Genomic DNA, 141,636 nt, shown 5'->3' on the forward strand with positions numbered 1-141,636 from the left:
GATAGACAGAAAGGAAAAGGGGGTGGGGTAGCATTGCTGGTTAGAGAGATTAACGCAATAGAAAGGAAGGACATTAGGTTTGAGAATGTGGAATCGATATGGGTAGAGCTGCGAAACACTAAGGGGCAGAAAACGCGAGTGGGAGATGTATACAGGCCACCTAACAGTAGTTGTAGAGTTGTGGATGGCATCAAACAGGAAATTAGAAATGCGTGCAACAAAGTTAAAACAGTTATAATGGGTGACTTCAATCTACATATAGATTGGGTGAATCAAATTGGCAGAGGTTCTGAGGAAGAGGAGTTCTTGGAATGTATACGGGATAGTTTTCTAAACCAACATGTAGAGGAACCAATGAGAGAGCAGGCTATTCTAGACTGGGTATTGAGTAATGAGGAAGGGTTAGTTAGCAGTCTTGATGTGCGTGGCCCCTTGGGCAAGAGTGACCATAATATGGTTGAGTTCTTCATTAGGATGGAGAGTGACCTAGTTAATTCAGAAACAACGGTTCTGTAATTAAAGAAAGGTAACTTTGAGGGCATGAGACATGAATTGGCCAAGATAGACTGGCAATTGATTCTTAAAGGGTTGACGGTGGATATGCAATGGAAGGCATTTAAAGGCCGTATGGATGAACTACAACAATTGTTCATCCCAGTTTGGCAAAAGAATAAATCAGGGAAGGTAATGCATCCGTGGCTAACAAGGGAGATTAGGGATAGTATCAAAACAAAAGATAAAGCGTACCAATTAGCAAGAAAAAGCAGCCTACCAGAGGACTGGGAGAAATTCAGAGTCCAGCAGAGGAGGACAAAGGGCGTAATTAGGAAAGGGAAAATAGATTATGAAAGAAAACTGGCAGGGAACATAAAAACTGACTGCAAAAGCTTTTATAGATATGTGAAGAGAAAAAGATGAGTTAAAACAAATGTAGGTCCCTTGCAGTCAGAAACAGGTGAATTGATCATGGGGAACAAGGACATGGCAGACCAATTGAATAACTACTTTGATTCTGTCTTCGCTAAGGAAGACATAAATAATCTGCCGGAAATAGCAGGGGACCGGGGGTCAAATGAGATGGAGGAACTGAGTGAATTCCAGGTTAGTCAGGAAGTGGTGTTACGTAAATTGAATGGATTAAAGGCCGATAAATCCCCAGGGCCAGACCTGGAGTATTGTGTACAGTTTTGGTCTCCTAATCTGAGGAAAGACATTCTTGCCATAGAGGGAGTACAGGGAAGGTTCACCAGATTGATTCCTGCGATGGCAGGACTTTCATATCAAGTCAAGTCAAGTCAAGTCAATTTTATTTGTATAGCACATTTAAAAACAACCCACGTTGACCAAAGTGCTGTACATCTGATTAGGTACTAAGGGAAAAAAATGAAACATACAGTAGCACGCAAACAGTTCACAGCGCCTCCTCAATGAGCCTCAAACGCTAGGGAGTAGAAATAGGTTTTGAGCCTGGACTTAAAGGAGTCGATGGAGGGGGCAGTTCTGATGGGGAGAGGGATGCTGTTCCACAGTCTAGGAGCTGCAACCGCAAAAGCGCGGTCACCCCTGAGCTTAAGCCTAGACCGCGGGATAGTGAGTAGAAAGACTGGATAGACTCGGCTTAGACTCGCTGGAATTTAGAAGATTGAGGGGGGATCTTATAGATACGTACAAAATTCTTAAGGGGTTGGACAGGCTAGATGCAGGAAGATTGTTCCCGATGTTGGGGAAGTCCAGAACAAGGGGTCACAGTTTAAGGATAAGGGGGAAGTCTTTTAGGACCGAGATGAGAACGTTTTTTTTCACACAGAGAGTGGTGAATCTGCGGAATTCTCTGCCACAGAAGGTACTTGAGGCCAGTTCATTGGCTATATTTAAGAGGGAGTTCTCCTTCAGCAGAGTCCTAGATTCCTAAACACTTCCTGCCCCTCCACCTTCCTTAGCATCATCTGCAAACTTGGACTCAAGGCCTTCAATCTCCTATCCTAATTATTATTATACAACGTGAAAACAAGCGGCCTCAGCACCGACCCTTGCGGAACTCCACTATTCACGGGCAGCCAACCTGAAGAAGCGCCTCTGTAAATTGTCCCGAGTGTGCAGGGAATGGATGGGAAAGTGGGAGAACAGAAAAGTACCTTGAACGAGTGATGGTTTGTCAGTGTGGATTTGGAGGCCGACGGGCCTGTTTCGATGCTCTGTGTCTGAACTAAACTAAGGTAGACACAAAATGCAGCAGTAACTCAGCGGGTCGGGCAGCATCTCTGGAGAGAAGGAATGGGTCGTTTCGGGTCGAGAACATATATTGAACTGAACTAAACGAGTTGTGCTCCTGCAAGGTTAGATTTAACCGAATGACGGTAAAACCAAAGATACTAGTCTCTTAGTAGTATCTTTGGGTAAAACAAATGTTTTCACAATATTTCAGTGCAACAATAACCCAATACCTGACCTCCCCCTTTCAGACACCGAACGGTCGGTCCTCAGCAGAGGCCTTACCTTTGTTCCCCTCCGCCCCCACATCAACGAGTTCTGCGTCCGCCATGACGTGGAGCTCTTCTTCCGCCGCCTCCGCCTCCGAGCCTTTTACCACGGGAAGGAGTCCAGACCCCCCACTGATGACCCCTTCTCCCGTCTCCAATGGACCCCCTCCACTTTTACCCCCCAGTATGGCCTACTACCCTCACTAGAACTTTTTATCTCAAACTGCCGGCGTGACATCAGCCGCCTCAAATTTTCCACTCCCCTGACTAACTCTAACCTCTCCCCTCCTGAACGTGCAGCCCTCTACTCACTCCGCAACAACCCGGACTTGATAATTAAACCCGCTGAAGGGAGGGGCTGTGGTAGTCTGGCGTGCTGAACTCTACCGCACCGAGGCCAGACGACAACTATCAGACACCTCTTCCTACCTATCCCTGGACCATGACCCCACCGATAAACACCAGACCTTTATCAGCAGCACCATCACCGACCTCATCACCTCCGGCGATCTACCCCTCAGTGCCTCCAATCTCATAGTTCCCCAGCCCCGCACGGCCCGATTCTACCTCCTACCCAAAATCCACAAACACAACTGTCCCGGCAGACCCATTGTCTCTGCCTGTTCATGCCCTACCGAACTTATCTCTACCTACCTCGACTCCATCCTATCCCCCCTGGTTAAATCCCTCCCCACCTACGTCCAAGACACCTCACACGCTCTCCATCTCCTGGATAACTTCCGGTTCCCAGGCCCCCACTCCCTCATTTTCACCATGGATGTCCAGTCACTCTACACCTCCATCCCCCACAAGGATGGCGGCACGGTAGCGCAGCGGTAGAGTTGCTGCTTTACAGCGAATGCAGCGCCGGAGACTCAGGTTCGATCCTGACTACGGGTGCTGTACGTTCTCCCCGTGACCTGCGTGGGTTTACTCCGAGATCTTCGGTTTCCTCCCACACTCCAAAGACATACAGGTATGTAGGTTAATTGGCTGGGTAAATGTAAAAATTGTCACTAGTGGGTGTAGGATAGTGTTAATGTATGGGGATCACTGGGCGGCACGGATTTGGAGGGCCGAAAAGGCCTGTTTCTGGCTGTATGTATATGATATGATAAGGATGGTCTCGAAGCCCTCCGTTTCTTCCTCGACCGTAGAACCAGCCAATCCCCATCGACCAACACTCTCCTCCGCCTAGCAGAGCTGGTTCTTACCCTCAACAACTTCTCCTTTGACTCCTCACACTTCCTCCAAACCAGAGGCGCAGCTATGGGCACTCGCATGGGCCCTAGCTACACCTGCCTCTTTGTCGGGTACGTCGAACAATCCCTGTTCCAGACGTACACTGGCCCCATCCCCGAACTCTACCTCCGCTACATCGACGACTGCATTGGTGCTACCTCTTGCACCCATGCAGAACTCACTGATTTCATACACTTCACCTCCAATTTCCATCCTGCCCTTAAATATACCTGGACTATCTCTGACATCTCCCTCCCATTTCTGGACCTCACCATCTCCATCACAGGAGACAGACTAGTGACGGACATTTACTACAAGCCCACCGACTCGCACAGCTATCTGGACTACACTTCTTCCCACCCGGTCCCCTGCAAAAAGTCTATCCCCTACTCCCAATTCCTCCGTCTATGCCGCATCTGCGCCCGGGATGAGGTGTTGCAGACTAGGGCTTCCGAGATGTCCTCGTTCTTCAGAAAACGGGGCTTCCCCTCCTCCATTATAGATGAGGCTCTCACTAGGGTCTCTTATACATCCCGCAGCTCCGCTCTTGCTCCCCCTCCCCCCACTCGCAACAAGGACAGGATCCCCCTCGTTCTCACCTTCCACCCCACCAGCCAGCGGATCCAACATATCATCCACCAACATTTCTGTCACCTACAACGGGACCCACCACTGGCCATATCTTCCCATCCCCTCCCCTCTCTGCGTTCCGCAGAGACCGATCCCTCCGTAACTCCCTGGTCCACTCGTCCCTTCCTACCCAAACCACCCCAACCCCGGGCACTTTCCCTTGCAACCGCACGAGATGCAACACCTGTCCCTTTACCTCCCCCCTCAACTCCATCAAAGGACCCAAACAGTCTTTCCAGGTGAGACAGAGGTTCACCTGCACCTCCTCCAACCTCATCTATTGCATCCGCTGCTCTAGATGTCAACTTATTTATATCGGCGAAACCAAGTGCAGGCTCGGCGATCGCTTCGCTGAACTCCTGCGCTCGGTCCGCATTAACTTTTTTTTTTTTTTTTATCAAAAAATACTTTATTCAAGTAATAAATATCATTTACAAAACATCTTTTTTAAACAAACCCATCCGACATTTCCGGAGGTTACACATTCAATACAGGCATTTACTTAGACATTTACATACATTTACATACATATCCCTTATTTGGAGGGGCGTCTCTCTCCACCACACCCTGCCCCCCATGTCCAGCAGCGGAAGGACCCTAGACTGTGGTCCTCCCGCACAGGGCCTTGGCATTGGCTGCACCGAGCTTCAGAGCGTCCCTCAGCACGTACTCCTGCAGTCTGCAGTGGGCCAGTCGGCAACATTCCTTGACGGACAGCTCGCTCCGCTGGGAGGTCAACAAGGATCGGGCAGACCAAAGAGCGTCTTTCACCGAGTTGATGACCTTCCAGCAGCACTCGATGTCAGTCTCGGAATGCGTCCCTGGGAACAGTCCGTAGAGCACAGAGTGCTCTGTGACGGAGCTGCTCGGAATGAATCGTGACAGGGACCCCTGCAGACCTCTCCAGACTCTCCTGGCAAATCCACACTCTTTGAAGAGGTGGGCCACCGTTTCCTCTCCGTAGCAGCCGTCCCGAGGGCAGCGTGCGCTGGTAGTGAGGTTCCGGCGGTGCAGGAAGGATCTGACTGGGAGGGCTCCCCTCACCGCCAGCCAAGCCAGGTCTTGGTGCTTGTTGGTGAGTACTGGCGATGAGGCATTTTGCCAGACAAGCTGGGCTGTCTGTTCTGGGAACCACGCCACAGGATCCATGGAGTCATTCCCCTGCAGTGCCTGCAGGACGTTCCGTGCTGACCACTGCCTGATGGACTTGTGGTCAAAGGTGTTGGTCCGGAAGAACCTGTCAGCATTAACGCAACTGATCTCCCGGTGGCCCAGCACTTTAACTCCCCCTCCCATTCCCAGTCTGACCTCTCTGTCATGGGCCTCCTCCAGTGCCATAGTGAGGCCCGCCGGAAATTGGAGGAGCAGCACCTCATATTTCGCCTGGGCAGTTTGCAGCCCGGTGGTATGATCGTCGACTTCTCCAACTTCAGATAGCTCCTCTGTCCCTCCCTTCCCCTCCTCCTTCCCAGATCTCCCTCTATCTTCCTGTCTCCACCTATATCCTTCCTTTGTCCCACCCCCGACATCAGTCTGAAGAAGGGTCTCGACCCGAAACGTCACCCATTCCTTCTCTCCCGAGATGCTGCCTGACCTGCTGAGTTACTCCAGCATTTTGTGAATAAACCAGTTGGTCCCGTTTCCCTTCAGCCTCTCAGCGGGACCCGAGCGGTTCACACACACGCCCACTCTCGGATGTGACGAGCCCGTCTCTTTCCCCGGGACACTTTCGCTTTGGCTGAAGTCGCGGCGCGGCCGCTTCCCCCGGGCAGACGGAACCGGAGACTTCCCGCGGCGGCGAGAAGAGAGGAAAGGGATCGGGACCGACTTCACACTCGGTCTGATGTAAAGAACAGAGAGGCCAGAAGCACTTTCCCTCGGAGAGCAGAGTGTGGGTCAGGTGTATCGGCGCTGAGAGAGTCGCCACCAACCAAGCGGCCGTGAGCCGGCTCTCCGCACTGTCCCCGTGAGATGTGGCTTCACCGCAGTTGGGTGAGTGGAGGGGCGGCTTTAACACAATCTCTGTCCGTGGCTCCGAGGGTGAGCGCTGAAAGGCGCAGTGTTAGTATAACCCGGATAATATGCAACCCCCAGACATGCACAGACACAGTCACGTCCCCCTCCCCACCCCGTCCCCTGCCCAGACTGAGCCTCCCCCACAACACCTGCGACCCCCTGATGTGAACCTGCGAAGCTCTGAGCCGCAGCGCCGCTTGTTCTCTCCCATCGCGGATTTCCCCGTCGCTGCTGCGGGACTCTCCCACTTTCACATTCTTTACTTCAGAACGGAGACCGCTCTCTCCCGACACCTTCCAAATTTCCAGCGCAATCATTTCACTTTTCAAACATCACCTATTTTCGGATTGTATCATATTAAAGCGGGCAGCATGGCAGAGACAGCTCGCAGAATCCACCGTCAGCGATCAGGGAACGTTTTCGCTGCTGATTCTGGTCTCAGATCGGTGCTTTACTCAGTGTGGGTTGAAGATGGCTTTGGGCAGTGTCTGCAGAGTTTGCATTGTGTGGGTGTTGTTGTCCGGGACCCTGAGCATGGGCTGTGAGAGGCTGCAGTTACTGCAAGTTCTCAACACGGATACTCTGGGCAAACTGAATGAAATGGTGAGTTGAACCGGCTTCCAGAGACGGAGATTTGTTGTTATAAAGTCAGTGATTACCTGGAGCCTGTTCTCCCGTATTTCTCTGCTTGTGGTTGTTTATATTCTGCTCTCTGTATCTCCCCCTTCGCTCTCCCCGTTGTACTTGAGTTTTGCTTGATTGCCTTTGCAACAGGATTATCCGATTCGAATGGATAGCAAGGGAAGATTTGGGGCTGTGAGTAACGTTGACATCTTGTGTTTCAGGGTGGCCACCTACCCCGACAGTGTTGGACTGAGCGGCGGTCGCTGAAAACCAAGCCCTTGGACCTAGTGAAACTGTCCATGGGGGATGAGGTGAGTAAACTCGGCATTTTACTTAAACGTAGTTCACACAAGATCTTAAGTTTCTGCTGTGCACTCTTATTCCCTCTCTTCCTGGAATACCTTTTCCAGTTATCTCACTCACCAATTTAGTTTACCACTTGATTTGATCTCCTGGGAATACTCTCCTCCTCTCAAATCATCTCTCAACCTGTGTCCACCATAGGCGATATCACCAATGACACCTCTCTAACATGCTGATGACAGAGAGCAGTGAGGGATGCTGAGGTTCACCACTGGTCTGGTTAAATACTTCCAAATCTCAGCATGTCTACTGTGTTCAAGGAGGAGAAAGCACAGGTGGACCAAGGAGAGGTGTACAACATTATGTGTCTTGGATAGGGTAGACAGCATTTTACATTTCCCCTATAGCAGAAATATCTGTAACACGAGGCCATAAGTTTGAAGAAAAATGTCAGAGTTTAGATTGCTTGGAAAGGAAACAATTGTCCAGTCTATAGCTGGAGTGCACTGCCGTGTGCAGTACTTGGATTGCCTGCACATTGAAGGCTATGATGTTGGTCTGCCTTGATAGACAATGGAAGGAGTGAAAGAACACCCCAGGGACTGCAGATTCTGGTTTAAAAAAAGACAAAAAAGTGCTGGAGTAATTAAGCAGATCAGGCTGACTTACCTCAGAACTTTGTGTCTTTTGCTTTATACAATGTGACATAGAGAGCTGAAAGACTATATTTGTAACTCCAACATCCTCTGGGTTTTTTTTACTTGCCAAATTTTGGCTCAAGTTTTGAAGTGTGGAATGTGTTGAATTCTTGCTTTTATTATTATGGGGTGTTTGTTACACATCTGCTAGCTGAAAGTCCTGATATGATGAAAATTTTGTCAAATTACAAGATTCTTGCTCCCTCCTTTAATCATTCTAAGTCCCCCATCACCAAACCTATACACCTTAGTGTGCATTCCTGGACCTGCAGATTCAATTCAACTGGATCTGACCTTCTCTCAGTTCTGTGTGGTTAGCAAACCTTCAGTTGAGAATTAATTGTTTGAAAATTATGCCTTATTGCGACATCCTATTCTAACCTGATTTGATCCAGGATCTGTCTAATGTCACCATTTATGTTTTGCACAGGCCCAGGACAGGATCCAGATTGTCCATCAAACACTGCATCACCTCCGTAGGATCTACAGCATGAACCTGAGCTCAGTAACGTGGGTCCAGGCCAGAGTGGAGCACTTCAGGCTTCTCTTGGATCGGCAGCTGAGAGAGCTGGAAGTCTGTGTCAGGAAACCAAGGACACGGTCCAGGGCAAGGAAGAATGCCACAGTTCTTAAATACTTCAGGAAACTGAGAAAGTTTCTGAAACAGAAGGTGAGCTAATTGACATGAAGCGATGTGAATACTAACAGATTTTGCAGACATATTATTTCTGTTCATTATCTAATAAATTTTGTTGATATTTTCCCTTTTTCAGGGATTCAGTGACTGTGCCTGGGAAATAACCCGCGCTGAGACCAGGGCACATTTACAACAGCTCCTTCTCATCATGGCAACAATCAGCAGGGATAACTGAGAATATTTCAGAGACTGAATCAAAAGAGACTAAAATTGATGACGTTAATATACCTTTTTGTTACAGAGAAAAAATGTCTTATCATATTAATATTACATTCCAGAAGCAAAATCTATCAATTGCTGGAAGGACAAAAAGTGCCGGAGTAACTCAGCAGATCTGTAGAATATGGTTAGGTGATGTTTCGAATTGTCTCCCTTCTTTAGACTTCTTGTGCTGGAAACGTGATAAATGAAATGGAAAACCTTCAAACAATTCAGTATGTGTGGAGTGGAAAACTGAGTTATCCCAAATCAGATAAACTAGCATCATGAATGCTCAAGAACCAGAAATGTTAACATTTTAAAAAACTAATTAATTGTTTGTATTCCTTCACAAACATTAGCTACATTCTCTCCCCTCAGCTTTTGTCTGAACTGTGGTGCATGTCCAGCATTTTACAATGTGTTATTCTGTTATTTTGACTTGATTGAGAGTCATGGAGAACAAAGAACATTTGGATATTTCTGTGTGTTTAAGTGTTGATTTAATTTATTGATATTTATTTTTGTGCCATTATCCTGTGGTGAACTGTGAATCCGGTGAATGATCCTCTCTTTCAAAGACTGACAAATTCAGTGAATTCATTCAATATATTTAGTGAATAAATTAATTTCAGTTTATTTATATTTGCACTGATATTTTTAAGCATATATATATGCAGGTCAAAATCTTTGTTAATTTATTGTATTTTAGAGATAAGCAGTGAATATCTTTTCAAAAATAAAATATTTTTTTATTAAAGTGGATGTGTTTTGTGTTTTCATTATTGCATATTTTTAGCATTGTATTTATTTTTGCCAATCTAGCTAATGAATGCGAATTTGCGCATTTCCAGACAAGATCCTCAAATATATTTTTCCCTCTGTAATTTCACACTGCATAGACAAAGTATGTCAATACAATTTGAAATGTGTGAATGAATGAATGAATGAATGATACTTTATTCTCACATGTGACAAGTCACAGTAATATTCTTTGTTTGCATACCCAAGGTATGCAAAGAGTCTCCACATAAGGGGCAAATTTGCATAAAGGTTGCTGACAAAGTGGTAAAGAAGAGGTTTAGTCCCTTTGCTCTCGTTGGATATGATGCCAAGATTGGCAGGAGGGTGGGATCTCCTGCAGGACAGAGGAAGATGAGTGGTTACAAGTTGGTATGGAGGGTGATGAGAGAACGTTTAGTGGACAGAGTAGGCAGGAGAAAGGCAGGGAGTGAGTAAGGATTTGAGGTTAAAATTTGACTTATTTCTCATGCAGGAGGCCTGACAGTTAAGGTAGATGAGCTTTGGGCATGGATAGGTACATACAACTGGGACATTGTAGCTATTATGGAAACCTGGTTAAGCGTGGGGCAGGACTGTCTACTCAATTTTCCATGCTACAGGTGCTTCAGATGAGGTTAAAAGTGGAGGGGGTGTTGCATTATTGGTGAAGAGGATGTCACGGCAGTGATCAGAGGTGGCATTATAGGCAGTTTGTCAGTGAGGCGATGTGGGTGAAGCAGAGGAAGAAGAAAGGGATGATCCCCTTGTTCGGAGTGTACTGTAGGCTCACACATAGTTACTGTGAATTAGACGATCAAATATGTCAGGAGGTGGCAGGCAGCTGCAGGTCTAATAAGGTTGTCGTAGTAAGGGCTTTTATCTTTCCCAATATTGACTGGGAATGTGAGAGTGTAACAGGTTTGAATTTTTCAAAATTTGTCAAATGTCTTCAGGAACATTTCCTGCAGCAATATGTTTAATAAATTTCCTCCGGATTTGATCCTAACTATGGGTAATGTCTACAAAGAGTTGGCTTGTTCTCCCCATGATCTGCGTGGGTTTTCTTTGGGTGCTCCGGTTTCCTCCCACAGAGGTGTGCAGGTTTACAGGTTAATTTGGCTTTGATAAAAATTGTAATTTATCACTGGTGTGTAGGATAGTGCTCATGTACGAGGATTGTTGGTTGGTGTGGACTCGGTGCACAGAAAGGCATGTTTCAGCGCTGTACCTCCAAACTAAACTAAACATGCACATTAGTGAAGGGGAAGACAGGTGAGTGTAAGGAAGCTTGGATGATGCGGAAAATTGATGCACTGGTCAAGAGTAAGGAGGAATGGGGCAGGTATAAGCAGCTGGGATCGAGTGTATCCTTGGAGAAGTTTCAGGAATAAGAAAAAAAAAGGAAATCAGGGAATTAAGATTAATCCTAAGAGATTTTGTAAGTACACAAAGAGAAAAAGACTAACCAGGGGGAGAATGGAACTCCTCAGGAATCAAAGCAGTCAACTCTGTGGGGAGCCACATGAGATGGGCAGGGTCTTCAATTAATATTGCTCCTCTGTTTTTACCATGAAGAAAGACATCAGGAGGACAGGGGAACTTGGGGCAATCAATGAAGCAGTCTGTATTATGGTTGTAGTGGTGCTGAAGGATCTGATGTGTCTGAAGGTAGACAAATCCGAGCCTGATCAGATATATCCGAGAACACTGTGAGAAAGTAGATAGGAAATTGCAGGTGCCCTTGCTGAGCTTAACGTCTACATTAAATACAGATGAGGTGCCTGAAGACATGAGGGCGCAAATGGCATGCCTCTATTCAAGCAGGGCTGCAGAGAAAAGCCTGGCATCTACAGGCCTAACATCTGTGGTCGGAAAGTTACTGGAGAGTATTGTAAGGGATAAGAAAAGCATGCATTTTTGACGCAAGTGCTGATTAGGGATATAGAGCATGGATCTGTACGAGGGAGCTCATGTCTCACGAATCTGATTGAGTTTTTTTGAAGATGTGACCAAAAATGTTCATGAGGGCAGAGCTGTAGACGGATTTATGGATTCCAGTAAATAATTCAACAAGGTTCCATGTGGTAAGTTCCTCTGGAATGTTAGATTGCATGGGAACCAAAGAGAGATAGCTGAATGGATGGAAATTGGCTTCATGGAAGGAAGCAGGGGCTAATGGTGAAAGGTTGCTTCTCAGACTGGAGGCCCATGACTAGTGGTGTGCCTCAGAGCTCAGTGCTGGGCCCATAACATTTTGGCATCTGTATCTATGATTTGGACGAGAACTACATGGCGTGGTTAGCAAGTCTGCAGATGATACAAAAGTAGATGGTATTGTAGATAGTGAAGATGGTTGTGCAAAATTGCAGCGGGATCTTGATCGGTTAGGCATGTGGGCCGAGGAATAATTGATGGGATTTAATACAGTGAAATGTGAGGTGTTGCCTTTCGTGAATTCTAACACGGGCAGGACCTACTCAGTGAAAAGAACGCTCCGTGGTCTGTTGTCGAGCAGAGGGATCCAAGAATGCAGCGACATAGTTCCTTGAATGTGGCGTTACCGGTAGACAGGGTGATTAACAAGGCATGTGGCACATTAGCCAAACGTCAGAGAATTTAGGATTTATTTGGGAGGTCATGCTGCAGTTATATAATTCACTGATGGAGTAGAATTCAAAGTGTTTCTCTGCATGGAGCCGCACGTCCGCACTAATGGCGGCAGCACAGTTTCAATCGCTGTCACCAGAACCCTGATTATAAACGTGGGCCACAATCCGTGGACACAGAGCTGCCCCTCGCTCTGCTCCGCCTTTGTCCCAGGTGGACTGACCCACACAGTCCTGAGCCGGAGCGAGCGTGGCATTGAACTCTGATCGGGAATTTTCATTTTCGCTGGTCGGGAACATCCGGCTTTTGGATTCACCGCCTCAGAGCGGAAACAATCACATTGCCACACTATTTACAAAACACCTCCCGCCCATTTTCAGTTTCCGAATGTAATGCCGCACTTTAAAGCGGGCAGCATGGCAGGTGCAGCTGACAGAATCCACAGGCACTGGTCTCGACAGCACAGGCGGCCGCTCCTGAATCTCAAACCGCTGCATTTCTTTACACGGTGCATTGGAAGATGGCTTTGGGCAGTGTTTGGAGAGTTTGGATTGTGTGGGTGTTGTTGTCCGGGACCCTGAGCCTGGGCTGTGAGAGGCTGCAGTTACTACAGGATCTCAACACGGACACTCTGGGCAAACTGAATGAAATGGTGAGTAGTACCCGCTGCGTGAGACCGATCCGACACTCGGCGAACTTTGATTATTTATTTCCCTGGTCAGAAGCGGTGCAATAGTTTGAAGCTTTGACGGGTTCCTTGTCTGATATCCGCGCCTCGCTTCTCTGACATTTACTGGATTCTCTAGAACATAATTTACCCTCTTCCTCCAGGGCTGCCCCTTTCCATGGCATTGTGTCAGAGAGAAGGTCCCTTTGAAAACACAGCCCTTGAAACTGGTGAACCTTGCAAATGGGTTGACGGTGAGTGATTGGATTTTTTACTTCATTCTAGTCCACCATTCGCCTTATTTAGAACATTTATTGACTCATAACGTGAATTACTTTTGGATATGCATACAATTGTGGAATTCCTTTCTCAAATCCCATTATGGTTGGCGCAGACATGATGGGACGAAAGGCCTCCTGCATTGCTGTACTGATGATGTTCAATGTTCTGTGTAATAAACGATTCAATGAGGTTGGGTTACTAAAGCGAGGTCGCCCGGTTGTAATTGTGGAAAGATTTTGATACAGCATAACATTGAATATTAGGTGTCCATTTTATTTTTCGTAGCCAACGAAAGAGGGAAATTGCTGCATTTTGCTCTTAGGTCCTTCAGTCTCTGTCGGCCCCTCCTGCTGAAGTAAGATACCCGTTGATCTGATAAGCTCAGTTTTGACTAATTCTGATAGATTTTGATTCCCATAGAATTTTAGAGTGGATAAGGGAGCATGGTTCCACTTTTGGGATCATCTAGATGTCAGGGGTCAGCGTTTACAAAGATGTGATCGTCCTTGAATACTGAAAGTAGGCATCTTATTTCCTCGGATGGTTGCATATATTTGAATATATTCACCAGGCACAGTCTTTGAATGTACTTAAGGCAGAATATTTTAAACAAAAAAGACACGGAAAGGGTGCCATGTGTAAACTGAAATGAGGAATTCACGTTTCAGACCGATCAGTCATTATATTCTTAAATGTCAGAGCAATTTGTACGACCGTTTAGCCAACTCCTGATTTTAACCTGTGATACCTGATTTTAATCCGTTACTTTGTTCAACTATCATCACGTCACACCCACCCCAAAGGAAATGTGTGCATAATTTCAACGTGAAATGTCTTCGTTCCGGGCCGGAGAAGCCCCCGCAATGCCGTTGATTGTGAATCACTGACTATGCTCATGGCTTATGCAGATGCTGAGGAGTAGTTCTATTGTGGATAGCGAGCGGGGGTGACTGAGCTCACAAGCTGAGTAAATGGGCTTTGGAATATACTTTGCTTGCGATGTCTTTTGCGCCTTTCTATCTTACTCACACTAGCACGATGGGAGAGAGAAAACAGGGACTTATAGACAGGTTAGCCTGACATCGGTGTTGAGGAAGAAACTGGAGACAATTATAAAAGATGAAGTAGCGGAGCATTTGGATAGCAGTAACAGGATCGGTCCTAGTCAGCATGGATTTACGAAGGGGAAATCATGCTTGACTAATCTTCCGCAACGATTTACAACATAAATTAATGACTTAGATGAAGGGGATTAAAAGTAACATTAGCAAATTTGGCAGTGGAGGCCAATTCTCTGGATGCTTTCAAGAGAGACTTAGATACAGCTCTTAAAGATAGCGGAGTCAAGGAATCAAGGAATATGGGGAGAAGGCAGGAACGGGGTACTGATTGTGGATGATCAGCCATGATCACAGTGAATGGCGGTGCTGGCTCGAAAGGCCGCATGGCCTTCTCCTGCACTTATTGTTTATTGTCTATTGTCTATTATCTCACACATTTAGTCTTTCTAACCCGATGGACTGAATCTCACTGTCCATTTCAACCCGATGGACTGATTCTCACTGGGAATGTCATATCTTTCTCCCGTTAACTGTTTGGCGCGGTCTCACCTCCTCAATTCAATGTCATGAACATGACACAGTTAAGTGATATAATCCTGGAATTGTTAGAGCAGGATCCTTAACATTGAAGAGCAGATAAGTTGCACGTTCCTTTCTGAATCATCCTTCCTCCTTTATGGAACGTGGGAGTTATATTTCCACTCATTCCATCTCCTGGAATTACTCCAATACCCAAAGCAGGCGGGTGCATTAAGAACCATATTTTTCTTTTCATTACCTTACTAGTTTTCGTAATTGAATTCTAATGAAGCTCGGTAAATGTGTACTTTGAATAGTGTTTTTAAAGAAATTCATAATTTTCATCGTTGTGAACATCTCGAATACTTTCTAGTAATGTGACATTGTTTCTTCCTTTATTTCTTGTACATTACATCCAGAAGATGATTTTTCTTTTCAACTGAAATCCTGTGAATGTTATTTTCCTATTAATGTGCATACACAATTCATTTAAATTCCTTTTTGTCAGAAAGTTTATGTGTTCATTGATTCTTTGAGATTCTTTGATGTTTTTGCTCGTCTTTTATTATGAGGCTGAAGTACGTTTGTCTCCAGTAATCCTGTGAAATATTCCTTTTTTTAAACTGCTTTGCCAAAATTTGTTGACTCTGCACCCAAAATACCTCGTTATCTTCGAAACCCTAACATTGCTCGTTTGCTTTCTCTCGTAAATATGCGTTCTCCATCCTCTGGGCAAGTTCCCATGTCAATTAAAACTCAACCTCTCCCTGTTCATTTGTTTCAGGTTTCGTTGCCCCGTGTTCCTTTCCATAACTGTTACAGACCCCCTATCGCCAACAAGACCGCTCTAATGCCACCTTTTCTCCTCTCCGCAGGCTCTGGAGAAGATCCAGATTGTCCTTCAAACACTGAGGCAAACCAGCGAGATCTACAGCGAGGATTCGGGCTCGGTCCCGTGGCCCCGAGAAGAGGTGCAAAGGTTCCGGCTTCTCCTGTATCGGCAGATCAGAGAGCTGGAGGAATGCGCGAGGAAACCAGCGCCGGAATCTCAGCAAAGGAGGAACATTGCTGTTCACAAATACTTTCGGAAACTGCGAAGCTTTCGGAAACATCATGTGAGTTGGATGTGCTTATAATCCGTGCTTATTTGCAGATATTGCATTTCACCCAAATTCAATCTGTCCATTGCTCAATGTATTTTCCTGATTCCTTCCTTTTTCTAGAAATTTGGCGACTGTGCCTGGGAAATTATCCGGGCCGAGACAAGAGCCCATTTACAGCAGATCCTTCTCGTAACGGCGAACATGAGGAGCTGAAACTGAACATTTCCCCGGGCGCCGGCAGCACAAGAAGGCTCTCGACCTGAAACCGCACCGTTCCTTTTCTCCAGACATGCTGCCTGACCCGCTGAGAGACTCCAGCACTTTGTATCTATCTACGGGGAAAGAAGAATTAAATGAACAATATTTTATTTGTAAATGTTTTCAACCGGGAGTTGAGAAAGTGGGAATTACGTGTGGATGTTATTCCCTATTTGCTGTTTATTCTGATGAGATTTCGTTCTGTTTGTTTCCGATGAAATGTTTCACTTGGTGTTGATTTTACAGTATTGTTAACATCCCAGCGTCTGTGCGCCGGAGCAGCAACGAGGAACATATTTCCATTCCGTGTCACCGTGTTGGGCCTATTATCCCACCCACTGGCGTTCAAGCTCCAACTGTCCAAACTGAGCTCAGGGCTCGGTTGTGATGAATGTTGCCGTGTTTGGGGGCGAGCTGTCGACGCCACACGACAGGAAACTGATGAAAAACATTCAGCGGCTGGGCGTAATTTGTAAAAGCATATTCCTGTTTCAAAACTGTGGATCATATCGGTTTATTGATGTATTTATTTTGGTTTATTTAACTTTTATCTATTTATTCATTCATTTCTGTGGTTTATCTGAAATGTGCTGATTATTCAGCCCACGAAATTGTTATTTTGTACAAATGCAAGTATATAAATTATTCTTGTAACATAGTTATTTATAGATATTCATTGAGATATTTTACACTGAAGGATTCAAATTTACGATCATTAATAGTTCACAAACTCACATCTGTTCTGAACTGATGTTATTATTAATGTTTGTGGATGTCAGTTGTTTAAAAGTATGTTTACGAACGTAAATGTGTTATACATTTACGAACGTAAATGTGTTATACTCCTCTCCCTGCAGTCAGGGCCGGATTAACATTTGCTACGGGTCTAGAGCTTTCAACGACCCCGCGCTTTCAACGCGCTTTCAACGCTCTTTCAAAGTCCTCAGCCAACTCTCCCACTCCTCCAGCCCTCCTTCTTCCTACTCCTCCGGTGCTCTCAACCCACTCACCTGGCACTTGCTCCCCTGAATCCTCTGCTATTCACTCTTCCACGTACCTCTCGCCTGCTCTTTCCCTACCCCTCCACCCTCCCTCTCCTTGCTAGGGCCTTCTCTCTCTCCCCACTGCTCTGGCTCTCTCCTTCTCCCCACTCCACTGGGCGTCTCTCTCCCCAATCCTCTTCCCTCTGGCCTCCCAGACTTTCGTTCCTCCAAATAGCTACTGTTCCAGTCCTCTCTTCCGCCAATCTACCTCCCCCCTTTATTCCCAGTCTTCTGTCCCACTCTCTCTCCTCTTCTCCACTCCACTCCCCACCCTACATATCTCCATTACACTCTCCCTGTTTCCTCCGAACCTCTTTCCCCCACAACTCCCTCCGTGACCCCCCCCCCCCCCTCCGGCCTTTTCTTTCCATTTCTATAGGGACTTTCAATAAGATCGCCTCTCATTCTTCTGAACTCCAATGAGAAAAGTCCCAACCTACTTAACCTTTCCTCGTATGTCAGCCCCCTCATCCCTGGAATTAACCGTGTAAACCTTCTCTGCACTGCCTCCAGAGCAAGTACATCCTTTCTTAAATATGGACACGAAAACTGCACACAGTATTCCAAATGCGGTCTTACCAATACTGTATACAGCTGCAGCAACACCTCCCTACTTTTATACTCTATCCCCCTGGCAATAAAGGCTAAGACTCCATTGGCCTTTCTAATCACTTGCTGCACCTGCATACTAACTTTTTGTGATTCCTGTACTAGTACCCCCAGGTCCCTTTGTGTTGTATTACCACGCAGCTCCTCCCCATTTAGAAAATAACTCTTTATGATTTTTTTCCTCCAAAATGCATAACTTCACATTTATCAGTATTAAATTTCATCTGCCAAGTCGCTGCCCACTCTCCTAGCTTATCTATATCCTTTTGCAGGCTTTTTCTATCCTCCCCACTCCCTGCTTTACCTCCCATTTTTGTGTCATCTGCGAACTTGGATATATTACACTTGGTCCCCTCCTCTAAGTCATTTATATAAATTGTAAACAGCTGGGGTCCCAGCACCGACCCCTGCGGAACCCCACTAGTCACCGATTGCCATCCCGAGTATGATCCATTTATCCCAACTCTGCTTCCTGTTTGAAAGCCAATCTTCTACCCATGCTAATATATTACCCCCAATCCCATGATTTTTTATCTTAAGTAATAGTCTTTTATGTGGCACCTTATCAAAAGCCACATCCACCGGTTCCCCTTTATCCACCCGAAATGTTACTTCCTCAAAGAATTCAAGCAAGTTAGTCAAACATGACTTCCCCTTCGTAAAACCATGCTGACTCTGTCCAATTAAGTTATGTTTATCCAAATACCCCGTCAGTATTTCTTTAATAATGGTCTCCAACATTTTACCCACCACAGATGTTAGACTAACCAGTCTATAATTATCAGCCTTCTGTCTACTTCCCTTTTTAAATATAGGTGTTACATTAGCCATGTTCCAATCCACCGGGACCCTTCCTGACTCCAGGGAGCTTTGGAAAATTATTACCAATGCATCCACGATCCCCACCGCTATTTCTCTCAAGACCCTAGGATGTAATCCATCAGGCCCAGGGGATTTATCCGCCTTAAGCCCCATTAATTTACCTAATACCATCTCCTTAGTGATCTTAATAGTGCTTAACTCCTCCATTCCTATAGCCCCCTGTTTATCCAGCGTTGGAATATTTTTAATGTCTTCTATAGTAAAGACTGATACAAAATATTCGTTTAATGCTTTTGCCATCTCCATGTTTCCCACCAACAAATTCCCCGTCTTATCCTCCAATGGACCAACATTTACCTTAGCCACCCTTTTTCTTTTTATATAACTATAAAAACTCTTGCTATCAGTTTTTATATTTTTCGCTAATTTACTTTCATAATCTATTTTTCCCTTCTTAATTAATGTCTTTGTTATTTTTTGCTGACTTTTAAATGCTTCCCAATCTTCTGTCATGCCACTATATCTGGCTACCTTATATGCCCTTGCCTTCAGCCCAATACTATCCTTTATTACTTTACTTAGCCATGGTTGGCTGTCCTTTCCTTTACCTCTTTTTTTCTTCAGTGGAATGTATTTTTCTTGAAAGTTGTACACTAACTCCTTAAAAATACACCACTGCTCATGTACCATCTTATTCTTTAGTCTGTTATCCCAATCTACTTTAATCAATTCTGTTCTCATACCTTCATAATCTCCCTTATTTAGACTAAGTACCCAGGTTTGAGTTTCAATTTGCTCCCCCTCTAATTGAATATGGAATTCAACCATATTATGGTCACCCATCCCAAGAGGGTCCTTAACTATGACATTTTTAATTAGTCCTGTTTCATTACACAGGACCAGATCCAAAATTGCCTCCCCCCTAGTCGGTTCAGTTACATGCTGTTCTAAGAACCCATCCCTAATACACTCTTCCTCTAGTCTACCCTGCCCAGTTTGATTTGCCCAGTTTATACGAAAGTTAAAGTCCCCCATAATTACCGCTGTTCCCTTATTACATGCTTCAACTATTTGCTGATTTATATTTTGTCCAACAGTCACAGCTATTTGGAGGTCTATAGATTACTCCCACTAGTGTTTTTTCCCCTTATTGTTCTCTATCTGTACCCATGCTGTTTCACTATCCTGATCCTTTAACCCAATATCCTTCCTTTCTATTACAGTTATTCCATCCTTTATTAACAAGGCCACCCCACCTCCTTTCCTTTCCTGTCTGTCTTTTCTGATTGTCAAGTAACCCTCTATATTTAACTCCCAGTCCTGATCACCTTGCAGCCAGGTTTCTGTAATGGCCACAATATCATACCTATACGTGCTTAATTGTACCGTCAATTCATCTATCTTATTACGAATACTACGTGCATTCAAATAAAGCACTTTCATGTGTGCTTTACTACACTTAGTTCCTGTTTTTGCCCCTTTTACTACTATACCTTTATCTTCATACATTCTGTGTGATAGTGAACACATTCTGTGTCCTCCTAGCACATTTTGATTTTCAGATTCCCCACTGAAACCCTGCTCTATTTCCTTCTCCCCTGACGTTAACATCTCTCTTGAAATCTCCCCCCCCCCCCCCCCCCCCGCTACTTAGTTTAAAGACCTCTCTATTGCCCTAGTTATCTGATTCGCCAGGACTCTAGATCCAGCCCTGTTCAGGTGGAGTCCGTCCCCACGGAACAGCTCCACCTGTCCCAGTACTGATGCCAGTGTCCCATGAAACCAAACCTATTTCTCCCACGCCAGTCTTTGAGCCACGCATTCAGCTCTCTAATTTTATTTACCCTCGCCAATTTGGCCCGTGGCTCAGTTAGTAATCCTGAGATTATTACCCTAGAGGTTCTGTATTTTAATTTGTTCCCTAACAGCTCAAACTCCCTTAACAGAACCTTTTTCTTCATCCTTTCTATGTCGTTGGTACCGACATGGACCACGGCCACTGGATCCTCCCCTTCCCACTGCAAATTTCTCTCCAGCCCCACGGAGATCCACGAATTCCCACATCTCGCAGTATTGGCACATCATTTGCTCACCCATCCTAGTTGGATATTTAAGTATTGAAATGACTTTGCGTTGAAAAATCACACAAGGACAGGACCCTGGAAGTCATGGCGGCGGCAGTAGCAGCAGCAGCATCAGCATCGGTAGCAATCAGCAGCAGCAAAAGCAGCAATCAGCAGCAGCCAGCAGCAGCAGAGCGGTAGCAATCAGCAGCAACACCAGCAATCAGCAGCAGCAGCAGCACAGGCAGCAATCAGCAGCAGCAGCAGCAGTAGCAATCAGCTGCAACATCAGCAGTAGCAGTAACAGCAGCAATCAGCAGTAGTAGTTGTGTGTCTTGGAGAACATCCAGATCCTTCTGTAAGGTCAAGCTGTCTTTTTGTGTTTTAATCTCCCTATAAATTATGGCATCATCTGCGAAGAGTCGAACTGGACGAAAATGCATTTGGAATGTCATTGATATACAGTAGGAAGAGCAATGGACCCACGACAGTCCCCTGTGGCACACCTGATGTCACAAGAGTTTCAATAGACATCTCTCCTCCAAGAGAACTCGCTGGTGTCTCGGTGTCAAAAGATCTCGATCCATTTTAAGAGGTTACCGTCCATTTCTACATGGTTGATCTTGTACACGATCCGCTTGTGGGGAACCTCATCAAAAGCTTTAATGGTCTAATATGATCTGGTCAGTCTGACCCTTGTTATCGAGTGACCTGGCTAGATCATCAATGAGTCCCGCCAGTTGGGTTTCACATGATCGACCCTGTCTGAAGCCATGTTGCTGGTTAGTTAGTACCTTGTGGAAGATTCCATTCCTGGCCTGGGCTGCCGTCATTGGTGGAGCGGGAGCACGTGGCCGCTGGCTGGGTGAGGTCACGTGGGGCGCTGACGGTGACGTCACCTTGTCCTGTATTTAAGGCCCCTTTATGACATGTGGTACTCGCTTAATCCGGCCCTGCCTGCAGTCCATGGCTGGATCTCACTTCCATCTCCCAGACGGAACAAGAATAGACTTCCTCTGGTTCTTGGCGTTCACCCCACCAGCCTCTGCATCCAACACATCATTCTCCTACAATTCCGCCGCATTCAACGTGATCCCACCACCAATCGCACTCTCCGCCCTTTTCCTCTTTACACAGAGACCCCCATCTCCGCAACCCCCTGTTTCACCACCCCCCTCCCAAACCGCCTTCTCCCCACGTACTTCCCCCTGCAACTGCAGGCGATGCAACACCTGACTCTCCACTTCCTCTCTCACTTGTACCAGAGACGTCCACTGTCCTACCAGGTGAGAAAGAGGTTCAATCTCACAGCTTCTAAATAATTGGATTTCTATTTCATTGTTTTCTAGACGTCGTCTTGTCAAAGGCACATTCATAATATTCAAAGTATATTCATGTGAATTCTTTTTGGCTCAGTGTGGGTGTGGTAATAATTGTGGAACTTGTTCAAATATCTAATACGGAGCAAACTGCGCCTGGCGAACACAGGCAAACGCAACAGAACACGTAGGCAGCTGACAATTATCGGCCTAAATCACAAGCTGCAGGTATCATTTTGAATTTCAAAATTCCCTGTGTGCAGTGAATGGATGAGAAAGCACGATAACAAAGAAATACCGTGAACAAGTGATGGTTGATCAGTGTGGATTCGGTGGCCGACCGGCATGTTTCCAAGCTGTATCTCTGAATTAAACTAAACGTGTTGTTCTCCTGCAAAGTTAGATTTGACTGAGTGACGGTAAAACAAATGTTTTCACAATATTTTAGTGCACGTGGCAACAATAACCCAATACCAGTTGGTCCCGTTTCCCTTCAGCCTCTCAGCGGGACCCGAGCGGTTCACACACACGCCCACTCTCGGATGTGACGAGACCGTCTCTTCCCCCGGGACACTTTCGCTTTGGCTGAAGTCGCGGCGCGGCCGCTTCCCCCCCGGCAGAACGATCCGGAGACTTCCCGCGGCGGCGAGAAGAGAGGAAAGGGATCGGGACCGACTTCACACTCGGCTGGAAGCCGTTTAATTTCGGAGAAAAGCAGATATGTCTGGTGTAAAGAACAGAGAGGCCAGAAGCACTCTCTCTCGGAGAGCAGAGTGTGGGTCAGGTGTATCGGCGCTGAGAGAGTCGCCACCAACCAAGCGGCCGTGAGCCGGCTCTCCGCACTGTCCCCGTCAGATGTGGCTTCAACGCAGTTGGGTGAGTGGAGGGGCGGCTTTAACACAATCTCTGTCCGTTGCTCCGAGGGTGAGCGCTGAAAGGCGCAGTGTTACTATAACCCGGATAAAATGCAACCCCCAATAATGCACAGACACAGTCACGTCCCCCTCCCCACCCCGTCCCCTGCCCAGACTGAACCTCCCCCACAACATCTGCGACCCCCTGATGTGAACCTGCGAAGCTCTAAGCCGCAGCGCCGCTTGTTCTCTCCCATCGCGGATTTCCCCGTCGCTGCTGCGGGACTCTCCCACTTTCACATTCCTTACTTCAGAACGGAGACCGCTCTCTCCCGACACCTTCCAAATTTCCAGTGGAATCATTTCACTTTTCAAACATCACCTATTTTCGGATTGTATCATATTAAAGCGGGCAGCATGGCAGAGACAGCTCACAGAATCAGGGACCGTTATCGCAGCTGATTCTGGTCTCAGATCGGTGCTTTACTCAATGTGGGTTGAAGATGGCTTTGGGCAGTGTCTGCAGAGTTTGCATAGTGTGGGTGTTGTTGTCCGGGACCCTGAGCCTGGGCTGTGAGAGGCTGCAGTTACTGCAAGTTCTCAACACGGATACTCTGGGCAAACTGAATGAAATGGTGAGTTGTACTGGCTTCCAGAGACGGAGATTTGTTGTTATATAGTTAGTGTTTACCTGGAGCCTGTTCTCCCGTATTTCTCTGCTTGAGGTTGTTTATATCCTGCTCTCGGTATCTCCCCCTTCGCTCTCCCCGTTGTACTTGAGTTTGGCTTGATTGCCTTTGCAACAGGATTATCCGATTCGAATGGATAGCAAGGGAAGATTTGGGGCTGTGAGTAACGTTGACATCTTGTGTTTCAGGGTGGCCACCTCCCCCGACAGTGTTGGACTGAGCGGCGGTCGCTGAAAACCAAGCCCTTGGACCTGGTGAAACTGTCCATGGGGGCTGAGGTGAGTAAACTCGGCATTTTACTTAAACGTAGTTCACACAAGATCTTAAATTTCTGCTGTGCACTCTTAATCCCTCTCTTCCTGGTTTACCTTTTCCAGTTATCTCACACACCAATTTAGTTTACCACTTGATTTGATCTCCTGGAAATACTCTCCGCCTCTCAAACCATCTCTCAACCTGTGTCCACCATAGGCGATATCACCATTGACACCTCTCTAACATGCTGATGACAGAGAGTAGTGAGGGATTCTGAGGTTCACCACTGGTCTGGTTAAATACTTCCACATCTCAGCATGTCCACTGGGTTCAAGGAGGAGAAAGCACAGGTGGACCGAGGAGAGGTGTACAACATTATGTGTCTTGGATAGGGTAGACAGCATTTTACATTTCCCCTATAGCAGAGATATCTGTAACACGAGGCCATGAGTTTGAAGAAAAATGTCAGAGTTTCGATTGCTTGGAAAGGAAACAATTGTCCAGTCTATAGCTGGAGTGCACTGCCTTGTGCAGTACTTGGATTGCCTGCACATTGAGGGCTATGATGTTGGTCTGCCTTGATAGACAATGGAAGGAATGAAAGTACACCCCAGGGACTGCAGATTCTGGTTTAAAAGAAGACAAAAAAGTGCTGGAGTAATTAAGCAGATCAGGCTGACTTACCTCAGAACTTTGTGTCTTTTGCTTTATACAACGTGACATAGAGACCGAGAGGGATGAAAGACCTATATTTGTAACTCCAACATCCTATGGTTTTTTTTTACTTGCCAAGTTTTGGCTCAAGTTTTGAAGTGTGGAATGTGTTGAATTCTTGCTTTTATTATTATGGGGTGTTTGTTACACATCTGCTAGCTGAAGGTCCTGATATGATGAAACTTTTGTCAAATTACAAGACTCTTGCCCCCTCCTTTAATCATTCTAAGTCCCCCATCGCCAAACCTATACACCTTAGTGTGCATTCCTGGGCCTGCAGATATACCATACAATTTTACATGTTCATTTGTTATAGGACCAGAGTTAGGCCATTCGGCCCATCATATCTACTCTGCCATTCAGTCATGGCTTATCTATCTATACCATTCACCCTCATTCTCTTGGCCTCTCCCCATAAACCCTGGCATCTGAACAAATTTAGATTCTGTTAAACAATGCGTTAAAGTTGTGCATTGTCTTGGCCTCCACAGTCTCCTGTGGCAATTAATTCCACAGATTCACCACCTGTCTTCAGAAATTCCTCCTCATCTCCTTTCTAATTGTACACTTCTTAATTCTTAGGCTGGTGCCTCTGGTCCTAGACTCTTCCACTAGTGGAAACATCCTCTCCACATCCACTCTATCCAGCCTTTCACTATTTAGTAAATTACAATGAGGTCCCCCCTCATCATTCTAAAGTACAGCGAGTACAGGCCCAGTGCTGTCAAACACCCATCACATGTTAACCCTATCATACCTGGGATCATTCTTGTAGACCTCCTCTGGACCCTCTCCAATGCCAGTACATCCTTCCGCAGACATGGGGCCCAAAACTGCTCACATCACTCCAAATGCGGTCTGACCAGTGCCTTATAAATCCTCAGCATTGCATCCCTTCATTTACATTCTAGTCCTCTCAAAATAAAGGCTTGCATGTATTGCCTTATTTACTACTGATTCATCTTGCAAATTAACATTTTGTGAATCCTGTAGCAACATTCCCAAATCGTTTGCAATTTCATTTGCTCTTGCCATTAGAAGTTTCCGTTCAATTGTTTCACACAATCAATTCAGGCAACAGTTTCCTCATACACATCTTTACAGACATTGCACAACTTTATAAAATCTCCACGTCACATTTACTGGTTTGATGAGATTAGTCGGATCTTCTATTTCTCACTGTAACTGAGGACCTACAGCATAGATTGTATTCGTGCAAACTGTTCGAATTCCAGCAAAGACGGTGACACTGTGTCCTGCACCTGAGGCCTTACTGCTTGTTAATTGATCATACATTTTTTAAACTTCTAACTGCAGATTACAATTCAACTGGATCTGACTTTCTCTCAGTTCTGTGTGGTTAGCAAATCTTCAGTTGAGAATTAATTGTTTGAAAATTATGCCTGATTGTGACATCCTATTCTAACCTGATTTGCTCCAGGATCTGTCTAATGTCACCATTTATGTTTTGCACAGGCCCAGGACAGGATCCAGATTGTCCATCAAACACTGCATCACCTCCGCAGGATCTACAGCATGAACCTGAGCTCAGTAACGTGGGTCCAGGCCACAGTGGAACACTTCAGGCTTCTCTTGGATCGGCAGCTGAGAGAGCTGGAAGTCTGTGTCAGGAAACCAAGGACATGGTCCAGGGCAAGGAAGAATGCCACAGTTCTTAAATACTTCAGGAAACTGAGAAAGTTTCTGAAACAGAAGGTGAGCTAATTGACATGAAGCGATGTGAATACTAACAGATTTTGCAGACATATTATTTCTGTTCATTATCTAATAAATTTTGTTGATATTTTCCCTTTTTCAGGGATTCAGTGACTGTGCCTGGGAAATAACCCGCGCTGAGACCAGGGCACATTTACAACAGCTCCTCCTCATCAAGGCAACAATCAGCAGGGATAACTGAGAATATTTCAGAGACTGAATCAAAAGAGACTAAAATTGATGACTTTAATATACCTTTTTGTTACAGAGAAAAAATGTCTTACCATATTAATATTACATTCGAAGCAAAATCTATCAATTGTTGGAAGGACAAAAAGTGCTGGAGTAACTCAGCAGATCTGTAGAATATGGTTAGGTGATGTTTCGAATTGTCTCCCTTCTTTAGACTTCTTGTGCTGGAAACATGATAAATGAAATAGAAAACGTTCAAACAATTCAGTACGTGTGGAGTGGAAAACTGAGTTATCCCAAATCAGATAAACTACCATCATGAATGCTCAAGAACCAGAAATGTTAACATTTAAAAAAACGAATTAATTGTTAGTATTCCTTCACAAACATTAGCTACATTCTCGCCCCTCAGCTTTTGTCTGAACTGTGGTGCATGTCCAGCATTTTACAATGTATTATTCTGTTATTTTGACTTGATTGAGAGTCATGGAGAACAAAGAACATTTGGATATTTCTGTGTGTTTAAGTGTTGATTTAATTTATTGATATTTATTTTTGTGCCATTATCCTGTGGTGAACTGTGAATCAGGTGAATGATCCCCTCTTTCAAAGACTGACAAATTCAGTGAATTCATTCAATTCATTTAGTGAATAAATTAATTTCAGTTTATTTATATTTGCACTGATATTTTTAAGCATATATATATGGAGGTCAAAATATTTGTTAATTTATTGTATTTTAGAGATAAGCAGTGAATATTTTTTCAAAAATAAAATATTTTTCCATTAAAGTGGATGTGTTTTGTGTTTTCATTATTGCATATTTTTAGCTTTGTGTTTATTTTTGCCAATCTAGCTAATGAATGAATGAATGAATGAATGATACTTTATTCTCACATGTGACAAGTCACAGTAATATTCTTTGTTTGCATGCCCACGGTATGCAAAGGGTCTCCACATAAGGGGCAAATTTGCATAAAGGGTGCCGACAAAGTGGTAAAGAAGAGGTTTAGTCTCTTTGCTCTCGTTGGATATGATTCATTTTTTTAGGACACTCCGGGGGTCATGATGCCATTTTTTTAGGACTTATGTGATACCACATTTGGAGTATTGCATACAGTTCTGATCACCACGTTACAACAGGGCCGATTGTGTGCGGGGAGCGGAGCCGTGTATGTTCGCTGAACAAAGGTTGCAACCCGCCTCCTGGTTCTGGTTTATTACTGCGCAAACACATCATAAGCGGTTATCTGGGGCAGGTCGGAGTGAGTAGAGTAGCGATTAAATTTTGAAGTGGGCCTTTCTGACCAAGTTGAGGAGATCTGGTTGCGCAATCCCCCTTTTAAAGACACTTGACTAATATGTGTTGCCCAACTTAAATCAATAGACAATAGACATAGGTGCAGTTGGAGGCCATTCGGCCCTTCAAGCCAGCCATTCTCTCCATTCAATGTGATCATGGCTGATCATTATGTCAGTACCCCATGCCTGCCTTCTCCCCATACCCCCTGACTCCGCTATCCTGAAGAGCTCTATCTAGCTCTCTCTTGAATGCTTTCAGAGAATTGACCTCCACTGCCTTCTGAAGCAGAGAATTCCACAGATTCACAACTCTGACTGAAAAAGTTTTTCCTCAACTCAGTTCTAAATCTTTGCTTAATTTGACTCCTAGATATGGGTGATGGTCGACAGCAAGCAATGAATGGCTACCCATGGTGTATTCCAATAAACGTCTTGTGTGAGACATGCATGGTATGACATTTGGTTGTATTAAATGACATCTGCCTGGCTTTCCCCCACTCATGGAGAGCATCCAGATCCTTCTGTAAGGCCAACCTGTCTTTTTGTGTTTTAATCTCCCTATAAATTATGGCAACATCTGCAAAGAGTCGAACTCTGGACGAAAATGCATTTGGAATGTCATTGATATACAGTAGGAAGAGCAATGGACCCATGACAGTCCCCTGTGGCACACCTGATGTCACAAGAGTTTCAATAGACGTCTCTCCTCCAAGAGAACTCGCTGGTGTCTCCGTGTCAAAAGATCTCAATCCATTTTAAGAGGTTACCGTCCATTTCTACATGGTTGATCTTGTACAGGATCCGCTTGTGGGGAACCTCATCAAAAGCTTTACTGAAGTCGAATATAATCTGGTCAGTCTGACCCTTGTTATTGAGTGACCTGGCTAGATCATCGATGATTCCCGCCAGTTGGGTTGCACATGATCGACCCTGTCTGAAGCCATGTTGCTGGTTAGTTAGTACCTTGTGGAAGATTGAATTCCTGGCCTGGGCTGCCGTCATTGGTGGAGCGGGAGCACGTGGCCGCTGGCTGGGTGAGGTCCCGTGGGGCGCGGACGGCGACGTCACCTTGTTCCGCATTTAAGGCCCCTTTATGACATGTGCTACTCGCTTAATCCGGCCCTGCCTGCAGTCCATGGCTGGATCTCACTTCCATCTCCCAGACGGAACAAGAATAGACTTCCCCTGGTCCTTGGCGTTCACCCCACCAGCCTCTGCATCCAACACATCATTTTCCTACAATTCCGCCACATTCAACGTGATCCCACCACCAATCGCACCTCCCGTCCCCGCCCTTTTCCTCTTTACACAGAGACCCCCATCTCCGCACCCCCTTGTTTCACCACTCCCCTCCCAAACCGCCTTCTCCCCACGTACTTCCCCCTGCAACAGCAGGCGATGCAACACCTGACTCTCCACTTCCTCTCTCACTTTTACCAGAGACGTCCACTGTCCTACCAGGTGAGAAAGAGGTTCATTCTCACAGCTTCTAAATAATTGGATTTCTACTTCATTGTTTTCTAGACGTCGTCTTGTCAAAGGCACATTCATAATATTCAAAGTCTATTAATGTGAATTCTTTTTGGCCCAGTGTGGATGTGGTAATAATTGTGGAACTTGTTCAAATCTCTAATACGGAGCAAACTGCGCCTGGCGAACACAGACAAACGCAACAGAACACGGAGACAGCTTACAACTATCGACCTAAATCACAAGCTGCAGGTATCATTTTGAATTTCAAAATTCCCTGGTGTGCAGGGAATGGATGAGAAAGCACGATAACAAAGAACTACCGTGAACGAGTGATGCATGGTCAGTGTGGATTCGGTGGCCGACCGGCATGTTTCCAAGCTGTATCTCTGAACTACACTAAACGTGTTGTTATCCTGCAAAGTTAGATTTGACTGAGTGACGGTAAAACAAATGTTTTCACAATATTTTAGTGCACGTGGCAACAATAACCCAATACCAGTTGATCCCGTTTCCCTTCAGCCTCTCAGCGGGACCCGAGCGGTTCACACACACGCCCACACTCGGAAGTGACGAGGCCGTCTCTTCCCCGCGACACTTTCGCTTTGGCTGAAGTCGCAGCGCGGCCGCTTCTCCCCGGCAGCACGATCCGGAGACTTCCCGCGGCGGCGAGAAGAGAGGAAAGGGATCAGGACCGACTTCACACTCGGCTGGAAGCCGTTTAATTTCGGAGAAAAGCAGAAATGTCTGGTGTAAAGAACAGAGAGGCCAGAAGCACTTTCCCTCGGAGAGCAGAGTGTGGGCTAGTCGCCACCAACCAAGCGGCCGTGAGCCGGCTCTCCGCACTGTCCCCGTGAGATGTGGCTTCACCGCAGTTGGGTGAGTGGAGGGGCGGCTTTAACACAATCTCTGTCCGTGGCTCCGAGGGTGAGCGCTGAAAGGCGCAGTGTTACTATAACCCGGATAAAATGCAGCGCCCAGCAATGCACAGACACAGTCACGTCCCCCTCCCCACCCCGTCCCCTGCCCAGACTGAGCCTCCCCCACAACACCTGCGACCCCCTGATGTGAACCTGCGAAGCTCTGAGCCGCAGCGCCGCTTGTTCTCTCCCATCGCGGATTTCCCCGTCGCTGCTGCGGGACTCTCCCACTTTCACATTCCTTACTTCAGAACGGAGACCGCTCTCTCCCGACACCATCCAAATTTCCAGTGGAATCATTTCACTTTTCAAACATCACCTATTTTCGGATTGTATCATATTAAAGCGGGCAGCATGGCAGATACAGCTCACAGAATCCACCGTCATCGATCAGGGACCGTTATCGCAGCTGATTCTGGTCTCAGATCGGTGCTTTACTCAGTGTGGGTTGAAGATGGCTTTGGGCAGTGTCTGCAGAGTTTGCATTGTGTGGGTGTTGTTGTCCGGGACCCTGAGCCTGGGCTGTGAGAGGCTGCAGTTACTGCAAGTTCTCAACACGGATACTCTGGGCAAACTGAATGAAATGGTGAGTTGTACCGGCTTCCAGAGACTGAGATTTGTTGTTATATAGTTAGTGTTTACCTGGAGCCTGTTCTCCCGTATTTCTCTGCTTGAGGTTGTTTATATCCTGCTCTCGGTATCTCCCCCTTCGCTCTCCCCGTTGTACTTGAGTTTGGCTTGATTGCCTTTGCAACAGAATTATCCGATTCGAATGGATAGCAAGGGAAGATTTGGGGCTGTGAGTAACGTTGACATCTTGTGTTTCAGGGTGGCCACCTACCCCGACAGTGTTGGACTGAGCGGCGGTCGCTGAAAACCAAGCCCTTGGACCTGGTGAAACTGTCCATGGCGGCTGAGGTGAGTAAACTCGGCATTTTAATAGACAATAGACAATAGACAATAGGTGCAGGAGTAGGCCATTCAGCCCTTCGAGCCAGCACCGCCATTCAATGCGATCATGGCTGATCACTATCAATCAGTACCCCGTTCCTGCCTTCTCCCCATACCCCCTCACTCCGCTATCCTTAAGAGCTCTATCCAGCTCTCTCTTGAAAGCATCCAACGAACTGGCCTCCACTGCCTTCTGAGGCAGAGAATTCCACACCTTCACCACCCTCTGACTGAAAAAGTTCTTCCTCATCTCCGTTCTAAATGGCCTACCCCTTATTCTCAAACTGTGGCCCCTTGTTCTGGACTCCCCCAACATTGGGAACATGTTATCTGCCTCTAATGTGTCCAATCCCCTAATTATCTTATATGTTTCAATAAGATCCCCCCTCATCCTTCTAAATTCCAGTGTTCACACAAGATCTTAAATTTCTGCTGTGCACTCATAATCCCTCTCTTCCTGGTTTACCTTTTCCAGTTATCTCACACACCAATTTAGTTTACCACTTGATTTGATCTCCTGGGAATACTCTCCTCCTCTCAAACCATCTCTCAACCTGTGTCCACCATAGGCGATATCACCATTGACACCTCTCTAACATGCTGATGACAGAGAGCAGTGAGGGATGCTGAGGTTCACCACTGGTCTGGTTAAATACTTCCACATCTCAGCATGTCCACTGGGTTCAAGGAGGAGAAAGCACAGGTTGACCGAGGAGAGGTGTACAACATTATGTGTCTTGGATAGGGTAGACAGCATTTTACATTTCCCCTATAGCAGAGATATCTGTAACACGAGGCCATGAGTTTGAAGAAAAATGTCAGAGTTTAGATTGCTTGGAAAGGAAACAATTGTCCAGTCTAAAGCTGGAGTGCACTGCCGTGTGCAGTACTTGGATTGCCTGCACATTGAAGGCTATGATGTTGGTCTGCCTTGATAGACAATGTAAGGAGTGAAAGTACACCCCAGGGACTGCAGATTCTGGTTTAAAAAAAGACAAAAAAGTGCTGGAGTAATTAAGCAGATCAGGCTGACTTACCTCAGAACTTTGTGTCTTTTGCTTTATACAATGTGACATAGAGACCGAGAGGGCTCAAAGACCTTTATTTGTAACTCCAACATCCTCTGGGGTTTTTTTACTTGCCAAGTTTTGGCTCAAGTTTTGAAGTGTGGAATGTGTTGAATTCTTGCTTTTATTATTATGGGGTGTTTGTTACACATCTGCTAGCTGAAGGTCCTGATATGATGAAACTTTTGTCAAATTACAAGACTCTTGCCCCCTCCTTTAATCATTCTAAGTCCCCCATCACCAAACCTATACACCTTAGTGTGCATTCCTGGACCTGCAGATATACCATACAATTTTACATGTTCATTTGTTATAGGACCAGAGTTAGGCCATTCGGCCCATCATATCTAGTCTGCCATTCAGTCATGGCTTATCTATCTATACCACTCACCCTCATTCTCTTGAATTCTCCCCATAACCCCTGGCTTCTGAACAAATTTAGATTCTGTTAAACAATGCGTTAAAGTTGTGCATTGTCTTGGCCTCCACAGTCTCCTGTGGCAATTAATTCTACAGATTCACCACCTGTCTTCAGAAAATCCTCCTCATCTCATTTCTAATTGTACACTCCTTAATTCTTAGGCAGGTGCCTCTGGTGACTCTTCCACTAGTGGAAACATCCTCTCCATATCCACTCTATCCAGGCCTTTCACTATTTAGTAAATTACAATGAGGTCCCCCCTCATCTTTCTAAACTACAGCGAGTACAGGCCCAGTGCTGTCAAACACCCATCACATGTTAACCCAATCATACCTGGAATCATTCTTGTAGACCTCCTCTGGACCCTCTCCAAATGCCAGTACATCCTTCTGCAGACATGGGGCCCAAAACTGCTCACATTACTCCAAATGCTGTCTGATACGTGCCTTATAAATCCTCAGCATTGCATCCCTTCATTTACATTCTAGTCCTCTCAAAATAAAGGCTTGCATGTATTTGCCTTATTTACTACTGATTCATCTTGCAAATTAACTTTTTGGGAATCCTGTAGCAACACTCCCAAATCGTTTGCAATTGCATTTGCTCTTGCCATTAGAAGTTACCGTTCAATTGTTTCACACAATCAATTCAGGCAACAGTTTCCTCATACACATCTTTATAGACATTGCACAACTTTATAAAATCTCCACGCGACATTTACAGGTTTGATGAGATTAGTCGGATCTTCTCCTATTTCTCACTTTAACTGAGGACCTACAGCATAGATTGTATTCTTGCAAACTGTTCGGATTCCAGCAAAGACGGTGACACTGTGTCCTGCACCTGAGGCCATACTGCTTGTTAATTGATCATACACTTTTTAAACTTCTAACTGCAGATTACAATTCAACTGGATCTGACCTTCTCTCAGTTCTGTGTGGTTAGCAAATCTTCAGTTGAGAATTAATTGTTTGAAAATTATGCCTGATTGTGACATCCTATTCTAACCTGATTTGCTCCAGGATCTGTCTAATGTAACCATTTATGTTTTGCACAGGCCCAGGACAGGATCCAGATTGTCCATCAAACACTGCATCACCTCCGCAGGATCTACAGCATGAACCTGAGCTCAGTAACGTGGGTCCAGGCCACAGTGGAACACTTCAGGCTTCTTTTGGATCGGCAGCTGAGAGAGCTGGAAGTCTGTATCAGGAAACCAAGGACACGCTCCAGGGCAAGGAAGAATGCCACAGTTCTTAAATACTTCAGGAAACTGAGAAAGTTTCTGAAACAGAAGGTGAGCTAATTGACATGAAGCGATGTGAATACTAACTGATTTTGCAGACATATTATTTCTGTTCATTATCTAATAAATTTTGTTGATATTTTCCCTTTTTCAGGGATTCAGTGACTGTGCCTGGGAAATAACCCGCGCTGAGACCAGGGCACATTTACAACAGCTCCTTCTCATCATGGCAACAATCAGCAGGGATAACTGAGAATATTTCAGAGACTGAATCAAAAGAGACTAAAATTGATGACTTTAATATACCTTTTTGTTACAGAAAAAAAATGTCTTATCATAATAATATTACATTCCAGAAGCAAAATCTATCAATTCGTTTACTTATTTATCTATTTATTCAATTCTCTATGTTCTAGAAATCCCTGTAAAGCGTCTTTGAGTGTTTGAAAAGCGCTATATAAACGTAATGCATTATTATTATTATTATTATTAATTGCTGGAAGGACAAATGTGCTGGAGTAACTCAGCAGATCTGTAGAATATGGTTAGGTGATGTTTCGAATTGTCTCCCTTTAGACTTCTTGTGCTGGAAACGTGATAAATGAAATGGAAAACGTTCAAACAATTCAGTATGTGTGGAGTGGAAAACGGAGTTATCCCAAATCAGATAAACTAGCATCATGAATGCTCAAGAACCAGAAATGTTAACATTTAAAAAAACGAATTAATTGTTAGTATTCCTTCACAAACATTAGCTACATTCTCTCCCCTCGGCTTTTGTCTGAACTGTGGTGCATGTCCAGCATTTTTCAATGTATTATTCTGTTATTTTGACTTGATTGAGAGTCATGGAGAACAAAGAACATTTGGATATTTCTGTGTGTTTAAGTGTTGATTTAATTTATTGATATTTATTTTTGTGCCATTATCCTGTGGTGAACTGTGAATCTGGTGAATGATCCCCTCTTTCAAAGACTGACAAATTCAGTGAATTCATTCCATTCATTTAGTGAATAAATTAATTTCAGTTTATTTATATCTGCACTGATATTTTTAAGCATATATATATGTAGGTGAAAATCTGTTAATTTATTGTATTTTAGAGATAAGCAGTGAATATTTTTTCAAAAATAAAATATTTTTTTATTAAAGTGAATGTGTTTTGTGTTTCCATTATTGCATATTTTTAGCATTGTATTTATTTTTGCCAATCTAGCTTATGAATGGGAATTTGCGCATTTCCAGACAAGATCCTCAAATATATTTTTCCCTCTGTAATTTCACAAAGCATAGACAAAGTATGTCAATATATTTTGAAGTGAGTGAATGAATGAATGAATGAATGAATGATACTTTATTCTCACATGTGACAAGTCACAGTAATATTCTTTGTTTACATACCCAAGGTATGCAAAGGGTCTTCACATAAGGGGCAAATTTGCATAAAGGATGCCGACAAAGTGGTAAAGAAGAGGTTTAGTCTCTTTGCTCTCGTTGGATATGATGCCATTTTTTTAGGACTCCCCGGGGGTCATGATGCCATTTTTTTAGGACTTATGTGATACCACATTTGGAGTATTGCATACAGTTCTGATCACCACGTTACAATGGGGAAGCTTTGGAGAGTCTGCGGAATGGGGTTATCAGACTGCTGCATGGACTAAAGTTTAGCAGTTATCAGGAAAGGTTGGACAATCTTTGTTTGGAAAGGATAGACAGAACCTTTTTCCCAGGAAAGAAATGTCAAAGACTGAAAGACATAGCTTTAAGGAGAATGGGGCAAAATGGAATGGAGATGTGTGGGGCAAGTTTTTTACTTCTTGGGGCAAGATGGGTGCCTGGAATGGGGTGCTGGTGGCGGTAGGTAAGGCGGTGGCATTTAAAGGTGGCCTTTAAATAGGGACATGGATATTCAGGGAATGGAGCGATGGGCAGAGGTATTTAATTTAACGGCATGGAAATTGTGGGTCAAATAATCTGTTCTCTGTTTTACTGTTCTACATCCCATGTTGTCCTAGGGACTGGTCAAAGACTCCTGATTTGTCTCCGTTAGATGAGAAAATGGATCAGCTTTCGGTTACTGCACCTGGTGATTGGGGCATCTCAGCAAGATTGTCACATCGACGGTCCAGGAAGAGAGAATGTGGGTGACTACAAAGAAGGGAATTAGACCTTGAGTGCATGTGACCCCAGTGGCCATCCCACTTCTTAACAGGCACACCCTCTTTGGAGTAGTTGGGGGTGGTGGTGGGGGGGGTGCTGTGGAGTGTACATCAGAGGCAGTATCAGTCAAGACTGTGAAATCAGCCCTGCATCGAGTGACAGCAGAGAAGGGCGACTTCAGACAGGGTAGTCGACTCTATAGTTAGTGGTGGGTTCTGCAGCAGCAGTTGAGACACCATGAAGGTGTGCTCCCTTCCTGGTGCCAGGGTCAAGTGCATTTTGTAGTAACTGCATGGCATCCTCAAGGGGGTTTTTGGAGCTGGGAGCAACCGGAAGTCATTGTGCATGTTGGCACAAATGATAGAGGTAGGAAAAGGAAAGGGGTTCAGCATTGGGAGTACGGGGAGTTGGGTAAAAGGCTAAAAGGCAGGAGTTCCGGGGTTGTGATCTATAGATTGCTTCCAGTACCTCGTGAGCATAGGAACAGAAAGATAGGGGAGGTAAATGTATGGCTGAGGAGTTGGTGCTAGAGGCAGGAATTCAGATTTCTACACCATTGTGATCTCTTCTAGGGCAGCGGTGATCTGCACTAGTGACCTTTACTGCAGAGGTACCAATATCCTGGCAGGCAGATTTGCTAGTGCTACACGGCTGGGTGTAAACCAGATTGGCAGGAGGGTGGGATCTCCTACAGGACAGAGGAAGATGCGTGGTTACAAGTTGGTATGGAGGGTGATGAGAGAAAGTTTAGTGGACAGATTAGGCAGGAGAAAGGCAGGGAGTGAGGAAGGATTTGAGGTTAAAATTTGACTTATTTCTCATGCAAGAGGCCTGACAGGTAAGGTAGATGAGCTTTGGGCATGGATAGGTACATACAACTGGGACATTGTAGCTATTATGGAAACCTGGTTAAGAGTGGGGCAGGACTGTCTACTCAATTTTCCATGCTACAGATGAGGTTAAAAGTGGAGGGGGTGTTGCATTATTGGTGAAGAGGATGTCACGGCAGTGATCAGAGGTGGCATTATAGGCAGTTTGTCAGTGAGGCGATGTGGGTGAAGCAGAGGAAGAAGAAAGGGATGATCCCCTTGGTCGGAGTGTACTGTAGGCTCACACATAGTTAATGGGAATTAGACGATCAAATATGTCAGGAGGTGGCAGGCAGCTGCAGGTCTAATAAGGTTGTTGTAGTAAGGGATTTTAACTTTCCCAATATTGACTGGGAATGTCATAGTGTAACAGGTTTGAATGGGGCAAAATTTGTCAAATGTCTTCAGGAACATTTCCTGCAGCAATATGTTTAATAAATTTCCTCCGGATTTGATCCTAACTATGGGTAATGTCTACAAAGAGTTGGCTTGTTCTCCCCATGATCTGCATGGGTTTTCTTTGGGTGCTCCGGTTTCCTCCCACACTCCAAAGATGTGCAGGTTTACAGGTTAATTTGGCTTTGATAAAAATTGTAATTCATCACTGGTGTGTAGGAGGATTGTTGGTTGGTGTGAACTCGGTGCACAGAAAGGCATGTTTCAGCGCTGTACCTCCAAACTAAACTAAACATGCACATTAGTGAAGGGGAAGACAGGTGAGTGTAAGGAAGCTTGGATAATGCGGAAAATTGAGGCACTGGTCAAGAGTAAGGAGGAATGGGGCAGGTATAAGCAGCTGGGATCGAGTGTATCCTTGGAGAAGTTTCAGGAATAAGAAAAAATAAGGAAATCAGGGAATTAAGATTAATCCCAAGAGATTTTATAAGTACACAAAGAGAAAAAGACTAACCAGGGGGAGAATGGAACCCCTCAGGAATCAAAGCAGTCAACTCTTTGGGGAGCCACATGAGATGGGCAGGGTCTTCAATTAATATTGCTCCTCTGTTTTTACCATGAAGAAAGACATGAGGAGGACAGGGGAACTTGGGGCAATCAATGGAAGTGGCTTGAGAGCAGTCAGTATTATGGTTGTGGTGGTGCTGAAGGATCTGATGTGTCTGAAGGTAGACAAATCCGAGCCTGATCAGATATATCCGAGAAAACTGTGAGAAAGTAGATAGGAAATTGCAGGTGCCCTTGCTGAGCTTTACGTCTACATTAAATACAGATGAGGTGCCTGAAGACATGAGGGCGCAAATGGCATGCCTCTATTCAAGCAGGGCTGCAGAGAAAAGCCTGGCAACTACAGGCCTGACATCTGTGGTCGGAAAGTTACTGGAGAGTATTGTAAGGGATAAGAAAAGCATGCATTTTTGACGCACGTGCTGATTAGGGATATAGAGCATGGATCTGTACGAGGGAGCTCATGTCTCACGAATCTGATTGAGTTTTTTTGAAGATGTGACCAAAAATGTTCATGAGGGCAGAGCTGTAGACGGATTTATGGATTCCAGTAAATAATTCAACAAGGTTCCATGTGGTAAGTTCCTCTGGAAGGTTAGATTGCATGGGAACCAAAGAGAGATAGCTGAATGGATGGAAAATTGGCTTCATGGAAGGAAGCAGGGGCTAATGGTGAAAAGTTGCTTCTCAGACTGGAGGCCCATGACTAGTGGTGTGCCTCAGAGCTCAGTGCTGGGCCCATAACATTTTGGCATCTGTATCTATGATTTGGACGAGAACATACATGGCGTGGTTGTCAAGTCTGCAGATGATACAAAAGTAGATGGTATTGTAGATAGTGAAGGTGGTTGTGAAAAATTGCAGCAGGATCTTGATCGGTTGGGCATGTGGGCCGAGGAATAATTGATGGGATTTAATACAGAGAAATGTGAGGTGTTGCCTTTCGTGAATTCTAACATGGGCATGACCTACACAGTGAAAAGAGCGCTCTGTGGACTGTTGTCGAGCAGAGGGATCCAAGAATGCAGCGACATAGTTCCTTGAATGTGGCGTTACCGGTAGACAGGGTGATTAACAAGGCATGTGGCACATTAGCCAAACGTCAGAGAATTTAGGATTTATTTGGGAGGTCATGCTGCAGTTATATAATTCACTGATGGAGTAGAATTCAAAGTGTTTCTCTGCATGGAGCCGCACGTCCGTACAAATGGCGGCAGCACAGTTTCAGTCGCTGTCACCAGAACCCTGATTATAAACGTGGGCCACAATCCGTGGACACAGAGCAGCCCCTCGCTCTGATCCGCCTTTGTCCCAGGTGGACTGACCCACACAGTCCTGAGCCGGAGCGAGCGTGGCATTGAACTCTGATCGGTAATTTTCACTTTCGCTGGTCGGGAACATCCCGCTTTTGGATTCACCGCCTCAGAGCGGAAACAATCACATTGCCACATTATTTACAAAACACCTCCCGCCCATTTTCAGTTTCCGAATGTAATGCCGCGCTTTAAATCGGGCAGCATGGCAGGTACTGCTGACAGAATCCACAGGCACCGGTCTCGGCAGCACAGGCGGCCGCTCCCGGATCACAAGCCGCTGCATTTCTTTACACGCTGCATTGGAAGATGGCTTTGGGCAGTGTTTGGAGAGTTTGGATTGTGTGGGTGTTGTTGTCCGGGACCCTGAGCCTGGGCTGTGAGAGGCTGCAGTTACTACAGGATCTCAACACGGACACTTTGGGCAAACTGAATGAAATGGTGAGTAGTACCCGCTGCTTGAGACCGATTCGACACTCTCGGCGAGCTTTGATTATTTATTTCCCTGATAGAAGCGGTGCAATAGTTTGAAGCTTTGACGGGTTCCTTGTCTGATATCCGCGCGTCGCTTATCTGTCATTTACTGGATTCTCTAGAACATAATTTACCCTCTTCCTCCAGGGCGGCCCCTTTCCATGGCATTGTGTCAGAGAGAAGGTCACTTTGAAAACACAGCCCTTGAAACTGGTGAACCTTGCAAATGGGTTGACGGTGAGTGATTGGATTTTTACTTCATTCTAGTCCACCATTCGCCTTATCTAGAACATTTATCGACTCATAAAAGTACCATTAGCAAATTTGCAGATGATACAAAGCTGGGTGGTAGTGTGAACTATGAGAAGGATGCTATGAGGTTGCTGGGTGACTTGGACAGGTTGTGTGAGTGGGCGGATGCATGGCAGATGCAGTTTAATGCGGATAAGTGTGAGGTTATCGACTTTGGTGGTAAGAACAGGAAGGCAAAGTATTATCTGAATGGTGTCGAGTTAGGAAAAGGGGACGTACAACGAGATCTGGGTGTCCTAGTGCACCAGTCACTGAAAGGAAGCATGCAGGTACAGCAGGCAGTGAAGAAAGCCAATGGAATGTTGGCCTTCATAACAAGAGGAGTTGAGTAGAGGAGCAAAGAGGTCCTTCTGCAGTTGTACAGGGCCCTAGTGAGACCGCACCTGGAGTACTGTGTGCAGTTTCGGTCTCCAAATTTGAGGAAGGGTATTCTTGCTATTGAGGGCGTGCAGCGTAGGTTTATTAGGTTCATTCCCGGAATGGCGGGACTGCCATATGTTGAAAGACTGGAGCGGCTAAGCTTGTATACACTGGAATTTAGAAGGATGAGAGGAGATCTTATCGAAACGTATAAGATTATTAAGGGGTTGGACACGTTAGAGGCAGGAAACATGTCCCCAATGTTGAGGGAGTCCAGAACAAGCGGCCACAGTTTCAGAATAAGGGGTAGAACTTAGAACTGAGACGAGGAAAAACCTTTTCAGTCAGAGAGTTGTGATACTGTGGAATTCTCTGCCTCAGAAGGCAGTGGAGGCCAATTCTCTGAATGCATTCAAGAGAGAGCTGGATAGAGCTCTTAAGGATAGCGGAGTCAGGGGGTATGGGGAGAAGGCAGGAACGGGGTACTGATTGAGAATGTTCAGCCATGATCACATTGAATGGTGGTGCTGGCTCGAAGGGCCGAATGGCCTACTCCTGCACCTATTGTCTATTGTCTATTGAATCACTGACTATGCTCATGGCTGATGCAGATGCTGAGAAATAGTTCTATTGTGGATAGCGAGCGGGGATGACTCTGAGCTCATAAGATGAGTAAATGGGCTTTGGGATATACTTTTCTTGCGATATCTTTTGCGCCTTTCTATCTTACTCACACTAGCATGATGGGAGAGAGAAAACAGGGAATTATAGACAGGTTAGCCTGACATCGGTGTTGGGGAAGAAACTGGAGTCAATTATAAAAGATGAAGTAGCGGAACATTTGGACAGCAGTTACAGGATCGGTCCGAGTCAGCATGGATTTACGAAGGAGAAATCATGCTTGAATAATATTATGGAATTTTTTGAGGATGTAACTAGGAAAATGGAAAAGGGAGAGCCAGTGGATATAGTGTAGCTGGACTTTCAGAAAGCCTTTGATAAGGTCCCACATAGGAGATAAGTGGGCAAAATTAGAGTACATGGTATTGGGGGTAGGGTACTGACATCGATAGAATATTGGTTGGCAGACAGGAAACAAAGAGTTGGGATTAACGGGTCCCTTTCAGAATTCATGCAGTGACTGGAAGGGTACCGCAAGGCTCGGCGCTCGGACCGCAGCGATTTACAATATACATTAATAACTTAGATAAAAGGGATTAAAAGTAACATTAGCAAATTTGCAGATGACACAAAGTTGGGTGGCATTATGAACTATGAGAAGGATGCTATGAGGATGCAGGATGACTCGAACAGGTTGTGTGAGTGGGCAGATGCAAGGCAGGTGCAGTTTAATGTGGATAAATATAAGGTTATCCACGTTGGTGGCAAGAACAGGAAGGCAGTGAAGAAAGCATGTTGGCCTTCATACCAAGAGGACTTGATTCTAGGAGCAAAGAGGTCCTTCTGCAGTTGTAAAGGGCCCTAGTGAGACCACATCTGGAGTATCGTGGGCAGTTTTGGTCTTCAAATTTGAGGAAGGACATTCTTGCTATTGAGGGAGTGCAGCGTAGGTTCACGGGGTTAATTCCCTGTGATGGCGGGACTGTGGTACGTTAAAAGAATGGAGCGACTGTGCATGTATACACTGGAATTTAGAAGGGATCTTATTGAAACATATAAAATTATTAAGGTATTGGACACGCTAGAGGCAGGAAACATGTTCCCGGTGTTGGGGGAGTTCAGAACCAGGGGCCACAGTTTAATAATAAGGAGTAGGCCATTTAGAACGGAGCTGGAATGGAACCAATGTCCTGGGGGGGGGGGGGGGGGTGTTTGCTAGTGCTGTCGGGGAGGATTTAAACTAGTGTGTCAGGGGGATGGGAGCAGGAGCAGAGAGACAGAGGGGTGTAAAATGAGGGTAGAAGCAACAGGTAGCAAGGTGAAAAGTAAAAGTGGCAGGCAGACAAATCCAGGGCAAAAATCAAAAAGGGCCACTTTTCAACATAATTTTATAAGGGGTAAGATAGTTGTAAAAACAAGCCTGAAGGCTTTGTGTCTCAATGCAAGGAGTATACATAATAAGGTGGATGAATTAAATGTGGAGATAGTTATTAATGATTATGATATAGTTGGGATTACGGAGACATGGCTCCAGGGTGACCAAGGCTGGGAGCTCAACATCCAGGGATATTCTATATTCAGGCGGGATAGACAGAAAGGAAAAGGAGGTGGGGTAGCGTTACTGGTTGGAGAGGAGATTAAAGCAGTGGAAAGGAAGGACATTAGCTTGGAGGAAGTGGAATCGATATGGGTAGAGCTATGAAACACTAAGGGGCTGAAAACGCTAGTGGGAGTTGTGTACAGGCCACCTAACAGCAATAGTGAGGTTGGGGATGCCATCAAGCAGGAAATTAGAAATGCGTGCACTAAAGGTGCAGCAGTTATAATGGGTGACTTCAATCTACATATAGATTGGGTGAACCAAACTGGCAGGGGTGCTGAGGAAGAGGATTTCTTGGAATGTTTGAGAGATGGTTTTCTAAACCAATATGTCGAGGAACCAAAGAGAGAACAGGCCATTCTAGACTGGGTATTGAGTAATGAGGAAGGGTTAGTTAGCAGTCTTGTTGTGCGAGGCCCCTTGGGCAAGAGTGATCATAATATGGTAGAGTTCTTCATTAGGAAGGAGAGTGACGAAGTCAATACAGAAACAAGTGTTCTGAACTTAAGAAAGGTAACTTTGAGGGTATGAGGCGTGAATTGTCCAAGATAGACTGGCGATTGATGCTGAAAGGGTTGACGGTGGACATGCAATGGAAGGCATTTAAAGGTCGCATGGATGAACTACAACAAGTGTTCATCCCAGTTTGGCAAAAGAACAAACCAGGAAAGGTAGTGCATCCGTGGCTAACAAGGGAAATCAAGGATAGTATTAAAACAAAAGATGAAGCATACAGATTAGCCAGAAAAAGTAGCATACCAGAGGACTGGGAGAAATTCAGAGTCCAGCAGAAGAGGACAAAGGGCTTAATTGGGAAAGGGAAAATAGATTATGAGGGAAAACTGGCAAGGAACGTAAAAACTGACTGCAAAAGCTTTTATAGATATGTCAAGACAAAAAGATTAGTTAAGACAAATGTAGGTCCCTTGCAGTCAGAAACAGGTGAATTGATCATGGGGAACAAGCAGATGGCAGGCCAATTGAACAAATACTTTGGTTCTGTCTTCACTAAGGAAGACATAAACAGTCTGCCGGAAATAGCGGGGGACCGGGGGTCAAATGAGATGGAGGAACTGAGGGAAATCCAGGTTAGTCAGAAGTGGTGTTAGGTAAATTAAATGGATTAAAGGCAGATAAATCCCCAGGGCCAGATAGGCTGCATCCCAGAGTGCTTAAGGAAGTAGCCTCAGAAATAGTGGATGCATTAGTGATAATTTTTCAAAACTCTTTAGATTCTGGAATAGTTCCTGAGGACTGGAGGGTAGCTAATGTAACCCCACTTTTTAAAAAGGGAGGGAGAGAGAAAACGGGGAATTATAGACCAGTTAGCCTAACATCGGTAGTGGGGAAAATGCTAGAGTCAGTTATTAAAGATGTGATAACATCACATTTGGAAAGTGGTGAAATCATCGGACAAAGTCAGCATGGATTTACCAAAGGCAAATCATGTCTGACGAATCTTATGGAATTTTTCGAGGATGTAACTAGTAGAGTGGATAAGGGAGAACCAGTCGATGTGTTACATCTGGACTTTCAGAAGGCCTTCGACAAGGTCCCACATAGGAGATTGGTGTACAAACTTAAAGCACACGGTATTGAGGGTTCAGTGTTGAGGTGGATAGAAAATTGGTTGGCGGACAGGAAGCAAAGAGTAGGAATAAACGGGTCCTTTTCGGAATGGCAGGCAGTGACTAGTGGGGTACCGCAAGGCTCAGTGCTGGGACCCCAGTTATTTACAGTGTATATTAATGATTTGGACGAGGGAATTGAATGCAACATCTCTAAGTTTGCGGATGACACGAAGCTGGGTGGCAGTGTTAGCTGCGAGGAGGATGCTAGGAGGCTGCAGAGTGACTTGGATAGATTAGGCGTGTGGGCAAATGCATGGCAGATGCAATATAATGTAGATAAATGTGAGGTTATCCACTTTGGCGGCAAGAACAGGAAAGCAGAGTATTACCTGAATAGTGACCGATTGGGAGAAGGGGAGATGCAACGTGACCTGGGTGTCATGGTGCACCAGTCATTGAAAGCAAGCATGCAGGTGCAGCAGGCAGTGAAGAAAGCGAATGGTATGTTGGAATTCATGGCAAGATGATTTGAGTTTAGGAGCAGGGAGGTTCTGCTGCAGTTGTACAGGGCCTTGGTGAGACCGCACCTGGTGTATTGTGTGCAGTTTTGGTCTCCTAACCTGAGGAAAGACGTTCTTGCCTTAGAGGGAGTACAGAGAAGGTTCACCAGATTGATCCCTGGGATGGCGGGACTTTCATATTAGGTAAGACTGGATAGACTGGGCTTGTACTCGCTGGAATTTAGAAGACTGAGGGGGGGAATCTTATAGAAACATATAAAATTCTTAAGGGGTTGGAGAGGCTAGATGCGGGAAGATTGTTCCCGATGTTGGGGGAGTCCAGAACCAGGGGTCACAGCTTAAGGATAAGGGGGAAGTCTTTTAGGACCGAGGTGAGAAAAATTTCTTCACACAGAGAGTGGTGAGCCTGTGGAATTCTCTGCCACAGAAGGTAGTTGAGGCCAGTTCATTGGCGATATTTAAGACGGAGTTAGATGTAGCCCTTTTTGCTAAAGGGATCAGGGGGTATGGAGAGAAGGCAGGTACAGGCTACTGAGCTGGATGATCAGCCATGATCATATTGAATGGCGGTGCGGGCTCGAAGGGCCGAATGGCATAATCCTGCTCCTATTTTCTATGTTTCTATGAGGAAAAACTTTTCACTCAGAGAGATGTGAACCTGTGGAATTCTCTGCTTCAGAAGGCAGTGGAGGCCAATTCTCTGGATGCTTTCAAGAGAGACTTAAATACAGCTCTTAAAGATAGCGGAGTCAAGGAATATGGGGAGAAGGCTGGAACGGGGTACTGATTGTGGATGATCAGCCATGATCACAGTGAATGTCGGTGTTGGCTCGAAAGGCCGAATGGCCTTCTCCTGCACTTATTGTTTATTGTCTATTGTCTATTATCTCACACATTTAGTCTTTCTAACCCGATGGACTGAATCTTACTGTCCATTTCAAACGTTTAATGCTCTCCAATCGCCTGGGAATATCATATCTTTCTCCCGTTAACGGTTTGGCGCGGTCTCACCTCCTCAATTCAATGTCATGAACATGACACAGTGCCAGTTAAGTGATATAATCCTGGAATTGTTAGAGCAGGATCCTTAACATTGAAGAGCAGATAAGTTGCACGTTCCTTTCTGGATCATCCTTCCACCTTTATGGAAGTTGGGAGTTATATTTCCACTCATTCCATCCAGTGAATTAATTTCCAATATCCAAAGCAGGCGGGTGCATTAAGAACCATATTTTTCCTTTCTTTACCTTACTAGTTTTCTTAATTGAATTCTAATGAAGCTCGATAAATGTGTGCTTTGTATAGTGTTTTTAAAGAAATTCATCATTTTCATCGTTGTGAACATCTCGAATACTTTCCAGTAATGTGACAGTGTTTCTTCCTTTATTTCGTGTACATTACATCCTTTTCTCCTCTCCGCAGGGTCTGGAGAAGCTCCAGATTGTCCTTCAAACACTGAGGCAAACCAGCGAGATCTACAGCGAGGATTCGGGCTCGGTCCCGTGGCCCCGAGAAGGGGTGCAAAGGTTCCGGCTTCTCCTGTATCGGCAGATCAGAGAGCTGGAGGAATGCGCGAGGAAACCAGCGCCGGAATCTCAGCAAAGGAGGAACATTGCTGTTCACAAATACTTTCGGAAACTGCGAAGCTTTCGCAAACATCATGTGAGTTGGATGTGCTTATAATCCGTGTTTATTTGCAGATATTGCATTTCACCCAAATTCAATCTGTCCATTGCTCAATGTATTTTCCTGATTCCTTCCTTTTTCTAGAAATTTGGCGACTGTGCCTGGGAAATTATCCGCGCCGAGACAAGAGCCCATTTACAGCAGATCCTTCTCGTAACGGCGAACATGAGGAGCTGAAACTGAACATTTGCCCGTGCGCCGGCAGCACAAGAAGGATCTCGACCTGAAACCACACCTGTTCCTTTTCTCCAGACATGCTGCCTGACCCGCTGAGAGACTCCAGCACTTTGTATCTATCTACGGGGAAAGAAGAATTAAATGAACAATATTTTATTTGTAAATGTTTTCAACCGGGAGTTGAGAAAGTGGGAATTACGTGTGGATGTTATTCCCTATTTACTGTTTATTCTGATGGGATTTCGTTCTGTTTGTTTCCGATGAAATGTTTCACTCGGTGTTGGTTTTACAGTATTGTTAACATCCCAGCGTTTGTGCGACGGAGCAGCAACGAGGAACATATTTCCATTCCGTGTCACCGTGTTGGGCCTATTATCCCACCCACTGGCGTTGCAGCTCCAACTGTCCAAACTGAGCTCAGGGCTCGGTTGTGATGAATGTTGCCGTGTTTGGGGGCGAGCTGTGGACGCCACACGACAGGAAACTGATGAAAAACATTCAGCGGCTGGCCGTAATTTGTAAAAGCATATTCCTGTTTCAAAACTGTGGATTATATCGGTCTATTGATGTATTTATTTTGGTTTATTTAACTTTTATCTATTTATTCATTTATTTCTGTGGTTTATCTGAAATGTGCTGATTATTCAGCCCACGAAATTGATATTTTGTACAAATGCAACGATATAAATTATTTTTGTAACATAGTTATTTATAGATATTCATTGAGATGTGATTTTTTGCACTGGAATATTTTACACTGAAGGATTCAAATTTACGATCAATAAATAGTTCACAAACTCACATCTGTTCTGAACTGATGTTATTATTAATGTTTGTGTATGTCAGTTGTTTAAAAGTATGTTTACGAACGCAAATGTGTTATACTCCTCTCCCCGTGGTCAGGGCCGGATTAACATTTGCTACGGGCCCCGCGCTTTAAACGGCCCCGCGCTTTCAAAGTCCCCAGCCCATTTTCTCCAGCCCCGCCCCCCCCGAACTCTCCCACTCCTCCGGCCCTCCTTCTCCCTACTCCTCCCGTGCTCTCAACCCACTCCCCTGGCATTTGCTCTCCTGAATCCTCCACTGTTCTCTCTTCCACGTACCTCTCGCCTGCTCTTTCCCTACCCCTCCACCCTCCCTCTCCTTGCTAGGGCCTTCTCTCTCTCCCCACTCCTCTGGCTCTCTCCTTCTCCCCACTCCACTGGGCGTCTCTCTCCCCAATCCTCTTCCCTCTCGCCTCCCAGACGTTCGTTCCTCCAAATAGCTACTGTTCCAGTCCTCTCTTCCGCCAATCTACATCCCCCCTTTATTCCGTCTTCTGTCCCACTCTCCCTCCTCTTCTCCATTCCACTCCCCACTCTACGTATCTCCATTACACTCTCCCTGTTTCCTCCGAACCTCTTTCCCCCACAATTCCCTCCGTGACCCCCCCCCCCCCCCCCCGGCCTTTTCTTTCCATTTCTATAGGGACTTTCCCCTCACACTTTCGGCATTACCTGTCCGCACGTCTCTCTCTCTCTCTCTCTCTCTCTCTCTCTCTCTCTCTCTCCTTCTAGCCCATACTCCCAAAATCCTGCGACTCCCTCTCACCCATCCCAAAAGCTCCGGCCCTCTTTCTCACCAACCCCCGGCCTTCTCTCCTCACTTCCCGGGTCCTGTCTCCTCCTCCACTCTTCTACCACCTCCTTTACCCACCCCTTGCATGCCTCGCAGCATCCACTACTCAAGCACTCCCCACCCCTACTCCGTCCCTCTCACCCCTCTACCTCCAGTCCTGCCTCTGCTCACTCCTCCGGCCCTACCTTTCACACATTCCTCCGGCCCTCCCTGTCTCTACTTGTCTGGGACCCTGCGCTCCCACTCTTCCGGCCCTCTTCTCGCAATCCTCAATCATTCTCCCCACGGTGGTGCAGCTGTAGAGTTGCTGCCTTACAGCACTACCAGCACCGGAGACTCGGGTTCCATCCCAAGCGCGGGTTCTGTCTGTATGGAGTATGTACGTTCTCCGCGTGACCGCGTGAGCTTTCTACGAGATCTTCGGTTTCCTTCCACACTCCAAAGACGTACAGGTTTGTAGGTTAATTGGCTTGGTGTATGTGTGAAATTGTTCCTAGTGTGAGCGGGGATCGCTGGTCAGTACAGACGGTGGGCCAAATGGCCTGTTTTTGCGCTGTATTTCTTAACTAAACCCCTCCATTACACAATCTCTGAGAGTCCCATATTAGGCCCGTGGGCCGCCGTATGCCCCGACAGTGTCAGCTAACGAAACACGTTAACGTTAACGGAGTTGGGGGAGCGATGCCGAGTGTGTTTGGGGACTAATGCTGAGTGTGTTTGGGGAGCGGGGCCGATTGTGTGCGGGCAGCGAAGCCGAGTGTGTTCGCTGAACAAAGGTTGCAACCCGCCTCCTGGTTCTGGTTCTGGTTGATTACTGCGCAAACACATCATAAGTGGTTATCTGGGGCAGGTCGGAGTGAGTAGAGTAGCGATTAAATTTTGAAGTGGGCCTTTCTGACCAAGTTGAGGAGATCTAGTTGCGCAATCCCCTTTTTAAAGACACTTGACTAATATGTGTTGCCCAACTTAAATCAATAGACAATAGGTGCAGGAGGAGGCCATTCGGCCCTTCAAGCCAGCCATTCTCTCCATTCAATGTGATCATGGCTGATCATTCTCAATCAGTACCCCATGCCTGCCTTCTCCCCATACCCCCTGACTCCGCTATCCTTAAGAGCTCTATCTAGCTCTCTCTTGAATGCTTTCAGAGAATTGGCCTCCACTGCCTTCTGAGGCAGAGAATTCCACAGATTCACAACTCTCTGACTGAAAACGTTTTTCCTCAACTCAGTTCTAAATCTTTGCTTAATTTGACTCCTAGATATGGGTGATGGTCGACAGCAATATATGGCTACCCATGTTGTATTCCAATAAACGTCTTGTGTGAGACATGCATGGTATGACATTTGGTTGTATTAAATGACATCTGCCTGGTTTCCCCCCACTCATGGAGAGCATCCAGATCCTTCTGTAAGGTCAACCTGTCTTTTTGTGTTTTAATCTCCCTATAAATTATGGCATCATCTGGACTCTGGACGAAAATGCATTTGGAATGTCATTGATATACAGTAGGAAGAGCAATGGACCCACGACAGTCCCCTGTGGCACACCTGATGTCACAAGAGTTTCAATAGACGTCTCTCCTCCAAGAGAACTCGCTGGTGTCTCCGTGTCAAAAGATCTCAATCCATTTTAAGAGGTTACCGTCCATTTCTACATGGTTGATCTTGTACAGGATCCGCTTGTGGGGAACCTCATCAAAAGCTTTACTGAAGTCTAATATAATCTGGTCAGTCTGACCCTTGTTATCGAGTGACCTGGCTTTCACATGATCGACCCTGTCTGAAGCCATGTTGCTGGTTAGTTAGTACCTTGTGGAAGATTCCATTCCTGGCCTGGGCTGCCGTCATTGGTGGAGCGGGAGCACGTGGCCGCTGGCTGGGGGAGGTCACGTGGGGCGCGGGCGGTGACGTCACCTTGTCCCGTATTTAAGGCCCCTTAAGGCTACTCGCTTAATCCGGCCCTGCCTGCAGTCTATGGCTGGATCTCACTTCCATCTCCCAGACGGAACAAGAATAGACTTCCCCTGGTCCTTGGCGTTCACCCCACCAGCCTCTGCATCCAACACATCATTCTCCTACAATTCCGCCACATTCAACGTGATCCCACCACCAATCGCACTCCCCGCAACCCCTTGTTTCACCACTCCCCTCCCAAACCGCCTTCTCCCCACGTACTTCCCCCTGCAACTGCAGGCGATGCAACACCTGACTCTCCACTTCCTCTCTCACTTGTACCAGAGAGGTCCACTGTCCTACCAGGTGACAAAGAGGTTCAATCTCACAGTTTCTAAATAATTGGATTTCTACTTCATTGTTTTCTAGACGTCGTCTTGTCAAAGGCACATTCATCATATTCAAAGTCTATTAATGTGAATTCTTTTTGGCCCAGTGTGGATGTGGTAATAATTGTGGAACTTGTTCAAATATCTAATACGGTGCAAACTCACAAGCTGCAGGTATCATTTTGAATTTCAAAATTCCCTGGTGTGCAGTGAATGGATGAGAATGCACGATAACAAAGAACTACCGTGAACAAGTGATGGTTGGTCAGTGTGGATTCGGTGGCCGACCGGCATGTTTCCAAGCTGTATCTCTGAATTAAACGAAACGTGTTGTTCTCCTGCAACGTTAGATTTGACTGAGTGACGGTAAAACAAATGTTTTCGCAATATTTTAGTGCACGTGGCAACAATAACCCAATACCAGTTGATCCCGTTTCCCTTCAGCCTCTCAGCGGGACTCGAGCGGTTCACACACACGCCCACTCTCGGATGTGACGAACCCGTCTCTTCCCCGGGACACTTTCGCTTTGGCTGAAGTCGCGCCGCGGCCGCTTCCCCCCGGCAGAACCATCCGGAGACTTCCCGCGACGGCGAGAAGAGAGGAAAAGGATCGGGACCGAATTCACACTCGGCTCGAAGCCGTTTAATTTCGGAGAAAAGCAGAAATGTTTGGTGTAAAGAACAGAGAGGCCAGAAGCACTTTCCCTCGGAGAGCAGAGTGTGGGTCAGGTGTATCGACGCTGAGAGAGTCGCCACCAACCAAGCGGCCGTGAGCCGGCTCTCCGCACTGTCCCTGTGAGATGTGGCTTCACCGCAGTTGGGTGAGTGGAGGGGCGGCTTTAACACAATCTCTGTCCGTGGCTCCGAGGGTGAGCGCTGAAAGGCGCAGTGTTAATATAACCCGGATAAAATGCAGCGCCCAGCAATGCACAGACACAGTCACGTCCCCCTCCCCACCCCGTCCCCTGCCCAGACTGAGCCTCCCCCACAACACCTGCGACCCCCTGATGTGAACCTGCGAAACTCTGAGCCGCAGCGCCGCTTATTCTCTCCCATCGCGGATTTCCCCGTCGCTGCTGCGGGACTCTCCCACTTTCACATTCCTTACTTCAGAACGGAGACCGCTCTCTCCCGACACCATCCAAATTTCCAGTGGAATCATTTCACTTTTCAAACATCACCTATTTTCGGATTGTATCACATTAAAGCGGGCAGCATGGCAGATACAGCTCACAGAATCCACCGTCATCGATCAGGGACCGTTATCGCAGCTGATTCTGGTCTCAGATCGGTGCTTTACTCAGTGTGGTTTGAAGATGGCTTTGGGCAGTGTCTGCAGAGTTTGCATTGTGTGGGTGTTGTTGTCCGGGACCCTGAGCCTGGGCTGTGAGAGGCTGCAGTTACTGCAAGTTCTCAACACGGATACTCTGGGCAAACTGAATGAAATGGTGAGTTGTACCGGCTTCCAGAGACTGAGATTTGTTGTTATATAGTTAGTGTTTACCTGGAGCCTGTTCTCCCGTATTTCTCTGCTTGAGGTTGTTTATATCCTGCTCTCGGTATCTCCCCCTTCGCTCTCCCCGTTGTACTTGAGTTTGGCTTGATTGCCTTTGCAACAGAATTATCCGATTCGAATGGATAGCAAGGGAAGATTTGGGGCTGTGAGTAACGTTGACATCTTGTGTTTCAGGGTGGCCACCTACCCCGACAGTGTTGGACTGAGCGGCGGTCGCTGAAAACCAAGCCCTTGGACCTGGTGAAACTGTCCATGGCGGCTGAGGTGAGTAAACTCGGCATTTTACTTAAACGTAGTTCACACAAGATCTTAAATTTCTGCTGTGCACTCATAATCCCTCTCTTCCTGGTTTACCTTTTCCAGTTATCTCACACACCAATTTAGTTTACCACTTGATTTGATCTCCTGGGAATACTCTCCTCCTCTCAAACCATCTCTCAACCTGTGTCCACCATAGGCGATATCACCATTGACACCTCTCTAACATGCTGATGACAGAGAGCAGTGAGGGATGCTGAGGTTCACCACTGGTCTGGTTAAATACTTCCACATCTCAGCATGTCCACTGGGTTCAAGGAGGAGAAAGCACAGGTTGACCGAGGAGAGGTGTACAACATTATGTGTCTTGGATAGGGTAGACAGCATTTTACATTTCCCGTATAGCAGAGATATCTGTAACACGAGGCCATGAGTTTGAAGAAAAATGTCAGAGTTTAGATTGCTTGGAAAGGAAACAATTGTCCAGTCTAAAGCTGGAGTGCACTGCCGTGTGCAGTACTTGGATTGCCTGCACATTGAAGGCTATGATGTTGGTCTGCCTTGATAGACAATGTAAGGAGTGAAAGTACACCCCAGGGAATGCAGATTCTGGTTTAAAAAAAGACAAAAAAGTGCTGGAGTAATTAAGCAGATCAGGCTGACTTACCTCAGAACTTTGTGTCTTTTGCTTTATACAATGTGACATAGAGACCGAGAGGGCTCAAAGACCTTTATTTGTAACTCCAACATCCTCTGGGGTTTTTTTACTTGCCAAGTTTTGGCTCACGTTTTGAAGTGTGGAATGTGTTGAATTCTTGCTTTTATTATTATGGGGTGTTTGTTACACATCTGCTAGCTGAAGGTCCTGATATGATGAAACTTTTGTCAAATTACAAGACTCTTGCCCCCTCCTTTAATCATTCTAAGTCCCCCATCACCAAACCTATACACCTTAGTGTGCATTCCTGGACCTGCAGATATACCATACAATTTTACATGTTCATTTGTTATAGGACCAGAGTTAGGCCATTCGGCCCATCATATCTAGTCTGCCATTCAGTCATGGCTTATCTATCTATACCACTCACCCTCATTCTCTTGAATTCTCCCCATAACCCCTGGCTTCTGAACAAATTTAGATTCTGTTAAACAATGCGTTAAAGTTGTGCATTGTCTTGGCCTCCACAGTCTCCTGTGGCAATTAATTCCACAGATTCACCACCTGTCTTCAGAAAATCTTCCTCATCTCATTTCTAATTGTACACTCCTTAATTCTTAGGCAGGTGCCTCTGGTGACTCTTCCACTAGTGGAAACATCCTCTCCATATCCACTCTATCCAGGCCTTTCACTATTTAGTAAATTACAATGAGGTCCCCCCTCATCTTTCTAAACTACAGCGAGTACAGGCCCAGTGCTGTCAAACACCCATCACATGTTAACCCAATCATACCTGGAATCATTCTTGTAGACCTCCTCTGGACCCTCTCCAAATGCCAGTACGTCCTTCTGCAGACATGGGGCCCAAAACTGCTCACATTACTCCAAATGCGGTCTGATACGTGCCTTATAAATCCTCAGCATTGCATCCCTTCATTTACATTCTAGTCCTCTCAAAATAAAGGCTTGCATGTATTTGCCTTATTTACTACTGATTCATCTTGCAAATTAACTTTTTGGGAATCCTGTAGCAACACTCCCAAATCGTTTGCAATTGCATTTGCTCTTGCCATTAGAAGTTACCGTTCAATTGTTTCACACAATCAATTCATGCAACAGTTTCCTCATACACATCTTTATAGACATTGCACAACTTTATAAAATCTCCACGCGACATTTACAGGTTTGATGAGATTAGTCGGATCTTCTCCTATTTCTCACTTTAACTGCGGACCTACAGCATAGATTGTATTCTTGCAAACTGTTCGGATTCCAGCAAAGACGGTGACACTGTGTCCTGCACCTGAGGCCATACTGCTTGTTAATTGATCATACGCTTTTTAAACTTCTAACTGCAGATTACAATTCAACTGGATCTGACCTTCTCTCAGTTCTGTGTGGTTAGCAAATCTTCAGTTGAGAATTAATTGTTTGAAAATTATGCCTGATTGTGACATCCTATTCTAACCTGATTTGCTCCAGGATCTGTCTAATGTAACCATTTATGTTTTGCACAGGCCCAGGACAGGATCCAGATTGTCCATCAAACACTGCATCACCTCCGCAGGATCTACAGCATGAACCTGAGCTCAGTAACGTGGGTCCAGGCCACAGTGGAACACTTCAGGCTTCTTTTGGATCGGCAGCTGAGAGAGCTGGAAGTCTGTGTCAGGAAACCAAGGACACGCTCCAGGGCAAGGAAGAATGCCACAGTTCTTAAATACTTCAGGAAACTGAGAAAGTTTCTGAAACAGAAGGTGAGCTAATTGACATGAAGCGATGTGAATACTAACTGATTTTGCAGACATATTATTTCTGTTCATTATCTAATAAATGTTGTTGATATTTTCCCTTTTTCAGGGATTCAGTGACTGTGCCTGGGAAATAACCCACGCTGAGACCAGGGCACATTTACAACAGCTCCTTCTCATCATGGCAACAATCAGCAGGGATAACTGAGAATATTTCAGAGACTGAATCAAAAGAGACTAAAATTGATGACTTTAATAGACCTTTTTGTTACAGAGAAAAAATGTCTTATCATAATAATATTACATTCCAGAAGCAAAATCTATCAATTCGTTTACTTATTTATCTATTTATTCAATTCTCTATGTTCTAGAAATCCCTGTAAAGCGTCTTTGAGTGTTTGAAAAGCGCTATATAAACGTAATGCATTATTATTATTATTATTATTAATTGCTGGAAGGACAAATGTGCTGGAGTAACTCAGCAGATCTGTAGAATATGGTTAGGTGATGTTTCGAATTGTCTCCCTTCTTTAGACTTCTTGTGCTGGAAACGTGATAAATGAAATGGAAAACGTTCAAACAATTCAGTATGTGTGGAGTGGAAAACGGAGTTATCCCAAATCAGATAAACTAGCATCATGAATGCTCAAGAACCAGAAATGTTAACATTTAAAAAAACGAATTAATTGTTAGTATTCCTTCACAAACATTAGCTACATTCTCTCCCCTCGGCTTTTGTCTGAACTGTGGTGCATGTCCAGCATTTTTCAATGTATTATTCTGTTATTTTGACTTGATTGAGAGTCATGGAGAACAAAGAACATTTGGATATTTCTGTGTGTTTAAGTGTTGATTTAATTTATTGATATTTATTTTTGTGCCATTATCCTGTGGTGAACTGTGAATCTGGTGAATGATCCCCTCTTTCAAAGACTGACAAATTCAGTGAATTCATTCCATTCATTTAGTGAATAAATTAATTTCAGTTTATTTATATCTGCACTGATATTTTTAAGCATATATATATGTAGGTGAAAATCTGTTAATTTATTGTATTTTAGAGATAAGCAGTGAATATTTTTTCAAAAATAAAATATTTTTTTATTAAAGTGAATGTGTTTTGTGTTTTCATTATTGCATATTTTTAGCATTGTATTTATTTTTGCCAATCTAGCTTATGAATGGGAATTTGCGCATTTCCAGACAAGATCCTCAAATATATTTTTCCCTCTGTAATTTCACAAAGCATAGACAAAGTATGTCAATATATTTTGAAGTGAGTGAATGAATGAATGAATGAATGAATGATACTTTATTCTCACATGTGACAAGTCACAGTAATATTCTTTGTTTACATACCCAAGGTATGCAAAGGGTCTTCACATAAGGGACAAATTTGCATAAAGGGTGCCGACAAAGTGGTAAAGAAGAGGTTTAGTCTCTTTGCTCTCGTTGGATATGATGCCATTTTTTTAGGACTCCCCGGGGGTCATGATGCCATTTTTTTAGGACTTATGTGATACCACATTTGGAGTATTGCATACAGTTCTGATCACCACGTTACAATGGGGAAGCTTTGGAGAGTCTGGGGAATGGGGTTATCAGACTGCTGCATGGACTAAAGTTTAGCAGTTATCAGGAAAGGTTGGACAATCTTTGTTTGGAAAGGATAGACAGAACCTTTTTCCCAGGAAAGAAATGTCAAAGACTGAAGGACATAGCTTTAAGGAGAATGGGGCAAAATGGAATGGAGATGTGTGGGGCAAGTTTTTTACTTCTTGGGGCAAGATGGGTGCCTGGAATGGGGTGCTGGTGGCGGTAGGTAAGGCGGTGGCATTTAAAGGTGGCCTTTAAATAGGGACATGGATATTCAGGGAATGGAGCGATGGGCAGAGGTAATTAATTTAACGGCATGGAAATTGTGGGTCAAATAATCTGTTCTCTGTTTTACTGTTCTACATCCCATGTTGTCCTAGGGACTGGTCAAAGACTCCTGATTTGTCTCCGTTAGATGAGAAAATGGATCAGCTTTCGGTTACTGCACCTGGTGATTGGGGCATCTCAGCAAGATTGTCACATCGACGGTCCAGGAAGAGAAAATGTGGGTGACTACAAAGAAGGGAATTAGACCTTGAGTGCATGTGACCCCAGTGGCCATCCCGCTTCATAACAGGCACACCCTCTTTGGAGTAGTTGGGGGTGGGGGTGGGGGGGTTGCTGTGGAGTGTACATCAGAGGCAGTATCAGTCAAGACTGTGAAATCAGCCCTGCATCGAGTGACAGCAGAGAAGGGCGACTTCAGACAGAGGCGTAGTGGTAGTCGACTCTATAGTTAGTGGTGGGTTCTGCAGAAGCAGTTGAGACACCATGAAGGTGTGCTCCCTTCCTGGTGCCAGGGTCAAGTGCATTTTGTAGTAACTGCATGGCATCCTCAAGGGGGTTTTTGGAGCTGGGAGCAACCGGAAGTCATTGTGCATGTTGGCACAAATGATAGAGGTATCAAAAAGGAAAGGGGTTCAGCATTGGGAGTACGGGGAGTTGGGTAAAAGGCTAAAAGGCAGGAGTTCTGGGGTTGTGATCTATAGATTGCTTCCAGTACCTCGTGAGCATAGGAACAGAAAGATAGGGGAGGTAAATGTATGGCTGAGGAGTTGGTGCTGGAGGCAGGAATTCAGATTTCTGCACCATTGTGATCTCTTCTAGGGCAGCGGTGATCTGCACTAGTGACCTTTACTGCAGAGGTACCAATATCCTGGCAGGCAGATTTGCTAGTGCTACACGGCTGGGTGTAAACCAGATTGGCAGGAGGGTGGGATCTCCTACAGGACAGAGGAAGATGAGTGGTTACAAGGTGGTATGGAGGGTGATGAGAGAAAGTTTAGTGGACAGAGTAGGCAGGAGAAAGGCAGGGAGTGAGGAAGGATTTGAGGTTAAAATTTGACTTATTTCTCATGCAAGAGGCCTGACAGGTAAGGTAGATGAGCTTTGGGCATGGATAGGTACATACAACTGGGACATTGTAGCTATTATGGAAACCTGGTTAAGAGTGGGGCAGGACTGTCTACTCAATTTTCCATGCTACAGGTGAGGTTAAAAGTGGAGGGGGTGTTGCATTATTGGTGAAGAGGATGTCACGGCAGTGATCAGAGGTGGCATTATAGGCAGTTTGTCAGTGAGGCTATGTGGGTGAAGCAGAGGAAGAAGAAAGGGATGATCCCCTTGTTCGGAGTGTACTGTAGGCTCACACATAGTTAATGGGAATTAGACGATCAAATATGTCAGGAGGTGGCAGGCAGCTGCAGGTCTAATAAGGTTGTTGTAGTAAGGGATTTTAACTTTCCCAATATTGACTGGGAATGTGATAGTGTAACAGGTTTGAATGGGGCAAAATTTGTCAAATGTTTTCAGGAACATTTCCTGCAGCAATATGTTTAATAAATTTCCTCCGGATTTGATCCTAACTCTGGGTAATGTCTACAAAGAGTTGGCTTGTTCTCCCCATGATCTGCATGGGTTTTCTTTGGGTGCTCCGGTTTCCTCCCACACTCCAAAGATGTGCAGGTTTACAGGTTAATTTGGCTTTGATAAAAATTGTAATTCATCACTGGTGTGTAGGAGGATTGTTGGTTGGTGTGAACTCGGTGCACAGAAAGGCATGTTTCAGTGCTGTACCTCCAAACTAAACTAAACATGCACATTAGTGAAGGGGAAGACAGGTGAGTGTAAGGAAGCTTGGATAATGCGGAAAATTGAGGCACTGGTCAAGAGTAAGGAGGAATGGGGCAGGTATAAGCAGCTGGGATCGAGTGTATCCTTGGAGAAGTTTCAGGAATAAGAAAAAATAAGGAAATCAGGGAATTAAGATTAATCCCAAGAGATTTTATAAGTACACAAAGAGAAAAAGACTAACCAGGGGGAGAATGGAACCCCTCAGGAATCAAAGCAGTCAACTCTTTGGGGAGCCACATGAGATGGGCAGGGTCTTCAATTAATATTGCTCCTCTGTTTTTACCATGAAGAAAGACATGAGGATGAGAGGGGAACTTGGGGCAATCAATGGAAGTGGCTTGAGAGCAGTCAGTATTATGGTTGTAGTGGTGCTGAAGGATCTGATGTGTCTGAAGGTAGACAAATCCGAGCCTGATCAGATATATCCGAGAAAACTGTGAGAAAGTAGATAGGAAATTGCAGGTGCCCTTGCAGAGCTTTATGTCTACATTAAATACAGATGAGGTGCCTGAAGACATGAGGGCGCAAATGGCATGCCTCTATTCAAGCAGGGCTGCAGAGAAAAGCCTGGCAACTACAGGCCTAACATCTGTGGTCGGAAAGTTACTGGAGAGTATTGTAAGGGATAAGAAAAGCATGCATTTTTGACGCACGTGCTGATTAGGGATATAGAGCATGGATCTGTACGAGGGAGCTCATGTCTCACGAATCTGATTGAGTTTTTTTGAAGATGTGACCAAAAATGTTCATGAGGGCAGAGCTGTAGACGGATTTATGGATTCCAGTAAATAATTCAACAAGGTTCCATGTGGTAAGTTCCTGTGGAATGTTAGATTGCATGGGAACCAAAGAGAGATAGCTGAATGGATGGAAAATTGGCTTCATGGAAGGAAGCAGGGGCTAATGGTGAAAAGTTGCTTCTCAGACTGGAGGCCCATGACTAGTGGTGTGCCTCAGAGCTCAGTGCTGGGCCCATAACATTTTGGCATCTGTATCTATGATTTGGACGAGAACATACATGGCGTGGTTAGCAAGTCTGCAGATGATACAAAAGTAGATGGTATTGTAGATAGTGAAGGTGGTTGTGAAAAATTGCAGCAGGATCTTGATCGGTTGGGCATGTGGGCCGAGGAATAATTGATGGGATTTAATACAGAGAAATGTGAGGTGTTGCCTTTCGTGAATTCTAACATGGGCATGACCTACACAGTGAAAAGAGCGCTCTGTGGACTGTTGTCGAGCAGAGGGATCCAAGAATGCAGCGACATAGTTCCTTGAATGTGGCGTTACCGGTAGACAGGGTGATTAACAAGGCATGTGGCACATTAGCCAAACGTCAGAGAATTGAGGATTTATTTGGGAGGTCATGCTGCAGTTATATAATTCACTGATGGAGTAGAATTCAAAGTGTTTCTCTGCATGGAGCCGCACGTCCGCACAAATGGCGGCAGCACAGTTTCAGTCGCTGTCACCAGAACCCTGATTATAAACGTGGGCCACAATCCGTGGACACAGAGCAGCCCCTCGCTCTGATCCGCCTTTGTCCCAGGTGGACTGACCCACACAGTCCTGAGCCGGAGCGAGCGTGGCATTGAACTCTGATCGGGAATTTTCACTTTCGCTGGTCGGGAACATCCCGCTTTTGGATTCACCGCCTCAGAGCGGAAACAATCACATTGCCACATTATTTACAAAACACCTCCCGCCCATTTTCAGTTTCCGAATGTAATGCCGCGCTTTAAATCGGGCAGCATGGCAGGTACTGCTGACAGAATCCACAGGCACCGGTCTCGGCAGCACAGGCGGCCGCTCCCGGATCACAAACCGCTGCATTTCTTTACACGCTGCATTGGAAGATGGCTTTGGGCAGTGTTTGGAGAGTTTGGATTGTGTGGGTGTTGTTGTCCGGGACCCTTAGCCTGGGCTGTGAGAGGCTGCAGTTACTACAGGATCTCAACACGGACACTTTGGGCAAACTGAATGAAATGGTGAGTAGTACCCGCTGCCAGAGACCGATCCGACACTCTCGGCGATCTTTGATTATTTATTTCCCTGATAGAAGCGGTGCAATAGTTTGAAGCTTTGACGGGTTCCTTGTCTGATATCCGCGCGTCGCTTATCTGTCATTTACTGGATTCTCTAGAACATAATTTACCCTCTTCCTCCAGGGCGGCCCCTTTCCATGGCATTGTGTCAGAGAGAAGGTCACTTTGAAAACACAGCCCTTGAAACTGGTGAACCTTGCAAATGGGTTGACGGTGAGTGATTGGATTTTTACTTCATTCTAGTCCACCATTCGCCTTATCTAGAACATTTATCGACTCATAAAAGTACCATTAGCAAATTTGCAGATGATACAAAGCTGGGTGGTAGTGTGAACTATGAGAAGGATGCTATGAGGTTGCTGGGTGACTTGGACAGGTTGTGTGAGTGGGCGGATGCATGGCAGATGCAGTTTAATGCGGATAAGTGTGAGGTTATCGACTTTGGTGGTAAGAACAGGAAGGCAAAGTATTATCTGAATGGTGTCGAGTTAGGAAAAGGGGACGTACAACGAGATCTGGGTGTCCTAGTGCACCAGTCACTGAAAGGAAGCATGCAGGTACAGCAGGCAGTGAAGAAAGCCAATGGAATGTTGGCCTTCATAACAAGAGGAGTTGAGTAGAGGAGCAAAGAGGTCCTTCTGCAGTTGTACAGGGCCCTAGTGAGACCGCACCTGGAGTACTGTGTGCAGTTTCGGTCTCCAAATTTGAGGAAGGGTATTCTTGCTATTGAGGGCGTGCAGCGTAGGTTTATTAGGTTCATTCCCGGAATGGCGGGACTGCCATATGTTGAAAGACTGGAGCGGCTAAGCTTGTATACACTGGAATTTAGAAGGATGAGAGGAGATCTTATCGAAACGTATATTAGGGGTTGGACACGTTAGAGGCAGGAAACATGTTCCCAATGTTGAGGGAGTCCAGAACAAGCGGCCACAGTTTCAGAATAAGGGGTAGAACTTAGAACTGAGACGAGGAAAAACCTTTTCAGTCACAGAGTTGTGATACTGTGGAATTCTCTGCCTCAGAAGGCAGTGGAGGCCAATTCTCTGAATGCATTCAAGAGAGAGCTGGATAGAGCTCTTAAGGATAGCGGAGTCAGGGGGTATGGGGAGAAGGCAGGAACGGGGTACTGATTGAGAATGTTCAGCCATGATCACATTGAATGGTGGTGCTGGCTCGAAGGGCCGAATGGCCTACTCCTGCACCTATTGTCTATTGTCTATTGAATCACTGACTATGCTCATGGCTGATGCAGATGCTGAGAAGTAGTTCTATTGTGGATAGCGAGCGGGGATGACTCTGAGCTCATAAGATGAGTAAATGGGCTTTGGGATATACTTTTCTTGCGATATCTTTTGCGCCTTTCTATCTTACTCACACTAGCATGATGGGAGAGAGAAAACAGGGAATTATAGACAGGTTAGCCTGACATCGGTGTTGGGGAAGAAACTGGAGTCAATTATAAAAGATGAAGTAGCGGAACATTTGGACAGCAGTTACAGGATCGGTCCGAGTCAGCATGGATTTACGAAGGAGAAATCATGCTTGAATAATATTCTGGAATTTTTTGAGGATGTAACTAGGAAAATGGAAAAGGGAGAGCCAGTGGATATAGTGTAGCTGGACTTTCAGAAAGCCTTTGATAAGGTCCCACATAGGAGATAAGTGGGCAAAATTAGAGTACATGGTATTGGGGGTAGGGTACTGACATCGATAGAATATTGGTTGGCAGACAGGAAACAAAGAGTTGGGATTAACGGGTCCCTTTCAGAATTCATGCAGTGACTGGAAGGGTACCGCAAGGCTCGGCGCTCGGACCGCAGCGATTTACAATATACATTAATAACTTAGATAAAAGGGATTAAAAGTAACATTAGCAAATTTGCAGATGACACAAAGTTGGGTGGCATTAAGAACTATGAGAAGGATGCTATGAGGATGCAGGATGACTCGAACAGGTTGTGTGAGTGGGCAGATGCAAGGCAGGTGCAGTTTAATGTGGATAAATATAAGGTTATCCACGTTGGTGGCAAGAACAGGAAGGCAGTGAAGAAAGCATGTTGGCCTTCATACCAAGAGGACTTGATTCTAGGAGCAAAGAGGTCCTTCTGCAGTTGTAAAGGGCCCTAGTGAGACCACATCTGGAGTATCGTGGGCAGTTTTGGTCTTCAAATTTGAGGAAGGACATTCTTGCTATTGAGGGAGTGCAGCGTAGGTTCACGGGGTTAATTCCCTGTGATGGCGGGACTGTGGTACGTTAAAAGAATGGAGCGACTGGGCATGGATACACTGGAATTTAGAAGGGATCTTATTGAAACATATAAAATTATTAAGGTATTGGACACGCTAGAGGCAGGAAACATGTTCCCGGTGTTGGGGGAGTTCAGAACCAGGGGCCACAGTTTAATAATAAGGAGTAGGCCATTTAGAACGGAGCTGGAATGGAACCAATGTCCTAGGGGGGGGTGTTTGCTAGTGCTGTCGGGGAGGATTTAAACTAGTGTGTCAGGGGGATGGGAGCAGGAGCAGAGAGACAGAGGGGTGTAAAATGAGGGTAGAAGCAACAGGTAGCAAGGTGAAAAGTAAAAGTGGCAGGCAGACAAATCCAGGGCAAAAATCAAAAAGGGCCACTTTTCAACATAATTGTATAAGGGGTTAGATAGTTGTAAAAACAAGCCTGAAGGCTTTGTGTCTCAATGCAAGGAGTATACATAATAAGGTGGATGAATTAAATGTGGAGATAGTTATTAATGATTATGATATAGATGGGATTACGGAGACATGGCTCCAGGGTGACCAAGGCTGGGAGCTCAACATCCAGGGATATTCTATATTCAGGCGGGATAGACAGAAAGGAAAAGGAGGTGGGGTAGCGTTGCTGGTTGGAGAGGAGATTAAAGCAATGGAAAGGAAGGACATTAGCTTGGAGGAAGTGGAATCGATATGGGTAGAGCTACGAAACACTAAGGGGCTGAAAACGCTAGTGGGAGTTGTGTACAGGCCACCTAACAGCAATAGAGAGGTTGGGGATGCCATCAAGCAGGAAATTAGAAATGCGTGCACTAAAGGTGCAGCAGTTATAATGGGTGACTTCAATCTACATATAGATTGGGTGAACCAAACTGGCAGGGGTGCTGAGGAAGAGGATTTCTTGGAATGTTTGAGAGATGGTTTTCTAAACCAATATGTCGAGGAACCAACGAGAGAACAGGCCATTCTAGACTGGGTATTGAGTAATGAGGAAGGGTTAGTTAGCAGTCTTGTTGTGCGAGGCCCCTTGGGCAAGAGTGATCATAATATGGTAGAGTTCTTCATTAGGATGGAGAGTGACAAAGTCAATACAGAAACAAGTGTTCTGAACTTAAAGAAAGGTAACTTTGAGGGTATGAGGCGTGAATTGTCCAAGATAGACTGGCGATTGATGCTGAAAGGGTTGACGGTGGACATGCAATGGAAGGCATTTAAAGGTCGCATGGATGAACTACAACAAGTGTTCATCCCAGTTTGGCAAAAGAACAAACCAGGAAAGGTAGTGCATCCGTGGCTAACAAGGGAAATCAAGGATAGTATTAAAACAAAAGATGAAGCATACAGATTAGCCAGAAAAAGTAGCATACCAGAGGACTGGGAGAAATTCAGAGTCCAGCAGAAGAGGACAAAGGGCTTAATTGGGAAAGGGAAAATAGATTATGAGGGAAAACTGGCAAGGAACGTAAAAACTGACTGCAAAAGCTTTTATAGATATGTCAAGACAAAAAGATTAGTTAAGACAAATGTAGGTCCCTTGCAGTCGGAAACAGGTGAATTGATCATAGGGAACAAGCAGATGGCAGACCAATTGAACAAATACTTTGGTTCTGTCTTCACTAAGGAAGACATAAACAGTCTGCCGGAAATAGCGGGGGACCGGGGGTCAAATGAGATGGAGGAACTGAGGGAAATCCAGGTTAGTCAGAAGTGGTGTTAGGTAAATTAAATGGATTAAAGGCAGATAAATCCCCTGGGCCAGATAGGCTGCATCCCAGAGTGCTTAAGGAAGTAGCCTCAGAAATAGTGGATGCATTAGTGATAATTTTTCAAAACTCTTTAGATTCTGGAGTAGTTCCTGAGGACTGGAGGGTAGCTAATGTAACCCCACTTTTTAAAAAGGGAGGGAGAGAGAAAACGGGGAATTATAGACCAGTTAGCCTAACATCGGTAGTGGGGAAAATGCTAGAGTCAGTTATTAAAGATGTGATAACATCACATTTGGAAAGTGGTGAAATCATCGGACAAAGTCAGCATGGATTTACCAAAGGCAAATCATGTCTGACGAATCTTATGGAATTTTTCGAGGATGTAACTAGTAGAGTGGATAAGGGAGAACCAGTCGATGTGTTACATCTGGACTTTCAGAAGGCCTTCGACAAGGTCCCACATAGGAGATTGGTGTACAAACTTAAAGCACACGGTATTGAGGGTTCAGTGTTGAGGTGGATAGAAAATTGGTTGGCGGACAGGAAGCAAAGAGTAGGAATAAACGGGTCCTTTTCGGAATGGCAGGCAGTGACTAGTGGGGTACCGCAAGGCTCAGTGCTGGGACCCCAGTTATTTACAGTGTATATTAATGATTTGGACGAGGGAATTGAATGCAACATCTCTAAGTTTGCGGATGACACGAAGCTGGGTGGCAGTGTTAGCTGCGAGGAGGATGCTAGGAGGCTGCAGAGTGACTTGGATAGATTAGGCGTGTGGGCAAATGCATGGCAGATGCAATATAATGTGGATAAATGTGAGGTTATCCACTTTGGCGGCAAGAACAGGAAAGCAGAGTATTACCTGAATAGTGACCGACTGGGAGAAGGGGAGATGCAACGTGACCTGGGTGTCATGGTGCACCAGTCATTGAAAGCAAGCATGCAGGTGCAGCAGGCAGTGAAGAAAGCGAATGGTATGCTGGCATTCATGGCAAGATGATTTGAGTTTAGGAGCAGGGAGGTTCTGCTGCAGTTGTACAGGGCCTTGGTGAGACCGCACCTGGTGTATTGTGTCCAGTTTTGGTCTCCTAACCTGAGGAAAGACGTTCTTGCCTTAGAGGGAGTACAGAGAAGGTTCACCAGATTGATCCCTGGGATGGCGGGACTTTCATATTAGGTAAGACTGGATAGACTGGGCTTGTACTCGCTGGAATTTAGAAGACTGAGGGGGGGATCTTATAGAAACATATAAAATTCTTAAGGGGTTGGAGAGGCTAGATGCGGGAAGATTGTTCCCGATGTTGGGGGAGTCCAGAACCAGGGGTCACAGCTTAAGGATAAGGGGGAAGTCTTTTAGGACCGAGATGAGAAAAATTTCTTCACACAGAGAGTGGTGAGCCTGTGGAATTCTCTGCCACAGAAGGTAGTTGAGGCCAGTTCATTGGCGATATTTAAGACGGAGTTAGATGTAGCCCTTTTTGCTAAAGGGACCAGGGGGTATGGAGAGAAGGCAGGTACAGGCTACTGAGCTGGATGATCAGCCATGATCATATTGAATGGCGGTGCGGGCTCGAAGGGCCGAATGGCATAATCCTGCTCCTATTTTCTATGTTTCTATGAGGAAAAACTTTTCACTCAGAGAGATGTGAACCTGTGGAATTCTCTGCTTCAGAAGGCAGTGGAGGCCAATTCTCTGGATGCTTTCAAGAGAGACTTAAATACAGCTCTTAAAGATAGCGGAGTCAAGGAATATGGGGAGAAGGCTGGAACGGGGTACTGATTGTGGATGATCAGCCATGATCACAGTGAATGGCGGTGCTGGCTCGAAAGGCCGAATGGCCTTCTCCTGCACTTATTGTTTATTGTCTATTGTCTATTATCTCACACATTTAGTCTTTCTAACCCGATGGACTGAATCTTACTGTCCATTTCAAACGTTTAATGCTCTCTAATCGCCTGGGAATATCATATCTTTCTCCCGTTAACAGTTTGGCGCGGTCTCACCTCCTCAATTCAATGTCATGAACATGACACAGTGCCAGTTAAGTGATATAATCCTGGAATTGTTAGAGCAGGATCCTTAACATTGAAGAGCAGATAAGTTGCACGTTCCTTTCTGGATCATCCTTCCACCTTTATGGAAGTTGGGAGTTATATTTCCACTCATTCCATCCAGTGAATTAATTTCCAATATCCAAAGCAGGCGGGTGCATTAAGAACCATATTTTTCCTTTCTTTACCTTACTAGTTTTCTTAATTGAATTCTAATGAAGCTCGATAAATGTGTGCTTTGTATAGTGTTTTTAAAGAAATTCATCATTTTCATCGTTGTGAACATCTCGAATACTTTCCAGTAATGTGACAGTGTTTCTTCCTTTATTTCGTGTACATTACATCCTTTTCTCCTCTCCGCAGGGTCTGGAGAAGCTCCAGATTGTCCTTCAAACACTGAGGCAAACCAGCGAGATCTACAGCGAGGATTCGGGCTCGGTCCCGTGGCCCCGAGAAGGGGTGCAAAGGTTCCGGCTTCTCCTGTATCGGCAGATCAGAGAGCTGGAGGAATGCGCGAGGAAACCAGCGCCGGAATCTCAGCAAAGGAGGAACATTGCTGTTCACAAATACTTTCGGAAACTGCGAAGCTTTCGGAAACATCATGTGAGTTGGATGTGCTTATAATCCGTGTTTATTTGCAGATATTGCATTTCACCCAAATTCAATCTGTCCATTGCTCAATGTATTTTCCTGATTCCTTCCTTTTTCTAGAAATTTGGCGACTGTGCCTGGGAAATTATCCGCGCCGAGACAAGAGCCCATTTACAGCAGATCCTTCTCGTAACGGCGAACATGAGGAGCTGAAACTGAACATTTGCCCGTGCGCCGGCAGCACAAGAAGGATCTCGACCTGAAACCACACCTGTTCCTTTTCTCCAGACATGCTGCCTGACCCGCTGAGAGAGTCCAGCACTTTGTATCTATCTACGGGGAAAGAAGAATTAAATGAACAATATTTTATTTGTAAATGTTTTCAACCGGGAGTTGAGAAAGTGGGAATTACGTGTGGATGTTATTCCCTATTTACTGTTTATTCTGATGGGATTTCGTTCTGTTTGTTTCCGATGAAATGTTTCACTCGGTGTTGGTTTTACAGTATTGTTAACATCCCAGCGTTTGTGCGCCGGAGCAGCAACGAGGAACATATTTCCATTCCGTGTCACCGTGTTGGGCCTATTATCCCACCCACTGGCGTTGCAGCTCCAACTGTCCAAACTGAGCTCAGGGCTCGGTTGTGATGAATGTTGCCGTGTTTGGGGGCGAGCTGTGGACGCCACACGACAGGAAACTGATGAAAAACATTCAGCGGCTGGCCGTAATTTGTAAAAGCATATTCCTGTTTCAAAACTGTTGATTATATCGGTCTATTGATGTATTTATTTTGGTTTATTTAACTTTTATCTATTTATTCATTTATTTCTGTGGTTTATCTGAAATGTGCTGATTATTCAGCCCACGAAATTGATATTTTGTACAAATGCAACGATATAAATTATTTTTGTAACATAGTTATTTATAGATATTCATTGAGATGTGATTTTTTGCACTGGAATATTTTACACTGAAGGATTCAAATTTACGACAAATAAATAGTTCACAAACTCACATCTGTTCTGAACTGATGTTATTATTAATGTTTGTGTATGTCAGTTGTTTAAAAGTATGTTTACGAACGCAAATGTGTTATACTCCTCTCCCCGTGGTCAGGGCCGGATTAACATTTGCTACGGGCCCCGCGCTTTAAACGGCCCCGCGCTTTAAACGGCCCCGCGCTTTCAAAGTCCCCAGCCCATTTTCTCCAGCCCCCCCCCCCCCCGAACTCTCCCACTCCTCCGGCCCTCCTTCTCCCTACTCCTCCCGTGCTCTCAACCCACTCCCCTGGCACTTGCTCTCCTGAATCCTCCGCTGTTCTCTCTTCCACGTACCTCTCGCCTGCTCTTTCCCTACCCCTCCACCCTCCCTCTCCTTGCTAGGGCCTTCTCTCTCTCCCCACTCCTCTGGCTCTCTCCTTCTCCCCACTCCACTGGGCGTCTCTCTCCCCAATCCTCTTCCCTCTCGCCTCCCAGACGTTCGTTCCTCCAAATAGCTACTGTTCCAGTCCTCTCTTCCGCCAATCTACATCCCCCCTTTATTCCGTCTTCTGTCCCACTCTCCCTCCTCTTCTCCATTCCACTCCCCACTCTACGTATCTCCATTACACTCTCCCTGTTTCCTCCGAACCTCTTTCCCCCACAATTCCCTCCGTGACCCCCCCCCCCCCCCCCCGGCCTTTTCTTTCCATTTCTATAGGGACTTTCCCCTCACACTTTCGGCATTACCTGTCCGCACGTCTCTCTCTCTCTCTCTCTCTCTCTCTCTCTCTTCTTCTAGCCCATACTCCCAAAATCCTGCGACTCCCTCTCACCCATCACAAAAGCTCCGGCCCTCTTTCTCACCAACCCCCGGCCTTCTCTCCTCACTTCCCGGGTCCTGTCTCCTCCTCCACTCTTCTACCACCTCCTTTACCCACCCCTTGCATGCCTCGCAGCATCCACTACTCAAGCACTCCCCACCCCTACTCCGTCCCTCTCACCCCTCTACCTCCAGTCCTGCCTCTGTTCACTCCTCCGGCCCTACCTTTCACACATTCCTCCGGCCCTCCCTTTCTCTACTTGTCTGGGACCCTGCGCTCCCACTCTTCCGGCCCTCTTCTCGCAATCCTCAATCATTCTCCCCACGGTGGTGCAGCTGTAGAGTTGCTGCCTTACAGCACTACCAGCACCGGAGACTCGGGTTCCATCCCAAGCACGGGTTCTGTCTGTATGGAGTTTGTACGTTCTCCGCGTGACCGCGTGAGCTTTCTACGAGATCTTCGGTTTCCTTCCACACTCCAAAGACGTACAGGTTTGTAGGTTAATTGGCTTGGTGTATGTGTGAAATTGTTCCTAGTGTGAGCGGGGATCGCTGGTCAGTACAGACGGTGGGCCAAATGGCCTGTTTTTGCGCTGTATTTCTTAACTAAACCCCTCCATTACACAATCTCTGAGAGTCCCATATTAGGCCCGTGGGCCGCCGTATGCCCCGACAGTGTCAGCTAACGAAACACGTTAACGTTAACGGAGTTCGGGGAGCGATGCCGAGTGTGTTTGAGGACTAATGCTGAGTGTGTTTGGGGAGCGGGGCCGATTGTGTGCGGGCAGCGAAGCCGAGTGTGTTCGCTGAACAAAGGTTGCAACCCGCCTCCTGGTTCTGGTTCTGGTTGATTACTGCGCAAACACATCATAAGTGGTTATCTGGGGCAGGTCGGAGTGAGTAGAGTAGCGATTAAATTTTGAAGTGGGCCTTTCTGACCAAGTTGAGGAGATCTAGTTGCGCAATCCCCTTTTTAAAGACACTTGACTAATATGTGTTGCCCAACTTAAATCAATAGACAATAGGTGCAGGAGGAGGCCATTCGGCCCTTCAAGCCAGCCATTCTCTCCATTCAATGTGATCATGGCTGATCATTCTCAATCAGTACCCCATGCCTGCCTTCTCCCCATACCCCCTGACTCCGCTATCCTTAAGAGCTCTATCTAGCTCTCTCTTGAATGCTTTCAGAGAATTGGCCTCCACTGCCTTCTGAGGCAGAGAATTCCACAGATTCACAACTCTCTGACTGAAAACGTTTTTCCTCAACTCAGTTCTAAATCTTTGCTTAATTTGACTCCTAGATATGGGTGATGGTCGACAGCAATGAATGGCTACCCATGTTGTATTCCAATAAACGTCTTGTGTGAGACATGCATGGTATGACATTTGGTTGTATTGAATGACATCTGCCTGGCTTTCCCCCACTCATGGAGAGCATCCAGATCCTTCTGTAAGGTCAACCTGTCTTTTTGTGTTTTAATCTCCCTATAAATTATGGCATCATCTGCGAAGAGTCGAACTCTGGACGAAAATGCATTTGGAATGTCTGCAGTCTATGGCTGGATCTCACTTCCATTTCCCAGACGGAACAAGAATAGACTTCCCCTGGTCCTTGGCGTTCACCCCACCAGCCTCTGCATCCAACACATCATTCTCCTACAATTCCGCCACATTCAACGTGATCCCACCACCAATCGCACTCCCCGCAACCCCTTGTTTCACCACTCCCCTCCCAAACCGCCTTCTCCCCACGTACTTCCCCCTGCAACTGCAGGCGATGCAACACCTGACTCTCCACTTCCTCTCTCACTTGTACCAGAGAGGTCCACTGTCCTACCAGGTGACAAAGAGGTTCAATCTCACAGTTTCTAAATAATTGGATTTCTACTTCATTGTTTTCTAGACGTCGTCTTGTCAAAGGCACATTCATCATATTCAAAGTCTATTAATGTGAATTCTTTTTGGCCCAGTGTGGATGTGGTAATAATTGTGGAACTTGTTCAAATATCTAATACGGAGCAAACTGCGCCTGGCGAACACAGGCAAACGCAACAGAACACGTAGGCAGCTTACAACTATCGGCCTAAATCACAAGCTGCAGGTATCATTTTGAATTTCAAAATTCCCTGGTGTGCAGTGAATGGATGAGAAAGCACGATAACAAAGAACTACCGTGAACAAGTGATGGTTGGTCAGTGTGGATTCGGTGGCCGACCGGCATGTTTCCAAGCTGTATCTCTGAATTAAACTAAAAGTGTTGTTCTCCTGCAACGTTAGATTTGACTGAGTGACGGTAAAACAAATGTTTTCGCAATATTTTAGTGCACGTGGCAACAATAACCCAATACCAGTTGATCCCGTTTCCCTTCAGCCTCTCAGCGGGACCCGAGCGGTTCACACACACGCCCACTCTCGGATGTGACGAACCCGTCTCTTCCCCGGGACACTTTCGCTTTGGCTGAAGTCGCGCCGCGGCCGCTTCCCCCCGGCAGAACGATCCGGAGACTTCCCGCGACGGCGAGAAGAGAGGAAAAGGATCGGGACCGACTTCACACTCGGCTCGAAGCCGTTTAATTTCGGAGAAAAGCAGAAATGTTTGGTGTAAAGAACAGAGAGGCCAGAAGCACTTTCCCTCGGAGAGCAGAGTGTGGGTCAGGTGTATCGACGCTGAGAGAGTCGCCACCAACCAAGCGGCCGTGAGCCGGCTCTCCGCACTGTCCCTGTGAGATGTGGCTTCACCGCAGTTGGGTGAGTGGAGGGGCGGCTTTAACACAATCTCTGTCCGTGGCTCCGAGGGTGAGCGCTGAAAGGCGCAGTGTTAATATAACCCGGATAAAATGCAGCGCCCAGCAATGCACAGACACAGTCACGTCCCCCTCCCCACCCGTCCCCTGCCCAGACTGAGCCTCCCCCACAACACCTGCGACCCCCTGATGTGAACCTGCGAAACTCTGAGCCGCAGCGCCGCTTATTCTCTCCCATCGCGGATTTCCCCGTCGCTGCTGCGGGACTCTCCCACTTTCACATTCCTTACTTCAGAACGGAGACCGCTCTCTCCCGACACCATCCAAATTTCCAGTGGAATCATTTCACTTTTCAAACATCACCTATTTTCGGATTGTATCATATTAAAGCGGGCAGCATGGCAGATACAGCTCACAGAATCCACCGTCATCGATCAGGGACCGTTATCGCAGCTGATTCTGGTCTCAGATCGGTGCTTTACTCAGTGTGGGTTGAAGATGGCTTTGGGCAGTGTCTGCAGAGTTTGCATTGTGTGGGTGTTGTTGTCCGGGACCCTGAGCCTGGGCTGTGAGAGGCTGCAGTTACTGCAAGTTCTCAACACGGATATTCTGGGCAAACTGAATGAAATGGTGAGTTGTACCGGCTTCCAGAGACTGAGATTTGTTGTTATATAGTTAGTGTTTACCTGGAGCCTGTTCTCCCGTATTTCTCTGCTTGAGGTTGTTTATATCCTGCTCTCGGTATCTCCCCCTTCGCTCTCCCCGTTGTACTTGAGTTTGGCTTGATTGCCTTTGCAACAGAATTATCCGATTCGAATGGATAGCAAGGGAAGATTTGGGGCTGTGAGTAACGTTGACATCTTGTGTTTCAGGGTGGCCACCTACCCCGACAGTGTTGGACTGAGCGGCGGTCGCTGAAAACCAAGCCCTTGGACCTGGTGAAACTGTCCATGGCGGCTGAGGTGAGTAAACTCGGCATTTTACTTAAACGTAGTTCACACAAGATCTTAAATTTCTGCTGTGCACTCTTAATCCCTCTTTTCCTGGTTTACCTTTTCCAGTTTTCTCACACACCAATTTAGTTTACCACTTGATTTAATCTCCTGGGAATACTCTCCTCCTCTCAAACCATCTCTCAACCTATAATAATAATAATAATATTCATTTATTGTCATTGCAACGAGTACAACGAAATTAAAAAATAGCCAATCCTGACGGTGCGTACAAACATATATGCAATAAATGCAAAAACAAATAAATACATAAATACAATTAAATACAATTATATGACCGATTTTTTAACGGTGTTGCCTAGTGCAAAGGTAGTGTTCAGTTCTCGTATGGCCCTGGGGTAAAAACTGTTCTTAAGTCTGTTTGTTCGGGATTTGATCGACCTGAAACGTCGACCAGAGGGCAGATGAACAAACAGACGGTGGCCGGGGTGGGATGGATCTTTTATTATTTTGCCTGCTCTACTGAGGCAGCGTAGGCTGAACAGGTACTCCAGGGAGGGCAGTGAGCAGCCGATGATTTTCTGGGCCGTCGTGATGACCCTCTGAAGGGCCTTCCTGTCCTTTTCTGAGCAGCTGGCATACCATGTGGTTATACAGTATGCCAGCACACTCTCGATGGAGCAGCGATAGAAGGACAACATGAGCTTCTCCTGCAGGTTGGTTTTCCTGAGGATCCTCAGGAAGTGGAGTCTCTGCTGTGCCTTCTTTACTGTGGTGATGGTGTTGGTAGACCAGGTGAGATCCTCTGCGATGTGCGTACCCAGGAACCTGAAAGCTGGTACCCTTTCCACACAGACCCCATTGATGTAGAGTGGGTCGTAATCTCCACTGGTTTTTCTAAAGTCCACCATAGGCGATATCACCATTGACACATCTCTAACATGCTGATGACAGAGAGCAGTGAGGGATGCTGAGGTTCACCACTGGTCTGGTTAAATACTTCCACATCTCAGCATGTCCACTGGGTTCAAGGAGGAGAAAGCACAGGTTGACCGAGGAGAGGTGTACAACATTATGTGTCTTGGATAGGGTAGACAGCATTTTACATTTCCCCTATAGCAGAGATATCTGTAACACGAGGCCATGAGTTTGAAGAAAAATGTCAGAGTTTAGATTGCTTGGAAAGGAAACAATTGTCCAGTCTAAAGCTGGAGTGCACTGCCGTGTGCAGTACTTGGATTGCCTGCACATTGAAGGCTATGATGTTGGTCTGCCTTCATAGACAATGGAAGGAGTGAAAGTACACCCCAGGGACTGCAGATTCTGGTTTAAAAAAAGACAAAAAAGTGCTGGAGTAATGAAGCAGATCAGGCTGACTTACCTCAGAACTTTGTGTCTTTTGCTTTATACAATGTGACATAGAGACCGAGAGGGCTCAAAGACCTATATTTTTAACTCCAACATCCTCTGGGTTTTTTTACTTGCCAAGTTTTGGCTCAAGTTTTGAAGTGTGGAATGTGTTGAATTCTTGCTTTTATTATTATGGGGTGTTTGTTACACATCTGCTAGCTGAAGGTCCTGATATGATGAAACTTTTGTCAAATTACAAGACTCTTGCCCCCTCCTTTAATCATTCTAAGTCCCCCATCACCAAACCTATACACCTTAGTGTGCATTCCTGGACCTGCAGATATACCATACAATTTTACATGTTCATTTGTTATAGGACCAGAGTTAGGCCATTCGGCCCATCATATCTAGTCTGCCATTCAGTCATGGCTTATCTATCTATACCACTCACCCTCATTCTCTTGAATTCTCCCCATAACCCCCGGCTTCTGAACAATTTAGATTCTGTTAAACAATGCATTAAAGTTGTGCATTGTCTTGGCCTCCACAGTCTCCTGTGGCAATTTATTCCACAGATTCACCACCTGTCTTCAGAAAATCCTCCTCATCTCATTTCTAATTGTACACTCCTTAATTCTTAGGCTGGTGCCTCTGGTGACTCTTCCACTAGTGGAAACATCCTCTCCATATCCACTCTATCCAGGCCTTTCACTATTTAGTAAATTACAATGAGGTCCCCCCTCATCTTTCTAAACTACAGCGAGTACAGGCCCAGTGCTGTCAAACACCCATCACATGTTAACCCAATCATACCTGGAATCATTCTTGTAGACCTCCTCTGGACCCTCTCCAATGCCAGTACATCCTTCTGCAGACATGGGGCCCAAAACTGCTCACATTACTCCAAATGCGGTCTGACACGTGCCTTATAAATCCTCAGCATTGCATCCCTTCATTTACATTCTAGTCCTCTCAAAATAAAGGCTTGCATGTATTTGCCTTATTTACTACTGATTCATCTTGCAAATTAACTTTTTGGGAATCCTGTAGCAACACTCCCAAATCGTTTGCAATTGCATTTGCTCTTGCCATTAGAAGTTACCGTTCAATTGTTTCACACAATCAATTCAGGCAACAGTTTCCTCATACACATCTTTATAGACATTGCACAACTTTATAAAATCTCCACGCGACATTTACAGGTTTGATGAGATTAGTCGGATCTTCTCCTATTTCTCACTTTAACTGAGGACCTACAGCATAGATTGTATTCTTGCAAACTGTTCGGATTCCAGCAAAGACGGTGACACTGTGTCCTGCACCTGAGGCCATACTGCTTGTTAATTGATCATACACTTTTTAAACTTCTAACTGCAGATTACAATTCAACTGGATCTGACCTTCTCTCAGTTCTGTGTGGTTAGCAAACCTTCAGTTGAGAATTAATTGTTTGAAAATTATGCCTGATTGTGACATCCTATTCTAACCTGATTTGCTCCAGGATCTGTCTAATGTCACCATTTATGTTTTGCACAGGCCCAGGACAGGATCCAGATTGTCCATCAAACACTGCATCACCTCCGCAGGATCTACAGCATGAACCTGAGCTCAGTAACGTGGGTCCAGGCCACAGTGGAACACTTCAGGCTTCTCTTGGATCGGCAGCTGAGAGAGCTGGAAGTCTGTGTCAGGAAACCAAGGACACGGTCCAGGGCAAGGAAGAATGCCACAGTTCTTAAATACTTCAGGAAACTGAGAAAGTTTCTGAAACTGAAGGTGAGCTAATTGACATGAAGCGATGTGAATACTAACTGATTTTGCAGACATATTATTTCTGTTCATTATCTAATAAATTTTGTTGATATTTTCCCTTTTTCAGGGATTCAGTGACTGTGCCTGGGAAATAACCCGCGCTGAGACCAGGGCACATTTACAACAGCTCCTTCTCATCATGGCAACAATCAGCAGGGATAACTGAAAATATTTCAGAGACTGAATCAAAAGAGACTAAAATTTATGACTTTAATATACCTTTTTGTTACAGAGAAAAAATGTCTTATCATATTAATATTACATTCCAGAAGCAAAATCTATCAATTCGTTTACTTATTTATCTATTTATTCAATTCTCTATGTTCTAGAAATTCCTGTAAAGCGTCTTTGAGTGTTTGAAAAGCGCTATATAAACGTAATGCATTATTATTATTATTATTATTAATTGCTGGAAGGACAAATGTGCTGGAGTAACTCAGCAGATCTGTAGAATATGGTTAGGTGATGTTTCGAATTGTCTCCCTTCTTTAGACTTCTTGTGCTGGAAACGTGATAAATGAAATGGAAAACGTTCAAACAATTCAGTATGTGTGGAGTGGAAAACTGAGTTATCCCAAATCAGATAAACTAGCATCATGAATGCTCAAGAACCAGAAATGTTAACATTTAAAAAAACTAATTAATTGTTAGTATTCCTTCACAAACATTAGCTACATTCTCTCCCCTCGGCTTTTGTCTGAACTGTGGTGCATGTCCAGCATTTTACAATGTATTATTCTGTTATTTTGACTTGATTGAGAGTCATGGAGAACAAAGAACATTTGGATATTTCTGTGTGTTTAAGTGTTGATTTAATTTATTGATATTTATTTTTGTGCCATTATCCTGTGGTGAACTGTGAATCTGGTGAATGATCCCCTCTTTCAAAGACTGACAAATTCAGTGAATTCATTCCATTCATTTAGTGACTAAATTAATTTCAGTTTATTTATATCTGCACTGATATTTTTAAGCATATATATATGTAGGTCAAAATCTGTTAATTTATTGTATTTTAGAGATAAGCAGTGAATATTTTTTCAAAAATAAAATCTTTTTTTATTAAAGTGGATGTGTTTTGTGTTTTCATTATTGCATATTTTTAGCATTGTATTTATTTTTGCCAATCTAGCTTATGAATGGGAATTTGCGCATTTCCAGACAAGATCCTCAAATATATTTTTCCCTCTGTAATTTCACAAAGCATAGACAAAGTATGTCAATACATTTTGAAGTGAGTGAATGAATGAATGAATGAATGAATGAATGATACTTTATTCTCACATGTGACAAGTCACAGTAATATTCTTTGTTTACATACCCAAGGTATGCAAAGGGTCTTCACATAAGGGGCAAATTTGCATAAAGGATGCCGACAAAGTGGTAAAGAAGAGGTTTAGTCTCTTTGCTCTCGTTGGATATGATGCCATTTTTTTAGGACTCCCCGGGGGTCATGATGCCATTTTTTTAGGACTTATGTGATACCACATTTGGAGTATTGCATACAGTTCTGATCACCATTTTGTCCTAGGGACTGGTCAAAGCCTCTTGATTTGTCTCCGTTAGATGAGAAAATGGATCAGCTTTCGGTTACTGCACCTGGTGATTGGGGCATCTCAGCAAGATTGTCACATCGACGGTCCAGGAAGAGAGAATGTGGGTGACTACAAAGAAGGGAATTAGACCTTGAGTGCATGTGACCCCAGTGGCCATCCCGCTTCATAACAGGCACACCCTCTTTGGAGTAGTTGGGGGGGGGGGGGGGGGGGGGGGGTGGGGGGGGCTGTGGAGTGTACATCAGAGGCAGTATCAGTCAAGACTGTGAAATCAGCCCTGCATCGAGTGACAGCAGAGAAGGGCGACTTCAGACAGAGGCGTAGAGGTAGTCGACTCTATAGTTAGTGGTGGGCTCTGCAGCAGCAGTTGAGACACCATGAAGGTGTGCTCCCTTCCTGGTGCCAGGGTCAAGTGCATTTTGTAGTGACTGCATGGCATCCTCAAGGGGGTTTTTGGAGCTGGGAGCAACCGGAAGTCATTGTGCATGTTGGCACAAATGATAGAGGTAGGAAAAGGAAAGGGGTTCTGCATTGGGAGTACGGGGAGTTGGGTAAAAGGCTAAAAGGCAGGAGTTCCGGGGTTGTGATCTATAGATTGCTTCCATTACCTCGTGAGCATAGGAACAGAAAGATAGGGGAGGTAAATGTATGGCTGAGGAGTTGGTGCTGGAGGCAGGAATTCAGATTTCTACACCATTGTGATCTCTTCTAGGGCAGCGGTGATCTGCACTAGTGACCTTTACTGCAGAGGTACCAATATCCTGGCAGGCAGATTTGCTAGTGCTACACGGCTGGGTGTAAACCAGATTGGCAGGAGGGTGGGATCTCCTACAGGACAGAGGAAGATGAGTGGTTACAAGTTGGTATGGAGGGTGATGAGAGAAATTTTAGTGGACAGAGTAGGCAGGAGAAAGGCAGGGAGTGAGGAAGGATTTGAGGTTAAAATTTGACTTATTTCTCATGCAGGAGGCCTGACAGGTAAGGTAGATGAGCTTTGGGCATGGATAGGTACATACAACTGGGACATTGTAGCTATTATGGAAACCTGGTTAAGAGTGGGGCAGGACTGTCTACTCAATTTTCCATGCTACAGGTGAGGTTAAAAGTGGAGGGGGTGTTGCATTATTGGTGAAGAGGATGTCACGGCAGTGATCAGAGGTGGCATTATAGGCAGTTTGTCAGTGAGGCGATGTGGGTGAAGCAGAGGAAGAAGAAAGGGATGATCCCCTTGTTCGGAGTGTACTGTAGGCTCACACATAGTTAATGGGAATTAGACGATCAAATATGTCAGGAGGTGGCAGGCAGCTGCAGGTCTAATAAGGTTGTTGTAGTAAGGGATTTTAACTTTCCCAATATTGACTGGGAATGTGATAGTGTAACAGGTTTGAATGGGGCAAAATTTGTCAAATGTCTTCAAGAACATTTCCTGCAGCAATATGTTTAATAAATTTCCTCCGGATTTGATCCTAACTATGGGTAATGTCTACAAAGAGTTGGCTTGTTCTCCCCATGATCTGCATGGGTTTTCTTTGGGTGCTCCGGTTTCCTCCCACACTCCAAAGATGTGCAGGTTTACAGGTTAATTTGGCTTTGATAAAAATTGTAATTCATCACTGGTGTGCAGAAGGATTGTTGGTTGGTGTGAACTCGGTGCACAGAAAGGCATGTTTCAGCGCTGTACCTCCAAACTAAACTAAACATGCACATTAGTGAAGGGGAAGACAGGTGAGTGTAAGGAAGCTTGGATGATGCGGAAAATTGAGGCACTGGTCAAGAGTAAGGAGGAATGGGGCAGGTATAAGCAGCTGGGATCGAGTGTATCCTTGGAGAAGTTTCAGGAATAAGAAAAAATAAGGAAATCAGGGAATTAAGATTAATCCCAAGAGATTTTATAAGTACACAAAGAGAAAAAGACTAACCAGGGGGAGAATGGAACCCCTCAGGAATCAAAGCAGTCAACTCTTTGGGGAGCCACATGAGATGGGCAGGGTCTTCAATTAATATTGCTCCTCTGTTTTTACCATGAAGAAAGACATGAGGATGAGAGGGGAACTTGGGGCAATCAATGGAAGTGGCTTGAGAGCAGTCAGTATTATGGTTGTAGTGGTGCTGAAGGATCTGATGTGTCTGAAGGTAGACAAATCCGAGCCTGATCAGATATATCCGAGAAAACTGTGAGAAAGTAGATAGGAAATTGCAGGTGCCCTTGCTGAGCTTTACGTCTACATTAAATACAGATGAGGTGCCTGAAGACATGAGGGCGCAAATGGCATGCCTCTATTCAAGCAGGGCTGCAGAGAAAAGCCTGGCAACTACAGGCCTAACATCTGTGGTCGGAAAGTTACTGGAGAGTATTGTAAGGGATAAGAAAAGCATGCATTTTTGACGCACGTGCTGATTAGGGATATAGAGCATGGATCTGTACGAGGGAGCTCATGTCTCACGAATCTGATTGAGTTTTTTTGAAGATGTGACCAAAAATATTCATGAGGGCAGAGCTGTAGACGGATTTATGGATTCCAGTAAATAATTCAACAAGGTTCCATGTGGTAAGTTCCTGTGGAATGTTAGATTGCATGGGAACCAAAGAGAGATAGCTGAATGGATGGAAAATTGGCTTCATGGAAGGAAGCAGGGGCTAATGGCGAAAGGTTGCTTCTCAGACTGGAGGCCCATGACTAGTGGTGTGCCTCAGAGCTCAGTGCTGGGCCCATAAAATTTTGGCATCTGTATCTATGATTTGGACGAGAACATACATGGCGTGGTTAGCAAGTCTGCAGATGATACAAAAGTAGATGGTATTGTAGATAGTGAAGGTGGTTGTGAAAAATTGCAGCAGGATCTTGATCGGTTGGGCATGTGGGCCGAGGTATAATTGATGGGATTTAATACAGAGAAATGTGAGGCGTTGCCTTTCGTGCATTCTAACATGGGCATGACCTACACAGTGAAAAAAGCGCTCTGTGGACTGTTGTCGAGCAGAGGGATCCAAGAATGCAGCGACATAGTTCCTTGAATGTGGCGTTACCGGTAGACAGGGTGATTAACAAGGCATGTGGCACATTAGCCAAACGTCAGAGAATTTAGGATTTATTTGGGAGGTCATGCTGCAGTTATATAATTCACTGATGGAGTAGAATTCAAAGTGTTTCTCTGCATGGAGCCGCACGTCCGCACAAATGGCGGCAGCACAGTTTCAGTCGCTGTTACCAGAACCCTGATTATAAACGTGGGCCACAATCCGTCTCCGCCTTTGTCCCAGGTGGACTGACCCACACAGTCCTGAGCCGGAGCGAGCGTGGCATTGAACTCTGATCGGGAATGTTCACTTTCGCTGGTCGGGAACCTCCCGCTTTTGGATTCACCGCCTCAGAGCGGAAACAATCACATTGCCACACTATTTACAAAACAACTCCCGCCCATTTTCAGTTTCCGAATGTAATGCCGCACTTTAAAGCCGGCAGCATGGCAGGTACAGCTGACAGAATCCACAGGCACCGGTCTCGGCAGCACAGGCGGCCGCTCCTCGATCACAATCCGCTGCTTTCCTTTACACGCTGCATTGGAAGATGGCTTTGGGCAGTGTTTGGAGAGATTGGATTGTGTGGGTGTTGTTGTCCGGGACCCTGAGCCTGGGCTGTGAGAGGCGGCAGTTACTACAGGATCTCAACACGGACACTTTGGGCAAACTGAATGAAATGGTGAGTAGTCAGAGACTGATCCGACACTCTCGGCGATCTTTGATTATTTATTTCCCTGATAGAAGCGGTGCAATAGTTTGAAGCTTTGACGGGTTCCTTGTCTGATATCCGCGCGTCCCTTATCTGTCATTTACTGGATTCTCTAGAACATAATTTACCCTCTTCCTCCAGGGCGGCCCCTTTCCATGGCATTGTGTCAGAGAGAAGGTCCCTTTGAAAACACAGCCCTTGAAACTGGTGAACCTTGCAAATGGGTTGACGGTGAGTGGTTGGATTTTTACTTCATTCTAGTTCACCATTCGCCATATCTAGAACATTTATCGAATCATAAAAGTATCATTAGCAAATTTGCAGATGATACAAAGCTGGGTGGTAGTGTGAACTATGAGAAGGATGCTATGAGGTTGCTGGGTGACTTGGACAGGTTGTGTGAGTGGGCGGATGCATGGCAGATGCAGTTTAATGTGGATAAGTGTGAGGTTATCCACTTTGGTGGTAAGAATAGGAAGGCAGAGTATTATCGGAATGGTGTCAAGTTAGGAAAAGGGGACGTACAACGAGATCTGGGTGTCCTAGTGCACAAGTCACTGAAAGGAAGCATGCAGGTACAGCAGGCAGTGACGAAAGCGAATGGAATGTTGGCCTTCATAACAAGAGGAGTTGAGTATAGGAGCAAAGAGGTCCTTCTGCAGTTGTGCAGGGCCCTAGTGAGACCGCACCTGGAGTACTGTGTGCAGTTTTAGTCTCCAAATTTGAGGAAGGATATTCTTGCTATTGAGGGCGTGCAGCGTAGTGTTACTAGGTTAATTCCCGGAATGGCGGGACTGTCATATGTTGAAAGACTGGAGCGACTAGGCTTGTATAAACTGGAATTTAGAAGGATGAGAGGAGATCTTATCGAAACGTGTAAGATTATTAAGGGGTTGGACACGTTAGAGGCAGGAAACATGTTCCCAATGTTGGGGGAGTCCAGAACAAGGGGCCACAGTTTCAGAATAAGGGGTAGAACTTAGAACTGAGATGAGGAAAAACCTTTTCAGTCAGAGAGTTGTGATACTGTGGAATTCTCGGCCTCAGAAGGCAGTGGAGGCCAATTCTCTGAATGCATTCAAGAGAGAGCTAGATAGAGCTCTTAAGGATATCGGAGTCATGGGGTATGGGGAGAAGGCAGGAACGGGGTACCGATTGAAAATGATCAGCCATGATCACATTGAATGGCGGTGCTGGCTCGAAGGGCCGAATGGCCTACTCCTGCACCTATTGTCTATTGTCTATTGAATCACTGACTATGCTCATGGCTTATGCAGATGCTGAGAAGTAGTTCTATTGTGGATAGCGAGCGGGGATGACTCTGAGCTCACAAGCTGAGTAAATGGGCTTTTGGATATACTTTTCTTGCGATATCTTTTGCGCCTTTCTATCTTACTCACACTAGCACGATGGGAGAGAGAAAACAGGGAATTATAGACAGGTTAGCCTGACATCGGTGTTGGGGAAGAAACTGGAGTCAATTATAAAAGATGAAGTAGCGGAACATTTGGACAGCAGTTACAGGATCGGTCCGAGTCAGCATGGATTTACGAAGGAGAAATCATACTTGAATAATATTCTGGATTTTTTTGAGGATGTAACTAGGAAAATGGAAAAGGGAGAGCCAGTGGATGTAGTTTAGCTGGACTTTCAGAAAGCCTTTGATAAGGTCCCACATAGGAGATAAGTGGGCAAAATTAGAGCACATGGTATTGGGGGTAGGGTACTGACATGGATAGAATATTGGTTGGCAGACAGGAAACAAAGAGTTGGGATTAACGGGTCCCTTTCAGAATTACATGCAGTGACTGGAAGGGTACCGCAAGGTTCGGTGCTCGGACCGCAGCGATTTACAATATACATTAATGACTTAGATAAAGGGGTTTAAAAGTAACATTAGCAAATTTGCAGATGCCACAAGTTGGGTGGCAGTGTGAACTATGAGAAGGATGCTATGAGGATGCAGGATGACTCGGACAGGTTGTGTGAGTGGGCAGATGCAAGGCAGATGCAGTTTAATGTGGATAAAATTAAGGTTATCCACGTTGGTGGCAAGAACAGGAAGGCAGTGAAGAAAGCATGTTGGCCTTCATACCAAGAGGACTTGATTCTAGGAGCAAAGAGGTCCTTCTGCAGTTGTAAAGGGCTCTAGTGAGACCACATCTGGAGTATCGCGGGCAGTTTTGGTCTCCAAATTTGAGGAAGGGCATTCTTCCTATTGAGGGAGTGCAGCGTAGGTTCACGAGGTTAATTCCCTGGGATGGCGGGACTGTGTTACGTTAAAAGAATGGACCGACTGGGCATGTATACACTGGAATTTAGAAGGGTGAGAGGGGATCTTAGTGAAACATGTAAGATTATTAAGGTATTGGACACGCTAGAGGCAGGAAACATGTTCCCGGTGTTGGGGGAGTCCAGAACCAGGGGCCACAGTTTAAGAATAAGGAGTAGGCCATTTAGAACGGAGATGAAAAACTTTTCACGCAGAGAGATGTGAACCTGTGGAATTCATATCATATCATATCATATCATATATATACAGCCGGAAACAGGCCTTTTCGGCCCACCAAGCCCGTGCCGCCCAGCGATCCCCGTACATTAACACTATCCTACACCCACTAGGGACAATTTTCACATTTACCCAGCCAATTAACCTACATACCTGTACGTCTTTGGAGTGTGGGAGGAAACCGAAGATCTCGGAGAAAACCCACGCAGGTCACGGGGAGAACGTACAAACTCCTTACAGTGCAGCACCCGTAGTCAGGATCGAACCTGAGTCTCCGGCGCTGCATTCGCTGTAAAGCAGCAACTACCGCTGCGCTACCGTGCCGACATTCTCTGCTTCAGAATGCAGTGGAGGCCAATTCTCTGGATGCTTTCAAGAGAGACTTAGATACAGCTCTTAAAGATAGCGGAGTCAAGGAATGTGGGGAGAAGGCAGGAACGGGGTACTGATTGTGGATGATCAGCCATGATCACAGTGAATGTCGGCGCTGGCTCGAAAGGCCGAATGGCCTTCTCCTGCATTTATTGTTTATTGTCTATTGTCTATTATCTCACACATTTAGTCTTTCTAACCCGTTGGACTGAATTTTACTGTCCATTTCAAACGTTTAATGCTCTCTAATCGCCTGGAAATGTCATATCTTTCTCCCGTTAACAGTTTGGGCGGTCTCACCTCCTCAATTCAATGTCATGAACATGACACAGTGCCAGTTAAGTGATATAATCCTGGAATTGTTAGAGCAGGATCCTTAACATTGAAGAGCAGATAAGTTGCACGTTCCTTTCTGGATCATCCTTCCACCTTTATGGAAGTTGAGAGTTATATTTCCACTCATTCCATCTAGTGAATTAATTTCCAATATCCAAAGCAGGCGGGTGCATTAAGAACCATATTTTTCCTTTCTTTACCTTACTAGTTTTCTTAATTGAATTCTAATGAAGCTCGATAAATGTGTACTTTGAATAGTGTTTTTAAAGAAATTCATCATTTTCATCGTTGTGAACATCTCGAATACTTTCCAGTAATGTGACATTGTTTCTTCCTTTATTTCGTGTACATTACATCCTTTTCTCCTCTCCGCAGGCTCTGGAGAAGATCCAGATTGTCCTTCAAACACTGAGGCAAACCAGCGAGATCTACAGCGAGGATTCGGGCTCGGTCCCGTGGCCCCGAGAAGAGGTGCAAAGCTTCCGGCTTCTCCTGTATCTGCAGATCAGAGAGCTGGAGGAATGCGCGAGGAAACCAGCGCCGGAATCTCAGCAAAGGAGGAACATTGCTGTTCACAAATACTTTCGGAAACTGCGAAGCTTTCGGAAACATCATGTGAGTTGGATGTGCTTATAATCCGTGTTAATTTGCAGATATTGCATTTCACCCAAATTCAATCTGTCCATTGCTCAATGTATTTTCCTGATTCCTTCCTTTGTCTAGAAATTTGGCGACTGTGCCTGGGAAATTATCCGCGCCGAGACAAGAGCCCATTTACAGCAGATCCTTCTCGTAACGGCGAACATGAGGAGCTGAAACTGAACATTTGCCCGGGCGCCGGCAGCACAAGAAGGCTCTCGACCTGAAACCACACCTGTTCCTTTTCTCCAGACATGCTGCCTGACCCGCTGAGAGACTCCAGCACTTTGTATCTATCTACGGGGAAAGAAGAATTAAATGAACAATATTTTATTTGTAAATGTTTTCAACCGGGAGTTGAGAAAGTGGGAATTACGTGTGGATGTTATTCCCTATTTACTGTTCATTCTGATGGGATTTCGTTCTGTTTGTATCCAATGAAATGTTTCACTCGGTGTTGGTTTTACAGTATTGTTAACATCCCAGCGTCTGTGCGCCGGAGCAGCAACGAGGAACATATTTCCATTCCGTGTCACCGTGTTGGGCCTATTATCCCACCCACTGGCGTTGCAGCTCCAACTGTCCAAACTGAGCTCAGGGCTCGGTTGTGATGAATGTTGCCGTGTTTGGGGGCGAGCTGTCGACGCCACACGACAGGAAACTGATGAAAAACATTCAGCGGCTGGCCGTAATTTGTAAAAGCATATTCCTGTTTCAAAACTGTGGATTATATCGGTTTATTGATGTATTTATTTTGGTTTATTTAACTTTTATCTATTTATTCATTCATTTCTGTGGTTTATCTGAAATGTGCTGATTATTCAGCCCACGAAATTGTTATTTTGTGCAAATGCAAGTATATAAATTATTTTTGTAACATAGTTATTTATAGATATTCATTGAGATGTGATTTTTTGCACTGGAATATTTTACACTGAAGGATTCAAATTTACGATCAATAAATAGTTCAGAAACTCACATCTGTTCTGAACTGATATTATTATTAATGTTTGTGGATGTCAGTTGTTTACGAACGCAAATGTGTTATACTCCTCTCCCTGCCGTCAGGGCCGGATTAACATTTGCTACGGGCCCAGCGCTTTCAACGGCCCCGCGCTTTCAACGCGCTTTCAAAGTCCCCTGCCCACTTTCATGACCCCCCCCCCCCTAACTCTCCCACTCCTCCGGCCCTCCTTCTCCCTACTCCTCCGGTGCTCTCAACCCACTCCCCTGGCACTTGCTCCCCTGAATACTCCGCTGTTCTCTCTTCCACGTACCTCTCGCCTGCTCTTTCCGTACCCCTCGACCCTCCCTCTCCTTGCTAGGGCCTTCTCTCTCCCCCCACTCCTCTGGCTCTCTCCTTCTCCCCACTCCACTGGGCGTCTCTCTCCCCAATCCCCTTCCCTCTCGCCTCCCAGACTTTCGTTCCTCCAAATAGCTACTGTTCCGGTCCTCTCTTCCGCCAATCTACCTCCCCCCTTTATTCCCAGTCTTCTGTCCCACTCTCTCTCCTCTTCTCCATTCCACTCCCCACCCTACGTATCTCCATTACACTCTCCCTGTTTCCTCCCAACTTCTTTCCGCCACAACTCCCTCCGTGCCCCCCCCCCCGCCTTTTCTTTCCATTTCTATAGGGACTTTCCCCTCACACTTTCGGCCTTACCTGTCCGCACGTCTCTCTCTCTCTCTCTCTCTCTCTCTCTCTCTCTCTCTCTCTCTCTCTCTATTCTTCTAGCCCATACTCCCAAAATCCTGCGACTCCCTCTCACCCATCCCAAAAGCTCCGGCCCTCTTTCTCACCAACCCCCGGCCTTCTCTCCTCACTTCCCGGGTCCTGTCTCCTCCTCCACTCTTCTACCACCTCCTCTACCCACCCCTTGCATGCCTCTCATCATCGACTGCTCCAGCACTCCCCACCCCAACCCCGTCCCTCTCACCCCTCTACCTCCAGTCCTGCCTCTATTCACTCCTCCGGCCCTACCTTTCACACCTTCCTCCGGCCCTCCCTGTCTCTACTTGTCTGGGACCCTGCGCTCCCACTCTTCCGGCCCTCTGCTCGCAATCCTCAATCATTCTCCCCACGGTGGTGCAGCGGTAGAGTTGCTGCCTTACAGCGCTTGCAGCACCGGAGACCCGGGTTCCATCCCAAGCGCGAGTTCTGTCTGTATAGAGTTTGTACGTTCTCCCCGTGACCGTTTGAGTTTTCTCTGAGATCTTCGGTTTCCTCCCACACTCCAAAGACGTACAGGTTTGTAGGTTAATTGGCTTGGTGTATGTGTAAAATTGTCCCTAGTGTGTGCGGGGATCGCTGGTCAGTACAGACGGTGGGCCAAATGGCCTGTTTTTGCGCTGTAGTTCTTAACTAAACCCCTCCATTACACACTCTCTGAGAGTCCCATATTAGGCCCGTGGGCCGCCGTATGCCCCGACAGTGTCAGCTAACGAAACACGTTAACGTTAACGGAGTTCGGGGAGAGATGCCGAGTGTGTTTGGGGAGTGATGCCGAGTGTGTTTGGGGAGCGGGGCGATTGTGTGCGGGGAGCGGAGCCGAGTGTGTTCGCTGAACAAAGGTTGCAACTCGCCTCCTTGTTCTGGTTCTGGTTTATTACTGCGCAAACACATAATAAGTGGTTATCTGGGGCAGGTCGGAGTGAGTAGAGTAGCGATTAAATTTTGAGGTGGGCCTTTCTGACCACGTTGAGGAGATCTAGTTGCGCAATCCCCTTTTTAAAGACACTTGACTAATATGTGTTGCCCAACTTAAATCAATAGACAATAGACAATAGGTGCAGGAAGAGTCCATTCGGCCCTTCAAGCCAGCCATTCTCTCCATTCAATGTGATCATGGCTGATCATTCTCAATTAGTACCCCATGCCTGCCTTCTCCCCATACCCCCTGACTCCGCTATCCTTAAGAGATCTATCTAGCTCTCTCTTGAATGCTTTCAGAGAATTGGCCTCCACTGCCTTCTGAGGCAGAGAATTCCACAGATTCACAACTCTGACTGAAAAAGTTTTTCCTCAACTCAGTTCTAAATCTTTGCTTAATTTGACTCCTGAATATGGGTGATGGTCGGCAGCAATGTATGGCTACCCATGTTGTATTCCAATAAACGTCTTGTGTGAGACATTCATGGTATGACATTTGGTTTTATTGAATGACATCTGCCTGTTTTCCCCCCACTCATGGAGAACATCCAGTTCCTTCTGGATCAACCTGTCTTTTTGTGTTTTAATCTCCCTATAAATTATGGCATCATCTGCGAAGAGTCGAACTCTGGACGAAAATGCATTTGGAATGTCATTGATATACAGTAGGAAGAGCAATGGACCCACGACAGTCCCCCGTGGCACACCTGATGTCACAAGAGTTTCAATAGACGTTTCTCCTCCAAGAGAACTCGCTGGTGTCTCCGTGTCAAAAGATCTCAATCCATTTTAAGAGGTCCATTTTAAGAGGTTACCGTCCATTTCTACATGGTTGATCTTGTACAGGATCCGCATGTGGGGAACCTCATTAAAAGCTTTAATGGTCTAATATAATCTGGTCAGTCTGACCCTTGTTATCGTGTGACCTGACTAGATCATCGATGAGTCCCGCCAGTGGGTTTCACATGATCGACCCTGTCTGAAGCCATGTTGCTGGTTAGTTAGTACCTTGTGGAAGGTTCCATTCCTGGCCTGGGCTGCCGTCATTAGTGGAGCGGGAGCACGTGGCCGCTGGCTGGGTGAGGTTACGTGGGGCGCGGGCGGTGACGTCACCTTGTCCCGTATTTAAGGCCCCTTTATGACATGTGCTACTCGCTTAATCCGGCCCTGCGTGCAGTCTATGGCTGGATCTCACTTTCATCTCCCAGACGGAACAAGAATAGACTTCCCCTGGTCCTTGGCGTTCACCCCACCAGCCTCTGCATCCAACACATCATTCTCCTACAATTCCGCCACATTCAACGTGATCCCACCACCAATCGCACTCCCCGCCCTTTTCCTCTTTACACAGAGACCCCCATCTCCGCAACCCCTTGTTTCACCACTCCCCTCCCAAACCGCGTTCTCCCCACGTACTTCCCCCTGCAACTGCAGGCGATGCAACACCTGACTCTCCACTTCCTCTCTCACTTTTACCAGAGACGTCCACTGTCCTACCAGGTGAGAAAGAGGTTCAACCTCACAGCTTCTAAATAATTGGATTTCTACTTCATTGTTTTCTAGACGTCGTCTTGTCAAAGGCACATTCATAATATTCAAAGTCTATTAATGTGAATTCTTTTTGGCCCAGTGTGGATGTGGTAATAATTGTGGAACTTGTTCAAATATCTAATACGGAGCAAACTGCGCCTGGCGAACACAGGCAAACGCAACAGAGCACGTAGGCAGCTTACAACTATCGGCCTAAATCACAAGCTGCAGGTATTTTGAATTTCAAAATTCCCTGGTGTGCAGTGAATGGATGAGAAAGCACGATAACATAGAGCTACCGTGAACAAGTGATGGATGGTCAGTGTGGATTCGGTGGCCGACCGGCATGAGAGGAGTTGGCTGCGCCTAACGGCTGCGGCTCTCTGGCAGTCTGTTTGTCTTTTTTTCTTTTTTTTTGTTTGTGTCGGTGTTGGGATGGTTTTTGTTTCTGTTTTTGGCTGTGTATGTGTGGTGGGGGGGGGGGGTGTGGGGGGGGGGGGGTGGGGCGTGGGAAACCTTTCTTTTATTAGGTCTCTTCCCCGGGGCGCAGCTCGCCCGCGGGGCCTTCCATCGCCGGCGCGGCTCGGCTGCGGGACTTAACATCGCCAGCGCGGCTCGGCCGCGGGACGTTTCAGTGCCCGGTGCGGCTCGGCCGCTGGACTTAACATCGACAGCGCGGCTCGGCCGCGGGACGTTTCGGTGCCCGGCGCGGCTTGGCCGCTGGACTTAACATCGCGTGCGCGGCTCGGCCGCGGGACGTTTCAGTGCCCGGTGCGGCTCGGCCGCTGGACTTAACATCGCCCGGTGCGGCTCGGCCGCGGGACGTTTCGGTGCCCAGGGCGGCTCGGCCGCTGGACTTAACATCGCCCGGTGCGGCCGCGGGACGTTTCGGTGCCCAGGGCGGCTCGGCCGCGGGACGTTTCAGTGCCCGGTGCGGCTCGGCCGCGGGACGTTTCGGTGCCCGGTGCGGTTCGACCGCGGGACGTTTCGGTGCCCGGTGCGGCTCGGCCGCTGGACTTAACATCGCCCGGTGCGGCCGCAGGACGTTTCGGTGCCCAGGGCGGCTCAGCCGCGGGGCCTTCCATCCCCTTGCGGGGGCTGTGCGTGTCGTTTGCCTCGGTAGGGGTCGAGCTGTCTGTCCGTGGGTGCGGGGGGAAGAGAGGGGAAGTTTTGTTGCCTCCATCACAGTGAGGGAGTGTTTGGAGTCACTGTGATGGATGTTTGTGTTGGGGTCGGGTGTCCTGTGTTCTTTTCTTTTTTGCTGTGTTTTGTGTGACTGCTGAAATTTCGTTCGGTGTAAAAAGCCGAGTGACAATAAAGTGTTGTTATGTTATGTTATGTTATGTTATGTTTCCAAGCTGTATCTCTGAATTAAACTAAACGTGTTGTTCTCCTGCAAAGTTAGATTTGACTGAGTGACGGTAAAACAAATGTTTTCACAATATTTTAGTGCGCGTGGCAACAATAACCCAATACCAGTTGATCCCGTTTCCCTTCAGCCTCTCAGCGGGACCCGAGCGGTTCACACACACGCCCACTCTCTGATGTGACGAGCCCGTTTCTTTCCCCAGAACACTTTCGCTTTGGCTGAAGTCGCGGCGCGGCCGCTTCCCCCCGGCAGACCGATCCGGAGACTTCCCGCGGCGGCGAGAAGAGAGGAAAGGGATCGGGACCGACTTCACACTCGGCTGGAAGCCGTTTAATTTCGGAGAAAAGCAGAAATGTCTGGTGTAAAGAACAGAGAGGCCAGAAGCACTTTCCCTCGGAGAGCAGAGTGTGGGCCAGTCGCCACCAACCAAGCGGCCGTGAGCCGGCTCTCCGCACTGTCCCCGTGAGATGTGGCTTCACCGCAGTTGGGTGAGTGGAGGGGCGGCTTTAACACAATCTCTGTCCGTGGCTCCGAGGGTCCGTGGCTCCGCGGATTTTCCCCGTCGCTGCTGCGGGACTCTCCCACTTTCACATTCCTTACTTCAGAACGGAGACCGCTCTCTCCCGACACCTTCCAAATTTCCAGTGGAATCATTTCACTTTTCAAACATCACCTATTTTCGGATTGTATCATATTAAAGCGGGCAGCATGGCAGAGACAGCTCACAGAATCCACAGACACCGTCAGCGACCAGGGACCGTTATCGCAGCTGATTCTGGTCTCAGATCGGTGCTTTACTCAGTGTGGGTTGAAGATGGCTTTGGGCAGTGTCTGCAGAGTTTGCATTGTGTGGGTGTTGTTGTCCGGGACCCTGAGCCTGGGCTGTGAGAGGCTGCAGTTACTGCAAGTTCTCAACACGGATACTCTGGGCAAACTGAATGAAATGGTGAGTTGTACCGGCTTCCAGAGACGGAGATTTGTTGTTATATAGTTAGTGATTACCTGGAGCCTGTTCTCCCGTATTTCTCTGCTTGAGGTTGTTTATATTCTGCTCTCTGTATCTCCCCCTTCGCTCTCCCCGTTGTACTTGAGTTTGGCTTGATTGCCTTTGCAACAGGATTATCCGATTCGAATGGATAGCAAGGGAAGATTTGGGGCTGTGAGTAACGTTGACATCTTGTGTTTCAGGGTGGCCACCAACCCAGACAGTGTTGGACTGAGCGGCGGTCGCTGAAAACCAAGCCCTTGGACCTGGTGAAACTGTCCATGGGGGTTGAGGTGAGTAAACTCGGCATTTTACTTAAACGTAGTTCACACAAGATCTTAAATTTCTGCTGTGCACTCTTAATCCCTCTCTTCCTGGTTTACCTTTTCCAGTTATCTCACTCACCAATTTAGTTTACCACTTGATTTGATCTCCTGGGAATACTCTCCTCCTCTCAAACCATCTCTCAACCTGTGTCCACCATAGGCGATATCACCATTGACACCTCTCTAACATGCTGATGACAGAGAGCAGTGAGGGATGCTGAGGTTCACCACTGGTATGGTTAAATACTTCCACATCTCAGCATGTCCACTGGGTTCAAGGAGGAGAAAGCACAGGTGGACCGAGGAGAGGTGTACAACATTATGTGTCTTGGATAGGGTAGACAGCTTTTTACATTTCCGCTTTAGCAGAGATATCTGTAACACGAGGCCATGAGTTTGAAGAAAAATGTCAGAGTTTAGTTTGCTTGGAAAGGAAACAATTGTCCAGTCTATAGCTGGAGTGCACTGCCTTGTGCAGTACTTGGATTGCCTGCACATTGAAAGCTATACTGGTTTGAAGAGATTAGTTGGATCTTCTCCTATTTCTCACTTTAACTGAGGACCTATAGCATAGATTGTATTCTTGCAAACTGTTCGAATTCCAGGAAAGACGGTGACACTGTGTCCTGCACCTGAGGCAGTACTGCTTGTTAATTGATCATGCACTTTTTAAACTTCTAACTGAAGATTACAATTCAACTGGATCTGACCTTCTCTCAGTTCTGTGTGGTTAGCAAACCTTCAGTTGAGAATTAATTGTTTGAAAATTATGCCTGATTGTGACATCCTATTCTAACCTGATTTGATCCAGGATCTGTCTAATGTCACCATTTATGTTTTGCACAGGCCCAGGACAGGATCCAGATTGTCCATCAAACACTGCATCACCTCCGTAGGATCTACAGCATGAACCTGAGCTCAGTAACGTGGGTCCCGGCCACAGTGGAACACTTCAGGCTTCTCTTGGATCGGCAGCTCAGAGAGCTGGAAGTCTGTGTCAGGAAACCAAGGACACGGTCCAGGGCAAGGAAGAATGCCACAGTTCTTAAATACTTCAGGAAACTGAGAAAGTTTCTGAAACAGAAGGTGAGCTAATTGACATTAAGCGATGTGAATACTAACAGATTTTGCAGACATATTGTTTCTGTTCATTATCTAATAAATTTTGTTGATATTTTCCCTTTTTCAGGGATTCAGTGACTGTGCCTGGGAAATAACCCGCGCTGAGACCAGGGCACATTTACAACAGCTCCTTCTCATCATGGCAACAATCAGCAGGGATAACTGAGAATATTTCAGAGACTGAATCAAAAGAGACTAAAATTGATGACTTTAATATACCTTTTTGTTACAGAGAAAAAATGTCTTATCATATTAATATTACATTCCAGAAGCAAAATCTATCAATTGCTGGAAGGACAAAAAGTGCTGGAGTAACTCAGCAGATCTGTAAAATATGGTTAGGTGATGTTTCGAATTGGCTCCCTTCTTTAGTCTTCTTGTGCTGGAAACGTGATAAATGAAATGGAAAACTTTCAAACAATTCAGTACGTGTGGAGTGGAAAACTGAGTTATCCCAAATCAGATAAACTAGCATCATGAATGCTCAAGATCAAGAAATGTTAACATTTTTAAAAACTAATTAATTGTTCGTATTCCTTCACAAACATTAGCTACATTCTCTCCACTCGGCTTTTGTCTGAACTATGGTGCATGTCCAGCATTTTACAATGTATTATTGTGTTATTTTGACTTGATTGAGAGTCATGGAGAACAAATAACATTTGTATATTTCTGTGTGTTTAAGTGTTGATTTAATTTATTGATATTTATTTTTGTACCATTATCCTGTGGTGAACTGTGAATCCGGTGAATGATCCCCTCTTTCAAAGACTGACAAATTCAGTGAATTCATTCAATTCATTTAGTGAATAAATTAATTTCAGTTTATTTATATTTGCACTGATATTTTTAAGCATATATATATGGAGGTCAAAATATTTGTTAATTTATTGTATTTTAGAGATAAGCAGTGAATATGTTTTCAAAAATAAAATATTTTTCCATTAAAGTGGATGTGTTTTGTGTTTTCATTATTGCATATTTTTAGCATTGTATTTATTTTTCCCAATCTAACTAATGAATGGGAATTTGTGCATTTCCAGACAAGATCCTCAAATATATTTTTCCCTCTGTAATTTTACATTGCATAGACAAAGTATGTCAATACATTTTGAAGTGAGTGAATGAATGAATGAATGAATGAATGATACTTTATTCTCACATGTGACAAGTCACAGTAATATTCTTTGTTTACATACCCAAGGTATGCAAAGGGTCTTCACATAAGGTGCAAATTTGCATAAAGGGTGCCGACAAAGTGGTAAAGAAGAGGTTTAGTCTCTTTGCTCTCGTTGGATATGATGCCATTTTTTTAGGACTCTCCGGGGGTCATGATGCCATTTTTTTTAGGACTTGTGTGATACCACATTTGGAGTATTGCATACAGTTCTGAACTCCACATTACAATGGGGAAGCTTTGGAGAGTCTGCGGAATGGGTTTATCAGACTGCTGCATGGACTAAAGTTTATCAGTTATCAGGAAAGGTTGGACAATCTTTGCTTGGAAAGGATAGACAGAACCTTTTTCCCAGGAAAGAAATGTCAAAGACTGAAGGACATAGCTTTAAGAAGAATGGGGCAAAATGGAATGGAGATGTGTGGGGCAAGTTTTTTACTTCTTGGGGCAAGATGGGTATGTACATCAGAGGCAGTATCAGTCAGGACTGTGAAATCAGACCTGCATTGAGCAACAGCGGAGAAGAGCGACTTCAGACAGAGCCGTAGTGATAGTCGAATCTATAGTTAGTGGTGGACTCTGCAGCAGCAGTTGAGACACCATGAAGGTGTGCTGCCTTCCTCGTGCCAGGGTCAAGTGCATCTTGTAGTAACTGCATAGCATCCTCAAGGGGATTTGTAGGAGCTGGGAGCAGCCGGAAGTCATTGTGCATGTTGGCACAATTGATAGAGGTAGGAAAAGGAAAGGGGTTCTGCATTGGGAGTATGGGGAGTTGGGTAAAAGGCTAAAAGGCAGGAGATCCAAGGTTGTGATCTATAGTATTTACCCACAAAATGCTGGAGTAACTCAGCAGGTCAGGCAGCATCTCGGGAGAGAAGGAATGGGTGACGTTTCGGGTCGAGACCCTTCTTCAGACTGATGTCAGGGGGCGGGACCAAGGAAGGATATAGGTGGAGACAGGAAGATAGAGTGAGATCTGGGAAGGAGGAGGGGACGGGAGGGACAGAGGAACTATTTAAAGTTGTGATCTATAGATTGCTTCCAGTACCTCGTGAGCATGGGAACAGAAAGATAGGGGAGGTGAATGTATGCCTGAGGAGTTGGTGCAGGAGGCAGGAATTCAGATTTCTAGACCATTGTGATCTCTTCTAGGGCAGCGGTGATTTGCACTAGTGACCTTAACTGCAGAGGTACCAATATCCTGGCAGGCAGATGTGCTAGTGCTACACGGCTGGGTTTAAACTAGATTGGCAGGAGGGTGGGATCTCCTACGGGACAGAGGAAGATGAGTGGTTACAAGTTGGTATGGAGGGTGATGAGAGAAAGTTTGGTGGACAGAGTAGGCAGGAGAAAGGCATGGAGTGAGGAAGGATTTGAGGTTAAAATTTGACTTATTTCTCATGCAGGCCTGACAGTTAAAGTAGATAAGCTTTGGGCATGGATAGGTACATACAACTGGGACATTTTAGCTATTATGGAAACCTGGTTAAGAGTGGGGCAGGACTGTCAACTCAATTTTCCATGCTACAGATGCTTCAGGTGAGGTTAAAAGCGGAGGGGGTGTGGCATCATTGGTCAAGAGGATGTCACGGCAGTGATCAGAGGTGGCATTATAGGCAGTTTGTCAGTGAGGCGATGTGGGTGAAGCAGAGGAAGAAGAAAGGGATGATCCCCTCGTTCGGAGTGTACTGTAGGCTCACACATAGTTAATGGGAATTAGACGATCAAATATGTCAGGATATGTCAGGCAGCTGCAGGTCTAATAAGGTAGTTGTAGTAAGGGATTTTAACTTTCCCAATATTGACTGGGAATGTCATAGTGTAACAGGTTTGAATGGGGCAAAATTTGTCAAATGCCTTCAGGAACATTTCCTGCAGCAATATGTATAATAAATTTCCTCCAGATTTGATCCTGACTATCGGTAATATCTACAAAGAGTTGGCTTGTTCTCCGCATGATCTGCATGGGGAGCCAGATGAGATGGGCAGGGTCTTCAATAAATATTGCTCCTCTGTTTTTACCTTGAAGAAAGACATGAGGAGGACAAGGGAACGTGGGGCAATCAATGGAAGTGGCTTGAGAGCAGTCAGTATTATGGTTGCAGTGGTGCTGAAGGATCTGATGTGTCTGAAGGTAGACAAATCCGAGCCTGACCAGATATATCCGAGCACACTGTGAGAAAGTACTTAGGAAATTGCAGGTGCCCTTGCTGACCTTTACGTCCTCATTAAATACATGTGAGTTGCCTGAAGACATGAGGGCGCAAATGGCATGCCTCTATTCAAGAAGGGCTGCAGGGAACAGCTTGGTAACTACAGGCCTAACATCTGTGGTCGGAAAGTTACTGGAGAGTATTGTAAGGGATAAGAAAAGCATGCATTTTGACGCACGTGCTGATTAGGGATGTAGAGCATGGATCTGTTCGAGGGAGCTCATGTCTCACGAATCTGATTGAGTTTTTTTGAAGATATGACCAAAAATGTTCATGAGGGCAGAGCTGTAAACGGATTTATGGATTCCAGTAAATAATTCAACAAGGTTCCATGTGGTAAGTTCCTCTGGAAGGTTAGATTACATGGGAACCAAAGAGAGATAGCTGAATGGATGGAAAATTGGCTTCATGGAAGGAAGCAGGGGCTAATGGTGAAAAGTTGCTTGAGTAGAATTCAAAGTGTTTCTCTGCATGGAGCCGCACGTCCGCACTAATGTCGGCAGCACAGTTTCAGTCGCTGTCACCAGAACCCTGATTATAAACGTGGGCCACAATCGGTGGACAAAGCGCAGCCCCTCGCTCTGTTCCGCCTTTGTCCCAGGTGGACTGACCCACACAGTCCTGAGCCGGAGCGAGCGTGGCATTGAACTCTGATCGGGAATTTTCACTATCGCTGGTCGGGAACCTCCCGCTTTTGTATTCAGCGCCTCAGAGCGGAAACAATCACATTGCCACACTATTTACAAAACACCTCCCGCCCATTTTCAGTTTCCGAATGTAATGCCGCACTTTAAAGCCGGCAGCATGGCAGGTACTGCTGACAGAATCCATAGGCACCGGTCTCGGCAGCACAGGCGGCCGCTCCTGAATCACAAGCCGCTGCATTTCCATAGACGCTGCATTGGAAGATGGCTGTGGGCAGTGTTTGGAGAGTTTTGATTGTGTGGGTGTTGTTGTCCGGGACCCTGAGCCGGGGCTGTGAGAGGCTGCAGTTACTACAGGATCTCAACACGGACACTCTGGGCAAACTGAATGAAATGGTGAGTAGTACCCGCTGCCAGAGACCGATCCGACACTCTCGGCGATCTTTGATTATTTATTTCCCTGGTCAGAAGCGGTGCAATAGTTTGAAGCTTTGACGGGTTCCCTGTCTGATATCCGCTCGTCGCTTGTCTGTCATTTACTGGATTCTCTAGAACATAATTTACCCTCTTCCCCCAGGGCGGCCCCTTTCCATGGCATTGTGTCAGAGAGAAGGTCCCGTTGAAAACACAGCCCTTGAAACTGGTGAACCTTGCAAATGGGTTGACGGTGAGTGGTTGGATTTTTATTTCATTCTAGTCCACCATTCGCCTTATTTAGAACCTTCGACTCATAACGTGAATTCCTTTTGGATCTGCAAACAATTGTGGAACTCCTTTCTCAAATCCCATTATGGTTGTCGCAGACATGATGGGACGAAGGGCCTCCTGCATTTGCTGTACTGATGATGTTCAATGTTCTGTGTAATAAACGATTCAATGAGGTCGGGTTACTAAAACGAGGTCGCCCGGTTGTAATTGTGGAAAGATTTTGATACAGCATAACATTGAATATTAGGTGTCCATTTTATTTTTCGTACCCAACGAAAGAGGGAAATTGCTGCATTTTGTACTTAGGTCCTTCAGTCTCTGTCGGCCCCTCCTGCTGAAGTAGGATAAGCCGTTGATTGAATAAGCCCAGTTTTGACTAATTCTGATAGATTTTGATTCCCACTGAATTTTAGAGTGGGTAAGGGAATATGGTTCCACTTTTGGGACCATCTAGATGTCTGGGGTCAGTGTTTACAAATATGTGATCGTCCTTGAATACTGAAAGTAGGCATCTTATTTCCTCAGATGGTTGCATATCTTTGAATATATTCTCCAGGCAGAGTCTTTGAATGTATTTAAGGCAGAGTATTTTAAACAAAAAAGACACTGAAAGGGTGCCGTGGGTAAACTGATCTTAACCTGTGATACCTAATTCTAATTCGTTACTTTGTTTAACTATCATCACGTCACACAACCCCAAAGGAAATGTGTGCATAATTTCAACGTGAAATGTCTTGGTTCCGGGCCGGAGAAGCACCCGCAATGCCGTTGGTTGTGAATCACTGACTATGCTCATGGCTTATACAGATGCTGAGGAGTAGCTCTATTGTGGACAGCGAGCGGGGGTGACTCTGAGCTCACAAGCTGAGTAAATGGTAGAATGGGCCTTGGGATATACTTTTGTTGTTTGCCTCTGTGTTTGAAGGACAATCTGGATCTTCTCCAGAGCCTGCGGAGAGGAGACAAGGTGGATTAGAGCGGTCTTGTCGGCGATAGGGGTCTGTAACAGTTATGGAAAGGAACGAAACCTGAAACAAATGAACTGGGGGAGGTTTAGTTTTAATTGACCTGGGAACTTGCCCAGAGGGTGGAAAACGCATATTTACGAGAGAAAGCAAACGAGCAATGTTAGGGTTTAGAAGATAATTAGACCAAGTGGACCCGTTGGGCCGAAACCTCTCCTGCATTGGTGCAGCACCCTTTCCTTCCCCCCCTCCCCTCCCCTCCCCCTCCTCCCTCCACCCCCTCCCCCGTCCAACCCTCCCACCCTCTCCCCTCCCCCTCCCCCCCACCACCCCTCCCCCTTCCCCTCCCTCTCCCCTTCCCCTCCACCCCACTCCATCCCCCTCAACCCCCCTTATGTCCCTCCTCCCCCCCTCTCACCCGCCCTCCTACCCTCCCTCCCTCCCTTCGAGATAGATTTAAGCTTTAAAATGTGAATAACTTAAAAAATATAACACCGATTTTAATGAAACCTCTTCCATTAGTACCAAAGGGATGACGGTGAGTAATTTGGGCCTAAAATTGTCGCGCTATCGTGTACCGTTTTGGCTGTAGTTCAGGAACAAACAAACAAACGAGAGTTTTAGTATATAGATGAGAAGTTTTTTGGGCGCAGAGTCAAAATTTTGGCGAAGCAGTTTAAAAAAAGTAATATTTCCCAGAATTACTAGAGACATCCATACTTCAGCCTCATAATAAAAGACAAGCAAAAACATCGTGGCGACTTGCTGTCAGACAACAAGAACCTCAAAGAATCAATGAACACATAAACTTTATAACAAAAAGCGAATTCAAGTGATTTGTGTATGCACATTAATAGGAAAATAACATTTACAACATTTCAGTTGAAAAGAAAAATGACCTTCGGGATGTAATGTACACGAAGTAAAGGAAGAAACAATGTCACATTACTGGAAAGTATTCGAGATGTTCACAACGATGAAAATGATGAATTTCTTTAAAGGTTTTGCAGTATTCAAAGTACACATTTACCTAGCTTTATTATAATTCATTTAAGATAACTAGTAAGGTAAAGAAAGGAAAAATATGGTTCTTAATGTACCCGCCTGCTTTGGATATTGGAGTAATTCCAGTAGATGGAATGAGTGGAAATATAACTCCCACATAAAGATGGAAGGATGATCCAGAAAGGAACGTGTAACTTATCTGCTCTTCAATGTTAAGGAACCTGCTCTAACAATTCCAGGATTATATCACTTAACTGGCACTGTGTCATGTTCATGACATTGAATTGAGGAGGTGAGACCGCGCCAAACTGTTAACGGGAGAAAGATATGATATTCCCAGGCGATTAGAGAGCATTAAACGTTTGAAATGGACTAAGATTCAGTCCATCGGTTTAGAAAGACTAAATGTGTGAGATACTAGACAACACCGCCATTCACAGTGAACATGGCTGATCATCCACAATCAGTACCCCGTTCCTGCCTTCTCCACATATACCTTGACTCCGCTATCTTTAAGAGCTGTATTTAAGTCTCTCTTGAAAGCATCCAGAGAATTGGCCTCCACTGCCTTCTGAGGCAGAGAATTCCACAGGTTCACAACTCTCTGAGTGAAATTTGAAACCACTGCTACACGGGTGGTTTTAAACTAAACGAGGGGGGGGGGTCAAATGGGATAGTCAAGGATGGAGTTAAAGGGAAAGAGAGTAAAGGGATAGTTAATGACCCCAGAATTAACGAGAAAGTAAGCTCACAAAGGGATAGGAGAGTATGGCCAAGTGTAATAGGGATCGATGTGAAGGGTGAGATGAGTAAGGAATTGAAAGTATTGTATATGAATGCGCGAAGTATAAGAAATAAAGTAGATGAGCTTGAGGCTCAGTTAGAGGTTGTTAGATACGACATTGTGGGGATTACAGAAATGTGGCTGCAGGAGGATTGGGACTGGACACTTAATATTCAGGGTTATACATCCTATAGAAAGGACAGGCGGGTGGGCAGAGGCGGTGGGGTAGCTCTGCTGGTGAGGGATGAAATTCAGTCCCTTGCGAGGGAAGACATAGGGACTGACGAGGTAGAGTCACTGTGGATTGAGTTGAGGAATTGTAAAGGCACGAAGATACTAATTAGCGCTATCTACAGACCCCCAAATAGTAGCCCGGATGTAGGGTGTAAGATGCAGCAGGAGTTAAAACTGGCATGTAAGAAAGGTAATGCAACTGTGGTGATGGGGGATTTCAATATGCAGGTAGACTGGGAAAATCAGGTTGGTTCTGGACCCAAAGAAAGAGAGTTTGTAGAGTGCCTCCGAGATGGATTCTTAGAGCAGCTTGTAATGCAGCCTTTCAGAGAAAAAGCAATTCTGGATTTAGTGTTGTCCAATGAACCAGATTTGATAAGAGAACTCGAGTTAAAGGAGGTAGTGATCATAATATGATTAGTTTTAAACTGCAATTTGAGAAGGAGGTTAAATCGGAAGTGTCAGTGTTGTAGTTGAACAAAGGGGATTATGAAGGCATGAGAGAGGAGCTGGCCAAGGTAGACTGGAAAGGGATCCTCGCAGGAATGACGGTGGAACACCAGTGGCAGGCATTTCTGGGCATAATCCGGAAGATGCAGGATCATTTCATTCCAAAAAGGAAGAAAGATTCTAAGGGGAGTAGGAGGCAACCGTGGCTGACAAGGGAAGTTAAGGATGGAATAAAACGAAAAGAAAACGTATAACACAGCAAAGAGTAGCCGGAAGCCAGAGGATTGGGAAACTTTCATAGGACAACAGAAGGTAACAAAACGGGCAATACGGGCTGAAAGGATGAAGTACGAAGGGAAGCTGGCCAAGAATATAAAGAAGGACAGTAAAAGCTTCTTTAGATATGTTAAGAGAAAAAGAGTAGCAAAATCAAATGTGGGTCCCTTGAAAGCAGACACAAGTGAAATTATTATGGGTAACAAGGAAATGGCAGAAGAGTTGAACACGTACTTTGGATCTGTCTTCACTAAGGAAGACACAAACAATCTCCCAGATGTATTGGAGGACAGAGGATCTAGGAGGGTAGAGGAACTGAAAGAAATTTTCATTAGGCGAGAAATAGTATTGGGTAGACTAATGGGACTGAAGGATGATAAATCCCGTGGGCCTGATGGTCTGCATCCCAGGGTCCTCAGGGAGGTGGCTCTAGAAATAATGGACGCATTGGTGATCATTTTCCAATGTTCAATAGATTCAGAATCAGTTCCTATGGATTGGAGGATAGCTAATGTTATCCCACTTTTCAAGAAAGGAGCGAGAGAGAAAATGGGGAATTACATAGCAGTCAGCCTGATTTCGGTGGTGGGAAAGATGCTGGAGTCAATTATTAGAGGTAATAACGGTGCATTTGGATAGCAGTAAAAGGATAAGTCCAGATCAGCATGCATTAATGAAAGGGAAATCATGTTTGACTAATCTTCTGGAATTTTGAGGATGTGGCAACTAAAATGAATGAAGGGGAGCCAGTGGATGTAGACTTTCAGAAAGCCTTTGATAAGGTCCCGCACGGGAGATTGGTGACTAAAATTAGAGCACATGGTATTGGGGGGTAGGGTGTTGACATGGATAGAAAATTGGTTGGCAGACAGGAAGCAAAGAGTAGGAGTAAACGGGTCCTTTTCAGAATGGCAGGCAGTGGCGAGTGGAGTGCCGCAAGGCTCGGTGTTGGAGCCGCAACTGTTTACCATATATATTAATGATTTGGAAGAGGGAATTAGAAGCAACACTAGCACGTTTGCGGATGTAACAAAGCTGGATGGCAGTGTAAACTGGGAAGCGGATGTTAGGAGGTTGCAGGGTGACCTGGACAGGTTGAGTGAGTGGGCAGATGCGTGGCAGATGCAGTATAATATAAATAAATGTGAGGTTATCCACTTTGGTGGCAAAAACAAGGAGGCAGATTATTTTCTAAATGGAGTTAGGTTAGGTAAGGGGGAGGTGCAGCGAGACCTGGGTGTCCTTGTACACCAGTCATTGAAAGTTGGCATGCAGGTACAGCAGGCAGTGAAGAAAGCTAATGGAATGTTGACCTTAATAACAAGAGGATTTCAGTATAGGAGTAAAGAGGTTCTTCTGCTGTTGTATAGGGCCCTGGTAAGACCACATCTGGACCACATGTGGTCATTTTCCAGTTTTGGTCTCCTAATTTGAGGAAGGACATCCTTGTAATTGAGGCAGTGCAGCGTAGGTTCACGAGATTGATCCCTGGGATGGCGGGACTGTCATATGAGGAAAGATTGAAAAGACTAGGCTTGTATTCACTGGAGTTTAGAAGGATGAGAGGGGATCTTATAGAAACATATAAAATTATAAAAGGACTAGACAAGCTAGATTTAAAAAAAAAAAATTAGATTTAGATTCTACAGCGCGGAAACAGGCCCTTTCGGCCCACCAAGTCCGCGCCGCCCAGCGATCCCCGCACATTAACACTATCCTACACACACCAGGGACAATTTTTACATTTACCCAGTCAATTAACCTACAAACCTGCACGTTTTTGGAGTGTGGGAGGAAACCGAAGATCTCGGAGAAAACCCACGCAGGTCACGGGGAGAACGTACAAACTCCATACAGATGCAGGAAAAATGATCCCAATGTTGGGCGAGTCCAGAATCAGGGGCCACAGACTTAGAATAAAGGGGAGGCCCTTTAAAACTGAGGTGAGAAAAAACTTTTCACCCAGAGAGTTGTGAATTTGTGGAATTCTCTGCCGCAGAGGGCAGTGGAAGCCAAATCACTGGATGGATTTCAGATAGAGTTAGATAGAGCTCTAGGGGCTAGTGGAATCGAGGGATATGGGGAGAAGGCAGGCACGGGTTATTGATTGGGGACGATCGGTCATTATCACTCTGAATGGCGGTGCTGGCTCAAAGGGCCGAATGGCTTCCTCCTGCACCTATTTTCTATGTCTATGTCTATGTCTAAGATCCCCTCTCACCCTTCCAAAATACAGTGCATACAAGCCCAGTCGCTCCATTCTTTTAACATACAACCGTCCCGCCATCCCGCGGAATTAATCTCGTGAACCTATGCTGCACTCCCTCAATAGCAAGAATGTCCTTCCTCAAATTCGGAGACCAAAACTGCACACAGTACTCCAGATGTGGTCTCACTAGGGACCTGTACAACTACAGAATTACCTCTTTGCTCCGAGAAATGAACTCCTCTTGTTATGAAGGCCAACATGACATAAGCTTTCTTCACTGCCTGCTGTACCTGCATGCTTACTTTCAGTGACTGATGAACAAAGACACCCTTTTCCTAACTTGACACCATTCAGATAATAATCTGCCTTCCTGTTCTTGCCACCAAAGTGGATAACCTCACATTTATCCACATTAAACTGCATCTGCCATGCATCTGTCCACTCACACAACCTGTCCAACTCACCATGCATCCTCATAGCATCCTTCTCATAGTTCACACTGCCACCCAGCTTTGTGACATCCACAAATTTGCTAATGTTACTTTAATCCCTTCATCTAAGTCTTTATGTCCCTGTTCGGTGGAAAGGAAAGAATAATAATTTGAAAGAGCCGTGGTTTTCCAGGGAAATTGGACACTTGGTTCGGAAAAGGAGGGAGATATACAATAAATATAAACGGCAGGGAGTAAATGAGGTTCTTGAGGAATATAAAGAATGTAAAAGGAATCTTAAGAAGGAAATTAGAAAAGCGAAAAAAAGGTATGAGGTTGCTTTGGCAAGTAATGTAAAAGTAAACCCCAAGGGGTTCTACAGATATGTCAATAGCAAAAGGATAGCGAGGGATAAAATTGGTCCATTAGAGAGTCAGAGTGGACAGCTATGTGCTGAGCCTGAAGAAATGGGGGAGATATTAAACAATTTCTTTTCTTCGGTATTGACCGAGGAGAAGGATATTGAATTCTGTGAGGTAAGCGAAACAAGTAGAGTAGTGATGGAAATTATGAGGATTAAAGAAGAGGAGGTACGGACACTTTTGAAAAATATAAAAGTGGATAAGTCTCCAGGTCCTGATAGGATATTCCCTAGGACATTGAGGGAAGTTAGTGCAGAAATAGCAGGGGCTATGACGGAAATATTTCAAACGTCATTAGAAACGGGTATGGTGCCGGAAGATTGGCGCATTGCGCATGTTGTGCCTTTGTTTAAAAAAGGTTCTAAAAGTAAACCTAGCAATTATAGACCTGTTAGTTTGACGACTGTGGTGGGAAAATTAATGGAAAAGATACTTAGGGACAATATATATAATTATATGGATAAACAAGGCCTGATTGGAAACAGTCAACATGGATTTGTGCCTGGAAGGTCATGTTTGACTAATCTTCTTGAAGTTTTTGAAGAAGTTACCAGGGAAATTGATAAGGGCAAGGCTGTGGATGTTGTCTATATGGACTTTAGTAAGGCATTTGACAAGGTTCCACATGGTAGGTTGATTAAGAAGGTTAAATCGTTGGGTATTAATAGTGAGGTTGCAAGATGGATTCAACAATGGCTGAATGGGAGATACCAGAGGGTAATGGTTGACAACTGTATGTCAGGTTGGAGGCCAGTGTCTAGTGGAGTACCCCAAGGATCTGTGTTGGGTCCACTGTTGTTTGTCATTTACATTAATGATCTGGATGACGGTGTGGCTAATTGGATTAGTAAATATGCAGATGATACTAAGATAGGTGGTGTAGTTAATAATGAAGTAGAGTTTCAAAGTCTACAGAGAGACTTGGGCCTTTTGGAAGGGTGGGCTGAAAGATGGCAGATGGAGTTTAATGCTGATAAGTGTGAGGTGCTGCATTTTGGTAGGACAAATCAAAATAGGACGTACAGGGTAAATGGTAGGGAATTGAGGAATGCAGTGGAACAGAGGGATCTGGGAATAACTGTGCATTGTTCCCTGAAGGTGGAATCTCATGTGGATAGGGTGGTGAAGAAGGCGTTTGGTATGCTTGCCTTTATAAATCAGAGCATCGAGTATAGAAGTTGGGATGTAATGTTAAAATTGTACAGGGCATTGGTGAGGCCGAATCTGGAGTATGGTGTGCAGTTCTGGTCGCCAAATTATAGGAAGGATGTCGACAAAATGGAGAGGGTACAGAGGAGATTTACAAGAATGTTGCCTAGGTTTCAGCACTTAAGCTACAGAGAGAGGTTGAACAGGTTGGGTCTTTATTCTTTGGAGCGTAGAAGGTTGAGGGGGGACTTGATAGAGGTTTTTAAAATTTTAAGAGGGACGGACAGAGTTGACGTGGGTAGGCTTTTCCCCTTGAGATTGGGGAAGATTCCAACAAGGGGACATAACTTTAGAATTGAGGGACAAAAGTTTAGGGGTAACATGAGGGGTAATTTCTTTATTCAGAGGGTGGTGGCTGTATGGAATGGGCTTCCGGTGGAAGTGGTGGAGGCAGGCTCGATTTTATTATTTAAGAGTAAATTGGATAGGTATATGGATGAGAGGGGATTGGAGGGTTATGGTCTGAGAGCAGGTAGATGAGACTAGGTCAGAGAGAGTGGTCGGCGTGGACTGGTAGGGCTGAACGGGCCTGTTTCCGTGCTGTAGTTGTTATATGGTTATATGGTTATAAGTCATTAATGTATATTGCAAATCGCTGCGGTCCCAACACCGAGCCTTGTCATTCTGAAAGGGACCCGTTAATCCCCACTCTTTGTTTCCTGTCTGCCAACTAATATTCTATCCATGTCAGTATCCTACCCCCAATACCATTTGCTCTAATTTTGCCCACTAATCTCCTAAGTGGGACCTTATCAAAGGCTTTCTGAAAGTTCACGTACACTACATCCACTGGCTCTCCCTTCTCCATTTTCCTCAAAAAATTCCAGAAGATTAGTAAAGCATGATTTCCCCTTCGTAAATCCATGCTGACTCGGACCGATCCTGTTATTGCTGTCCAAATGCTCCGCTTTTTCATCTTTTATAATTGACTCCAGTTTCTTCCCCAACACCGATGTCAGGTTAACTGGTGTATAATTCCGTTTTCTCTCTCCCATCGTGTTAGTGTGAGTAAGATAGAAGGGCGCAAAAGATATCGCAACAAAAGTAAATCCCAAGGCCCATTCTACCATTTACTCAGCTTGTGAGCTCAAAGTCATCCCCGCTCGCTGTCCACAATAGAACTACTCCTCAGCATCTGCATAAGCCTTGAGCATAGTCAGTGATTCACAACCAACGGCATTCCGGGGGCTTCTCCTGCCCGGAACGAAGATATTTCACGTTGAAATTATGCACACATTTGCTTTGGGGTGGATGCGACATGATGATGGTTAAACAAAGTAACGAATTAAAAGCAGGAGTCGGCTAAACGGTCGTACAAATTGCTCTGACATTTAAGAACAGAATGACTGATCGGACTGAAACGTGAATTCCTCATTTCAGTTTACCCATGTCACCCTTTCAGTGTCTTTTTTGTATAAAATACTCAGCTTTAAATACTTTCAAAGACACTGCCTGGATAATATATTCAAAGATATGCAACCATCTGAGGAAATAAGATGCCTACTTTCAGTATGCAAGGACGATCACATCTTTGTAAACGCTGACCCCTGACATCTAGATGATCCCAAAGTGGGAACCATACTCCCTTATCCACTCTAAAATTCAGTGGGAATCAAACTCTATCAGAATTAGTCAACACTTAGCTTATTCAATCAATGGCTATCTTACTTCAGCAGGAGGGGCCGACAGAGACTGAAGGGCCTAAGTGCAAAATGCCAGCAATTTCCCTCTTTCATTGGGTACGAAAAATAAAATGGACACCGATTTTTCGATCAAAGTCTTTCCACAATTACAATCGGGCGACCCCGCTTTAGTAACCCGACCTCATTGAATCGAAGTCCGGCACACCTTTTGCTTCCTTGTTTCTTACACAGAACATTGAACATCATCAGTACAGCAATGCAGAAGGCCCTTTGTCCCACCATGTCTGCGCCAACCATAATGGGATTTGAGAAAGGAGTTTCACAATTGTTTGCAGATCCAAAAGGAATTCACGCTCTGAGTCGATGAAGGTTCTAAATAAGGCGAATGGTGGACTAGAATGAAGTAAAAATCCAATCACTCACCGTCAACCCATTTGCAAGGTTCAACAGTTTCAAGGGCTGTGTTTTCAACGGGATTTGCTCCCAGCTCTGTTCTCCCGAAACCTACATTGTTGAAAATCCATTCTAAAGCACTACCGTTCCGCAAAATGTGCTCTGATATTTCACGTTGCTACATCTGTTCTCAGAGGCCTACCCTGTTGCAAATGTGTTCTAAAATCTCACTCTACTATTCCATTATTCTACATTCATGCAAATCCATTCTATGGTCCATATAGCTGCAAAATGCTTTAAGATTCTACATGTTGCCTTACCATTTTAAAGTATCAGGTTGGTGTCGCCTGCACTGCAAAGTCCCATATTACTGTAACTATGTAGCATGAAAGGAGGAGCTCTTTGAAAGGCCTGGCTCTATTATTCCTTGCCCTGCCACATTTCCAGTACTTACCAAACAATTATTTAGTTTGTGCATTTGTGTAATTTCCATTCTAATCTTCCCTCACTACACGAAGGAGACATGTGCGTGGGCCTCATCTATGATGGAAGAGGAGCACCCCCGTTCCCTAAAGAATGAGGACATCTTGGATGTCCTGATATGAAACACCTCATCTTGTGCGCAGATGCGGCGTAGACGGAGGATTTGGGAGTAAGGTAAGAAAATAACTGCAGATGCTGGTACAAATCGAAGATATTTATTCACAAAATGCTGGAGTACCTCAGCGGGTCAGGCAGCATCTCAGGCGACAAGAAATGGGTGACGTTTCGGGTCCAGACCCTTCCGAGGGGAGAAGATCTCGACCCGAAACGTCACCCATTCCTTCTCCCCAGAGATGCTGCCGGACCCACTGAGTGACTCCAGCATTTTGTGCCTTCCCTCGATTTAAACCACAATCTGTAGTTTGTTTTGCCTACCCTTCTGAAGTATCTCGACCCGAAACGTCACCCATCTTCCGCTGGACCTCCATGTGGCGCTTGTCTCTTGGGGATGGGTTTGCCGGCTCCGTAGCGGCGGGAGAGCCAGACCTGGTGCTGGGGGAAGCAGCCGGAGCCTGGGCCTGGGCCTGGATGTGATCGGGTAACTGTGAGCCTGAGGTGGGTCAGGCAGGGGGATAGGCGTCAGCAGCAGCAGCGGCGAGGCCGGGTGTTGGTGGAGGCCTGGGCCTGGCGCTGGGACTGCCCTCAGCTCCCCCGTCCCCCCTCCTTTCCCCGGCCGGCTCCAGCCGCCCGAGGGCCGTCAATGGGAGAGCTGCCTTCACCTCCAATTTCCATCCTGCCCTTAAATATACCTGGACTATCTCTGACATCTCCCTCCCGTTTCTGGACCTACCTCACCATGTCCATCACAGGAGACAGACTAGTGACGGACATTTACTACAAACCCACCGACTCGCACAGCTATCTGGACTACACTTCTTCCCACCCGGTCCCCTGCAAAAAGTCTATCCCCTACTCCCAATTCCTCTCTCTACGCCGCATCTGCGCCCGGGATGAGGTGTTTCACACTAGGGCTTCAGAGATGCCCTCGTTCTTCAGGAAACGGGGCTTCCCCTCCTCCATTATAGATGAGGCTCTCACTAGGTTCTCTTCTACTTCCCGCAGCTCCGCTCTTGCTCCCCCTCCCCCCACTCGCAACAAGGACAGAATCCCCCTCGTTCTCACCTTCCACCCCACCAGCCAGCGGATCCAACAAATCATCCACCAACATTTCCGTCACCTACAACGGGACCCCCACCACTGGCCATATCTTCCCATCCCCTCCCCTCTCTGCGTTCCGCAGAGACTGTTGCCTCCATAACTCCCTGGTCCACTCGTCCCTTCCTACCCAAACCACCCCAACCCCGGGCACTTTCCCCTGCAACCGCACGAGATGCAACACCTGTCCCTTTACCTCCCCCCTCAACTCCATCCAAGGACCCAAACAGTCTTTCCAGGTGAGATAAAGGTTCACCTGCACCTCCTCCAACCTCATCTATTGCATCCGCTGCTCTAGATGTCAACGTATTTACATCGGCGAAACCAAGCGCAGGCTCGGCGATCGCTTCGCTGAACACCTGCACTCGGTCCACATTAACCAAACTGATCTCCCGGTGGCCAAGCACTTCAACTCCCCCTCCCATTCCCAGTCTGACCTTTCTGTCATGGGCCTCCTCCAGTGCCATAGTGAGGCCCACCGGAAATTGGAGGAACTGCACCTTATATTTCGCCTGGGCAGTTTGCAGCCCAGTGGTATGAACATCGACTTCTCCAACTTTAGATAGTTCCTCTGTCCCTCCCGTCCCCTCCTCCTTCCCAGATCTCCGTCTATCTTCCTGTCTCCACCTATATCCTTCCTTTGTCCCGCCCCCCTGACATCAGTCTGAAGAAGGGTCTTAACCCGAAACGTCACCCATTCCTTCTCTCCCGAGATGCTGCTGACCTGCTGAGTTACTCCAGCATTTTGTGAATGAACACACACACATACACACACACACACACACACACACACACACACACACACACACAGACACATATATATATAAACAGATATATAAATATACATAAAATATACTATTTTAGAGTTAATTTTAACTTATTCTTACTTATTAACGTATTTAACAGAGTTAATTTTAACTTATTATTCATTGCTTTATTATTATTCTGTAAGGAAATTCAGTGAATGATCCTGTTTTGTCCAACTACTGCTCGGATAGACTGGCCTATGCAGCAACTCAAAGTTTCACGAGAAGTGCCCTGTGGTCATCTTATCTGTCTTGCTGTTCTTCTGTTCATTCCAGCTGTATTGGTTGATGCTACTTACTTCATCCTCTACAGTGAACTAAGTGATGTTTAGCATTCAATGGTTTTATACCAATGTAATGTTACTGTTTTTGTACAATATGCAAAGTCAAAAATGACTAAAACAAGAAAGCATCTTTAATTTCTATTGAGCATTATGATAGGTTATTTTAAAGACTGTAGTTTTAAGTGCATGGTGGACGATTATTTTCTGAATGTTTCTGTCTTGATTTTGTAGTGACATTATGAATTGGAGTGACAGATTTATGTGGCTTTTCAAAGACCATTTCCTTAATTTCTATTTAGTTCTCTGAAGCTTCTGATTGAATCACTACTATTCCAATGGGAATGTGCCTTTGGAATTTTCAAACCTTCACTCAGCCTCTTATTTCTTTTAAGAGTACTGTGGGCACGTGCAGGTTGAATTTGCAGACTAATGAGACTTAATCTCACCCCAGCTGCTGTAAAAGAAAACATTAAAACACACCACAAAGTTCGGGAAGGCAATCAAGACTTATTTAAGAGCATCAAATACAGCGATCACTGGGAGCAATCCAACAGATTGCTCACCGAACAAAGATTCATCTGTTCCTAGTATACAGAATCTCTCTTTAATGTGTTGCATGCTGTTTCAGGCACTTAAGCATTTTTTCTTCTTCAGAATTGGTCTTATAACAATTATAAACCATGCACCTCCAAAGGACAGATCAACAAATACAACTCAATCCCACCCCATGGCAGATAACAAATACAACTCAAGTTAGGAAGAGGGGATGTTCAACGAGATCTGGGTGTCCTCGTGCATCAGTCACTGAAAGGAAGCATGCAGGTACAGCAGGCAGTGAAGAAAGCCAATGGAATGTTGGCCTTCGTAACAAGAGGAGTTGAGTATAGGAGCAAAGAGGTCCTTCTACAGTTGTACTGGGCCCTGGTGAGACCGCACCTGGAATACTGTGTGCAGTTTTGGTCTCCAAATTTGAGGAAGGATATTCTTGCTATTGAGGGCGTGCAGGGTAGGTTCACTAGGTTAATTCCCGGAATGGCGGGACTGTCGTATGTTGAAAGGCTGGAGCAATTAGGCTTGTATACACTGGAATTTAGAAGGATGAGGGGGGATCTTATTGAAACATATAAGATAATTAGGGGATTGGACACATTAGAGGCAGGAAACACGTTCCCAATGTTGGGGGAGTCCAGAACAAGGGGCCACAGTTTAAGAATAAGGGGTAGGCCATTTAGAACGGAGATGAGGAAGAACTTTTTCAGTCAGAGAGTGGTGAAGGTGTGGAATTCTCTGCCTCAGAAGGCAGTGGAGGCCAGTTCGTTGGATGCTTTCAAGAGAGAGCTGGATAGAGCTCTTAAGGATAGCGGAGTGAGGGGGTATGGGGAGAAGGCAGGAACGGGGTACTGATTGGGAGTGATCAGCCATGATCACATTGAATGGCGGTGCTGGCTCGAAGGGCTGAATGGCCTACTCCTGCACCTATTGTTGTCTATTGTCTATTGTCTATAACCAGAAGTCCTGTTACCCGTTCTACCTAATTTGATTGTTTTAGGATTGCCATTTGTCCTTCCAGACTGCTTAAGTGCTTGTTCCTTCAGAGCATCAATTCATCTCTGGTATCTTATTTTATATTTATCCAGTGTTATTATGTCCTCTGTTCTGTAGAGTTGAAATTCCTTGTTAAGTTATTAATATATATTGAGTGTTTACAATCGATAATGTTTTTGTACTGAGTTACACTTTTATCTGTGCCTATTGGCTTCCTTACTGTGTATAAATTTTCTAATTTCCTCTTGCTCCCTGTTAAAGGCTGTTCCTCTCATTTTGTTCTCCCCCTGTAATGTCCAATGATATCGATCAGTCAAATCCTCTGATCGCACTTTGAAATTATTTGGCCCAATCTCCCATTTCCTGGATGGGGGACTGATTTCATATTTTGGTATTTATCTTTGTATTCTCCTCTTGAATGAGGCTGGGGTAAGCCCAAAACTTCCCACAGATAGTGAAAGGAAGATAGTAATCTTCCCACAGATAACAGATAGTGCTGTTATGAAGATAAAGGGCATTCAGTGGGTGAGAGCAGAAGGCCAAGACAGAAGGTAGAATGTGAAATCAGGTAATGTTTGGAGAATAACAGCAATATATGGATAGGTCAATGAGGAGGTAAATGCATTGGAATCTCTATCTGTATCTCTAAATATCTCAACCAAATTAAACCAATTTAACACTAGTCACATTAATGCATTTGAATAGTTTGTCCCACTTTGTCCATGCCAATGATATTGGCATGCAGGACTTGTCCCATTTGCCTGCATTTGATCCAGATACCATCCAATCCCTTCCTTTCCATATATCTGTCCAAATTAAAATATTTTTTACTAACTAATAATAACTTTGTCTCAAATCATTGTCTCTAAAACCAATGGCACTGTTAACATGAGGCTCACTGACCTGCAGTGGCCAAGTTTATTCCTCCATATCTGAAGAGGATTGGAAAAATAAAACCAGAGCAGTCACTACCTCAATCTATTTCTCAGCATGCATACATTTATGAGTAGGTAAATGCATTGGAGTCTCTATCTGTATCTCTAAATATCTTAACCTTCGGGGCAGCACAGTGGCACAGCTGTAGATTTGCTGCCTTACAGTGCCGGAGACCCAGGTTCAACCCTGACTATTGGCGCGGATGAGGTGGGCCGAAGTGCTGGTTTCCACACTGTATCTTTAAACTAAACTACACAAGTGTGACATCCATGACATGAACATGTGCTGAGTCCTGAAACCAGGAGTCAGTGGAGCTGTTCCATCTTCTCCTGGATTAACAAGAGATGAAATGGATGGATGATTGGTGGCAGATGGAATGTGAAATGTTACATTTTAGTAGGAAGAGAAGATCCAGTAAAAACAAGAGAGCATATTTTTGAAAAACTCACAAGGTAAGAGAGTTCTGGGGATTTGTGGAGGAAAGTTTGGAACTGGCAAAGTGGTGTAAGGAAGTGATTAAACCAGCCATGGTAACAAAATTGATAAGAAATGGCACATTTAACAAAAAGTTTAGAAAACACACCATTTTACAAAAGGTGGGACAATTTAGATCCTGAGTATGATAAAAAAAAAGAGATAGAGTACAAAAGAGAAGTCATGGTGAACCTTTATAAAATAACTAGACCAAGTCCACATTGGTGCAGCACCCTCTCCTCCCCCTCTCCCCTCCCCCTCCCTCCCCTCCCCTCCTTCCTCTCCCCTCCCTCCCATCCTCTCCCTCCTTCCACCCCCTTCCTCTGCTCCCTCCACACCCTTCCTCCCCCCCTCCCCTCCTCCCTCTAGTCCTACCCTCCTCCCCTCCTCCCCTCCCCTCCCTCCCCTCCTCCACCCCCTCCCCTCCCCCTCCCCCATCCCCCACTCCATTCCACCACAACCCCCTTATCCTCCCTCCTCCCCCCCTCCCTCCCTCCCCCCCCCTTCCCTGGGAAATAGATTTAAACTTTAAAATGTGAATAACTTTAAATATATCACACCGATTTCAATGAAACTTCCATTAGCACCAAAGGGACGATGGTGAGTGCGGTGGGCCTAAAATTGTCGCTATCGTGTACCGTTTGGCTGTAGTTCAGGACTACAAACAAACAAGAGTTTTAGTATATAGGTGGTAGATTCCACTTTGGATTATTGCACCACAGTCCAGGAAAGATATAAAGACCAGCAAAAGCACAATTAAATAATTCACAGATGTGGAGCATTAATTATGACGATAGAGTGATGACTCTGGCATGTTCTTCTTAGAATAGAAGAGTTTCCAAGGGGATTTGATGGGGGCATTTAAAATCATGAAGGATAACGAAAGAGAAACAGTCCCTGTTGTGAGAGGCATCTATAAGCAGGAGATGTGGAATGAAAGTGCAGTAATAGGCAAGGGAACCAAAAGTGACATGATGAATTTATGTAGCAGGTGGTCAGAGTCTGGAAAGCACTGTCTGTAACAAAGGAGACAGATTCCATTGTACCATTCAGCAAGGTGCTGTTAATGTCTGAAACGGATGAATTTGAAGAGCTGTAGGAGAGAGTGTGAGAGTGGGATTTGTTGACATACTGCTACATAGCGGTGATATAGACTGAAAAGGCTGAATGGTCCAACACAATGCTGTAACCATTCTGAATGTCAGATCAGGGTGCTGGAAAGATGCATGTGGAAATCAGCCATGGTGACAAAATTGATAAGAAATGGCACATTTAACAAAAAGTTTGGAAAACACACCATTTTACAAAAGGCGGGACAATTTATTTCTCATATGATTACCAACAAAGTTTCTCTCACATAATTTAAGATTTTCACATTATTTCTGGAAATTTCTTGAATACTTCTTTTTGTCGATCCAGTGGTTGTGCATGAAAAGTAACCTTCTTTGAGACAAGAACTGATTTGCAACTGTGCTTTCTCGCATTAGCCACCATCAGGGAAAGTAAATAGATTTTCCAGCCCATTGGTGATTGAGAATGATAATCAGATGTATATATATTTAATAATGAAAGTAACAGTGCCTTAATAATTTTCTATTACTTAGCTGCAATAGCACAATTTGATGCTGGTGAGTGATTGATTTAAAAAATATATATTATTTCCCCATATTTGATTATCATTTCAACTTGTTGCTGTGTATTTTGCTGTGATAGCATTTATTGAAGGAAGTTTATGAAAGATTTTATTTCCTCTCCAGCAGCTGTTACAAAAAGTTTCATTTCAGCTTCACTCTGGACACCTTATTCCACACGTTCGTTTTCCACAGTCAGGCTATGTTGTGGTCGATACCAATTTTGTTCCTCCTTTGAAGTGAGCAGATGACACTAAAGTGGGCAGTATCATAAGATGGTTATCAAAAAGTACACCAGTATCTTGATCAGTTGGGCAAGTGGGCGGGGAATGGTTAATTGAGTTTGATGCAGATAAGTGCGAGGTGTTGTATTTTGGTTAAACCAGGGCAACATCTTCATAGTGAATGCTTGGTTTCTGGAGAGTATAGTAGAACAGAGGATTCTAGGCATGCAGGCATTCTAGACAGTGGCAGCAAAAATAGATGGGGTGGTCGAATGTTTGGGCACATTGGCCACATCAGTCAGGGTATTGAGTATTGAAGCTGGGATATTACGATACAGGTGTACAAAACATTGGTGTGGCCACATTTAAAATATAGTGTTCAGTTTTGGTCACCCTGCCATAGGAAAGATGTTAAACTGGAAAGAGCGCAGAGATGATTTACAAGGTTGTTGCCAGGACTTGAGGATTGGACAGGCTAGTACTTTATTCTTTGGAATTCAGGAGGATGAGGGATGATCTTATAGTCAGGTATATAAGATCATGAGGGGAATGGGTATGGTACATGCACAAAGTCTTTTACCTAAGGTAACGGAATCAAGAACCAGAGGACATAGGTTTAAAATGAGAGGGGAAAGACTCAGTAGCAACCTGAGCGTCAACTTTTTCACACCAATGGTGATTGGCATATGGAACAAGCTTCCGAAGGAGGTAGAATACAGAATACAGAATACAGAATACCTTTATTGTCATTCGATACCGAACGAAATTCATTTGCCAGCAGTCACAGAGCAAAAAAAAAGAACACAAGACACACAACCCCAACACAAACATCCATCACAGTGACTCCAAACACCCCCTCACTGTGATGGAAGGCAAAAAAACTTCCTCTCTCTTCCCCCATGCCCCTCCCACGTACAGATAGCTCGACCCTTACCGAGGCGACCGACCCGCTCAGCCCCCGCAAGGAGATGGAAGGTCCCGCGGCCGAGCCGCACCGGGCGCTGGAAAGTCTCGCGGCCGTACCGGACGATGGAAGGCCCCGCGGCCGAGCCGCACCGGGCGATGGAAGGCCCCGCGGCCGAGCCGTACCGGGCGATGGAAGGCCCCGCGGCCGAGCAGGTAGTTGAGGTAGGTGACATAACAACATGGATAGGAAAGATTTAGAGGGATATGGGGCAAACAAAGACAGGTGGGGCTCCTGCAGATGTGGCATTTTGGTTGGCATGGGCAAGTTGGCATGAAGGGCATTTGTTCATGCCGTGTGACTTGATGACTCCATGAGTCGATAACTGATTCTGATGAATTCATTCAATATATTTGTACAATATGCAAAGTCAAAAATTACAAAAGCAAGACATATTTTCAAATTACAAATTTATCGAGAATTATAATGTTATGTTCATTCATTTATTTTAAACATATTTTTTTGCATATGAAATGTATTATCAAATTTTTAATGAGGGTAACTTGGTTTAGTGGCAACAATTATAATCAGGGTTACAGATTAAAACCTCTCTGGAAAGGAATAGAAGCTTTAATTTTCATCTTGCTTTCAGAGGCAGTGTCTTCCTTTTGATTATTGACAAGCAGTATCCTGTCCAGCAGTTATCTGGCCATCCGAAGGGCCTGTTTCTGCGCTGTATCTCTAAATCTAAAATCTAAAAATCTACACCTCTCATAATTTTATAAATGTACAGCTTTAATTCCAATGTAAAATGTGAACTTGATAGTTTGTTAAAAAGTGTCATTGTTGGAAACCCCAGTTAATTCCGCCATATTTTGACCCTGAGGTAACAATTTAGAGTATGATTTTAAGTTTAGTTTATTGTCACATGTATCGAGGTACAGTGAAAAGCCTTTGTTGTGCATGATCCAGTCAGCAGAAAAACAATTCATAATTACAATTGAGCCACCCACAGTGACATGATAAATTAAAAAATGTGAATATCGGAATATCGTTTAGTGCAAGGTAAAGCCAGTAAAGCCAAAAGAAAGATAGTCCGAGGGTCTCCAATTAGGTAGATAGTAATTCAGGACCACACTCTAGTTGTGTTAGAATGGTTCAGTTGTCTGGGAAGAAACTTTCCAGGAACCTGGAGGATAAGAGGGAGTGGCCAGAGTTCGACTCATCCTTGATTATGAGTTGAGTTGAGTTGAATTGAGTTCGAGTTAAGTTTAGTTTATTGTCACGTGTCCCGAGGTACAGTGAAACGCTTTTGTTGCGTGCTAACTAGTCAACAGAACGACAATACATGATTTTGCCAAGACGATCACTGGGACGTTTTTAAGTGAAATAAACACATTGCATTGTCTGAAGAAGGGTCTCGACCCGAAACGTCACCCATTCCTTCTCTCCTGAGATGCTGCCTGACCTGCTGAGTTACTCCAGCATTTTGTGAATAAATCGATTTGTACCAGCATCTGCAGTTATTTTCTTATATTATATTAAACACATTGCATTCTCTGTTGTCAAATTAAGTGGATGGAACCTGTGCCTTTGCTAGGTTTCCAGGCTGCCTACTGGTGAAAGATCCTGCTGACCACAAAAGTTACTTCATTTTAACTCCACTATGTGCCAGATTCAGAATGACTCTAGTTTCATGATAGTAAGCCAGTGTGTCACAGAACGTGATGAATCGAACAGATCAATGTTGGCATCTAGCGGTGATCAATATTATTTTGTGGCCGCGCCTTGAGTTGATCAACATGATAAGCAGGTGTGTGCTTACAAATTAATAAAAGGTGTAAGCTGGTGATGTGGTACATGGCTTTAATACACAGTCTAGGCACATAGTCAGAAGGTATCTATCTTCGGCGTAAACCAGCATCTACAGTTCCGACCTACAGGTTTGTGGGTTAATTAGCTTCGGTTAAAAAAAAAGTAAATTGTCTCCATATGTAGACAGTGCTAGTGTACTGGTGTAATAGTGCGTAGTGTACTGATGTAATAGTGCTAGTGTACTGGTGTAATAGTGCTAGTGTACTGGTGTAATAGTGCTAGTGTACTGGTGTAATAGTGCGAGTGTACTGGTGTAATAGTGCAAGTATACTGGTGTAATAGTGCTAGTGTACTGGTGTAATAGTGCAAGTGTACTGGTGTAATAGTGCTAGTGTACGGGTGTAATAGTGCTAGTGTACTGGTCGGCACGGACTCGGTGGGCCGAAGGGCCTGTTTCCGCACTGTGTCTTTCAGGTCTGAACTCATTCTCATTTATAAAATTCATTACAATTCATACATGCCTAAACATTCTATATTTAATTCATTTGAATATTCTGGTTGCTCACAACAGCAGCATCCGATACAACACGACGAGGAAGATGGCAGCTCAGGTATGTGGGATAGTGCAAGTGTATGCGGTTTATCGCTGGTCGGCGCGGACTCGGTGAGGCGAAGGGCTTGTTTTATCATGTTGTATCTCGAAAGTCCAAAGTAAATAAAAACTGGGCCGCAAATCTTGCAGTACACTTTCGGGAGTAGAGAAAGTGGAAGGTGGGAGATATTTCCCATTGAATGCCAGAGGGCCGCGCTATTTTGGGCGAAACTTAAACGACCAAGAATCTACTAATCTCAACACTCACAGACGGACAAGAGGCACAAAGACTTCTAAAAATAACAGTTTCAAAAGTGGTCCAAGTATCAAATCTTTATTACCTCGTTTCAATTAAAAACAGCAGTTTAAAATAAATACTCTAAGTTATATTAATGTGTATATTCTCTACATAGTAAGCACCAGTAAACATCCTCAAAATAAAATAAATACTGACAGTAAATTTTTGCATGCTAATATTATAAAATAGGTGTCATTTTCAACTAAACTGTGAATAAATAACATGAATCTGGTTAAATGTACATTGGTAACTTCCAGGAAACTTCCTCACATAAAATAAATACTGACAGTATATGTTTCCATGTTAATATTGTGAAAATAGGTTATCTTTTCAACTATGTAAATAAATAACATAAATCTGGTTAAATGTATATTGGCCACATCTTCAGTTCGCCTCGCTGATTCTTGCCATTACGCCAGGCAACTGTTGGAAAGACGCCCTGGTCTCGGCGCGGGTAACCTCCCAGGCGCAGGCGCTGAATCTCTGCAAAAGAGAATCGTTCAAAAACACGCATCAGAGAATAAATAGATTTAGATTGAGTGAAATAATTCCCCGCGGTTCGTTAGATGATAAGTTTCAACCGTCTCACCTTCCGTTTAAGAAACTTGCTGAGTTTCCTGAAGTAGTTGTGAATCGCGGCGCTTCTCCGTGGCCGGGTCTCGGAGCCTCGGTTCCTCACACAGTTTTCCAGCTCTCTGACCTGCGCATCCAGGAGAAGCCTGAGATTCTCCACCTTGTCCCGGGGCCATGTGACCGAGGCCACGTTCATGCTGTAGATCTTGCTGAACTGACGCAACACTTGGTGGACAACACGGACCGCGTCCGGGGCCTGCACACAACACAGAGATACATGAGCGCGCCCATGGACCCGTGACAACGGCCGGGAGGGGACAATATTACACTCATTTCCAAATCCAATAATGATCAGTGGATTATGCATATTTGCAGTTGGCTTGAAAAACCTTGTCTAAACATTGTTGTTGGCAACTTTACAGCGTTTACAGCTCGGTGAGGATACTCATGTTTTAGTTTGTGTACGGAAGACTGCAGATGCAGCTTTAGAACGAAGATGGACACAAAATGCGGAGTAACAGCGGGTCAGACAGCATCTCTGGAGAAAATGAGAAGGTGACGTTTTGGATCGAGGCCCTTCTACAGACAGAAACTGTCCCGTCGAGTCTCGATCCGCAGTCACCTATTCATTTCCTTCAGAGGCGATGCCTGACCCGTTGAGCTACTCCAGCATTTTATATCATGTTATACATTAGCAGACCAACTCCTTCAATCAAAGGACATTAAATCGTCCTTCACAGATCTGCTGCGTTCGTTGAAAACCCAGTTGTTTTGTGCCTTTATTATAATGGACACAATAACATAATTATATTTGGAAAAAAACGCGTCCCAGATTAAGAGTACCGCATATTAATTGTTCCCGAGAGCATTCGCGGAAAGATTAAACGACGCTGATAAATGCACACTCACCCGTCCTCTCTCCATGAGTTTAGACAAATTCAATGTCCTGACTTCCAATGATGTCCTTTCAGCTGCGCACAGCAGGGTCAGGGGGTCTCCCTGCAACAGGGGAAGCGGTCAAGTTCAGCTCCGGCACACAGTTCACACTCACGGCAACTTTATCATGGTTTGCTATCGGGCAACCCTTTGGGTTACACCTGACTATTTGAACGCACCCGCCCTATTGCCCCCTCCCCTTCTCTCATCCGCCGTGAAGCGGTACAGTTCTGCATGCGGTTTATTGCACCGCGTATCCCGCACACCGCGTGTTCTCCGCTACAGTGGAGTAACGAGACGCAGTTTGAGTGACCGTTCTTTCAGTTCAGTCGGCAAGTGGCGTCTACTACATCTTCCCACTTCTTCAGCGAGGCTCACCCGCCCACTCGCCACACTCAATAGTCAATCAATAGTCGTTTATTTGTCACATACACATAAATGTGTAGTGAAATGAAACATTACTCGCAGTTCAACAATAAGACCAATAAGAATAATCAATAAAAATGCAATAACACGTACAATCATAAACTAACACCAAACAAAAAGAAACATCCATCACAGTGAGTCTCCTCCAGTCCCTCCTCACCGTGATGGAAGGCCAGAATGTCTTTTTCTCTTCCCCTGCCGTCTTCTCCCGTGGTCAGGCTGTTGAAGTTGCCACGTCGGGGGGGTCGGGGCTCCCGACATTGAAGCCCAGCCGGGCGGAGAAAATCCCGCGGCCTATTTTAGGCCGCGCCGGACGGTGAAAGGTCCGAGGCGGGCCAACCCAAGCCCCGCGATACGGGGCGGGCGAAGACTCTGCCGCTGCCGCTGCCGGAGCTCCCGATGTCGTCCCCCACCCAGGGGCCTCCGGAGACGAGTCGCAGCCGCTCCCGCAGCATCCGAAGGCAGCGAGCGCCGCAGGTGGTGAGTCCGGGCCGCGTGGACGTCCAGGTGGTCCCAGGTGCATGGCCGGTGGTGGGCCGCAGCGGGAACGGAGACACGACACAGAAACTAAGGTCGCGTCTCCGTTCGGGAGAGAGAATGTTACAGTTCCCGTTCCCTCCCACTCCCCCCCCCCCCACATAACACACAAACACTACACCATATTAAAAACTAGAATTCATACAAAAACAACAAAAAGCACAAAAGACAGACGGACTGCAGGCAAGCCGCAGCTGCGAGGGCAGCGAGGGCAACACTGGCGCCAACCAGACGACATCGAATTCAACCGCCTCCCCAGAACGACCAGATCCATTTACGTTAAATTTTCCTGTGCGCCAGACTTTAATTGTTTTCCTTCTGTCTACACCTCATCCACATTACTCTGCTCCCCTTACACTGGCCCATGCTCCATGCGACAATCCTGTCCCGCCCTAATTCGCCGAATAGTTTTACTGTCCTGATTAATTTTACTGTTTGTATGCCTCGTTATCACCTCCGCCTCAGCCAATAACGAACCATTCTACATTTCCTTCGTCAGACGTGCTTTCATCTTTCGTTTTCACATATCACCCTTCTATATCTCCAGTTTCCTTCTCCCCTGACTCTTAGTCTGAAGAAGTGTCTCGACCCAAAATGTCACCAATTCCTTCTCTCCAGAGATGCTGCCTGTCCCGCTGAGTTACTCCGGCATTTAGTGTCCGCCCCCCACTCTCTGATCATTTCCCCTTTCTCTGCAGCCGGAGGCTCGCTTCGTTGCAAACGTTCTCAGCTGTGGAGAGATCGTCCAGCTGAAACATTAACGCTGCTTGTCGCGCTATAGCCGCCGCCTGCCCACTGACAGCTCCACCGGGGTCTGTTTCTGACAACATCACACTGATATTCACACTTCATTCACTTTAGTGCTACAATACGCTTCTCTATTTGTACTTACCATTTCATTCAGCACAATCTGAGCTTGCTGATTAATTTCCTCCTGCACATGCGGACCCCGGCAGCCCTGCGCCAGGACCCCCGCCAACAACACTGGTAAAACGCAGAGTCTCCATGAGTTCGCGAAGGACATGTTCAACCAACCCAGGGACAGACGGCAGTATGGAATCTGAGCAGTGGCGAGACCAGGAATCAGGTCGGAATGCAATATCTGTCGAGATGACCTGCGTTGCTCTTGGATTGAACCGATAGCCTCTGCTCGAGGCGATGGGCCCATCTTAAGGTGTACATCAGGATATTCCTTTGACGTTTCAAAATCAAACCCCTTTTGTTTCTCACCGCAATACTTGGAGGGAATCTTTAATTTCGTTGGGAGCTGAGTATAGCTGAAACCTTTCACTTTCTGCTCCATCCAAAGAGTGAATTGCCTCTGACCAACAGACTTAATTGAGGTGGGTTGGTTTTCAGTATCTCAGGGGCGATGTTCTTAGATACCGTGATTCATAAAGCCAATGAGTAAAATTCCATTTTTTGCATATTTAATTTTCTACCAATGCAGAATGATTTCACTATTGGAAATCAAGGTACTGTCTGATGATTAACACCTCATATTTCGTTTGGACAGTTTACGCCCCAGTGGTATGAACATTGACTTCTCTCATTTCAAGTTGCCTTTGCATCCTTCTCCCTTCCACAGTTCTCAGACCAGTCTGACTATCCATGATTAATCATCGCCAGTCTTCTGCAAGTTTCACAGTTGCTTTCAGTCTGAGTATCACTTTCATCTTATTTTAATCAACTGTGGGGAGTGAGATTTGTCAGTGTGTAGTTGGTCAAAAGCATTCTCCTGCATAGGTAAGGAAGGAAGCTTAAACCACCAACAAATGCGATGTGGTGACACCCCTGAAAGTTAGATTTCCGCACACAACGTTTGCAGCTTCTTGCTGAACTTAAAAATTCTTAGGAAATGTAAAATGTTACAATGGCGTAAGAGGGCAATCTTCAGAATTCTAGTTTAAGTCCCTGCCATAGCCTCCACCTCCACACCACATGGCACTGTGAGCACAGCGGAATAGTTGCTTCCTTACAGTAACCGGGTTCGATCCTGACTACGGTTACTGTCTGTACTGAATTTATGCGTTCTCCCTGTGACCAGCTGGGTTTTCTCCTGGTGCTCTGGTTTCATCACACAATCCAAAGGCGTACAGGTTTGTGGGATAAATGGCATTGGTAAAAATTGGAAGTTGTCCCTGATGTGCAGGATAGCACTAGTGTGTAAGGACCACTGATCGGCATAGACTTAGTGGTCCAAAGGAACTGTTTCTCTGTGGTATCTCTAAACTAAACTAAAAACTAAAATAAGCCACACTCTCAACATCATCCCATTCCCAATTCCTTTAAGGAAAGATTCCCAGAAATGTGTGGAATACTGCAGCAGAGAAAGAGGTCCTTCTGCCCATCGTCCAACCTGACATTCAACCACCCATTTATACTAATCCAATACTAACTTAATGTATTTTCTCTTCATATTTCCCAAAGTTATACCACTCACCTGCATACTAGGGACAGTTTATAGTAATCAAACCATATGACTTTTACATGTGGGAAAAATCCGGAGCACCCAGATAAAACCCACGAGCCACAATAGAAATGTGCAAACTCCACGGAGACAGGTCAGGATTGAATCCATGTCACTGTGAGGCAGCATCTCTACCAACTGCACCACTGTTCCACCCCCTTTGCTGTGGGCTGTTTGGGAAAATATTTCTTTTTTCTAAATAATAACATTTAATGAGGGAGGTCCTAGAAATTCTTAAAACCAGAAGAAGTAGGAACAGGGAAAAGCAACTCTGACCCATTCAAAAAGATCTGCTGGACCATTCAAAAGGATCATGGCTGATTGATTTCCTCAAATCCATTCCCCTCCCTTTTCGCATAGCCTGTGGTTCCCCACCAAGTCTATATAACTCAATCTTACATGTATTCAGGGAACTTTCCTGACACAGCTTCCTGTCCAAACATTTCCAGAGATTGATAACCCCCTGAGAGAATAAACTTTTCCTCCTTATTCTGAGACCATCCCTCTGGTGCTGGATTCTCCCGTGAGTGTCGTGTTGGCATTTATTCTTTCTTGTCCTCAATCTTACATGTTTCCCGACTTAAGGACATCCAAATCCTTTTGTTCTGCTGCTTTCTGGTGTTTATCCCTGTTATTTTGTTCTTCCTACCAAAATGAACTGCTTGAATTTCCCCACGTATATATCGAGGAGGGCTATCAAACTAGACAGGGGGATATAGATCAGCTGCAGAAATGGGCAGATAAATTGCAGATGGAGTTTAATCTAAGCAAGTGTAAGGTGTTGCACTTTGGGATGTTAAATGTAAGGAGAGAATATATAATTAATGGCAAGACCCTTATCTTCTTTAATGTACCGAGGGATCTTGGGCTCTAAGTCCATAACAGCATCTTAGGACTTTGGTTAGGCTCCATGAGCAGTGTTGCGTGCAGTTCTGGTCACACAAGTACTGGAAGGATGTGAAGGCTTTATAAAGGTGCAAAGAAGATTTACCACAATGATACCTGGATTAGAGCATAGTAGTTGGAGTCTTGGATCTTCGCCCTTGTGAGATTGTTGTGTTTTGGTAAGTAGTTGAAACCTATTCCTGAGAGCCATCACCCCCCCCCCCCCCCCTATTCCTTCTGTTCTCCTCCAATAAGACTGTTTTTTTTCCTGGTTTAGGTTCCAACCCAATTTGGCCAACTTCATGTAGAAACAAAAACAGCAGATGCTGGTATATACCAAAGAGAGACACAAAGTGCTGGAGTAACAGTGGGTCAGGTAGCCACCCTGGAAAAAGGGATAGGTGACGTTTCGGTGTGGGACCCTCTGAAGAGTTTCCCAACCTAAAATGTCACTATCCTTTTTCTCCAGAGATATGCCTGTCTAAATGAGTTACTACAGCACTTTGTGTCTATCTTTGGGTAACTTCGTTCCTTACATAACAGGAACAGCAAAATCTATTGGCAACCAGGGAAGAATGAAAGCTCGGTAGAGATATAGCCAAAGATAGACACAAAGTGTTGGAGTTCCACAGTGGGTCAGGCAGCATCCCAGGAGACCATGGACAGGCGACATACGTAGGTACAGCTGCTGAAGGATCAGAAAGAGTTACATACAAAACAAATCTGAAAATAAAAGAGAAACTATTGGAAATGCTCAGAACATCAATCTTGATCATAGAGAAAAATGTGGTTAGAAGAATTGTTTTCAAAACCATTGTTCTTTAATTTCCTGTTCATTTCAAGTACCAGTACAAGTAATTTTAATTTATAACTCATATAAATAATGCATATGTATTTATATTATGGATATTATAATAAACATATAAGTATGAAATAAAAAAGTTCAGCATGGAAACAGATCATTAATGGTGTATCGTTGGAAGTGGTTTGCAGCGTAATATAGACTCTGAAGAAGGACAGACAGCATCTTTGGAGAGAAGGAATGAGTGACATTTCAGGTCGAGGCCCTTCTTCAGACTAGTCAGCGGAAAGGGAAACGAGAGATATAGACAGTGATGTAGAGAGATATAGAACAAATGAATGAAAGATGTGCAAAAAAGTAACGATAATAAAGCAAACAGGCCATTGTTAGCTGTTTGCTAGGTGAGAACGAGAACCTGATGTGACTTGGATGGGGGAGGGATGGACTGAAAGGGAAGGCAGGGGTTTCTTGAAGTTAGATAAATCAAATTCATACCACTGGGTTGAAAGCTGCCCAAGCAAAATATGAAATGCTGTTCTTCCAATTTGCGAGTAGCCTCATTATGCCAAGCCCAAAACATCACCCCATCCTTCACTCCAGAGACGCTACCTGTCCGCTGAGTTACTTCAGCATTTTGTGTCTATCGTTGGTTTTAACCAGCATCTGCAGTTCCTTCCTACATATTTCCTCTGAAGAATAGTCCTGACTCAAAATGTCACCAATCCATGTTCTTCACACATGCTGCTTGACCTGCTGAGATAGTCCAGCACTGTGTTTGGCAGTGTAATATGGCTCCTCTCCTCAAGAATCCCATGAGTTAGGTCCCTTCAAGCACATGTCTGTCTGCAGGTCCCCAAGGTTCACAAAACCATAGCAGCATATAAAACCATTCCTCATGCCTGTGGTAGCTGAATTTCATTTACAAGGTTTTGGTCAGAACCTTTTATATCTTTTATACCAGAACATGCCAGCAGAGATAAAGGAGCAGGAGCAGGCCACTCTGCCATACTGTATGTGTGTCCTCTGCCATACTGTACGATCATGAATCATCTCCTCTTCCATGCCAGTTCCATGAAGCCCTCAGTTCCCTGATCTTCTAAATAATGATTGTGTTCCTTTTTAAGGTTACTGGTGCTACTGGTGGGATACAGTTGGAAGAAAGAGAGTAAAAGGAGTGTATTTTTGCTTAAGAATATTTGCTTAAGAATAGGTTTATTGATTTCTTTAAATTGGAATTGTCCCTAGTGTGTAGGATAGTGGTAGTGTACGGGGTGATTGCTGGTTGATGTGGAATCGGTGGGCCAAAGGACCCTTTTCGCACCTGTATCTCTAAAGACCAAAGTAAAATCTAAATAAAAGGACATAAACTAAGTACAGAACTCATCCACTTTGCGTACAATTTGAACAAAATGTTTGTTTATCTACAATCAAACCCTCTTATAATAAAGACCTATATACCATTTACCTTTTGTTCCCCCCTGTCTGCTATCTTTTTGTAGGTTCAGATATAAGAACACCTGAACACCATCAATCATCTGCAATCTTTCTCCATTTAGATAATAGTTTATTAGTGGATTCATCTTACGGAAGTGCACGACCTTACACTTTTCCATACCAAATGTTATTTGACAAATTCCTCACTCATTCAATCTATCTAGATCCTGTTACAGACTCCTAATATCCTAATATCCCCATCATAACCTTTCCAGTTACAGGTCTTCAATTGCATATCCAAGTACCTTGTAAAATTGATGAGGGTTTTTGCATCTTCTACCCTTGTAGGCATTGAGTCACTGACTCTTTCCGTACTCCTCAACTCCTCTCTATTTATTCTACCATTACTTTAAATCCACGCATTTGATCATTTATGTCTCTGCGGTGGGAAAGTATGCAATTCCATTCAATTGCATCATGACACTTCAAACATTTATGTACTGCTGTTACATTTCTAGTGAAATATGTACCTAAACTTATTAATACCTAATATTCTGCACTCATGGAGACATGGGTCACACTGCACAGAAACAGGCCCTTCAGCTAACTCATCCATGCCGACTAAGATGCCCCATTTAAATTAGTCCCATCGTTACTTTCACCCACACCACCTCTATTGCATTCTTCCTGTAATATAGCAATGAGAAAGAAACTATCCTTTAGCAAGTTTGCAGATGATACAAAAGCGGGTGGTTTTGCAGATAATTAATTTGGTGGTGAAAAATTGCAGCAGGATCTTGATCAATTGTCCAGGTGGACTGAGGAATGGTTGATGGAATTTAATACAGAGAAATGTGAGGTGTTGCATTTTGGGAACTCAAATATGGGCAGGACCAGAGGATGTAGTTGAGGCAGGGACTATCCCAACGTTGATAAAACAGTTAGACAGGTACATGGCTCGGATAGGTTTGGAGGGATAAGGGCCAAATGTGGGCAGTTGGAACTAGTGTAGCTGGGACATGTTGGCCGGTGTGGGCAAGATGGGCTGAGGGGCCTGTTTCCATGCTGTATTCCTCTGGACTGGACAAAATAAAAGGACTGGACAAGCTGGATGTAGGCAAAATGTTCCCAATGTTGGGCGAGTCCAGAACCAGGGGCCACAGTCGTAGAATAAAAGGGAGGCCATTTAAAACTGAGGTGCGAAGAAACCTTTTCACCCAGAGAGCTGTAAATCTGTGGAATTCTCTGCCACAGAGGGCAGTGGAAGCCAAATCACTGGAGGGATTTAAGAGAGAGTTAGATAGAGCTCTAGGGGCTAGTGGAATCAAGGGATATGGGGAGAAGGCAGGCACGGGTTTATTGATTGGGGCCGATCTGCCATGATCACAATGAATGGCGGTGCTGGCTCGAAGGGCCGAATGTCCTCCTCCTGCACCTATTTTCTATGTTTCTATGTTTCTATGAAGTAGCGGAACATTTGGACAGCAGTAACAGGATCGGTCCGAGTCAGCATGGATTTACGAACGGGAAATCATGCTTGTCTAATCTTCTGCAAATTTTTGGGGATGTAACTAGGAAAATGGAAAAGGGTTGCTGATTGTGGATGATCAGCCATGATCACAATGAATGGCGGTGCTGGCTCGAAGGGCCGAATGGCCTTCTCCTGCACCTATTTTCTATGTTCCTATGTTTCCATGTTTCTATGATTTTCCTGCAAAACATCAGGTTCTTGACGTAACGCAAACCCTCCCATGACAACAGAGCACTTCAATCTATCTCTTGGGCTACATGGACTTACTCTTCTGTATTTTTGCACTGATGTCGTGTTCCTTTACATCGTTCGCTTTATTTTACAAGTTTTGCCGATAAGTTGTTTATACTTAATGTATCATTTGTGTGTGTGTTGTTCCTGAGTCTCTGTGCTGTGATGCTACTGCAAACAAGATTTTTCATTGTACCTGTACCCCAGCGTACTTGTGCAATGGCAATAAACTCCATTCAACCTAATAAGTATTCTGATTCATGGCTCACGCTATTCCATGCCTTTGTTCTCTGCAGAATCATTATCAACTGCTGCGGTAGGGCCATGAACATGGTCAAAGACGCCCTCCGATCCACTGAATCTCGTTGAACTTCTGAAATGAGGTGTGTCCAGGAGTGAATTCTGCGCGCTGACACGCACAGGTGGAGGAATCTACCCAGAGTGATGCTGAACTTGGATGCAATGTTTCCACGGGAAGGGACGGTGTCAGACCCGAATGGGTCTAATGTATGTTCCCCTGATGTACGATATGCAGTCACATTGCACCCAGCGACCTCTTCGGACTGCAAGGTGATAACGGAAGAAAGACACAAAATGCTGGAGTAAGCGGGTCTTCCAGACTCCTGGAGAGAAGAAATGGGTGGCGTGAATGAACGAAGAATGAATAAATAAATGAATGAATGAATGAATGAACGAATGAATGAATGAATGAATGAATGAATGAATGAATGAATGAATGAATGAATGAATGAATGAATGAATGAATGAATGAATGAGTGAATGAATGAATGAATGAATGAATGAATGAACAAGTTTATTGGCCAAGTATCTACACATACAAGGAATGTGCCTTGGTGCTGGAATGAGATACTGCATGCTCCGCTGTTACTGCAGCATTTTGTATATATCTTCGGCGTAAATCAGCGTAGGATAATGCAACGGGGTTTATCGCTGATCGGCGCGGACTCGGTGAGTCGAAGGACAAGTTTTATCATGTTATATCTCGAAAGTCCAGAGTAAATCAAAACTGGGCCGCAAATTGTCTTAAGTAAAGTTCTTTCGGGAGTAGAGAAAGTAGAAGATATTTCCGATTGAATGCCAGAGGGTCGCGCTATTTTGGGCGAAACTTCAACGACCAAGAATCTACTAATTTCAACACTCACAGACGGACAAGAGGCACAACGACTTCTAAAAATAACAGTTTCAAAAGTGTTCCAAGTATAAAATCTTTATTACCTCGTTTCAATTAAAAACAGCAGTTTAAAATAAATACTCTCGAAATTATATTAATGTGTATATTCTCGACATAATAAGCACCAGACGTCCAGTAAACATCCGCAAAATAAAATAAATACTGACAGTATATGTTTGCATGTTAATATTGTAAAAATAGGTTATCTTTTCAACTATGTAAATAAATAACATAAATCTGGTTAAATGTATATCGGCCACATCTTCAGTTCGCCTCGCTGATTCTTGCCATTACGCCAGGCAACTGTTGGAAAGACGCCCTGGTCTCGGCGCGGGTAACCTCCCAGGCGCAGGCGCTGAATTTCTGCAAAAGAGAAACGTTCAGAAACACGCATCAGAGAATAAATAGATTTAGATTGAGTGAAATAGTTCCCCGCGGTTCGTTAGATGATAAGTTTCAACCGTCTCACCTTCCGTTTAAGAAACTTGCTGAGTTTCCTAAAGTAGTTGTGAATCGCGGCGCTTCTCCGTGGCCGGGTCTCGGAGCCTCGATTCCTCACACAGTTTTCCAGCTCTCTGACCTGCGCATCCAGGAGAAGCCTGAGATTCTCCACCTTGTCCCGGGGCCATGTGACCGAGGCCAGGTTCATGCTGTAGATCTTGCTGAACTGACGCAACACTTGGTGGACAACACGGACCGCGTCCGGGGCCTGCACACAACACAGAGATACATGAGCGCGCCCATGGACCCGTGACAACGGCCGGGAGGGGACAATATTACACTCATTTCCAAATCCAATAGTGATCAGTGGATTATGCAGATTTGCAGTTGGCTTGAAAAACCTTGTCTAAACATTGTTGTTGGCAACTTTACAGCGTTTACAGCTCGGTGAGGATACTCATGTTTTAGTTTCTGTACGGAAGACTGCAGATGCAGCTTTACACCGAAGATGGACACAAAATGCGGAGTAACAGCGGGTCAGACAGCATCTCTAGAGAAAATGACAAGGTGACCATATATCGTTTTTGATCGAGGCCCTTCTACAGACAGAAACTGTCCCGTCGAGTCTCGATCCGCAGTCACCTATTCCTTTCCTTCAGAGGTGATGCCTGACCCGCTGAGCAACTCCAGCATTTTATATCATGTTATACTTTAGCAGACCAACTCCTTCAATCAAAGGACATTAAATCGTCCTTCACAGATCTGCTGCGTTCGTTTAAAACCCAGTTGTTTTGTGTCTTTATTAAAATGGACACAATAATATAATTATATTTGAAAAAAACGCGTCCCAGATTAAGAGTACTGCATATTAAAGAAGAAGAAGGGTCTCGACCCGAAACGTCACCCATTCCTTCTTTCCCTAGATGCTGCCTGAGCTGCTGTTACTCCAGCATTTTCTGAATAAATCGATTTGTACCAGCATCTGCAGTTATTTTCTTATACCGCATATTAATTGTTCCCGAGAGCATTCGCGGATACATTAAACGACGATGATAAATGCACACTCACCCGTCCTCTCTTCATGAGTTTAGACAAATTAAATGTCCTGACTTCCAATGATGTCCTTTCAGCTGCGCACCGCCGGGACAGGGGGTCTCCCTGCAACAGGGGAAGCGGTCAAGTCCGGTTCCGGCACACAGTTCACACGCACAGCAACTTTATCTCTAACAACATGGTTTGCTATCGGGAAACCCTTTGGGTTACACCTGACTATTTGAACGCACCCGCCCTATTGCCCCCTCCCTTTCTCTCATCCGCCGTGAAGCGGTACAGTTCTGCATGCGGTTTATTGCAGCGCGTATCCCGCACACCGCGTGTTCTCCGCTATAGTGGAGAAACGAGACGCAGTTTGAGTGACGGCTCTTTCAGTTCAGTCAGCAAGTGGCGTCTACTCCATCTTCCCAGTTCTTCAGCGAGGCTCACCTGCCCACTCGCTACATTGGCGCCAACCAGACGACATCGAATTCAACCGCCTCCCCAGAACGACCAGATCCATTTACTTTAACTGTTCCTGTGCGCCAGACTTTAATTGTTTTCCTTCTGTCTACACCTCATCCACATTACTCTGCTCCCCTTACACTGGCCCATGCTCCCTGTGACAGTCCTGTCCCACCCTAATTCGCCGAATAGTTTTACTGTCCTGATTAATTTTACTGTTTGTATGCCTCGTTATCACCTCCGCCTCAGCCAACAACGAACCATTCTACATTTACTTCGTCAGACGTGCTTTCATCTTTCGTTTTCACATATCACCCTTCCATATCTCCAGTTTCCTTCTCCCCTGACTCTTAGTCTGAAGAAGTGTCTCGACCCAAAATGTCACCAATTCCTTCTCTCCAGAGATGCTGCCTGTCCCGCTGAGTTACTCCGGTATTTAGTGTCCGCCCCCCACTCTCTGATCTTTTCCCCTTTCTCTGCAGCCGGAGGCTCGCTTGGTTGCAAACGTTTTCAGCTGTGGAGAGGTCGTCGAGCTGAAACATTAACGCTGCTTGTCGCGCTACAGCGGCCGCCTGCCCACTGACAGCTCCACCGGGGTCTGTTTCTGACAACATCACACTGATATTCACACTTCACTCACTTTAGTGCTACAATGCGCTTCTCTATTTGTACTTACCATTTCATTCAGCACAATCTGAGCTTGCTGATTAATTTCTTCCTGCACATGCGGACCCCGGCAGCCCTGCGCCAGGACCCCCGCCAACAACACTGGTAAAACGCAGAGTCTCCATGCGTTCGCGAAGGACATGTTCAACCAACCCAGGGACAGACGGCAGTCTGGAATCTGAGCACTAGCGAGACCAGGAATCAGGTCGGAATGCAATATCTGTCGAGATGACCTGCGTTGCTCTTGGATTGAAACGATAGCCTCTGCTCGAGGCGATGGGCCCATCTTAAGGTGTACATCAGGATATTCCTTTGACGTTTCAAAATCAAACTCCTTTTGCTTCTCACCGCAATACTTGGAGGGAATCTTTAATTTCGTTGCGAGCCGAGTATAGCTGAAACCTTTCACTTTCTGCTCCATTCAAAGAGTGAATTGCCTCTGACCAACAGACTTAATTGAGGTCGGTTGGTTTTCAGTATCTCAGGGGCGATGTTCTTAGATACCGTGATTCATAAAGCCAATGAGTAAAATTCCATCTTTTGCATATTTAATTTTCTACCAATGCAGAATGATTTCAGTATTGGAAATCAAGGTACTGTCTGATGATTAGAAGGCGATTTTCTTTGGGTGTTTCAAGCTTTTGAGGGGGGATCTTATAGAAGCGTACAAAATTCTTAAGGGGTTGGACAGGCTAGATGCAGGAAGATTGTTCCCGATGTTGGGGAAGTCCAGAACAAGGGGTCACAGTTTAAGGATAAGGGGTAAGTCTTTTAGGACCTAGATGGGAAAGTTTTTTTTCACACAGAGAATGGTGAATCTGTGGAATTCTCTGCCACAGAAGGTAGTTGAGGCCAGTTCATTGGCTATATTTAAGAGGGAGTTAGATGTGGCCCTTGTGGCTAAAGGGATCATGGGGTATGGAGAGAAGGCAGGTACGGGATACTGAGTGGGATGATGAGCCATGATCATATTGAATGGCGGTGCAGGCTCGAAGGGCCGAATGGCCTACTCCTGCACCTATTTTCTATGTTTCTATGTTTCTATGTTTTTTGATCCATCATTCCACTGCAAGGGGAAAACAAAGCCATGTTCCTTGTACCTTTTCAAACCTATTTCCCTGACTGCAACTGTTGAAAATCTTGAGACAATATTAGCGAATAATTTAAATAGCTATAATGCGCTGGTTGATGCCAGGTTAGTGGGTTTATAAATAGTGAGATACTAAAACTTATTATGAATATCCGAAATATTAGAAGATGTTTAGTTTAGTTTAGAGATACAGAGTGGAAACATGCCCTTCGGCTACCGAGTCGCGCCAACGATCGCCGTACACTAGTACTGTCCTACACACACTGGGGACGATTTACAATACTACCAAGCCAATTAACCTACAAACCTTTGGAGTGTGGGAGGAAATCGGAGCACCCGGAGAAACCCCACGAAGGTCACGTGAAAACGTGCAAACTCCTTACAGACAGCTCCCGTAGTCAGGTTCAAATCTGGGTCTCTGGTCTGTAAGTCAGCAACTCTCCCGCCGCGCCTTAAAGCGGTTATATTTATATTCGGTTGTCGCGGACAACCAAGCCGGTTGCCTTGTGGGGCTTGAGTGAAGATTGAAATATCTGCCCATCATTTACCCTTTATCTCACCTTACTAAAATGCATCAGCATTCTCTCCAAAGCGTTGATATGCTTTTTTTTTAAACGTAAATTGCCAGATTTGAGGATAACTTTTACCTCACACGACAGCTAATGCCAGGGGAGTAAATTGTAAATGTCTAATATGATTGCCATATTTACCTTGTAATGGTCCTGCTTACAAAGTCAACGATTTGCAGCGTTTACTTGCCCGTTTATCAACTTGCCCTTAAATATCTGTGAATATATAGCAGCCAACGCTGTTACTCTGCTTTTTCTTCCCCTCAAGACAGAACCATTTGGATGGCCCTGCCTTTCCAAGCTGATTCACTCAATATATATTCCTATTAAATTTCATTTCCCCATTATGTCCCCCATTTTCCCTGACATCTTTTTTCTGAATTCTGTAATTAGCATGCTCGCTATTTGCCAAGGCACGTCCGATTTCCTGAAAACTATCTGCGGTGATATTTTCTTTATCCACTCCTCTGATGAAGACGACGCCTCTGAAATCACTTTTCATTCTTTATCCGTAATCAGATTCAATTAAAGGACAGAACGGACCCACAAGGCAACCGGCTTGTTTGTCCGCTATAACCGAAGTAAGATCATGTCGGGTAGATGCACATTGATCCACAGTAGGGAATCAAGAAGTAGAGGGCATATGTTAAAGGTGAGAGGAAAAGGAGGAACCTGGGGGCAATTTTTTTCACACAATTTACCTTGTGGTTATGTGGAACATGCTGCCAGAGGAGGTAGTCGAGGCAGGTATTATAACAACATTTAAAATACATTTAGACAAATACATTCATTGGAAAGGTTTAGAGGGATATTTGACAAATGCGGCAGGTGGGACGTGTAGATGTGGCATCTTAGTCGTAATGTGCAAGTTGTGCCGAAGAGTATGTTTGCATGTGGTGTGTCTCTATGACTTGATGACTCGATAACTTATTCTGATGAATTCATTCAACTTATTTGTATATATGACAAATCAAAAATAACAAAAGCAATACATATATTTTCAAGTGACATGTTCATTGAAAATTATAATATTAAATTAATTAATTAATTTCATAAAGTTATATTCTTTGCACGTCAAATATATGGTCAGTTTCCAAAGGGGCTGACTTGATTCGTTGTTAAAGTTGGAGTCAGAGTTGTGGATTGAACACCTCTGAAAGGGAATAGCAGCTTTCATTTTGTTTTTGTTTTCCACGGCAGCATCTCTGTTTTGGTTATTGACAAGTCAGCAGACGAGCAGTATCCCACCCAGCAGTATACCATCCAACAGTGTCCCATCCAGCAGTATCCCATCCAGCAGTATCCCGTCCAGCATTATCCCATCCAGCAGTATCCCATCCAGCAGTATCCCATCCAGCAGTATCCCATCCAGCAGTATCCCATCCAGCAGTATCCCATCCAGCATTATACCATCCAGCAGTATCCCATCCAGCAGTATCCCATCCAGCAGTATCCCATCCAGCAGTCATCTCTGCCATTTTCTGAAGAGTACCATTAGGCATTCAAAGTGTGGATTTTCAAACCAGAACCCTTTTCCCTGATTTGCAATGACCTCTGCATATACAGTATGTTGTGCCAGACACATTCAGTTCACTCATTGCAATGTCTTCTTCACCTAATGAAACTTTGCAGCTTATACAATATATTAGTCCAGATCAAGACCTATGTTCATTAATATTGTATTAAGTTGTGTTTTTAATGGAATAACTTTTCATTTTTAATTATTTTCAAATGTCTGTGTTGATCTGGGTCAGTTGGAAATATGAATATGCCTTCCGACCACGTGCTTGGGCTGTGTATTATAGTCATGTACCACATCACCAGCTAATACCTTTTATTGTAATGTAAGCACACACCTGCTTATCATGTTGATCAAATCAAGGCACGGCCACAAAATAATATTGATCACCGCTAGACGCCAACATTGATCTGTTCGATTCATCAGGTTCTGTGACACCCTGGGTTACTATCATGGAACTAGAGTCATTCTGAATCTGGCACAGAATGGAGTTAAAATGAAGTAGGTTTTGTAGTCAGCAGAATCTTTCACCAGTAGACAGCCTGGAAACCTAGCAAAGGCACAGGTTCCATCCACTTAATTTCGCAACAGAGAATGCAATGTGCTTATCTCGCTTAAAAACGCCTCAGTGATCGTCTTGGCAAAATCATGTATTGTCTTTCTGTTGACTGGTTAGCACGCAACAAAAGCTTTTCACTGTACCTCGGTACACATGACAATAGATTAAACTCAACTCAAACTCAAACCCAACTCAACTCATAATCACACTCCCTCTTCTCCCCTCTCCCATCGCGTGAAAACGCCCAGCTCCGGTTCAGGAACAGCTTCTTCCCTGCTGTTATGAGGTAACTGAACTATTCTACCACAAATAGAGAGCAGTCCTGAACTACTATCTACCTATTTGGAGACACTCAGACTATCTCTGATCAGACTTTATCTGTTTTATCTTGCATGAAATGATATTCACGTTATTTCCTTTATCATGTATCTGTACACTGTGGATGGCTCAATTGTAATCATGTACTGTCTTTCTGCTGGCATGTTAGTGCATTACAAAAGCTTTTCACTGTACTTTGGTACATGCGACAATAACCTAAGCTCGAGGTCATACTCAGGGTCAAAGCATGGCGGAATTAACTGGGGCTTCCAAAAATGCACTTTAAAACAAACTTTGAAGTTCTCACCTTGCAGTGGAATTCAAGCTGTGCATTTCTAAAATTATGAGAGGTGCAGATAGAGTAGAAAGTCAGCACGGTGGCGCAGCGGTAGAGTTGCTGCCTTACAGCGAATGCAGCTTTGGAGATTCAGGTTCGATCCTGACTACGGGCGCGGGTTTTCTCCGAGATCTTCGGTTTCCTCCCACACTCCAAAGACGTACAGGTATGTAGGTTAATTGACTGGGTAAATGTAAAAATTGTCCCTAGTGTGTGTAGGATAGTGTTAATGTGCGGGGATCGCTGGGCGGCGCGGACTCGGTAGGCCGAAGGGCTTGTTTCCGCGCTGTATCTCTAAATCTAAAAATCGAAATCTAATTGTTTTCCCAGCATGGAAAAATCAAGTACCAGAGGGCAGAGCTTTAAGGCGAGAGGGCAACGGATATGTACGGAGGCAGGTATTTTGCACCGACCGCAGTGAGTACCTGGAATGTGCTGCTGGGGAGCAACGTTAGTGGCATTTAAGACTTTTGAATGGATATGCAGGGAATGGAGGGATACGGGTTATATGCAGGCAGATAAGTGATGGTCTTGGCATTATGTTCAGCATGGACATTGTGGGCCATAGGGTCTGTTCTTGTGTAGGAAGGAACTGCAGATACTGCTTTAAATGGACTATAAACACAAATGCTGGAGTAACTCAGCGGGACAGGCAGCAGCTCTGGAGAGAAGGAATATGTGTCATTTTGGGTCGAGAACCTGACATACACAGATGAGGTAGTGTAAGATGTGAGAATGAGACATCAAAGGGGGTGGAGATCAAGGGAAATGTAGAATAGATGATTGTTAGCAAGGAGAAGGTAACAATAAAGCAAACAGAGATAAAATGTAATCATGGACAGTCAGACTGGTCTGAGAACTGTGGAAGGGAGAAGGATGGAGAGAGAGAGAGGGAAAGCAAAGGCAACTTGAAATGAGAGAAGTCAATGTTCATACCACTGGGGTGTAAGCTGTTCAAACGAAATATTTGCTCTGGGCCTCACTCTGACAATGGAGGAGGCCCGGGACAGAAAGGTCAGTGTGGGAATTGGAGGGGGAGTTAAAGTGTTTAGCAACAAGGAGATCAGGTAGCTGTAGGCAGACTGAGCGGAGGTGTTCAGCGAAACGATTGCGGAGCCTGCATTTGGCCTCACCGGTATTTAGGAGTCCACAGCTGGATCAGCGGATACAGTAGATGAGTTTGGAGGAGGTGCAAGTGAACCTCTGCCTCACCTGAAAAGACTAACGGGGTATTTGGACGGTGACGGTGATGGTGACTGGTCTGTTCTTGTGTTGTATGTGCTCTGTAGCATAGCTAGACATAGTGGTTAAGAAATCACTTCATTTGTACAGATATGGAGTATGGGAGCATGGAACATGGAAACATATATAACATATATAACATATATAACATATAACAACTACAGCATGGAAACAGGCCTGTCCGGCCCTACCAGTCCACGCCGACCATTCTCCCTGACCTAGTCTCATCTACCTGCACTCAGACCATAACCCTCCAATCCCCTCCTATCCATATACCTATCCAATTTACTCTTAAATAATAAAATCGAGCCAGCCTCCACCACTTCCACCGGAAGCCCATTCCATACAGCCACAACCCTCTGAGTAAAGAAGTTCCCCCTCATGTTACCCCTAAACCTTTGTCCCTCAATTCTGAAGCTATGTCCCCTTGTTGGAATCTTCCCCACTCTCAAAGGGAAAAGCCTACCCACGTCAACTCTGTCCGTCCCTCTCAAAATTTTAAAAACCTCTATCAAGTCCCCCCTCAACCTTCTACGCTCCAAAGAATAAAGACCCAACCTGTTCAACCTCTCTCTGTAGCCTAAGTGCTGAAACCCAGGCAACATTCTAGTAAATCTCCTCTGTACCCTCTCCATTTTGTCGATATCCTTCCTATAATTTGGCGACCAGAACTGCACACCATACTCCAGATTTGGCCTCACCAATGCCCTGTACAATTTCAACATTACATCCCAACTTCTATACTCGATGCTCTGATTTATAAAGGCAAGCATACCAAACGCCTTCTTCACCACCCTATCCACATGAGATTCCACCTTCAGGGAACAATGCACAGTTATTCCCAGATCCCTCTGTTCCACTGCATTCCTCAATTCCCTACCATTTACCCTGTACGTCCTATTTTGATTTGTCCTACCAAAATGCAGCACCTCACACTTATCAGCATTAAACTCCATCTGCCATCTTTCAGCCCACCCTTCCAAAAGGCCCAAGTCTCTCTGTAGACTTTGAAAATCTACCTCACTATCAACTACTCCACCTATCTTAGTATCATCTGCATATTTACTAATCCAATTTGCCACACCATCATCCAGATCATTAATGTAAATGACAAACAACAGTGGACCCAACACAGATCCTTGGGGCACTCCACTAGACACTGGCCTCCAACCTGACATACAATTGTCAACCGTTACCCTCTGGTATCTCCCATTCAGCCATTGTTGAATCCATCTTGCAACCTCACTATTAATACCCAACGATTTAACCTTCTTAATCAACCTTCCATGTGGAACCTTGTCAAATGCCTTACTGAAGTCCATATAGACAACATCCACAGCCTTGCCCTTATCAATTTCCCTGGTAACCTCTTCAAAAAATTCAAGAAGATTAGTCAAACATGACCTTCCAGGCACAAATCCATGTTGACTGTTTCTAATCAGGCCTTGATTATCCAAATAATTATCCAAAGCTTAGTCTGTTTGCTTTGCTGTGGAGGTAGCTGAAGAGTGACTTGACTGAGATTTGCAAACTTATGCTGACATCGGTAGGATAGATAGTGAGAAACGTTTCCTTACATTGAAGATATGAAAAAACAGGGGACTTGGTTTAAGGTGAGGCGTGTGAGTGCTGAAGGGGATCTGAGGGGAATCAAAATTACCGAGATGGTGTTTTCAATCTAGAAACCATTTACTGAGAAGATGGTGGCTGCAGGTACTCTTACACCATTTTAAAAGCACCTAGACATGTACATAAATTGCCAAGGGACAGAAGGCTGCAGACCAAGTGCTGGCAGTGGGATTAGTGTAGATGGTTACTTGATGGTCAACATGGCATGGTGGTCCAAGTGACCCCTTTTCCTGTCCGGTCTGAATACATAACTCTTTATCTCTATGAAATAAGTACGTGGAATGGAGATCTTTACAAATAAATTGAACCTAATTAAATAAATCTTTCAAAGTGCTGTGATATATGATTTTGAAATTCTTTGATTTTTTTGCTTTCTTTCCTTTGATGTATTCCTTCATTTTCTCATTTTCAGCATTTTTTCCTTTCCTATTTTAACATTCTCCTGCTGAATGAAGGAGAGAGCCTTGAACAATAGTCTCTAGGTAAACAAACTGTAAAGTGCACTGTAGCAGTTTGCCTTAATTAACACTTTAGAGTCATAATTTCATAAAGCATGGTAAAGGCCCTTTGGCCCAACTTGTCCATGCCAAATAAAATGGCGTACCTAGGCTTGGCCGACCGGCCGAGATTTCCCTCGTATCCCTCTAAACCTTTCCCTTCCATCTACCCTTCCAAATGTATTTTAAATGCTGTTATATTACCTGCCTCAACTACCTCATCTGACAGCACATTCCATATACCCACTGTCAGGACATTACATCCACCATTACCTGTGTGGAAAGGTGCCTCTTAGGTTCCTTTATATTCTTGCAACTTACACCTTAAACCTGTCTTCTGGTTCTTGATTGCTCTCCCATGGGAAGAAGACTGCAATCTCCCTATCTGTTCCCCTCATGAAGAAGATTGCAATCTCCCTATCTGTTCCCCTCATGATTTTATACTCTATAGATCACCTGTAGCCTCCTTTGTTCCAAGGAATACAGTCCTACTTTACAATGGAATGAGTTGGTCAGATGTCCCTCTATGTTGCCACAACCTAATATATTTCCTGCAAGAATATTTGAATAGTTTCCTTAATTTTTTTTCTTTGCCTTTGGTTCTCTTTCTCACGGTGGTGTGGCGGTGACCTCCATTAATCATCGCCAGTCTTCTGCAAGTCTTCTGCAAGTTTCACAGTTGCTGTCAGTCTGAGTAACACTTTCATCTTATTTTAATCAACTGTGGGGAGTGCGATTTGTCAGTGTGTGTAGTTGGTCAAAAGCATTCTCCTGCATAGGTCAGGAAGGAAGCTTAAACCACCAACAAATGCGATGTGGTGACACCCCTGAAAGTTAGGTTTCCGCACACAACGTTTGCAGCTTCTTGCTGAACTTAAAAATACTTTACACACAGTGGCTGGTTATAGGAAATGGAAAATGTTACAATGGCGTAAGAGGGCAATCTTCAGAATTCTAGGTTAAGTCCCTTCCATAGCCTCCACCTCCACACCACACGGCACTGTGGGCACAGCGGAATAGTTGCTTCCTTACAGTAACCGGGTTCGATCCTGACTACGGTTACTGTCTGTACTGAGTTTATGCATTCTCCCTGTGACCAGCTGGGTTTTCTCCTGGTGCTCTGGTTTCCTCACACAATCCAAAGGCGTTAAGGTTTGTGGGATAAATAGCATTGGTAAAAATTGGAAGTTGTCCCTGATGTGCAGGATAGCACTAGTGTGTAAGGACCACTGATCGGCATAGACTTAGTGGTCCAAAGGAACTGTTTCTCTGTGGTATCTCGAAACTAAACTAAAAACTAAACTAAGCCACACTTTCAACATCATCCCATTCCCAATTCCTGTAAGGAAAGATTCCCAGAAATGTGTGGAATACTGCAGCAGAGAAAGAGGTCCTTCTGCCCATCGTCCAACCTGACCTTCAACCACCCATTTATAACCTGCCGAAGGGCCGAATGGCCTCCTCCTGCACCTATTTTCTATGTTTCTATGTTTCTATGAAGTAGCGGAACATTTGGGCAGCAGTAACAGGATCGGTCCGAGTCAGCATGGATTTACGAACGGGAAATCATGCTTGTCTAATCTTCTGTAATTTTTT

The 141,636-nt window shown here is 45.1% G+C and overlaps 10 protein-coding genes across 10 annotated transcripts; all 10 read left to right on the plus strand.

Annotated features, from left to right (window-relative positions):
• Positions 1 to 6,101: 6,101 nt before the first annotated feature.
• Positions 6,102 to 9,129, plus strand: LOC144607728 (interferon a3-like). Its single transcript, XM_078424764.1, has 4 exons — positions 6,102 to 6,344; positions 7,214 to 7,303; positions 8,424 to 8,663; positions 8,767 to 9,129. The coding sequence occupies exons 1-4, from the start codon at positions 6,324 to 6,326 to the stop codon at positions 8,863 to 8,865; spliced, it is 450 nt and encodes a 149-aa protein (XP_078280890.1). The 5' UTR covers positions 6,102 to 6,323; the 3' UTR covers positions 8,866 to 9,129.
• Positions 9,130 to 12,798: 3,669 nt separating this feature from the next.
• LOC144607743 (interferon alpha-10-like) lies at positions 12,799 to 16,123 on the plus strand. Its single transcript, XM_078424782.1, has 4 exons — positions 12,799 to 12,930; positions 13,110 to 13,199; positions 15,683 to 15,922; positions 16,031 to 16,123. The coding sequence occupies exons 1-4, from the start codon at positions 12,799 to 12,801 to the stop codon at positions 16,121 to 16,123; spliced, it is 555 nt and encodes a 184-aa protein (XP_078280908.1).
• Positions 16,124 to 22,701: 6,578 nt separating this feature from the next.
• LOC144607702 (interferon a3-like) lies at positions 22,702 to 26,934 on the plus strand. The gene is made up of 4 exons (XM_078424727.1): positions 22,702 to 22,900; positions 23,756 to 23,845; positions 26,013 to 26,252; positions 26,356 to 26,934. The coding sequence occupies exons 1-4, from the start codon at positions 22,880 to 22,882 to the stop codon at positions 26,452 to 26,454; spliced, it is 450 nt and encodes a 149-aa protein (XP_078280853.1). The 5' UTR covers positions 22,702 to 22,879; the 3' UTR covers positions 26,455 to 26,934.
• A 2,902-nt stretch (positions 26,935 to 29,836) lies between these two features.
• LOC144607683 (interferon a3-like) lies at positions 29,837 to 34,892 on the plus strand. Its single transcript, XM_078424692.1, has 4 exons — positions 29,837 to 30,095; positions 30,965 to 31,054; positions 33,633 to 33,872; positions 33,976 to 34,892. Exons 1-4 carry the CDS (start codon positions 30,075 to 30,077, stop codon positions 34,072 to 34,074), a joined length of 450 nt encoding a protein of 149 aa, XP_078280818.1. The 5' UTR covers positions 29,837 to 30,074; the 3' UTR covers positions 34,075 to 34,892.
• Positions 34,893 to 39,438: 4,546 nt separating this feature from the next.
• On the plus strand, positions 39,439 to 46,451 carry LOC144607744 (interferon alpha-10-like). Its single transcript, XM_078424783.1, has 4 exons — positions 39,439 to 39,570; positions 39,751 to 39,840; positions 46,011 to 46,250; positions 46,359 to 46,451. The coding sequence occupies exons 1-4, from the start codon at positions 39,439 to 39,441 to the stop codon at positions 46,449 to 46,451; spliced, it is 555 nt and encodes a 184-aa protein (XP_078280909.1).
• A 4,657-nt stretch (positions 46,452 to 51,108) lies between these two features.
• Positions 51,109 to 55,564, plus strand: LOC144607717 (interferon a3-like). The gene is made up of 4 exons (XM_078424745.1): positions 51,109 to 51,173; positions 52,043 to 52,132; positions 54,302 to 54,541; positions 54,645 to 55,564. The coding sequence occupies exons 1-4, from the start codon at positions 51,153 to 51,155 to the stop codon at positions 54,741 to 54,743; spliced, it is 450 nt and encodes a 149-aa protein (XP_078280871.1). The 5' UTR covers positions 51,109 to 51,152; the 3' UTR covers positions 54,744 to 55,564.
• Positions 55,565 to 60,120: 4,556 nt separating this feature from the next.
• Positions 60,121 to 67,118, plus strand: LOC144607745 (interferon alpha-10-like). Its single transcript, XM_078424784.1, has 4 exons — positions 60,121 to 60,252; positions 60,433 to 60,522; positions 66,678 to 66,917; positions 67,026 to 67,118. Exons 1-4 carry the CDS (start codon positions 60,121 to 60,123, stop codon positions 67,116 to 67,118), a joined length of 555 nt encoding a protein of 184 aa, XP_078280910.1.
• Positions 67,119 to 71,388: 4,270 nt separating this feature from the next.
• Positions 71,389 to 75,730, plus strand: LOC144607773 (interferon a3-like). The gene is made up of 4 exons (XM_078424832.1): positions 71,389 to 71,453; positions 72,322 to 72,411; positions 75,289 to 75,528; positions 75,632 to 75,730. Exons 1-4 carry the CDS (start codon positions 71,433 to 71,435, stop codon positions 75,728 to 75,730), a joined length of 450 nt encoding a protein of 149 aa, XP_078280958.1. The 5' UTR covers positions 71,389 to 71,432.
• A 4,959-nt stretch (positions 75,731 to 80,689) lies between these two features.
• On the plus strand, positions 80,690 to 84,884 carry LOC144607746 (interferon alpha-10-like). Its single transcript, XM_078424785.1, has 4 exons — positions 80,690 to 80,821; positions 80,993 to 81,082; positions 84,444 to 84,683; positions 84,792 to 84,884. The coding sequence occupies exons 1-4, from the start codon at positions 80,690 to 80,692 to the stop codon at positions 84,882 to 84,884; spliced, it is 555 nt and encodes a 184-aa protein (XP_078280911.1).
• A 5,795-nt stretch (positions 84,885 to 90,679) lies between these two features.
• LOC144607763 (interferon a3-like) lies at positions 90,680 to 92,962 on the plus strand. Its single transcript, XM_078424818.1, has 4 exons — positions 90,680 to 90,744; positions 91,445 to 91,534; positions 92,414 to 92,653; positions 92,757 to 92,962. Exons 1-4 carry the CDS (start codon positions 90,724 to 90,726, stop codon positions 92,853 to 92,855), a joined length of 450 nt encoding a protein of 149 aa, XP_078280944.1. The 5' UTR covers positions 90,680 to 90,723; the 3' UTR covers positions 92,856 to 92,962.
• The last annotated feature ends 48,674 nt before the right edge of the window (positions 92,963 to 141,636 follow it).

This window comes from Rhinoraja longicauda, chromosome 29 (genome assembly GCF_053455715.1).
Source record: "Rhinoraja longicauda isolate Sanriku21f chromosome 29, sRhiLon1.1, whole genome shotgun sequence".
In the NCBI taxonomy this organism is placed as follows: Eukaryota; Metazoa; Chordata; class Chondrichthyes; order Rajiformes; family Arhynchobatidae; genus Rhinoraja; species Rhinoraja longicauda.

Bases quoted from the DNA above. Each gene is read 5' to 3' on its own strand.
- LOC144607728 (XM_078424764.1), top strand. From the start codon at position 6,324: ATGTGGCTTCACCGCAGTTGG. The intron at 6,345-7,213 runs GTGAGTGGAGGG...CTTGTGTTTCAG, and splicing joins TGTGGCTTCACCGCAGTTGG to GGTGGCCACCTACCCCGACA. The intron at 8,664-8,766 runs GTGAGCTAATTG...TCCCTTTTTCAG, and splicing joins GAAAGTTTCTGAAACAGAAG to GGATTCAGTGACTGTGCCTG.
- LOC144607743 (XM_078424782.1), top strand. From the start codon at position 12,799: ATGGCTTTGGGCAGTGTTTGGAGAGTTTGGATTGTGTGGGTGTTGTTG. The intron at 12,931-13,109 runs GTGAGTAGTACC...CTCTTCCTCCAG, and splicing joins TGGGCAAACTGAATGAAATG to GGCTGCCCCTTTCCATGGCA. The intron at 13,200-15,682 runs GTGAGTGATTGG...TCCTCTCCGCAG, and splicing joins ACCTTGCAAATGGGTTGACG to GCTCTGGAGAAGATCCAGAT.
- LOC144607702 (XM_078424727.1), top strand. From the start codon at position 22,880: ATGTGGCTTCAACGCAGTTGG. The intron at 23,846-26,012 runs GTGAGTAAACTC...TGTTTTGCACAG, and splicing joins AACTGTCCATGGGGGCTGAG to GCCCAGGACAGGATCCAGAT. The intron at 26,253-26,355 runs GTGAGCTAATTG...TCCCTTTTTCAG, and splicing joins GAAAGTTTCTGAAACAGAAG to GGATTCAGTGACTGTGCCTG.
- LOC144607683 (XM_078424692.1), top strand. From the start codon at position 30,075: ATGTGGCTTCACCGCAGTTGG. The intron at 30,096-30,964 runs GTGAGTGGAGGG...CTTGTGTTTCAG, and splicing joins TGTGGCTTCACCGCAGTTGG to GGTGGCCACCTACCCCGACA. The intron at 33,873-33,975 runs GTGAGCTAATTG...TCCCTTTTTCAG, and splicing joins GAAAGTTTCTGAAACAGAAG to GGATTCAGTGACTGTGCCTG.
- LOC144607744 (XM_078424783.1), top strand. From the start codon at position 39,439: ATGGCTTTGGGCAGTGTTTGGAGAGTTTGGATTGTGTGGGTGTTGTTG. The intron at 39,571-39,750 runs GTGAGTAGTACC...CTCTTCCTCCAG, and splicing joins TGGGCAAACTGAATGAAATG to GGCGGCCCCTTTCCATGGCA. The intron at 46,251-46,358 runs GTGAGTTGGATG...TCCTTTTTCTAG, and splicing joins GAAGCTTTCGCAAACATCAT to AAATTTGGCGACTGTGCCTG.
- LOC144607717 (XM_078424745.1), top strand. From the start codon at position 51,153: ATGTGGCTTCACCGCAGTTGG. The intron at 51,174-52,042 runs GTGAGTGGAGGG...CTTGTGTTTCAG, and splicing joins TGTGGCTTCACCGCAGTTGG to GGTGGCCACCTACCCCGACA. The intron at 54,542-54,644 runs GTGAGCTAATTG...TCCCTTTTTCAG, and splicing joins GAAAGTTTCTGAAACAGAAG to GGATTCAGTGACTGTGCCTG.
- LOC144607745 (XM_078424784.1), top strand. From the start codon at position 60,121: ATGGCTTTGGGCAGTGTTTGGAGAGTTTGGATTGTGTGGGTGTTGTTG. The intron at 60,253-60,432 runs GTGAGTAGTACC...CTCTTCCTCCAG, and splicing joins TGGGCAAACTGAATGAAATG to GGCGGCCCCTTTCCATGGCA. The intron at 66,918-67,025 runs GTGAGTTGGATG...TCCTTTTTCTAG, and splicing joins GAAGCTTTCGGAAACATCAT to AAATTTGGCGACTGTGCCTG.
- LOC144607773 (XM_078424832.1), top strand. From the start codon at position 71,433: ATGTGGCTTCACCGCAGTTGG. The intron at 72,412-75,288 runs GTGAGTAAACTC...TGTTTTGCACAG, and splicing joins AACTGTCCATGGCGGCTGAG to GCCCAGGACAGGATCCAGAT. The intron at 75,529-75,631 runs GTGAGCTAATTG...TCCCTTTTTCAG, and splicing joins GAAAGTTTCTGAAACTGAAG to GGATTCAGTGACTGTGCCTG.
- LOC144607746 (XM_078424785.1), top strand. From the start codon at position 80,690: ATGGCTTTGGGCAGTGTTTGGAGAGATTGGATTGTGTGGGTGTTGTTG. The intron at 80,822-80,992 runs GTGAGTAGTCAG...CTCTTCCTCCAG, and splicing joins TGGGCAAACTGAATGAAATG to GGCGGCCCCTTTCCATGGCA. The intron at 84,684-84,791 runs GTGAGTTGGATG...TCCTTTGTCTAG, and splicing joins GAAGCTTTCGGAAACATCAT to AAATTTGGCGACTGTGCCTG.
- LOC144607763 (XM_078424818.1), top strand. From the start codon at position 90,724: ATGTGGCTTCACCGCAGTTGG. The intron at 91,535-92,413 runs GTGAGTAAACTC...TGTTTTGCACAG, and splicing joins AACTGTCCATGGGGGTTGAG to GCCCAGGACAGGATCCAGAT. The intron at 92,654-92,756 runs GTGAGCTAATTG...TCCCTTTTTCAG, and splicing joins GAAAGTTTCTGAAACAGAAG to GGATTCAGTGACTGTGCCTG.